General features: G+C 44.3%; 4 protein-coding genes across 8 annotated transcripts; 1 reads left to right on the top strand and 3 right to left on the bottom strand.

The window, feature by feature from the left end:
• Window positions 1–10,874: 10,874 nt before the first annotated feature.
• On the bottom strand, window positions 10,875–13,730 carry LOC122178226 (apovitellenin-1). Its single transcript, XM_042868280.1, has 4 exons — window positions 13,696–13,730; window positions 12,183–12,285; window positions 11,671–11,830; window positions 10,875–11,106 (listed from the first exon to the last, which is right to left on the bottom strand). Exons 2-4 carry the CDS (start codon window positions 12,241–12,243, stop codon window positions 11,007–11,009), a joined length of 321 nt encoding a protein of 106 aa, XP_042724214.1. The 5' UTR covers window positions 12,244–12,285; window positions 13,696–13,730; the 3' UTR covers window positions 10,875–11,006.
• A 3,748-nt stretch (window positions 13,731–17,478) lies between these two features.
• ILDR1 (immunoglobulin like domain containing receptor 1) lies at window positions 17,479–30,668 on the bottom strand. The gene is made up of 9 exons (XM_042866835.1): window positions 30,623–30,668; window positions 30,117–30,428; window positions 28,228–28,398; window positions 26,587–26,736; window positions 24,939–25,058; window positions 24,645–24,791; window positions 20,442–20,573; window positions 18,769–19,595; window positions 17,479–18,147 (listed from the first exon to the last, which is right to left on the bottom strand). Exons 1-9 carry the CDS (start codon window positions 30,666–30,668, stop codon window positions 18,106–18,108), a joined length of 1,947 nt encoding a protein of 648 aa, XP_042722769.1. The 3' UTR covers window positions 17,479–18,105.
• Window positions 30,667–74,960, top strand: CFAP44 (cilia and flagella associated protein 44). Its single transcript, XM_042866833.1, is given in 36 exon segments — window positions 30,667–30,759; window positions 31,414–31,462; window positions 34,957–35,043; window positions 35,524–35,616; window positions 36,492–36,663; window positions 37,388–37,550; window positions 38,475–38,577; window positions 38,852–39,068; window positions 40,562–40,676; window positions 41,197–41,361; window positions 42,339–42,494; window positions 42,885–42,932; window positions 43,986–44,085; window positions 45,323–45,417; window positions 47,991–48,200; window positions 49,076–49,186; window positions 52,048–52,200; window positions 53,232–53,444; window positions 53,907–54,052; window positions 54,841–55,111; window positions 56,973–57,028; window positions 57,451–57,613; window positions 57,936–58,066; window positions 59,000–59,193; window positions 59,588–59,747; window positions 60,327–60,504; window positions 65,097–65,594; window positions 66,140–66,343; window positions 66,724–66,916; window positions 67,839–67,949; window positions 69,329–69,459; window positions 70,559–70,675; window positions 71,559–71,760; window positions 72,327–72,487; window positions 73,860–73,994; window positions 74,546–74,960. Coding segments are annotated over 36 exon segments (5,637 nt in total). The 3' UTR covers window positions 74,789–74,960.
• Window positions 74,961–76,144: 1,184 nt separating this feature from the next.
• Window positions 76,145–120,190, bottom strand: BOC (BOC cell adhesion associated, oncogene regulated). Of its 5 annotated transcripts, XM_042866684.1 has the most exons (20): window positions 120,041–120,112; window positions 97,519–97,750; window positions 95,558–95,731; window positions 94,863–95,141; window positions 89,619–89,765; window positions 88,923–89,066; window positions 88,285–88,578; window positions 87,208–87,480; window positions 86,406–86,704; window positions 84,293–84,461; window positions 83,493–83,603; window positions 82,871–83,077; window positions 81,855–82,036; window positions 80,277–80,382; window positions 79,964–80,086; window positions 79,487–79,708; window positions 78,853–79,079; window positions 78,200–78,279; window positions 77,381–77,574; window positions 76,145–76,808 (listed from the first exon to the last, which is right to left on the bottom strand). In XM_042866684.1, the coding sequence occupies exons 3-20, from the start codon at window positions 95,640–95,642 to the stop codon at window positions 76,624–76,626; spliced, it is 3,327 nt and encodes a 1,108-aa protein (XP_042722618.1). In that variant the 5' UTR covers window positions 95,643–95,731; window positions 97,519–97,750; window positions 120,041–120,112; the 3' UTR covers window positions 76,145–76,623. The 5 variants fall into 5 exon arrangements, with proteins under 5 accessions (XP_042722618.1, XP_042722614.1, XP_042722616.1 ...); XM_042866680.1 differs by lacking the exon at window positions 97,519–97,750 and having other exon boundaries at window positions 120,041–120,190; XM_042866682.1 differs by lacking the exon at window positions 97,519–97,750 and having other exon boundaries at window positions 84,299–84,461; window positions 120,041–120,190.
• Window positions 120,191–124,647: the final 4,457 nt, after the last annotated feature.

The following is a 124,647-nucleotide window of genomic DNA, read 5'->3' as shown; positions in this document are numbered from 1 at the left end:
GAAGAAAGAAAGAAAGAAAGAAAGAAAGAAAGAAAGAAAGAAAGAAAGAAAGAAAGAAAGAAAGAAAGAAAGAAAGAAAGAAAGAAAGAAAGAAAGAGAAAAATCTGTGAGTTGCATTTCAAATACTTTGTGATCCTTATTACTGAAAAAAATCACTCTCTTGTTTTTGAAGAGTGTTTCCTCAGTAAATCAGACTCAAGTTTCCATACTAGCCCCGGGGAAAAAAATAAAAGCCAAATTAACTTGCTACATATTGCAAAGCTTGAAGAAAATCACCACAGCAAATGTTTCATACAAAGGAAAAATAGTATAAAGGAAGCAACTAATTAAACAAAGCAATGTAACAGACTGTGTGTTTCATCCATACTAAAAGAGCCTGATGACTGCAGAGTCCTTCACGGTGTGTTATGGAAGTGATGAAATTCTAACATGCCACTTGCCTTGCTAAATAATTTGGACTTCTTAAAGTAAATCTGAGATAACTACATCTAGCAAATGTAGATTTTGTTCGTCTTTTTTTGTCTGTTTTTATCTAGGTTTTCTGTTCATTGTCATGAAAATGGAGCAAGCATTACTAGAAAAACTGTCTGCAGATCTGTGTGGGAACATGTACATCTGCCTATCCCACAAAGCTTTTCATGATTTCAGAGATATTTTTGTAGTGCCTTGGAATGAAATCAAGACCTTTGAGGTTTTGCATGAAAACAACTACAAACAAAATAAACAATCTAGAGGTTAGTGCTCTTTCCTGAGATGTACACAATTAAAGTTCAAGTGCTTCTATTCTTGATATAAGATACATACCTAGTCAGATGGACTTGTTGGTCTCCGTTCTAGCTTCAATGAATCAGCATTCAATGAATTTTGTATCTTAACACAAAGGAAAATTGTATCCAGAATCAATGTCTGTTTAAAAGGGCAAGGAATTGAAGCAGCCTTCATCTCAGCAGTAGATGTGCCAACATGAACCACTGCACAAAGACACTGATACATCCAAAAAAAAAATGTGCTGATTGCTGCACAGGAACTGTAAGCTCATTGAGAAAAGGAGTTTTTATGAGTGTTAGTGAAGTGTGTAGGACAAAGATGCCAGCTCATGAATGGGGCCACTTACATGCATTTTCAGGAGTTACATATTGCTGGAATATCAATTTGTTATCCTTGGATGATTATTTATAATCATGAGGTCAACAGAGATTTGTGAGTAGATCTGCAGGCAGTCAACACAAATCATTACATGCTCCAAAATTTCTAACTGAAAAATGATTTCAGCTCTTCCCATCTCTAAAAGGTTTCACCCAGTTAAGGACCTTATTAGATAAAGGCCTGGCAAATGAAGAACAGGAAGAAGTTACCACAAATGGCTTAAAGCCAGTTTTACAAGGGCAAATAGATCTACACAGACATGTTACCAAATATGTCAGCATTCTGCACGCAGTCAAAGAAACCATTCACAGGAATGAGGAAAGAGCTATCTAAATTGATGATCAGTGGAAACATGCACTGACAATGTATTATGGACTCACATAATTACTTGTGTTACCTGATGTCACCTACAGGGGTTGCTTTGTAAGACCATGAACAGCCCATATGACCTAATACAACATTTTAATATTTTACCATAAAACCTGCAATCAGTGCATTCTAGGTTTCAGTAACAACCCCGTTACTGAAAGCACCTGCACAGTTTCCAGATATGGATCTTCAGCATCCTGCTGGAGTCCTGCTGCAAGTGACAGGAAATTTAGGAGAGCCCTCTAAAGGAGCTGAGTACTCTATGCTCAGAAAAAAACAGAGGGAACCTGGCCCCGAACATGTGGGTGTCTAAGATGGGAGTTAATAATAAAGTAAAAGAGCATGAAATATGGGAGATGAGAAAGTGGATTGTGGGTACCAACAGCCTTCAAGAACAGCTTTCCACACATTACTCAGTAGAGAAGCCTTAGCAAAAGTCAGGCTGGTTGAGTTGTTATTTATTTTTAAATATGAATGGAAAGGTATGTTTTCTTTTCCAAATTTACCGCTTCTGCATTTTTGTAACAAATTACAGCAGCTTTGGAAGTAAAGGCTACATGTTATGATTGAGAGCACGCAACATTACCAGTATCAGTCATCTGCATTACAACCAAAATACATCCTTTCAAACTTCAAAACAGTTTCCTTATTAGTAAGAGATTGTATTCTTAGTCAGAAGCTCCCACTATGTCTAGTTAGTGAACTTACTTCCCCCCCCACTGCTTGCTTGTCATATTTTCTAAAGCTCACAGAATTCTACAAGAGGCATTCCAATAACAGATCTCAGAAGAGACTGATGATTCTCCAGAATTTTGGACTGCATTTTGCTGCTTTGTGCACTGGAGTAGGGCACAGGGTAGGTAAGGCAGGAATCTGTGTTCAAAGAAAATGCTTCCCACAAAGCGATAGTGACTTCTGAGGCTTTCATTTGAGGATGTCTAGCTTCAGATCCTCTGCAAAGCAATGATTTTCAGTACGCACTGAGTACCCACAGCTGCCACTTGAAGGATGCCCTTTCTTTTACCCTCAGTTTGAGGCAAAGCAAATCAGATTGTGAAACTGTGTGGCACTTTGCTCAGAGAACGAAACTTAGACAGCAGTTTTAAAATCGGTACGCAAAATGACCAGAAAGAGCTAAAATGCAAAGAGCATCTTTTCCACTGAGGAAGCACATGTATAAATATTTAACTTATATAGCAGCATGCACCTGACGTGACCACTCTCTTGACTTCTCCATGTGCTGCCTAAACACCTGCATGACCACACACCCTGAGCCATCACCACCCATTTCCCCTGTAACCTACTCCTCACCCTCCCTCCCCTGGGAACCACAGAAACACTTACCCACGCCTCACACACAGCAAAACAGTTACACCACAAAAAAAGAAATAGAAAAAAATCATTAACAAAAAGAAAAGCAGAGGGAAGGGAAGGAAAAAGGGAAGGGAAGCAGGAATGAAATTTGCTATAAGAAGATGCCCATGAGAAACTAAGCTGCATATAAGAGGACATGTCAGAACAGAGCCCCTGCACAGAAAAGGGAAAAGATTTAGCATGAGGAAGGTAAAGTATAAAGCTGCAATAACCCTTATAATCCAACAGTATCCAGGGCCCAAGCTTTGACAGAGTGAAGTGATGGTGACGCGGCACACTCACATTTGTGCAGTTACTTCAGAAATCCTTGCTGAAAGATGATGGAACCCTCCCACTATTCTAATTTTTAAGACCTTGTGCAACTTGACTAACGATGCTTATATGTCCCTACCTCCACTGCCACCTCAATAAATGTCAATGAAAGTTGGTGGGGAAACTCCCTTTTTCACTGAAATCATCCGGAGTTTTGTATGGCTAACTTCAGAATAGCCGAGGTTTGGCTGAGTGATAAGACTGAAAGCCTGACTCCACAGACTACACAAACGTAGCAGAGATCTCAGCAGGATCAGCATGCCCTCTTTCAGAGTTCATGCGAGTGATTCATCTCCAGACAGTCCAAGGACCCACAAAGCTCCTAAAACTACATGGTCCTAAAGATCCATATAGATAAGAGCATCTCAGTAGATGCTCCCTGCTGTACTGCCGGACTTCCTGACACCATCAGGGGCACCTTCCTTAAATTGCCTTTCAGCTGCTTGGGTAAGACATAGGGCAACATCATGGCATTTAGGCACGATTTAGCTCTCTGCTGAGGTATGTATACTGTAGGCACCCAAAATCAGCTCAGGTTTCCAAGCTGCCATGTGGCTACCACAGCTCTGGCAGCACCAAAGCCAGTGCATTACACAGAGAAACACCTTTGGTCCGTGCGTTTGCTTCGTGTGTTTCAAGGCTGAGTCTCCTTTCTTGTGATGTCCTGGGACAGTGCTCACTTCAGCCAGACTTGAAAGCCAGAGATGGAGAGTGAAGCTAAGCAGCTTAAAAAAAAAAACCAAACACTAAAATCTGTATTTGCCATAAGACTTGATAGGAAAGTGTGTACCCTAAATCGGGTCTTGTGAAAAGGTCCAGGGGAAGTGAAAAAGGAAGACTACAATAAAAACAGGATTTCCAAAACACTGCACATAGAGAACAAGGACCAAAGTATACATTTTCAATCTTATAATTAAACTAAAACAGCAACAGCAAGCGGCTACCCATTCATCTTGCTTGGAATCCAGCCTCTGTACGGCACTGCATACAGTTTTACGAGATCGAAAACAAAGCATGGCCTCCTGCCCCACAGTGGGTAGGGTTTGTTTAGTGTGTGAGACGCAGGTGGAGCAGAGGTGACAGATGTGGAGAAGGGCTTTTGTCGGCTGACAGAACAACACATGACACATGGCCTTCCTTTTATTTTAACTGTGCACTCTGACTCATGCTTTAAGGCAAGTGGCATTACCAGTGCAGCACAGCCAGAGGGGACCTCAGGGAGTCATTTCTATCACCAGCAAATACATGTCAACTATTTTTGACATGTATCTGTCAAAAAACATAAGCGTAGGCCATCATTTCTCCTCAGAAATTCCATTAAATGTATCAAAAATCATGAGCTCCTGTACAAATCTGTTGGGAGGATTCCTTTCACTGCTCTTCAACTCAATGGTTTACCCCCCAGCCACATGTTGCTTTCTTTGCAAAAAGGAGAGGAAAGAAATCTTCTTTCAAAAAGCAAGCTGGTGGGCTCTGAGGCCCTACCAATCTGCCAGCTCACTGTGTTACGCCAGCTCTGTCATTTACCCCACAGCAATAAACCAAAAACCCCATGCACCCTGCAGAGTAGGACAGTACTTTGAAACTGCAGCCTAGCAGAAGCAGAACAGCCTGATAAGTAGGGACAAGAGAAGAAAATTTATTTCCAAGTGACAATGCTCTTAGAAAAATGACTGGAATTAGATGAAGGACTACTTTGGACGGAGAACTGCTTCTCAGTACATACTGCAGTGTCAGATATTATGTGTGAGTGTTGATTTTATGTAGTAGATTTTTGTTTTTCTGAGGTATTGAACTATTACTTGGGAGAATGGGTAAAAAATGAAACTAGCACTCTCTCCTGCCAGCAGCACCTACCAGAATTGTTTTTTACATAATATAGCTTCTTTTGGGTCAACTTTATAACACTAAAGGCTCCTTTTCAATCTAAAATTACTGCAAGTTTTACCTGCCAAAAAAAGAGTAAACGAGCTGTTTGCAGTGCTAAAACAGTGATATATGTACATAGCTCCAGCAATTTTTGACATCCAAAAAGGAGAAATACAAGAGACTTCCCACAGCGGCACTGAACAAGGCAGCTCAGAAGCTATAAGCATGGGAACCTTAAAGTCGTGAACACAACTACAGTAGCGGTTTAACCAAAGAAAGAAAAAAAAGAAAGAAAGCATTGAGCTAAGAATATGAGTGACCTCAAACTATTAAGAAGACTTCACTTTTTTATTCATTTTACAAAACAAGAACTTTGCATTCTGCTATCTGTAGCTGAAAACAGCCGGATCCTGCAGGTCACGACACCATGCTGGTTGCCTTCCGCCTGACCAGACTCCCCCTGCATGCCATTTTGTATACACTGTGGGGCGAAGACAACCAAGGATCCCAATGTTGCTGCCCAACAAGCAATGTTCCACCAGCAGACACTGCTGTTCACAACTCGCTGGGTCTCTTGAGAGCAGGGAGAGTGTTGCAGTTAGAGCAAAAGTAAACCAACCCCTTAGTTTGCAAAGGTTGAGGTGCTTTAGTCTCCTCGGTGTCTCAAGCAGCCCCAAAAGCAATATCTGAACCAGGATGCTACTGCAAACCAGGAGACAAGAAATGGTGAAAATAAAGGATCTGAACTGTTGGCTGACACACACCACAGCTACACCAGTACGTGTTCATGCTGCTGTAGTCGGTGCTGCTTAAAGTTGACAAGAAGTTCTCTACAGAATCATTTTCAGAGATGCATCCGGAGCAGCTTTTGTGAGATGTTGCCAGCCCTGATGCTGTGATGGCGTGTGTGATGCCAGGATGCGTTATGAAGCCATTTTGAACAGAGCTGCCATCAGACCACCTCCGTTGGACTCAGTGATCTTTGTGGGTCCCTTCGTTTTCTGATTTTATGATTGTAACACGGTTAGTTTGCTGCTACCAGCTGCTAACACTGTAATTTTCTAAGTTTGAAGTAGCAAAACTAGAAATGCTTTTATAATTGTAGAATCACGGCATGGTTGGGTTGCAAGGGACCTCAGAGACAATCCCCTGCTATGGGCAGGGGCTGCCACCCACCAGCTCAGGCTGCCCAGGGCCCCATCTAACCTGCCTTGTACGCCTCTAGGGATGGGGCACCCCACAGCTTCTCTGGGCATCCTGTGCCAGCACCTAAGCTTTCTTAAGTCACCTAGCCCCACGTCCCCCAAAACCCAGGCGTAAAGCGGGATTCTGCAGGGTGGGACGGCACCCGTCAGACCACAGGGCGCTGCGCAGCCCTCACCGCCCAGAAAGAGGCTCTCCCGCCCTACCAGCACACACGCCAATCGACAAGAGAGCCCAAGGCGAAAAACCGACGTTCGGCGGGGCACGGAAGCGGCCTCCCTGCCCACCCCACCCAGCACCACCCGGGCCACAGCTCCCCTCCATTCAGTCCATCAAGCGACCCCGGACCATCCCCGTCGCAGCTTTCCAAAACCCAGCACTCTATACATCAATAAAGCGTAGCCGCCCGTCCGACCTCCCCAGCCCTACCTGGCCGACCGGGCCGCTCCCGCCGCCGCCCCGCTCCGCCGACGGTATGAGCGCGCCGGGACCGAGCGCAGGCCCAGGGGCGGCAGCGGCCTCGCGTGCGAAGCACACGCGGCGGCGGTGCCGCTTTGAGTCACGGCGGCCGCGGCGGCAGGGGAGCGCGGGCTGCGGGCGAAAGAGAGAGCGGCGCTGAGTGATCTCTGGCAGCCGCCGGCCGGCGCGTGGCACGCAACGGCACCGGAGCCCTGAAGGCTTACGGTGTAGTTACCAGCTGGAAATTATACGTGATGTGCGGGACTTTTTCCCCACTCAGTTGTCGTGGCAGCTTCCTGCGATCAGAACGCGTCGTGCTTGCAGGGGAGAAGTGTCTCGCCGTGAGGGCGGGGAGGCGCTGGGACATATCTCCAAGGAAGCCACGGATGCCGGATTCCAGGGCGCCCTCAAGGCCAGGCTGTACGGGGTGCAAGTCACTCAGCCTCATGGACGAGATGAGCAGGGACCTGCAGTCCAGCCCCACGGCAGAGTAGTTGAGTTGGGTGTTCTGTAAGGGCACTTCCAGACCACTCTGGGACCTAATTTGTTGCTGCCAAAGGACTCGTGCCATTGCCCAGCCTTCCCAGCACAGCCACCACTGCACCCAGCACAACACAGAATCACAGAATCATATAATAGCTTAGCTTGGAAGGGACCTTAAAGCCCATCCGGTTCCAACCTTCTTCCATGGGCAGGGTTGCCACCCACCAGATCAGGCTGCCCTTCTTTGCATATAGCTTTTCCAAGTGTTTACCAGTTAAAGGGAACTAGGATATGTGAAAGGCAAATGGCTCTGTGCCTTGACAGGCTGAGCAATAGGAACAGCGTGTAGGAGTCAGCATAGCGGATGTTTTGAGAAAGGGTGTTTTTGCCGACTTCAGGAACGCATGAGATGTTAACTCATTCATCTCAGAAACAACAAAAAATTGACATTTCTCAACATTTCATCTCAGTGGACTCAGTTGAACTGATTACACTACAAGCTTTCCCAAAGCTGGCAGTAAATGAGTGATGATTTTTACAACTGAGGTAATGAGGCACTGGAACAGGCTGCCCAGAGACATGGTGGGCTCTCCATCCCTGGAGACATTCAAGGTCAGGCTGAACAGGGCTCTGAGCAACCTGATCTAGCTGAAGGTAACTTTATTCAATGCAGAGGGGTCAGACTAAATGAACTTTAATGGTCCCTACCATCTCAAACGATTCTATGATTTTGTGATTACTCACAAAGAAAGTTTCTGTAAAGTGAGTATCACTGAAGCGAGCCCTTCCCCTACAACGCTTCTCCAAGAAGGGCCCACAGTAAACTTTCACAGACATCATTTGGAAAGTGATTTCCATCCCTATTTTACAAAGAAGTTACAGACGCAGTAAGATTAAACTGTTTATTCCTTCTGAAACAATGGGAGCAGTTGTGAAACAGTTTAACTCGAAGTAAAATGCAAGACCTCTCATTACCACTCCTGTGAGTTTACCCTAGGATCTCTATTGGAATCCAACTTTATTATTTTTTCCCCCTACTTGGTCGGAGCTTGCATGCTGGTCCAGCTGTCAGCTGCCAATTTCTGCTCTTGAAGAATTTCCAAATTGATGGCTCGTTCTTACAGTATCAGGGTCACAAGGGGCAGCGGCAGGCTTTTTGTTTTGTAGATTGCCCTACATTGTAGATTGTGCAGGAGATTAGCCAGCCAAAGTGTTTGTGCAGCATACAAATGCACAGATAAATCTGTGACTGTGAGATTCAAAAGAATCAAGAACAGAGATCTACGTTCTGATTCAGTTTTACCCGAATACTAAAACTGGTCAGACAGATAATCAGCATGTGGCTGGTTCAGATTTTCTGGAGATTACATTGCAGAGGAATGGAAGTGCTGTATCTAAGTGCATTTAACCAACATCAAAATCTTCATTAAGTTTTAGCACGAAATTCACAGCAGGTGATGCTCACTCCAGATATGTCATGATACAGTAGACTAATGCTGCTGAGTTGCATTGGTAAAGACACGCAATGGACTCAAAACACAATGGATTTCCTCTACTTTCCAAACTTCTCCCTACCTTATTGTAGCAGCACATACAAACAACAGTATAAACTGCCAATTTCCAGGAGACCAAACTCTAAGGATGTATTCAGGCTCTTTTATATGACTTGTGAATTTCACTCCATAAAAAGGAAATACCTCTGGAGTTCCTAAGCAGTAAGAGCAAGCCCTGTTCTGATAAAAAGTCCCAGGATGCCAAATGCTTCTCTGATACAGTAGATTTAAACTGGCAGGACTTTGCCTGCAAGGGTTACATTTGGGAAGGAAGAGAGTCTGAGCAGATATGAGCAAAGCATAGCTCAAGCTACCTCATATTTGAGGTAGCAAATCATTTCTTCTGCAGAAAGGGCTGAAGTTTCTGTCTTTTTCATGTGGTAAACGTGCTTATCAGCCCAAACTTTTTGTGCTTTTCTAAATCTTCATTAAATTCGAGGTGCATTTATGCAATACATATGCAAGTGTGTACTGATATGTGACCAGGGTAGCGGAGCTAGTCTAAGCAGGACACACAGCAACAGAGAAATCTGCAACAGAGGTTTGCGGAAGCAGTAAAGCAACGGAAGGTGGAAGAGTTTGCTGCTCTGCACAGTGCTTTACACCTACAGCTGTACACGATACGAAGCACCCGCAGAGACACAGAACTTGTGAAATGAACTTTTTTACTCAAGGCAACTTGTTAAATGCAAATTTACATTGATAGCTGATCCCACTGGTAATTAGAAAGCAAACAAACAAACCAATCCTAAGACATGAGAGTCCCATCTCTCCAAAGGAGCACTATAGTGTGTTATTCACAGCCTATCACACTGCTTCAAAAGAACAACAGCTGGAATATGTTCACCTTTATGTTAGAGCAAACTTCTCTCAGGAGGACAGCCCTTGGGAGAGGAAATTCAGAGCGGTGCATCAGGTAAGTGGGGAATCAGGTACTGCTGGCAGTAAGTCTTTCTAACCGTTAAGGAAGAAAATGGACACATTTTCAGTATCCAGTGCTTCAAGCTGGAGGAAGCCTTCCTGCTCAATAGGAACCTTTTTCCCCCCAGCATAATGTAGCCCAGGCAATACAAGTACTGAAGCACATCAATGGCAATGCGTAGTCTCTTGAGATAGGCAAACACCGTTGTAAAGTGTGGAGTCCTGGTTAAAATACAAAGCTAGAAGTGTGTGTCTAGAGTTAGGACAGCTTTCCCACTAGTGCTAATAGGAGGATGGCACTGAGATACTGGAGGAAATACAGCTGCTGACTGTTATTTAGACTTTTGATGATGAAATAGAACAGATTTCTTTACCAATGTGAATATCTGAGATGAGGCACAGTTACAAAAGGCTGTCAAGGACCTTTCAAGTCTTCATAGACCATTCTGAGCCCCCCTCATAAATTGATCACCCTTCATCCTGAAGCTAAGGAGGGATTTTCCTTCCCTTCTCCTTTGGAAAGGCTGATCAGTAGACTCACTGCTTGAGTGATGAAACATGCTTTCAAAGTCCTGATCAAACTGATGCACAGTTCCATTTACTGGCACTTCCCAAATGATCTGAACTCTTCAGATATTTGATATAGGTGCACCTGCTTGCTTCTTACCTAACCAAGCAGAACAATTAGTGGGACTCAACTTCTCATGGCCTTTCATAGTGTGAGGTTATGGCTGCCCTGGTTGCCATGCTGTGGTGACCCCAAAAGATGTTCAAGCTGTCATCCCATCCCATCCCCCCATCTGCGAAGAACCTGAGCTTAGTTAAATGTGCCTGTACTGTCAGGGTTTGCTCATATAGCCTGCAACAACTTCTTGTGAATCACAGCCACTTTCTCAGCAGAACAGGATGCAGAGTTGGATGTGATTTTATAACAGTCAATTCAAGTAGGAAACTGAAGAAAGTGTAACAACCAACATTTTTTTATTAGAGGGTCAATGGCCAAGTCATTCAGGAGGAATTAATTTTCAAGATTTGGCTACAGCAGAACTCTGTAATCTCATTGCCTTCCTCAGTGCCCAGCAGCCTTTTTTTTTTTTTTTTTTTTCTATTTTCTTTTTCTTTTTCTTTTTTTCCAGGGGAAACCTCAGCAGATGTCATCCATCCTTTGGTTTTTGATGCTGGGTTTCCTCTAGTTGCATTAACAGGAGCATCGATTCTTTGTTATTGACTGATCTTGGTGTGTAGTAGAGGCAAGGGAAAAGAGGACACTGCAGGATGCTACCCACTCACTTAAGGGAACACTGACTTTTCTTCCAACTAGTAGCCTAGTACTTTTGTGTACCACAGGTTCTTTATTTTTTCCATCAGCTGTTCTGCCAGTATAGTGAGTCTAGTTGTTTCTCTGATGAGGAAGTTCCTGCAGGAGACAACAGCACACATGGTGAGATATATACGTATGGGAGTGAGAGTAATCTCTGTCTGCAGTAGTTATCAAGCTATCCTTCTTTCACATTGCCTGTTACTGAGTGCAGAGCTCCACTGCAGTCCTAGAGGTGCTTTCCTCAGAAAGCAGGAATAGGCAGTCTGTATTTGCTGTAAGTTAGGCAAAACTTTATCTCTTGAGTTGTCATGCTTTTCCGTTTGGGGGGAAACTCTTTCCCTTTCTTTAGGGAATACATATTTACAGATAGTGAATTTTATAATCTGAGTTGAGTGCCATCAGTGTTTGCTGGCACTTTCAGTACTCATCTCCCCACAGCCAACACCACAACATTTGCTCAGCTTCTTCCAGGGGGCTGAAACTCTACCAGTCATTGCTCCCCAATGCCATTTGGGGGGCAATTGCCACCCTTACCCATTCATTCACTGTCCCTTGGGTCCCCTCATATAGATACTTGAGTAATCTTTTTGTTCTCCCACTCCTCCCTCTCCTTTTCCACCCATAGCTATGCAACACTAGCACAGAAGTTTTTTTCCGTACCTGGTCCCAGAAACGACTGTAGTCTGGGAGACATCCACCAAGAACTGACCAGCTCTAGGGGACATCTTGTTCACAGCTTCGTAGATATAAGCTGCAACTGCATCAGGAATGACCAGCCAGTCACGACGGTCTCTCTCAAAGATGGACTTTGAGTGCACTTCTGAGAGGGAGGAGACAAAAAAACCCATGAGGCTTCTCCAGTCACATGTCCCTCTGGTATCTTCCACCAGGGACAGTGGGAAAAGATGCAAAATTCTCAGGTTCAAAGAATTTGCTCTAACAGCATCGAGATAATTTTCATTACTAATTTCTGGACACCTGAGTTACCTGACGTGGCAGAGTATTTGCACCAGGTATGGATGATTTACAAACCAAGCCCCTGCTTTCACTCTAGGAAGCAGTATGGGCTCATGGTTTTGAACTGTGTTACTGGGTTTCTGGGTCCTACTTTGTGGATGGGATAGAATTCTCTGAGGAAATGAGGACCCATCTCAAAAGCTGCTCAGACTTACCAGGGACAGTGGTGCTAAGGAGCAGAATCAGAGCTATCACCAATGCCCGGTATTGCACCATGGTTTGTTGGTACCAGTTCAGCCCTGTACACCAAGAGACCTGCTGGAATAATCATACAATATTTTGTTTGTTTTTAGAAAAATACCATGTCTGCTAAGCATCAGGTTTGTGAGAAAACCTTAACCAATATATAATAATTAAAAAAAAAAAAAAAGACAGGAAATGTGATGGTGCAGTTCTTCTAAAGCAGTGAGGAAAATATAGCACAAAAATGAACGTCCTTTTATTCATGTAATCACAAATATCCACGATGAATGATAGCTTTCACATCTCCAAGAAATATGTGATGTTTAAAGTTATTACTTTTGTAAGAGAGTTAAAATTCCTTGCTTCAGCATAGAAGCAAACAGTGAACACTGTGGTCAGGAAAGGCTTCTTCCACACAGGGGTGTAACTGAAAAAGTCATGCTGCAGTTTTGTTTTTGTTTTTTGTTTTTCTTGAATTTTTGTAGATGGCTGTAAAGAATCTTATGCTAGTCAGTGCAGCACCTGCAGTGACCATCTGAATGACACAGTGATCTGAGTATTTTGTCTTGCTCTAGTTGAGGAAAGACCAACCAGGTTCTCTTGTCTCTTCTACAGTGTGATAAGTGAAGCAAAGAGCAACCCAGGCAGAGCCCAGAAGTTATCATAAATAAATAAGTGCAAACTTCACCATCATCCAACATCCTTTATACTGTCTATTGAAAAATCTGGAATTAGAGAAACTTTTGAAAAGTTGGTACGTTGAAAGGATGACATTACATCTAAACAAACTTTTCGAATGCTGCGCATTTAGAAAGGTGTTTGAAAGTTAGAAGTTAAAATTGATTTATCGGCTGAAGAACTGAGTTGCATCAGTCAGAACAACATGATGAAAACATTAGTGCTAGGAACTGCAAAAAGAGCTGCACACCTATTCTGTATGAATACTTTGCTAAATCCAGTTCCAAGTAGTGGCACTAGCCAGTGCTTCTTATACCACAGCAGGGCAGTGTATATCTAGTTTTATTTCCTTTTATGCACAGATTACATCCCAAAACTACCACTCCATCTTCACTTGGAATTTGCTGACTAGCAGCAGTTGCTCAGTTACTACCCTTCTTTGAATTTTAATCCTAGGGTCAGTTTCTTCCTTTGTAGACAAAAGGCATAAATTTGCTTCCCAGGACTGTAAAGAGATCTTACCTACTTTAGAGCCTGAAGCCACTATGGGACTGGGAAAAAGTCATGTCTACTCCAACACTGCAACTCCTCAATTCCCTAACCATGGGTTTGACCTTGCTATGAGTATCCTATGGAGCTTCCATCACTCAACTTCAATCCACTCCCTCCCTCTTCCATTTCAGCAATATTCCATGCTGGGGAGCGTGAGGAGGGTCCACGCTTTGTAAAAAGTGGAGCAGGCCACCTCCACTCACTTGTCAATGTCCCAAGGTCCATACCACCCAGAGCAGAGAGTGCAGTTCTTACCTGTCCTGCTTTCTCTCTCCCAGGCTGAAGTTGAGGGTGATGCTCATCTGAGACACCAGCATTTATGCAGAACTAATATAGAGATAGTGAGGGGTCAAAGGTCCTGTTTTATTTCCCCATTTGCTCTTTTGCAAGCAGATTCAGCTCAGTGGTATGGACAAGAAGCTGTGTAGGACTCTGGACCTGTTGTTGGGATTTGGTAATGGAGGGTCAGTCTGACCTGAGCATATGAGATGTGGAAGGCAGCTCCTGGGTCACTGAGCCCCCTACGTTTTCAGGCAACCATGTCATGGAGGACCCTTTCATAAACTGAGCAAATTCCACATAAACTGTAGCTAGAGCTGGACTGATTTTTGCTCCCACTGTTCCTGTGGGAAGGCTCATGTTGAAAGCTGACTGCTTTGACAGCTGCAAATTATTTGTTGCTATTATGCTCATTCATATTTCACCCTCTGTTTCCAACAAACGTATTAACCAACTGGTGCACACAGGTATATGTATACATCTAGTGCTCTCGCAGTTCATTTTTCCCCATAGCCAAGCCTTTTTGCACAAGCTGACAAGATGGGTGCAGATCTCAGCCAGATGTCAAAATCTGCACAGGGGAAGCATAACTTCTCCCCAGACTGCCTAGGGATCTGCACCCAGTCAGAAAGCATCTGTTGTGTCATGCTGCGGGATGTGCTTTTCCCATAGCACAATCTCCAAGTGCCCATTGGGTCTTCAGTCAGGCCAACTGTCAGTATCTGGCACATACAACCATTGAACAGAAGGCAGAAAATTTGCAACATGGAGCAACAAATGGCATTAGCTGAGGAAAAGGAGTGGGCACGAGGCATACATTAAACCTACAATGTGAGACCCAACAAAACTATCTTATGTCAGTGACATAAAGTAGCGTTAGTCACCTACTAAGTCACTGACATGACTTTCAACTAACAGATGGACACTCCGAAAAGCTCAACCAGTTTCTTTATCAGCCCAACACATTCTTCTAAAAGACTTTTCTTCATGGAGCTTTGTGTATTGTAAACCAAACAGTAAGTGTTACCCTTTTACAGATATGGCAGCCAAATCAGCGATTGCAGCAGTGATACAACTGAGGTCACATCATTAAAGAGAACTGCCCATGGCCTCCCACAGAGTTTTTCCACTCTCTTGGTGAAGTATTTAATAAATATCTTTTTATAGTACCTTATAGTATCTTTTTAGTATCTTTTTTCTACGAAAAACAAAGAAAAAGCCACCTGAAACACGAACATTGATCCAAAAAAATCCCCACGGAAGGAAAAAAAGACAGCTGAAAATTATTACTGATGTCTAACAAGGTTACTTCTAGAAGTCAGAACAGAGGATTTTCAGTTCCACTTCTCGTGTAAATACTAAAAAGCAATTTATGGTCTAGGAAGAACACACAAGAACAACCAGAGTTTGAAGTTCTCTCATGTTTTAATTATACATTCTACAGTCATTAAGGAGATTCCACAGATTTACTGCCTGCTTTTAAAGCTGAAGTAACGTTCAGAAAACCAGTACAAGACACATTATAGACATTCAAGTTAACAGAAATAGCAACAGGCAGTCATTACTTGTGGGGGTGAATTTAACATAACCTCAAGTGTGATCTCTCTTCTAAGTCAGGCCAACAAATGGCAGTCTCTGGCCATATTAAGGGTGTGTTTTAAAGTGATGTGCTGCCTGAGGTAGTAAAACAAAGGGAATTTAGCTGCCCTATGTAGTAATATGTACCTCTGAAGAGCTTTGTGTTATGGTAACTTTAATTCCTGCTAAGGTTGTCTAACTTTATCCAGTGCTGTCATGAATACAATCCCACAGGTAGCAACAGGGCCTTTCAGTGCTTTCTACTGCCAAACAGGCAATTGCCAAGCCCAAATCGATGATTGCACAAGAAGCAGTCCTTGCCCTTCATTCCTGGAATGGCAGAGTGCTCTGCAAATAAGCAAGGAAGCCAGGTATTGCAATCCTTTTTAAAATCAAATGAATCTTTGGTTTGAGGTGGAAAGCAGCTGACATGAGCAGCAGATCTCATCTGTTCCATGTGGCATAGTCACCTATTCTTTATTTTAACATGAATAACTCCAGTGGCTATCTAGGCACTTTCATACACAAAATTCATTGGGTGCAAGGTATATTCCCTCAGCTGCATAGCAGGAAGAAACAAAAGTCTAAAATAACTCACATATGAAATCACATTTATTTCTTTCAACGCAAATGGGTGACACAGAAACATCAGCCCTTTGGAATGGCTAAAAAATTAAAAATGAGAAAATTACAACCTAGAAAGAATGAAGCTCAACTATTTCCTACTGTTCTTTCACTGTGTAGTATTTCAGCTGCCAAACTTAATCTCTCTCTTTTAAAAAGTCAAAGGCCTAGTAATCTCACTGTTAAATAAAGTCTACATAGTATTGAGCAGTGCCATTGCAAAGGCTTTCACTTTTAACCAATTAAAAATAGAAATATGCATTCAAAGAGTAGCCTATTTCCTTCCTACTTTTCTGTCTGCTCGCAGTTGCAAAGCATGTATAATAGATTTCCTTTTTAATTACTTCATAGACCACTAATCAGTGCTTTATGAACCACAGTGGTTTGTGACCAGATCTTACCAAAACTGGTACCATTTCAGTTTTCCTTCTCAGCAGGACTACTCTCAAGTAGTCTTCAAGTAGTCTTCAAGTAGTCAAGTACTCTCTCCCAGTCTGTACAGATATCTGGGATTATCTCAACCGAAGTGCAAAATCTTGCACTTGGCTTTGTTGAACCTCATTAGGTTCACAACGCCCCATCTTTTCAGTTTGTCGAGGTCCCTCTGGATGACATGCTCATGCTACAACTGCTGCTGCTCTTACACACAATTTTCTTGCTGTCTGAGAGAGTTCCTACTCTTGGGGAAACTTACTGGACTGTATTGGAACATGAAAGGAAAGCAAGTTCTTTTTCACGCTACCATCTTGGGATTTCAGTTTTGGCACTGGCTGGGAAATAAGCTGGACAGTACAGTAACTGACACTCGCCAGACTCTAGTGTCTCAGAGTTATAAAATTATTCACAAGATGCTCCTAAAGCTCCCTGTCAACAATTGAGTTTCTTGAATCTAAGAATATCTTTGGCAAGCCTGTTTCCTGTGCATGCATCCAGCATGTAACTATAGCACCCAGAGAACATCAAGTTTTCCAGTACATTTTAAATGATCACAGTGGATGGATGAATCACATCAAGGAAAAATGGCAAGCTTTTCTCCTTTGCAGGTAGTCTTAAGGAATTCTAGAAATTCTGCATTCAATTTGCAAGGGAAGGGATGAGAAAACCCCTCCATGTAGATAAGATCAGATACATCATGCATTCAGAATTGATTTGTGTCAGGGTAAAGATCAAGAGAATAATAGTAAAAATTGTTAGGCCTCTTCAGAGCCCTTTATCCCACCCCATGTGTATAACACATGTTAGAGAGGGCAAAGGGAGAACATAAAATGAGTATATGGCCCAGGAAACATACATCCAACAAAGTTATGCTTCCTAGAGTTGAAGGAAGTTCTGGTCTACAGTATGAGAGATAGTAGTCATAACAAGCTCAGTTCCTGTGGGGATGACCAAGCTTTGGTAAATCTAGCTCATTACATTTACACATAAATTCAAGTCTGTGTTAAAGGCTAGAACAAGCATTTTTTAGGTACTAAAGTCTAAGCTTAATGTAGAGCGGGGTTTTCAGTCAGTATAGGGCAGATAAGCTGGCAATTTGCAGATTGCAGTGAGCCCTTAGTAAGACTTCTAAATCCTTCTAACACTGGAATTCTGCTGTTTGGGATCAGGGACAAAGGGGAGCAACTGCTTACACTACACTGAAAAGCCAGGCAGAAGCAGCAAGCATCAAATAATTCTGAAGTACATTAGAGGGGCTCAGAAAGGAAATGCTATGCCTCTCTACACCAACTTCTGAGGTGACTGGGTCAGATGAGTTCCAGAGCTGTCTTGCAACCTAAATTACTCTATTGTCCTGTGACTTTACATCCCTGTGATTATCTGAGCCCTTCTCCAGTAACTGGTGCCCAAAGGATCAGCATTCTACATACTCTACTACTGCTTCTAGTGTCAGGGTACCTACCTAACAAAGGCAATTGATATCTCTGGGAATAAATTGTTTATTAAAAACATTTGCTGTATCCAATAGCATGTTTTCAGCCCATCACAAACCTAAGTTTCCAAATCAAAGTAGGAACAAATATGGGCTATATATCGCTTTCATGTCCACTAGACATATCTTCTTCAAAAGTAGTTTCATCTTCTGTTTGTTTTCCCTTTGCTGGTTCAATCAAAAGCAGTCATCCCAACTATATAGTAAAAATAGCTAAAAAGAGTCCAGTGTGAATCTTCATTCTTTCAGTACTGGCATTAAATGACAATGCTTCTTGCACTATAGGAACTTCCTCTGTCCTGCAGGAGAAAATAGAAGATTCAGGAACAAGGAAAGACAGATGAAAATCAAGTGTCTGCCTACATATTCTGAGCACTGAAACAAAACCATTATACACATACATATCATAGCTGAGACTAAAACTACGTTGCCTTCCAAAACTCAGAAGGGAAAATTGTAAAACGCAAAATATGGCCCTTTGAGAACAGAGCCACTTGGAAAATACAACATAGAGGTGATAAGGGACACTTAATTTCGTTGCTTTTGTTGTTTTTGAAAAAGTCCCATTTTTTAAGGAGGAACATACTATCTAGCTTCAGGGCTACCAATTGGATACTAAGATCTTCATGCACAGGACACTGCTTGAAATCTATTCACTGTATAAATTGATAAGATGAGCTGTGAACAGCAACTCTTTACTCCCCGAATAATGCATGTCCAGTCCTCAGGAGCTGCAGCTAGCAAGCCACCCTATTCTACATGGACTGAAGGATCACGTGTTTCCCACCGTTTCCTAGGGCACTCAATACTCTTTACCCTTCTTTCAAAGATATCAGGCCGCAAAAAGTAACTGACATTCACTGTCACCCCCAGAACCCATCTCTGCCCTGTGACTGGAAGAAAAAAGGCAGCTGACTCACCGAGCGTGGCCCTGCACCCTCTCTGTGCTTGCTGTCCCGATCTGGGATGATTTCTAGCGAGCGATAACTGGGAGGTTTATCATCTGGCCATTCCCGAGACCGGTTGTGCCGCCTGCGGTTTGTCGCTGGGAGACAGATTTGTTCTTCTGAGGAGCTCCATGATCCCCGTCGAGATGGGGGAGAGTAGCTGTGCCGCCGGTGCCTCGAGTTATTGCTGTTCCTGGTGTGCTGCTGGTACTCTCGCCTCACTGCAGACTGCTGTCTCCGGCCACGATGGTGGCTAGAGTGCTCCTTGGCCTCCTCTGAATAGAAACTGCAGCTGCTGCTGCTGCTTTTTCCTCTCTCAGTCTGGCGGGTGGGTGACACATCCCGCCTGGAGTGCTGCGGCCTGTGATCATAGCCGCCTGCCCTCTGCCTTGGAGGATGGTCGTCTCGCTGCCTGTCCCGGGATTCCCGACTGTAGCTGGAACGAGAATCTTCACTGGAAGGCAAGGGCCACCTCCGATCTTCCCTCCTGTTCTCTGCTATGGAGTCCCAAGTTCTGGGGCTGTGGGTAGTTCTCTGTGGACGTGAGGAGTTGCTGCTCCCATGGGAAGAAGAAACATGACCAGTGAGAGGAGGAAGACCGTTTGTGCCATGCTGCATGATGTCGCTGCCCAGGGAGGACAGTAAGCTGGGCTGCACTGCCTGCCGCTGGTTGGAGGGTGGCCGGGGCTGTGATGGGTTAAGGTTCTTGATTTCAGACTCCAGATAGTCCAAAACACCTTTGTTAGGGGAAAGTCGAGCTTGTGGCTGCACCAGTGGAAGACTGTTCTGCAGAGACACATCTGAAGATTAAACCATAGGAGAATGTGGTAAGTTAAGGAAAAACAGAGTGAGCCTCTCTATGCTAATGGCCTCAGCTAACTCTTCAAACAGTGGTTAAGACTGTAAACCTATGACTGCAGTACAGTGATGAAAAGCTAATTTCATATGAAAAAAATCCTGTATGAGAAGTCATGCTGAATTCTGCTATTGTTCTTGGGGTGGTTAAATAATATTGCTGGTAATAATTTATTCTATTGCTTATATCTCTATGACTTCAGACACCCTATCTTCCCTATTCAATTAAACTAAAAAATATATACAACTAATATAAGTAATTTTGAGGCAGAATACCTAGCAAATTCTTCAGATTTATTCTTTGCTGCATGTAGGGTAGATCTGTTGCACAGAAGGCAGTTTGCCCTCAATTGTATGAAGACCAGACATTTGATAAGAACTCAAACAAATTGCACCTCACTTCTCATGTCAATTTTGGATATAAGGAGTTGACCGTGACCAGCACAGCAGAACAAAGACAAAGTACCCTCTTCCACCCCATGAAGTGAGATAAGCTGGGTATATTTACCCTGCAGTCACTGTGGTGTAGCACAAGATACACCTTAGTTAGCATTCAACTACTTCACCCAGCACTGCGCCTAGCGAGACACTTAAGATGGACATGCTGTATTCATCCACACAGGCAAGTCTAAAGTAGGTTGCAGATGAAGCAGAGCTGTCATGCTAGGACATGTAGTCATGCTAGGAACATCTTTCTCACTTTGAGAGGATAAAATTCACTGCTGAAGCTCCCTGAGAAGTTACCTGCTTCTCTTTCCTATTTCCCTCTGAAATGATGACCGCAGTCTCACCTTGTTGCAGTAGAGGGTTCAGCTGATAAGAGGAAAGTTGTGAGTTCCTATCAGCACCTCCATAGAACATGTTAGGTAACATCCACGGTGCAAATGCCTGAGCCTGCTTCATGAATCGATGCTGTTCCAGTACTGTAAAAGAAGAAGAAAGCTTTGAGTAGCCATGCCTAGAGTACAGCTTGCAGAACACATACCCTTTTGCTGATAGACTCTAGCCTTTGAACGTGATCAAAGAATGAGAAGTTCTCTCCAACTTATGACATAGCTTACAAATGGAGTGCAGGAAATTTTAACAGAAAAGTTGTACAGCTTCCAAAATGCACCTAAAGCTGAAGAAAAGGGTTACTGCCTCCTACATTTCCACGAACCAGGAACAAACTGCATTAGGATTAAGTATACAGCACATAACCTAATGCAGGACTTCTGTCTGCCGCGTCACTGAGTACAGATGTGGCAAAGTAGGAAATAATGTTTCATACAACAAGACATACCATGTTGTTTTCTTTCTTAAAACTTTCAGTTCACCATTAGTCCTTTCCCTACAGTTAAACAATACCTTTTTAGCTCCTCTCATGTAGGCTTTATATAGATCCTACCTTCCACACCACACACAAAAGCAGTTTCTTCTCTGTTCTACAAACAAGGCACTCAGAGATGCATTTACTGCCTTCTTCCTGTCTAGTCTTCCAGCTGCTCTTATTGTCTCTCTCCTATTTACCTCTGCATGACTGCAAAAATTAAATCCATTCAGTCAGTGTGGTCAAACTGGTGAGCAAACTAAACATCCTGTTCTCAACAGCAATGTCCTGTGTCCCAGAAGAGGAAACTCAGAGGAAATTTCCACTTTGTCACCATTTTTCCATCACTAACTCCAGTCTGCTACCAGTGGAGTCAGGCTTCAATCCAACTTTATTTTTTTCAGCACCTCTCCCCTTGCACCTCCCCCCTACAAAGACAACATCACCATCTCTGCCTTCAAAACCATCACTCATTGCTTTTTTTTTTGAGAAAGCTAAAACATCTTAAAAAAAAGCCTTACACTTGCTACCAGAGACAATCAAAACTCAAGTTTACAAGTAAATTCTGCAAGTCCCAGACATTACAAAGCCTGACTCTGCATGGTTTGTCTTTCACCTTTGGGTATAATGCTTCTGCAGCTGGGGCTTTTGCAAAAATTCTCTTACATGGCTTATTTGGAATCTTAGAAGGGGCAGTCTTTTACTGCAGTCTCTTCCATAAGGCACATTCTTGCCCATACATTTCAGCAGACAGTTAAGCATGTAATTGCCTTTGAGACACTTACCCCTCTAATAAATGTCTGAAGTTGGCTGATGAAATTAAAAGTTACTGAAGGGGAAGAGACTGGGGATACACAGGCTGGCTGCACAAGCCTTCCTTCTTTAAGAAACCTGGCTACAGCTAAGCTCCAATTAATTCTGTCCCCTGAGTTAATCTGCAGCAAGCAGCATTTAGACTGAGTACTCTCAGGGTCTCAACTCTTCAGTTTCATGTAGCACTCCATTTATTACACAGATTGCAGGTATGCACTGCTTTAACTGTTTCACTGAATTTACTCAGAGCACCACCTGTAGCACAACAGGGACTGACACTCCCTCTGAGCACATCCTTCCCTTTCTCCACATCTTACTCCACTTTGTTCTCCACACACGATTCTTTCCCCAGCCTGGCTCCAAACATAGGGAACTACAAAGCTGAAGACTTCAGGAGTTTTAATCCTAATACACTGATTTTTCTTCAAAGTGTTGCAGCCTGAGGTAGCAGTTTTCAAGCACTTAATGTAAAACATGCTTCATTATTTTCTTTCCAAGCAATTTTCCACCAGTTTAGCTTTTAAATTTGGAAGAAAGAGTGAAAGAAGAAAACAAAGAGAGATAGAAATAAAGGCCCTAACTGTTCCTCTCCCATTCCTCTGGTTATCACCTTCAGAATGTCCCTGCACCTGTGGAATGCACATCTCTGAGTTTTGAATGCAGTCTTACCTGAGCAGTGAGAGGCTCAGCAGTGAAAGGTACACTTAGAGCACTACAGGCTCCTCTCTCTTTAATGTATGAAGGCAGCCACTAGCATCAGCCATCCTAAGCCTGTGATTCTCTGATCTATCCTTGTAGCTGAACAAATGCAGAATTATCCCTGGACTTTCTTTACTACCCTCATCTTTTTTTCCAATTCATTAATGGAAGAAACGTGCAGGAGAAAAGGAACTAATAGGAACAGAAGGAGGTCATACATGTATTTACCACAATATCTGTACTAGTAGGCTTTTTGCAGTTTTCCATGGGAAATGTAATTGGGTTGCCCCGTGGGGCATGCTTAATATTTCTGTAACACCAATTCTGAATTACCCAAACAATTCACTTCTATTACAAGGTTCAAAATCATGTTAGCTGATGACCTGACTTAAAACACTGAGTTACCTCGCCTCAGCATATCCTAATTCCATTCAACAGATCTAGGCTACCCTCTAGTGGCCACTAAGTGGGAAAAAATCATCCACATTCAATTCATGCTGTAATTTTACAGTTTAATTGACGACTTTTGTCTTCAACTACACGGAACTGTTATTCCTTAGAACTGCTTTTTAAGATGTTTCCTGCCTCAGCCTTCTGTTTTGTAAGTCCCCAGTTCATTTCCTGGAGGCTAAAAGGTCCATTTGGAAGCAGGATGAAGTGAAAGTGCACCAGAGCAAGGGATTCCTTGCAAAGTGGATCAAGAGGGCAGGCAGCTGAGATGGAAATTATATTCACAGATTCTAGCAGCCAGCCAAGGAGGCTGAACCCTTCTGTACCTTCTCTTGTGAGCAGGTAGAGGTTCTGGGAACCCACAAGAATTTCTCCTATTTATCCTCAGCAGAAGGCAGGAAGGACAAAAGCAGCACTCTGGAAAGTGCCATTGCCACCTACAGCACAGAAATTTTCCTTAAAGAATTCAAGCATTTTCAAAATCCTTTCCTCAATGAGAACTAGGAAGTCTGGAGGTGCAAATCTTTCATCTCCATTGCTTTCCTCTCACGGAAAGCAAGCTCTCTGCCAAATGTTCATTCTATCCTCACTTCCATTGCATCCTCGGCACCACACAACCAAAAAATTCCAAGAAACTGTTTTGCTTGGGTTTGGCTTTAGCAAATGAAATGGTCTGTTTGCTCTTTGTAGAGGCTAAGCAGATTAAGCATAAAGCTAAAACTCTCACAGTAGCCTCTTCCAGCTGTTAGCGAGCTTACTAAGACCCAACATGACCCAAATAATGAGCAATTTAAAAGAAATACAGCTCCTGTTCACAAGTTCTTTCCTTGCAGCATTTGCAGAAGAATCTAGTGATTTCAGTGATAGGTAAATGTATAAGATACAATTTGTTCCTATCAAATTGTATGAATTGTGTGTGTGGGGGGGGTATTGTACCTTGTGTCACTCCTAAATTACAGTTACAGGAACACACAGATTAAACAATCACAGCAGTCAAAATTAAAATGCTATGCCTGGCTGGCCCTATTAACAGAACACTGTCTGGCTACAGAATCTTTACTATTGCAAGAAATTGCATACAAAAAAGTTTCTCTTGAGCTTAAATCTTCAGAAAGTATTTGTAGTGTTGACCACTATGATAGGCCTTTTTTCCTTTCTTTCTCATTTTCTCCCTCGCTCAAAAAAAAAACAAAAAACAAAAAACAAGCCCAAAGAGAGAAAACCTTTTTCTTGTGACAGGGGCAGCTCTAAAAATAATAAGATGGCACAGAAATCCAGATTTTATACAAGTACCTTTCAGAGCAACATACTTGAAGGTTAGGCCTTACAGTAACATTACTGTAACTACAAGGCATTAGCTTGCTTGCTTCTCTCAAGTACACAGGCCTAAGAACCACAAGACAGGTTAAAAAACAGTCTTGAGCTACTCACACCAGTGAGGCCAGTGACTCTGCCCTGGATGATGACATGTGAGAAGTTGGCAGTGAGGTGTCAGTAGGGACAAATTTTTGAAAGTAGGACACAGGGACAGGACAGCAAAATGGGATCCACATCCCTTTCTCTAATATCAAGTAAAGTGGTCATAAACGTAACATCATCACTCAAAGAAATGTGGCAGTCTATTTGGACACAACTTAGAGAGAGAAAGTGGAACTCAGAAAACTGCATCAGGTTTTTGTCTTGACAGAAATAATGAATGGACACATATTTCCCTGCATCTCACCTTTCTCATTACAGCAGCACCGGGTTGGGCAGCAGACACACCGGATGTGGCAGCAGCAATGCTGGGGGCAGCACTGGCACCAACATATTCCAATCAGCAGGAGGAGGAGGAGGCCACCCAGGACGATGAGGAGTACTGTGAGCCAGTCTATGGGAGAAATGGAGAGAGAAAGAGGATCCTGGCATACCTGGTTACAGTAACTTACCAAGCACCTTTCCAGGACTGGAGAAATATTGGGAGTGGGGAGGAAAAGAACAGGAGGAGATACCTGTTGCCCAGGCAACAGGAACTTACGTAAAACAATTAGCTTAACTTCTTTGTCCGGATCCCCTGAGGTATCTCCTGGTGCTTCCACAGTGCAGTAGTATACGCCATGGTCCCACCACATGACTTCACTGATAACAAGGTCTGCCCCTGTGGGAGAAGGACCAAGAGGTGAGCAGAATATTTGAAACTGACACTCCTTTCAGACCCTACTCTAAGAAGGCCCCTTGCCTGCAGGCAGTATCTACTACTGCATATCCCCTACCCCAAGGGTAGCCATCACATTCAGACAATCCTCTAGGTTCACTGACAAATTCTGTGAATAACATTAACTGCCAGTCCTATTTCTCTTTGTGTTGCTGAAAGGCAACATTACTTAGAAGGGTAACTAGTTCTGTGTGCAGTAAAACAACAGAGTGTTTCTGGGTCATGTATGTTAAAAAGCACGCTGCCAGCTGCCAGCACTGGTTTTGGAACACATACTCTTGTAATCATTAGGCCAGACATCCCAGTAACTAACTCCCTTGCAGCAGCAACAGCTATTGCTCCACGGACAGCACAGAGCATATAGAGCACCTAAAAAACTATGCAGTGTTTCTTGAAGGAAATAACTGTCTTCTGGCCTGTGAACTCCTCAGCTTATCTTCACTCTTCAGCAAAATGCTTGGGTATCCTCAACTCAGTCTTAACTTGTAGTGCCTCCAACACTCTTAGGCCAGGTAGGGGACAGAGGACCCGGCCCCTCAAAACCCTTTTTCACAAAATCACACACAGAGTCACTTGAGTTAGAAATGACACCTAAAAGTCATCTAGTCCAAGTCCCCTGCAATGAACAGGGACACTTACAGCTAAATCAGGCTGCTCAGAGCCCTGCCCAGCCTGACCTTGAATGTCTCCAGGGATGGGGCACCCACCAACTCTGGGCAAGCTGTGCCAGTGCTTCACTATCCCTTATGCAAAAAACTCTTTCCTTAGACCCAATCTAAATCTCCTCTCTTTTAGTTTGAAACAATTCCCCTTGTCCTGTCACAACAGATCCTGCTAAGGAGCCTACCCCTTTCTTTCTAATAGCCCCCCCTTTACACACTGAAAAGTTACTCTCAGGTTTCTGGCAAGAGACTTCTCCAGGCTAAACAGACCCAGCTCTCTCAGCCTGTCCTTACAGGGGAGATGCTCCATCCCTTGAATCCTTTTCATGGCCCTTCTCCAGCAGGTCTATGTGTCTCTTGTACTGAGGACTCCATATCTGGATGCAGTACTCCAGGTGAAGTCTCACCAGAGCAGTGCAGAGGGGCAGGATTACCTCTCTCCACCTGCTGGCCACGCTGCTTTTGATGTATCCCAGGATACAGTTGGCTTTCTGGGCTGCGAGAGCACACTGCTTACTCACGTCCAGACTGCCATCCATCAGTACCCCCAGGTCTCTTTTGGCAGGGCTGTGATCAGTTCTTTCATCTCCTAGCTTGTATGGATAGCAGGGGGTGCAAGACCTTGTACTTGGATTTGTTGAACATCATGATATTCTCCTGGGCCCACTGCTAGACCTGCTTAGGTTTCCACTGCCACATCACAGAATACATAAGCCACAGACAACATTACCCATATTTATGCTTTGCTTTGCTCTGTAAGCCCACGTACTGGATAGTTCACTGCCTGCCTGTGAGGCCAAGTCACTTACGGTTCTGGATGGTGATCTTTCGTTGCCGGTAGTCAACACCCAGCACAGGCTCATTCTGCCCATATTTCTGGATGACAATGCGCACCTTTCGTTGGACATCATTGCAGTCATCAGACGGGTCCTGGCCAAGAGCTAAACTGGCTTGGTATGCTATAAGCACACATCATCAAATAAGATGCAAAAAATTATTTCAAAGGGCCAATTTCTATCTCCTTGTAAGCAGCAGAGAACTCCTGAATGCACATGTGCACTTGCTTTTGTTCAGTAAGACAAAGCACGGCTTCAGAAGAGAAAAGATATGTTGCTTTGGAGTGCTTAAAAGCAAAAAAGACGAAGGGCCACAGGAATGACAGAGATTTTGAGAGCTGTAGAGGAGCTCCTGTGCTCACAACTGAAAGAACAACAGCACAAAGAACCTAAAAAAGGTGAGAGGGCAGGACCGAGTACAGAAACAAACTGCAAGGAAAAGAGTCACAGAACTCCAAGAATTATTGGAACAAAAGCAAAATTGTGTTTATTTAACAACAAAAAATATCTCCAGAAACATAAAAACCACTGTGGGATTGCCTCCCTTTCCCCTTCTCTATCTCTTTATATGTTGTGGGGCTCCTAAAGACAGGAAAACCCATCCTCCAATTCCTGTACAGGACTATATTGTATAGAGACCCAAAAATACTCATGAAAGACTAGAGGCAATTTCTGACTAATACTCTTACAAAAAGATTCACAGTGGAACCAAATATTGAGTTGCCAGGCATCTGAGAACTGAGACTTGTGGAGACTACTGATACAGGCACTCAGCACTGTCTGTAAAGGACTTGCAGTGAAGAGAAGACAGGACAAACCTTGTCAAAAACATGGCTGTGTTTACAATGGATCACAAAGAGAAGATCCACACAAGCAAACACCATGACCTTCGTGCTTTCTATCCTTGTTGGGGACTATGAATTTGAACCACATTACTCTGGGAACAGCAGAACATCAGACCCACCTGTTTGCAGATTTGGCTATAGACCACATGCTTATCCAACCCATCCAGAGATCAGAGATGGAATTCAGGCACCGAGACACCAAACAAGTTTAGGGTCTTAATTCTTAAGTATGCAATTAAGCTAAGGCTGGCCAGTTTAAACACAGTATCTTAAACACTCCTGAAACAATGCAACAAGCACCAGAATATCCGCATATAAAGCGTTGCCACTAGTATTAAATACTATTGCTTAGAAGCCTTCCTGCACTCCAAAGAGCATGTTTCTGCCTAAAATCAGTAACAGTCACTGGTCTCCAGCTTCAAAATTATTGCCTCCCATGTAATCATTAAGTCTACATGTTGCAAGACCCTTGTTTTCAAATATGGGGCTGCCAAGTCTGACACACGTAAAACATGGTTAAATCTGTCTGCCTTCTGATCTGATGACAAGGAGGACAAACTGTTTGGCTGGGATTTCTATGATACTGTACCATAAAGTCGTGACGTTGCAAAGGAAATCACAGGCCCAATCTTGTTTTCTTGGATCCTGGCAAAACACCACTGCCTGACCTACTCTGTGGTCAGGCAAAACCTATATTCCCCAGTAAGTCTGCCTCCCTGTTCCTTTACATTTGAAGAGCAATCCCTTGGGAGACAAGCCTGATACTCACAGGCTGAGTAGTAATCAAAGATGGGGTCCTTGCAGAAGGATTTGAAGCGCCAGGTCGCCACTACGTCCTGCAGCTGGGCTGAAGTGCTGTAATCACACTTGAGGGTAATACTGGCAAATAAGGTGGTGTAACGCTCAGTATCCTGCACTGTCACCAGCAGGGAGAGGCAACCTGCAAAAAAGAACACAGGAGGCAGTCAAGCAGCAGTGGCAGATATCACAGCATAAATCTCACTCTGCAACAGGCCAACAACTGAAGTTCACTTCCCTTGGCCTCACACAGGACCTGCATTTATAGACCCTCTTTTTAGTAAAGCTGTTACTGTGTACGTTGAGAACTCATCCATAACAACTTCCACAGCACTGTCTATCCAAACAGCTGCATACATCCAGTCACGTTTTATGAAGTTTTTCATAAGCTATGCTTTATTTTAGCCACACTCAGAGACATCTCTATCTTGTTTAAACTTTGATAATACATTAATCTGTACTTGTCATTAACAACAGAAAAGTTATCACAAGTTGCCTTTGATAAGGCAATACAAATAGTGTGGAGTGAGCGTAGGAGATGCCCTGTCTGGAACATATCCCAGGAAACAGGCTCGTGGTGCTGTGCTAGGTGCTTCCAGACTGGGAGCATGGGAAACAGGGAAGGAGAGAAGAAAAGAGAATGTCTAAAATTACCAAAAGGATCATAAACTAGCACTTGTATTCCAAGTCTTTCCCTGTAATCTCATATTCAGGATGAGAACCAAGAATAAGGGGATATATAACATCTGGATCACACCTGCAAGCATCATTCTTTCAGTGCCCTCTTAGGCTGCATGGAGTATGCTCCTGACAAACATAAGCTCATCCAGTTTCCACCACATAGCTGCAGAGGTGCAGCGTTGTCTCAACACGTATTTTTGCAGCTGGATACTGTTAATGCAATACTTGCTTGGTTTCTGGTTTGAAAAAAGACTTGTGGCCAGCCAACTCAAAACAGAGAAGAGCAAACTCTTTTGCTAATCATGGTAAACTCTGAGTCCAAGACCTTTTTGAAAAATAAAATACACACAGGCTTAAACACAGAAATAGTAGCAATGGTGCAAAATTCTAGCAACATGAAGGCTGTTTTTTACTGTGCAGTAGTTAGACAGGGTCCAGACTAGCGACAGGTAGCTGCTGTCACTTTTACTTCATGGCACTGTACATTGACACATTTTGTTCCAGCTTTCATTGTGAAACAGCTCATACACAGGATCTTTCTGTGTGAAATCACAAGAAACCAAACCAAAATCCAAATCTTCGAGGCTGGCAAAACCTCAATCTCACTGGCAACCAAACAGATCTTTCCCATAAGAATTCTGACCTTTACTGACACAGCTTTTCTCTATGCTCTCTGCAGCAGCATCTCTCAGACAAGAATATTCAATACAACTTTGTGCTTTTCAGTTACAGAAACCGAAGTTCTTTTTGCAGTCAGATGTCTCTGTACATCTGGTGTTTCATATAGCCTCCCAGCCAACACCACACAAGACAACTATGAAATTAAGATAGGTTCCTAGGGTTGAATGACACTCCTCTCCTGCATGATGCTCTTTTTTCTGCTTGGAAAGAACAAATCTGGGACTACCAACCTAGCAAGCTATTGTTAACTCATATCTCTGCCCTACTTTGAAAAAGATACTGACCTTTAGAACCGGTGAAGCCAATTTTTAGCTAGTACATCAAACAGAAATGCTGCTGTCAAGCTAGACAATCAACTGGCATACCTCTGTATTTTTCACTTCATTTACCGTTTCCCTTTTTGGTGCTTAAAGCTACATCATCAGCAAATATACCATTGACTCAAGAAGCAAAACGATCAATTTGGTCCCTACAGGAGATCAAAAGCCATCAAGCAACCTGCAAAACTTGGAAGAAAGGCCACCTCTGGACAGGGAGGGCAGCTCTGGTTTCCATGTAGGAGCACACCCAGCAGGTACCGAAGCGGCGCAGTCGCATCAGATCGTAACGTGGCTGGGGCACTTGTGGCCACGCCGGAGGGGACCGCTGCGTGTCTTCCCGCGCTCAGGCCCAAACCAACCTGCAGTACACAGGCGACACGGGAGGCGGCCAGGAAGCAGGGGGTCACTTCCTCCTCGACCACACACGGGCCTCGCTCTCGGGGTAACGAAGCCACGCGCGGACCGGCCTCGCTATAGCCGGGGCGAGGCGCTGGGCTGGGGCAGGCGCCTCAAAACCTGTCCCAAGGGGAAACGAGGCGGGACACCGCAGTCGCTCTCCCGGCCAGGCGCTCCTTATCCCGACCTCTCCCCTCGCCCTCACTCCGAGGGTTCCTCCCGGCCCCCGCTCGGTACAGGTGTCAAGGGGCGGGGACCGGCCCCGCTCCGCCGCGCGGGTTCACTCACCGGCCGGCAGGCAGGCCAGCAGCAGCCAGGCCAGCGGCGGCGCCATGGCGCGGCCTCCTCCTCCCGCCCGAGGCCGTCGCGACAGGCCACCTCGCCGCGCCCACGGGCCCTCCCCTTCCCGTGGCACCTGTCCCAGAGTCGGGCCGCCGCCCGCGGCAGTCCCCTCCCCTCGCTCCCTCTCTCCTTTCCCGGGCCCGTGGCGGACGCCTCTGCTGTGGGCAGGTACGCCTTCCTGCCCTTCCACACTCTTGCCCTGCTGCAAGCGGGGAGGACACCGGCTCCCAGCTTCAGAAACCTGCTCCAAGATGAGTGTTTATCGGTAGACATATAAACACGCACAGGTTGTGTGTGGCTGGCAGCAGGTGCGCTCATCTTCACTCCCCAAGTACACGGAGGGGGACTTACGTGAGGGTGAGAGCTCTGGCCCCTTGCCTTGTAGAGCAGGAGCCCTCCCTGACAGCGGCAGCCCTGCGTCACGACTCCAGTTTCTACTGGATGGAGCCACAGAATATCCCAAGTTGGAAAGGACCCACAGGGATCACCCAAAATCCAAACCCTGTGTCTGGCAGCAGTGTCCAAACGCTCCTTGAAACTCCCACAGTTCGGGTCCGCGGTGGGCGCAGACATGAACACTCATTTTTGAGCGGGTTCTGTTAGCGTCGGAAAAGACAACCCAAGCATAGCCCTCCCGCCCGCCCGACCTATGGCAGAATAGCTGCCGCCTCCGCCCCAGCCGTTAAAAAGCGTAAAGGTTCCCCAACCCTCCAAACTACCGCTCCCAGAGTGCTTAGCGGAGCGGTTGCCTGGAGACCGGTAACGCCGCGCTGGATGCGGCCCTAGGTAAGCGTTGGGCTCCGGGCACGGCTCCGGCTCCATCACCATCACCCCTCACACGGACTATTGGCCCCTCCGTGCAGCCTCCCCTGAGGCCCTGCAGGACTCCTTAGGGATCGCTTCCCTGCCCCTTAGCTCGCAGCCTGCCGCAGCGCCCCCCTGCCTGCCGGTGGCCGTGTCCTGCTGTCCTGGTGAGAGGCGGCCGTGGAGAGAAGCGTTGTCATCGGGTCACGCTGCTGTCCGCCTCACGGCACGGCCACCGCCACTGTGTGCTGAAGTACGCATAAATGCTTAGCTTATCTTGAAACAGATGTTCTGCGGCTGAAGCGGGCAATCCTTTATCTCTGAAATGTGGGACATGTTGGTTTTGCTGTACTGCCTGTGAAAAGGCCATTGTTTTTATTGCATACATGCTCTGTAGTTCATTTTTCTGGCTTCCCTTTACACCGTGTGTTAATAAGTAACTGTGGTGATACGGCCTGTTTCATATCTTGCTTGACCGAAACCTGATTACTCACCTTCATCTGCATGGCAGGCTCTAATAGACTTAGCACTCTCACTTGCATGAGACAGATCTGGGATGTCTAGGTTGTACAAAGAGCTGTTTTAGTTTGAAATTAGAGTTAGGTTTTATTCCTTCTGTTTTATTGGAAAATATTTTGTGTGCAACACAGCAATAGTCAGGTCTACGCAGGGCTCTGCTGTCCACTTCTTTCATCTCTCTGTTGGAGAACAAAAGACATAATGGGGCTATGGGGGTGGTGATATGTCTAGATCCTGCTTTGCAACTGTAGCCTTGCTGTCTCTGGCTAGTAAATATTTTATATGCATAACCTTAATTGCTGCAAGAATTGATAATTTGTGTCTTCTCTCTCCTAAGTCCTCCGTTTTACAAGACAGCAATATTCTCTACTATGAAAAATTATTTCCTAGGGATTTCATGCTGATTGCCTGGAGCTGATTTTTAATACTAATTTTGTGGTAATGCAGACTGATAATGACACACAGACAGCGCTATGCCAGCTATGCCTGATTTACAGTTGTATGTTTTTCACTGTGTATATGAACACTTAAATATTTTAATTTCATTTGGAGTGAAGTTTAGTTTTGCAGAACTCTGTTGTTTGCACATGTTGTGGCTACCGGTGGCCCAGTAAATTGCTGGCATACTGTGATGTGGTCTGAAAGCTAAACGGAATCCTTAGTTATTGAATGGTGTGCTGCTTTTCGTAAAGAGAAGGAAGAGCCAGAAAAAGCTACCAAGAGAACGGCAACTGAAGTTGAATTAAACAAAAACAGCTTGGCAAATGGGGAGAAATCTGACACTTTCAAAGCAGAGCTAGACTTGAGAAAGCAACCTGGGACAGTTGGTTAGTGCCTAATTCCTCATGGCAGACACCCCTCTTAATAGCCAAAAGTTCCAGTCCTTAGTTCAAGCGCATTACCTCCAGACCAGAAATAGCAGTGAGCAGCCCATAAATATTATGCTAAAAGGAATCAGGATTGGAATTAATAAAGAAAAACAAAGTCCTGGGATCAGCTGAGTTTTTTTTTTTCATGTGGACTAAAGACAAGGAAAGGAACAACACAAGAGTGTCTCTCATGAAGGAAAGAACAAGTTACTGAAAGTACATTTTGAGTTTTGTTCAATACTCACTGGTGGCCAAAACTTTTGTAAAAGAAATTGCAAAATAATAACTAATAGATATGTTTGATTTCTAAAGGATAATAACTGTTGGCCACATTTTAATCATTATTTAATTCAATGCTTTTTATGCTGTTGAAGCATCAGTCATGAGCTTTGTGAAGGCAAGTACTGCATTTATGAAGCTTTACACATACCTCAGACAATTGTATCATATATTTGAAATACAAGGAAAATCAAATCAAATGAGCATTTATTTGACATGACAAACAAATTCATTGAGATGGCACTGTCATCCCACATTTTTCCTCTTTCTGGAAAAAAAAAAAAATGTGTAAAGATTCATAAATGCAGTGCACAGGAAAAGAAAATCAGAACTCAGAGGGATTTTGTCACACTGAACTTGCATGAAAGTTTTCTTGGATCAGTCAATCTGCAGAACTGCAACAAAAGTGGACATCCTTCTCCTGAACCTCCTCAGAGCCTTACAATTATATTATTTTTGGGACAGTCTTTGAATGCCATCGTAGTAATATGTACAGAGAACATTACAGCAGCTTTCTGTGACTAGAACCCGGATAATGATGAGGCAGAAATGTTCAGACCCTCTTTCAGCCTAAAGCATTTTCCAGAGAGGAGTTAATTTATAATGAAAACTATGATAGACTTAATTTTTAGAAGATAAATGATTGGTAATTAGTTGCAATAATTTGAAATGTTATAGCACTTTTCTCTATGGATATCAAAACACTTTGCCAAGATGGGTAAGCATTATTATCTCATTTTTCACAAGAGATAACTGAGACAGCCAGAGGTGAAATGGCTGATAGAAACTGTACACGTCCTTACTGGGTCTGGAATTGGAGTTCAGGTCTCTGAAGACTCCACTGTATATTTATGCAACTAGTGTGAAACTTTCTTCAATAGTATCAGTTCTGTCATTTCACTAAAATCATTTCAATATATTGAGATACACTGTAGTTGTTTTGATTTGTTTTCTGAATTCAACATTTTTCTGCGTGTCTATTTTTGAGCACCCCTGAGGGGTAAATACTCATTTTAGTTCTTAAAAGAAATTATGCAGAAAATTCAGACTGACAAAACCTCACATCCTTCAGATGAAGATTAAGTAGGGTAAGTTGACTATATGATGGCATTAATGGCATGTCTACAATATGTCTTTGATTTCATTGTCTTTCTGGGGGGGGTGGCATTATGTTTGGACACTCTGCCTTTCCTGAAATACCTGAAAAGACCAAGATAACACAAAATATTTTTTTCTCAAACATAATGTGCCCCAATGTCAGAAAGAAGAAATGCATCTTTAGGGATTTATTCTTGCTTTTGAAGTCCAGCTTACACATTCAGACCAATTCATTTTCATGCTGGCTCTATTTGTTATGCTGAATATTTAGATTTTTTAATAGTCAACTAATTAATTTCCTGAATTCTGTAGTATTTGTACATAATTGCTCCCATATCTGTTTTGCTTTTCGTGAAATCTACCAGAAAGGTTTTCTCTCAAAAACAAAACTCACCTGAGTACACTAAAGAGAAGCCCAGAACATGCAAATTTCTCTTCTGCTTCTTCCCCTGTTGCACAGTAATTAGATGACAGTCTTTCTGTAGCAATGTACACAGAGCTCAGAGGTCTGAAAACTGAACCAATTAATTCACCCTATAAAGTAGGACATATTCTTGGATTTCCATACTTGTAGTGTACAGGCAGATCACAAATACTATGTTTGGGAATCTCAACATTGTGGAGGAAATGGAAATAATCTGAATTTAGTCTAAATTAAATAGTTTATTGCTAAAGGCAATAATACTAAAAGTTTTTCTTCACTGCCTTCAGATAAAGAGGACATGTCATCTCCAAATGAACAGGAGGGAGTAGATGAGAAGGCAGCAGAAGGTACACAGGCAGATCACAGCAGTGTCCGTAAGTACTTTCTGATGTTACAGTGATTCCAATAGTAAACCCACAGCAGCTCCTGGATTCTCACACTGCTCACACCTTCCTTTCTAGTATGAGTTCATCTTTGGTTACCATTCTTAGTGCTGTCAAATTTTGTTTTGAGCCTTGTCAAAGATGACTTCTTCCAGAAATGTTCTGGACTGACTGCTGTGTCAGTGGTTCTTGTCATCCTGCAGCCTGCAAAGTCTCTCCCCTGACAATTTTTGCTGCTTAGATCTGTTTCCATAGCCATTACTGCAATCAATTTGCTTTAAAACATTCTTATTTGGAAGCAAACTTCTCTCTACGCTTCTTGCTAAACAGCAAGAAATCCACTGTTTGACAGGCTTTTTTTGCTTGTTTTGCTACTGGAACTATACTAGATAGATCTATATTTAACCTGATGTGTACAAAGAAATTAGTTGAATTAATTCATACCTAAGAGATCCCAATTGTCCTTTACAGAAGAAAGCAAAAGTAGTCTTCCAAAGGAATCACCAGCTGGAGAGGAAGAAGAGGAAGATGTGGAGCATGTGGAAACAGATACAGAGAGCATTGGTGGGTACTGCTATCCTTTGGGGGGATGTTGGCATTAACTTAAAAATCCCACTGCTTTCTAGTTTTCATTTTTTGTCCGTTGTTGTTATGAACAGCATCTCACACCAGTGCCATCGTGCTACAGTTACAGAGTTTCACTGAACCCTTCCTGTTGGCTTACTTTGTGTACTTCTTTTCACTCTTTTTCCTTGCTGGTGTCTGACCCCTTAGTTGGTTGAGGGGGAGAAAAAGAAATTAATATAGGGTAAAAAGCTTGCAAAATCGGTCATGGAGATTGAGTTTGAGATATCTAACTTGAATTCAGTTTTAACAATTGCTTCTGACTAACTGGAATTCAAGTTGATGATATTTTGCATTGTAGTCCAGTAAAGAACTTCACTTAGTAACACATTAGCAGTATGCATGTTCTGAGACAGTGTCTTAAGGTGGTCAGCTGTGTATGAAAGAGCAAAGAGCACTTGCTTTTACTAATAGTTTTGTATGATGATTCAGCAGATGCTGAAAAGAGACATTTCTAATACTGTTTTGTTTCTAAAGCTGAGCCCTAAGCACCAAAACTGAACTATTTCAGTATCCTAGGCTTTGAGTTTTAAAACCAGTGTTTTTAAAATATTCTCATTTTTTCCTCCTCTAAATTCTTCAATTTTCACAAGTATTCACAGTAGAGTTTTTAAAAACAGGAGAGCAGGATTGTTCCAGGACAAGCTGTTACTAACACAGCATATCCCTGTGTTCAGCTATGGAGTGCCTATTACTCTGTCAAAGGAGACAATGCATGAATCCCTCTCTTCCTCAGTTAAGTACAAATATCAGCAAGAAACCTAAGATTTATTCTAAATATAAATATTCTTTACATTCCCACTTCTGACATGCAGCGGATGATTTGGAAGAACAAGATAATACTGAAGTATCCCCAAAAGAAGAAAAAATCCCTGAGAGGAAAGAAAAGAAAATCTCAGAAACTTTCTTCTATAGTTATGAAGATATATATTCACGGCCATTTGTCACTGAAGACTCAGGGATACCAATTAACCTTCTTACTCTGAAGTATCCTTTCTGTTGAGGCTGTGCAAATTCACAGCTAGGTATTTCTTAATTTATGTTGATAAAATTGTACTTGTCTACTTAGGAGTATCCAGTATGGCATTAGTGGAATACCCTTGTTTGAGGCACGGATAAGAATCCAGTAATGGTCCTGGATGAATTTAACCTTAAACATTGCCTTGACCTTACAAACATTTCTTATTAGGCATAATTTTTCCTTTGCTTTTTTTTTTTTTTTTTTTTTTTTTTTCTTTGCAAACACAGTCAAGTTGCTATTGAAGACTGGATTTTCTATTCTCTACATCTGCCTGCAGACATTTAAGAAGTGAACCTGAATGTTTCTTTAGTTTGAATGCTTGCCTGTAAAAGAGTTCTTAGTACTCAAATGCACATTTCTTATATTATATTTGAAAAAAGATCACCAAACTGATAAAATGTGAATTTCTAGCTGCCCCAAAGGATTCTGCAGAGGAAAGAAGTGTACTCAGAAATGGAAGTGAGAAGGTGGAGCATGAAATTTAGAAGGTCTTTCCTTTGCTTTCCCCTCAGTTATAGAAACTCAATATTGTTTACCTTCCTGTGCGTTGAAAAAAACTTGCCTACTGACAGACTTTTAGTCACTGGATTCAATATTCTTGTGTCAGTTTTGGTGTAAGCATTTCTATCCATTTTGTAAACTATTCTTGAAAGCCAGCATCAAATCTTTTCCTTAATGAATTGTTCTCAGATATTCTTTTGGATATGACTGCATCAGAAGTGTAAACCTGATGGTGATGGATAGCCAAAGCCTACTCTATGTAGCAGGCAACCAAGTGGTGATTCTGGACCTGAAAACTAAATCTCAGAGTTACCTCCGGAGCAGCAGTGGAGGTGGAATTGGGTTTATTGCGGTATGCCTTTCTTTTTTAGGATGTTAGTCCTTCTTCTGAAACAAAATGGTCACTTTGTTGCCTAATGGGAGATTTCCACAGCTGCACCTGTAAGAAAGTATGGTATTGATTAAAGGAGTGTAGTGCACCATGCAGTACAGGCTAACTCAATCCGTCAGTATAATCAACAGATCACAAATATCTGCGTACTTGTCTCAGGCCTACATAATTTAAAGGACTGATAAGTGCTGGCAGAGATTAATTTCAGTATCTATTACATTCTTATTTAAGTATTAGTACTCATTTCAGCTCTCTCTTTCTCTCCCATTCACAGCTAATACTGATATATTGTTTTGTCAGTGGTTAAAACTTAGAAAACTAGCAACCTAAATAAATGAAGAGAAAAAGGATTTGGTTTCACTCTAGGAAACTCCTATGAAAAGCTTGGAATCTAAAATGTTTATACGGTTTTGTGGCACCTTACCCTGTGAATAGCTCTGCCATCTCTCAGTTGTACTATGAGCAAAGCTTTCAGTATACCAGCCTCAGTCTGTTCTGCTGATATAAGCAGCCTTTCATGGAGAATCGTGGTGCATCTATCCATCTTCAGAAAAATGTAATTCAGGATGGCATTTCTACATCATTCTGTGTAGATGAATGCTGACCCAAATAGTGCATATGGAAAGATCAGCTAGTGAGTTAAGTAGGAAAAGTAAAAGAATGCACAATAAGGGAGCTTATTATACAGTTTCTCATGGTTCTGAAGTATATATGTGTGATAATCCTATTTTGTGTGCCTAGTAGTTTTACCACTGTGTGTGTATAATGGCTTCATTCAGGCATTGAGCAATAGACTGGCAGTTGTTCAGGAAAAGCATACAGAAAAATGCAACTTAGTATTTACAGCAGTATCTTTTGACTGAAACTCAACTTTTGCTTTTCAAGGCACACCCTACTAAGCAGTACTTTGCAGTGGGAGAAAAAGGAGAGAAACCAAACCTCATCATCTACGATTATCCTTCACTGAGGCCTTACAGAATACTACGAGGTAGTGTAAAAAGTCCTATTTTCATTTTACATAAAGGGGCGGTGTTTGTAGATCCCAGTAGATGGAGTAGCACCTCACTTTATAAGGAATTAAAGTTTTTGGTATTCCATGCCAAAACAGAAAACACCAGTTTCCAGCTTTTTCATTATGAGTGGAGAAAGCTTTTATTTAGCAGAAATAGCCAACTTTTGTGAATGTTGACCTCCCCTTAAACAGTTTTTCCTATTGTTTCTTCCTTTTTCCCATGCATGTGTGGATTGGTATGTTTCTCCAGGTGGAACAAAAAAAGGCTATGTTTTTGGTGATTTCAACCATACTGGCACTCTGCTGGCCAGTATTGGAAGCAGCCCTGACTACATGTTGACTATCTGGGACTGGAAACAAGAAAAGATTGTGTTAAGGTCAAAAGCTTTTTCACAGGATGTTTACAGAGTCACGTTTTCTCCTGATAACGAAGAACAGCTAACTACAGCTGGAGTAGGACATATCAGGTAGGTTTACCAATTATGTTTAATGTGTATCAGTTCTAAAGGCATAGTACCTAGATGATGACTAGCAGGAACGTATCATTAGCAAACACACATGAGTGGGGAATGCTGTTTTACCTTGTCACTGCAAATACAAAGCCAAAAAGTCTTTCAGCTAGACAGCAAAGTCTTTTAAACATCCTTGTTCTCAAAAAGGGATGATGCTTGGCATTCAATATGTGTACTACTGGCTTCATTCTTGTAATTCCAACAAACACTGTGGAGAACTAATAAAAAACATATGTACATACCTGTCTTGTAGGTGTTTACACAGCATTCATGCCTCCTCAGCTTTCTACCAGTGATTTATTGAGCTCAGCTGCTGTTTGGGTAGCCAGTAGAACTGGCTGTCAAGCCATGGGTTAGAAAGTCACTGATACCACTGGTACAAAAGCTGTGTCTCCATACACTCCCTTCGGTGCTAAGTTCGCAGTTCTTTTTTACAGTAAAAAAAAATAAGTGAGAGCTTTTAGTCTCTGTTCCAAAGAGTTTACATTCTGATATGTGTTTATCCAGAGTTCAGTGTTAGCACTGCAGGGACTGAAGATATGGCTTGGATGCTACCATAATAGATACTTTTAAAATTGCAACACATCTAAAATGTCTTTGAATTTTATGGAGGAATCAGATCAAAATCTGAAATGTGCTTTATAACTCGGTTGCAAGATGGGTCTGAAATAAGAAACTGCTTATTTAGACCCAGGGTGAAAGTGGTTTAGAATACATTATTTATGGAAGTCTGACAAAAAATCTTTTATAAACTTTCTTTTGAGCTAAGATACTGTGAATAAGATCTGACATAGCTTTATAACACAGATATACGCAACTCTTAACACATACGTATTCAAATCCCAATTTCCAGCACTTAACTTAAATGTAACATTTCCTGCACACACTGTATACCATCCCTAATTGCAGTATATGTTTATTTTTCTGTAAAACAATAATTTAAAACAATATTTTATACTGCAAAAAATATAATGATTGACTAGGAATAGCTGTGAAGGTCTAGGGTAAAAGTTTTTGCTCACTGAGATTTTTACAGTCACACTCAAGTCCATGGAGTTGTTTGTATGAAAATCAGAGAAGAATTTAGTCTCTTGGATTTACAGAGTTAAACATCATACACTAGAGATAGCAAGAGTAAAATAGGCAACTAGAAGTATGTGTATGGGTTGTATCTGGAAAGATATAGCTGTTAATTTAACAGTTATTTGTTTTAAATAATAGTGTTAAATTCTCCTGGGTTTTTCTTAAAGGTAATATATGGGAAAGTTGTGTGTTTACAAAGCTTTATCTCATTAAAACAAACAAACAAAAATATCCAAGGTCTCCTGTGAAAAGTAGTAAGGAATGAACAAAATGGAATCCCTGGTAAGATAATTACAATGTCAGAGAGACTGAAGAGCGTGTCTAGGAAATCTTGTATCAGAGAGGGATGTGCTTCCTTTACTCAGGTTCTGGAAGATGGCTCACACATTCACTGGTCTCAAGTTACAAGGAGCTTTGGGTAGGTTTGGAAAAACAGCAGTGACTGACATTATAGGGTATGTGGAGCTGCCCGATGGGAAGGTAAGTAGCAATAATTTTAATTGATTTTTGTGTTCCTTCTTGTGTTTTGATGAAAAGTTTGACTAAGTTGGAGAGTTACTATTTACTTCTGAGTGATAGGAGTTAGAACCCCAGTGCACTGCTCTAATAAACTAATACTGACAGTAATTTGCCAAGGAGAGTTGCTTGCTTTGTAATAATTGCAAAGCATGTTTAATATTATTCCTGGACAAAAGATCTCTATTGGTTTAGAACTGAGACTCCTCTTATAGCATGGTAAATATGTTCGTGTAAAGAAATGAAAAGTATGTTAGCCACGTCTTCAGTCACTTCAGAGTGACTGGTAAATCAGGTAAATGATGTCATATTCCTTAAAAGTTGAATCTTCTCTTCCTCTACAACTTCTCTTGAAAATACCTGTGCATTGCTATCTATTTAATGCTTTTGTAGTAGGAAGTCACAAAGTTAAGCAGATTCTTAACCATGCAGAAACACTGGTAAAGTACAGTTGCTTGTGTGCTTCTCTCCATTTGCACTGAAGGTTATCTCGGGGGCTGAGTGGGGCAACTTGCTGCTTTGGGAAGGGGGCCTCATCAAAGTAGAGCTCTGTCGAGCTGGACACAAGCCTTGTCACAATGGCCCTGTCAGCCAGATAGTTCTGGATGAAGGAGAACTTGTCACTGTTGGAAAAGATGGCTTCATTCGGGTGAGTATTTTTGCTCTGCTTTTGGGTGTACAAATCAGCAGATAGATGTCATGTATTTTCTCTGCCAGGGCTTATTTATGGAGACATCGTTGCATTGCAGTTGTTTTCTGAGAATTAATTTTTAGATGAGAATAAGGACCAGTCTCCACAGTGCACGTGTTTGAATCAGGTTCTGTTTCATTCTGGTAAATGTTGTTTCAAAGGATAAACAATGGCAACATTGAAATTAATTTTCTGGTTATTTTTATGCTTAGGTCACTTATACAAAAATTAATTAAATCTCAGACATACATGTACTGAAATAGAGGAACAGTCAGAATAAAAAGTACTGGGTGTCCTGAAGTTAACACGTAATTCTATAAATTAAAGTAAAAATGGTTTACTTATTCATACTAGTTTCTGATCTCATCCATTAATTATCAAGAATTTGGCAGTGTTGTGTACCTGCTTTTTAAGGGGAGACAAGGTGTGTCTTCTCTTCATTTGTGAAAGACCGAGGTAACTAACAGGAAGCTGTTGTAGACAGCAGAAGGTGTCTAACACCCTGTTTTTGTTGTTGTTTTTTAACAGTTCATAAATTGATTTTATCCCATTAGGAAAATTAACTTATTTCTAAGGGTGCCAATTGACATTTTGTTGTCATACTACAGAGCAGAACCACGGGTATGTTACTTTTCCCATTTGTCCTCCATGTTGCCTCTGTATGAGCAATGCTCAGAGCAGTCAGATAACACTTGATTTCTATAACTCTGAGGTTATACTTTGCATTGCACTCAACTGTGTGAGATGGTATTTGCTAATTGTCAGTGTTCCAGGTTATATTCAGAAAAGCAAGATGTGTGCTGTCATACTTTACCTGTAGAATGTATCCTCTCTTGGTTTGTCAAGATTTTGAATTTCCCTACTGATTGCATGTGAAAACATAATCTGACCTAATAAAAGCCAGGTCTCTTTCTTTTGTTTTCGATTCTTTGAAGGTATGGAACTTTGAGGCAGTAGATCCTGCTGATTCTGTGGATGAGACAGGGTTATTGGAGATAGAGCCTATGAATGAACTTCGAGTTGGCAAAAATGTCAGTCTAAGTTTCATGTGTAAAATTCATGACTGTGGACAGCCCTTTTGGTATGCTCAGGTAAGATACACTCAAAGTACATACAGCCCTGTTGAGAAAATGAATGACAGAGGCAATGTTAATGAATAGCAGTAATACCTTACAGGTTGGTGCATCTCTTTTCTGTAGAATCAATCTTTTGGATTTGTATTTGCTGTGCAGTAACATGTAAGTCTATGGTTTGCAGAGCCTGAGCTGCCTAAGAGTAGGAGAGCGTCAAAATTTATTATTCAAGTTCTGTTGTCCTGGACCTATGGGTAGGACTGGTGAGACCAACATCACCACTTGAGTCATTTCATTTTCACAGTGATAATCACTAAGGAATGTTTAAAGAATTTAATGTGGACAGTTTTATTTCCACATTGAGGTTTGAAAATATTCAAGTTACATGTTTTGGTTTTGCTTCTTCAGGATGCCAATGGAAAGATCTGGAAGCTGGATTTGACTTTTTCAAACATAGTAAGTTTATTTTCTTTTCCAATTTCTTCATTTCCATTATAGTAACTCGTTTTAACTATGTGAGATGCATCTACAATGAAATTTGTGATTGGTGAAGTTGCAGAGCTGAGAATTTTGTGTTGAAACAGATCTTTTTCCCAATGTTTTTTTTTTTTTCCATAATATTATTGATAATCCTGCAGAGTCATTATAGTCAAAAGTCATTACTGATTTTTTTGCTTCCTGAAGTGTTGGCTGCTAAATTCAAATTATCTTAAACTGGAAATAAAAGTTGCATGTGTGCAGGAAAAGAGTTCAAGGATTCCTTATATATTCTATTTAGTTGGTGTATTTGAAACAATTGCTATGTTACCTCCTAATGACAAAAAGAAAAACTAGGAAAAACAAGGAGAACGTATGAACTTCATATATTTTATCCAACTGACTTCTATTATTACTGCTGGAGGTGTTTCTGATGAAGGAATAGGTGACAAGGTAAAATGAAAGCATGTAATTTTTGCTCCAGGACATATTAAAACTAATGGGAATATTTCCTTTGATTGGAATAAATTTTAGGGAAACGGCTAAATAATGTTTCAAGAATTTCACGATTAGAAAAGATTATTAAAGCATGCTCTAAAAAAATAAGGTAAAGAATGGACAACAAAAATAGAATCCCTTGGATGATGAAAAAATTTGCCAGGTATTACAAGCCATAGGCTTGACAGTATTTTCAACTTTTTGCTAAAAATGTTAATTCTAGGCTTAAAGTACTTAATGGAAGTGGGTATGCTATAGTTCCCCTTATTTTTACGCTGAGAATGGTGGCATTCTAAACCAACTTAATGTTCCCATACTGGTTTGCTGTTTGTTCATGATCTTTTAATGAACATTTGAACTTTAAAATAAACAAATAAATAAATAAAAATAATTTTAAAAAGCTGCCTATAGGCAACTCATGCCTGGCAAATTTTGTTTAAATTTTGCCTAGATTTTTCATGTTGACTGTAGTTATGGCTAGTAATAACTTCTAAGCACATAGAAAAACTTGTGTTTTTCTATTTCACACGGCAGACCCGTGATCCAGAGTGCCTTTGCACCTTTCACTCTAGAAGGATTGAGGCCATGAGTGTCTCTCCCATGACATATCTTGTGGCCACCACTGCTCTTGACCGTAAGTACACAATTCCTTTGTTCTTATGCCACTGTAATTGTTTTTTTTCAGAGCAATGATGATTGGTTTGGAACTATTTTCTTTTGAACAAATTGTGCATTTGCTCTTCAAAAACCGCTTTACAGACAAGTGTTATTCCTGGGATTAGTTCTTTTACAGTTAGGACAAGTCATTAACATTTTGAAGTACTACTTTGGGACTGCCTCATCTTAAAGCCTGGGATTTTCCTGGGAAAAGTTTTTAATGGGAAAAGGTTTTAATGGTAAGATTTGTAAATTGTTCTGAAGGAAGAGCTGAAAAGATGAGACGTTTGGTTTGAATAACAGCATTTGTATTCAAGCCTCCAGACTGGTAAGTGTTGGGGTCTTTGTTTTGTAAGGAATTACTTACATTTCAACCATTGTGTAAGTCATTGTGAATATTAATATTTGTGGCTTTATTAGAAAAAGCAATAACTACCTCACTCTCAGTAACAGATAACATGTTAGTTATATATACTAATTTAAGTTATATAAATATTGCTATTTATGCCTCTCACTGTTAGCCTTACCACAATTTGAAAGAACCACAAGACAGAACATCAACAGTGTCATTTATGATGCTTAGAAAATGCTACAAGATCTTTAACTCAATTATTGTCAGCTGTACCTTGTCATTTGTCTGTGTTATACAGTATACATTCACTTCTAGCCTGAAGATAAACTTGTAACAGTTGAGCAAATTACACTTAGGATATTTACCAGCTGGAATGGAATTTAATGCAAACCAATGTGTGTCTACTAATCTACCTCTGGTGAAATTGGATTTTCTTTGGAAAATTTTCCATTTCCATCCACTTAAATATTTTCCTCCCTAGGCAATTCCAAGTAGCAGTGTATCATCTTTTCCTATGTTGCCAGTACAGACTTCCCTTATAGTAGTCCACAGTTCTGCAATTATTCAAAAATTACACATGGTGTTCTCTTCAAAAGCATGGGACTTCTTATTACACCCCTCAGCCCTGACAACTCTTGGGATTGATTTAAAAGAGTGAAGTAAGCTTATGTTTTGTTGATGAGCACCATGCTACTTTGTAACCATCAGTTATGTCTTTCTAGGTGTATGTTTGATACTGAAAGAGAGAAATTAATGACTTTCCATACAGCTTTTCATTCAAATAAATAGAAATTTCTCCACTAATCTTGAACTGGAAGTGACATTGTAAGAAATAAATTCCTATTGTTTCCTTTACATGCAGGGTCAGTGCATATCTATGATTTCATCAGCAACAGTCAACAGAGTGAAATTAAATTTAAACAAGGAGGAACAGCATTGTCATGGGCACCTCATGTTGTAAGTTTTTATTTGCATGTTAACAAAAATTCATAGAGGACCTACAAGTCTGCAAGCATCAAGGAAAATCCTCATGATGCAAAATATTAAAGAAGCGACTGTTTAGTTCATGCTGGAACTTACTGTATTAGTATGTATGTATAAACTTGTGTACCAGTATGTATATATACAGTGCAGAGTTTGATTTTACTGTGAGTTGTCGGGTATCCAACTCTGTGAAATTTTAAAATCAGATCTCTGTGTGTGTTCTGGGAAGTAATGTTACTTTATAGACTAACAACTTCTGTTGAATCTAAGCAGAGCAATTGGCAATTAACATAAATTAGTTAACACATGTCAAAATGACAGCCCAGAAAATCCATAAACATTTGGAGATTAATCATAAAAAATTGTTACCAGAAATGATCATTTGTAGACTGTGGAGTCTATCACTTTTAGACATATTTACTAATTTTAATTAAAATAGTATCTAATTATGTTCTTAAAGTTTCACTACAAGCAGATTTATGGAGTGCTTTTGCTGAATTTTGAAGGTAAGGACAGCAGCACTGAGACAGTACACTTGTAACTGTAATTCTAGTCACACACTTGCAGAAATTCTATTAGGTGATGACCAAAACATTCACTATGTCACCACAATAACTTGTACAGCATTACAGAACAAAATCAGATCAGTTTTACAAAAGTTGATACTAAACACAGACTGAAAAAGCAGGGATATTTAGTCTCCCTAGCTTCTCTTAACTCTCATTAAATACTTGCATGTAGATTAAGGTTCTTGAACGTATTTGAAAATTTGCACTTTTAATCTAAGAAAACACATAATTCACACAGTTCAGAGCATCTCTATCCCACTACATCCTCATAGACAAGCTGCCAAAATGGAAGTTAGGTAAGTGATGTAGATATTAAATTGCCTGAATTTAATGGGCCTCAGGGGGCAGTGATCAATAATCAGTATCACAACCTCCAGTTAGAGAGAAGCCTCTAGTTGTGTATTCCAGTGGTCATTACATGGACCAATACTCCTCATTAATTACCTGAATACTGGGACAGAGTGCACCTTTGGTAACTTTGCAGAGGATAAATATTGAGAGGAGCGGGTGATAGGCCAGATGGTTGTGCTGCCATTCAGAGGAACCTGAATGTGCTGGAGAACTGAGCTGAGGGGAATCTCATGGAGTTTGGCAAAGGGAAAATACAAAGCTCTGCATCTGGGTAGGAATGCCAGAGGCATCAGTACTTCCTGGGAGCCCACCAGCTGAAAAACAGATTCACAGAGGAAGATCTTGGGATTCTGATTGATGCCAAGCTGGTCATTAGCCAGCAATGTACCATCATGGCAAAGAAGGCCAACAGCATCCTTGGCTGCATTAGGAAGGCTGTTGTTAGCTGGGCAGGGAGGTGATCATTCCTCTTTACTCAGTGCTTGTGAGACCACAGCTGAAGTACTGTGTCCAGTGTTGGGCTCCCCAGAAGAGTAAAGATGCAGATTTGCTGGAGGAAGTGAAGTGCAGGGCCACAGATCTGAAGACCGTGAGTGACTGACTACTTCTGATCATCTAGTGAGCAAAGTTGCCATGTACCTGCCTATTACAGAGATGATTTTTAAGATATGACGACATAGGCTCGTTTCAAGATTAAAAAAAAAAAAAAGCAGTTACACTTGGCTTCCTACAATAACCTCCATAATAGTTTCATACATAGCACTGTGCTTTTACCAGCTGCTCACCAATCTTGTCCATTCACCCTTGTCTCCTCACACAGCAATTTTCATTTTAGTCTCATTTCTAGCATACATTAATGTTCACATTATTACAGCCTGTACATAACATTATATCTGTGATGGTGCAGTTTGCAACATAGCTGAATTTGACTCAGCTTGTAGATCACTTCAAGATGCTACTGCATATGGCTATTATCAGCTGCAAGTCCAGATAGATCCAGCTAAAACATGAGATTGTTTCTGCTAACTCTTCTCTCTCACAGTTTAAGTCTGTCTATATTTTTATCAATTGTATTACCCTCAAGGCAAATTAGTTAAAGTCTCCATAACCTCATATTTCTGTCTCAAGTCCCTGCTGACAGTTGAACTTTACATGGTCAGCCAGACACAAGTTTATGCCCACATCTCTTCAAATATTATACCCACATTCAATGCCAAATATTATATTCAGGATAGTATAATAATTATTTTTTGAATTTCAAATCTTCTCCTTAAGAAGATTCTGATATGGATACCTATCTGTAGGAACCACCTTTTCCTCATCAGTTGTAACTATATCTTCACCAATGTTTCCAGTCTCAAAGCATGTCATCAACAAGTAAAATGAAAACAACAGACGAAAAACCCAAACCAATGAATGTATCTAACCACCCCTCACCATCACCTTTACTCAGACCTACCCTTCCCTTTATGGTGGCTTATTAGAAAGAATAAACAAAATTTCCCTGGTCACATACATGTAAGATGAGTTACAAGTTAACAGCAGAACACGTGACATACAGATAATTATTCTAAACTCCCTGAGGTACACTGTGATTTTTTTTTTTCTTCATTCTTCCACTCAAAGGTAAATCCTAAAGGAAGTCTAATTGCTGTGGGGTTTGAAGATGGTGTTGTCCGCATAATTGAAGTTTATGATCCCAAAGGACTTCCCACTCTTGCAGAACAGCCCAATGTAAGAAATGCAGGGATAAATCTGAAACAAGCTTTTAAACCTCATACTACTGCAGTCACAGCCTTGGCATATGAACGAAATGGAGATGTCTTTGCCACAGGGGTATGTATCACTTTGTTTATTTTTATTAGGCAACAACTTCCAAGATTATTTAAAGAGTTAAGGCAAATTTTGGTCGCTGACAATGCAGTTATACTTCTGTTATTGCTGTTGATTGCTTCTTGTACTTCTCAGTAATGCCAGGGGAAGAGAAGGATCTGTTTGCACACATTGTTTCCTGAAGGAAAGCAATCATGCAATACATACAACTTGTTTTCGAATTACTGGATTGTTTAATGTGAATTCTGTAATCCCTTTTGAAGATGCATTTGGCTTATTTTTGAATTAGTTTAGTAGTATCTTGCATCTAGTAAAAGTAAGTCCATTTGTACACCAGCTTGGTAGAACACCAGTAGATACCTAACACTGTTTTGCATTGCAACAAGATCAACTGATCAGTTTTTCAGTGTGTCTGCTAGGCTTTGAAATGATTTCCAGTGAGAAAACTGGAAACAGGTAACAAGACACATCAGAGGAAAACAGGAAATCCAGACAACAGTTTGGAAACATCAGAATACAACAGGTATACCTCTGACATTGCTCAGGCTTGGGCTGAAGACCTGGGCCTAACCTTTAGGTGAGTTCCTGGAGCAGTGGGCAAAAGTTGCCTAAATTGAGGTGCCAGGAGAGGCTCATAAGGACGACTGAGGCCTACAGCTTTACTCAGCAGCCTAGAGGAAGTTGAGCAGGATTATTATTCCCCCTCACTGTAATGATGAAAATCCAATTCTGAGTTCTAAGGCACTTGCAAATCCCTTCATCTAGCCAAGAACATCTGAAGGATGTTTCACACAGTACTTACAATCGTTCAGATGTTTCGTCAGCTTTCAATCAGTAACAATCTTTTTTTTTTTTTTTTTCTTTTTTTTTCCCTTCAGAGTAAAGACAAAACAGTTTTCTTTTTTGCTGTTGAAGATGAATACAAGCCAATAGGATTCATCCATGTCCCTGGGGCTGTGCAGGCATTACAGTGGTCTCCACCTTCTCATGTGAGTAATGCATGCTTGTTTTTTCCTTTCTCTGCTATGGCAGAATGAAAACCAGTGAAGGTCCATCAATCTAGCTATGTTCTCTGTACACAGTGCAAAACATGTTTTGCTGCTTTTTTCTACACACCTTCAGAATGAAAGATAGATTTTGTGTAGCTGTACCTCTAGCTCAGTCACTTTGGATAAATGTTGGACTTTGCATAATCGACAATAGAAACATAGATAAGCTACAGAATTTTGTGCAGTATTTTGAGTACCTGCCTTGAACTAGCAAGCCAGTGTCTTTTGCCCTTATCAATACAATCATTTGCAGTTGTAGACAAAACTTCCAGAGCACATCAAGAAATTTTTTGTGTGTTTCTCTGAACCTATGCTAAGTATTCATTGTCATTCAGTGACATAAACAAATAGATTCTTGATTGTTCTTTAGAAATGTGATGTGATTATGGTAACACGAATTTTTTGCTGGTCCAGTATTGTTATTTGGAAGGAAGATAGTTCACTACATTTAATACAAAGTGGCTACCAGGAAGCATTATAATGCTTTACAATGGCAAACTTCAACTAGTATTGTTTCTTGAGAGCAGCTAAAAACTGCTCTGGGAAAAGAGCTCTTGCTAGCATGAACTTTATCTTACAGCAGAACTGACAGGTTTTGGTCAAACAGTTACATTTTAGGTCCTTTGCTTGAGAACAAGACGCTTCTTACTACCTGAAAAGTACCCATCATGTTTTTGATGTGTCACGTTCCTCCGAGTAATTTTTACTACAAGTAATAAGTCTCCACTGGTAGATGTGAATGCTTATTAAACATAATTCAAGCATCAGAGAGTTTTGTTTGTTTTGGTTTTTTTTTCCCTCTTTAAATAAGCACCTTGGTAATTAAACACTATACATTTAATGAATGTGTTTTTAAGGATGAGATTTTATAGAAGATATGATTCCTCATTAAGGTTTCCATAGCAACTCTAATATATCCCCTGGCACATTTTTAGTGTTGGGTCAGATGGTAATCTCTCTGTTCTCCAGGTAGCTTATGAAAATTGAAACTACATAAAGACTTGCATTATTTAGTGTTTTGAGAATTTATAATTATTACCCTCACCTTGTCTATTCTTCCTGACCTGGCATTTTAAGAGATTCAGCATGTACTAACAATTAAAAGAAGCAAACAAACTTAAGCTAAATCGCATTTGGCAAGATTCCCAGGCCAGTCTTGAAGGTATTAAGGGATTTAAAATCATAGAAGCATACAAATTTTCAAGCATTTATCAAAACAAAAACTCAGCTCCTAACTTCTGGGCCAGATTTATCTTTAAATTTACCAGACTCCCAATATATTATGATTCTTCCTAGCTGATGGTGTTCAGTATAATAGCAGTTCTGTATAAGGCAAGGTCTTTTTCAGTTTCTTAGCTTTTTCTGGGATACATATGTGCAGGTCACTACAAAATACCATGTCCTATTTATTTCTATGGAAAGTGTAACAGATACAAAGAGCACAGTAACACTACTTGATAGAGCAAATTTTCAGCTATAAAACGCTCTTTTTCAACATGATCACTGCCATTAGCCATGCATTTTCACCAGTTATGAACAAGAGGAAAAATCTACACTAGCAGAAGCAACCCAGTGTTTCATAGCCTCTATGACAGCATTGTTGCTGACCCAAACAGATGAAAGTCAGAAGGTGCCAAATCCAGACTATGTGGTGGGTGTGGTAGGACAGTCCAAGCAAGGCTGGCAAATGTGCTCCATGGTTTTCAAACTTGTGTGATGCCTGGTGTTAATGTGTTGCTGGAGAAAGAATGTCTTCTTCTGCAGTCTGACTCTGGAAGTTCAAGCCTTCAGTTTAGTCAGCATCACAATGAAGTGGTCATGGAAAAGTTCATGGTTTGTCTGGGTTCCAGGAAATCCAGGAGGATGACCCCTTTGTTATCCCAAAAGAGAGTGCAAATCACTTTATCAGCTAAAGGCTGCATCTTGGACTTTTTCTTTGATGGGGAATTCACATCACCATTCCATAGACTGCTGTTTTGACTCCAGCTCATAGTGGTGACACCATGCTATCACTGATAATCATGCAGTGTAGGAAATTGTCACCTTCAGCCTCACATTGGTTCAGCAGGTCCTGACAAGCTTGCAGATAATTTTCTGTCTGTTGCAGTGTGAACATTTGTGGGACCCATCTCAAACTTTGTGATGTTGCTACCTCTGTTCCCAACATACTGAAGCTGATCTTCAGCTCTGTACACAGTTCCCTGATTGTAATCCTCTGATTCTCATAAATGAACTAATCAAAATGCTCTTAATTTCATGATGTGACAGCTGTGCATGGCCATCCAGAACATGACTCATCTTTCATGTTGATGTCACCAATGCTAAAATGCACCTTTCATTGCCTCACTGTACTCGCATCCACTGTTTGGTCTCCATAAATGTTCAGCAAGTGTCAATGAATGCCAATGGGTGCCATTTTTTCCTCTTGTAGGAAATCAGTTCCACACCTTTGCTTTATCCACACTTCCATGTCAGACCCCACAGCAACAAAATGTAAGGGAATATTGGTGGGAAGGTTCCACCTCTACTGCCATACCACCAACAGCCACCTCTGACATCATGGGCCAACATAATAAGATAGGGGGTATTGCTTTCAGAACAGCCCTCGTATAAGAGAAGTTCGCTGCTTTCTGGTGTCCATATAAGAGTATCTAATCAAATAACAATACAGTTAACTGCTAATGTCTCCTGACTGGAGTTTGATTTTGAGAGGGTTCATCTGCTTTACTGACTTTTTCCCATTTCTCTCAATTCCATTTATATACCTGTCCCACACTTGTGTTTTTTGTGTTTTTGTGTAGGTGGCGAGCACGCTTCTCATCCTTTGTGAGAATGGATATGTTCTCCAGGTTCCTGCCCCTCTCCCTGAGAAACAGGAAACGGCATCCACCTACCATATCAAAAACCTGCCAACACAGTACTTTCATTTTTATAGCATTAAATCCCGAATCAAGGTAAAGAAGTCTCCTTTGGAAAAATCCCATATTTATGTTTGGAAGACAAAGCTTCCTCCTGGAGTTTCTACTCTCTGTATGTGTCTAAGAAAAGACTGAATGTATTGTGTGCTGAGTTTGTTTGTTTTTTTTTTTTCTCTCAGTTTTGTTTGTTTTAGTCAAAAGAGGACAATATAAATATAAATTTATACACATGTATAAGACATAGTAAGTCTTAGGAAAATAGAAAATGTTGTCATCTCATTCCTCTGGGAGAATAGGTCAATAATTAATAAGTTGCAACAAGAATGTTTTAGATAATGTGTGAGGAAAGATGTAACAGTTAGGAAGCTGAAACACCAAAATAGTTTATGTAGACCATGGAATCACCATAGTAGGAGATCTATAAAGTGTAGATCGGAGAATGTCAACACATAATACATTAGGTTCAACTTACGCTGCTCTGGGACAAAAGAACAATCTTTTGAGACCCTTTCTAGGCATTTCTTTGTGACTTTCTATCAAATATTTTCTTAGGAAAAACCTGTTCTAGACAATTTTTTGGCCATTTGTTTTTGCTGAAGGTGGCTTGAATGGAAAGATTTTATGTGTCCTTCCTTTAGTTTTAAGAAGTCAAGTCCATTACAGTTTCTCTCTTTTACTGTATGTACATCAGTGACATCTTAGAACCTGAACTTCAACTTAGAATCTGACTTCAGCTTTCCAGGCACTTTTTATCCTTCCCAGGAAGATTTCTGCATAAGAAGTATACTAACAGTGGTTAATATTGGAAATAATCTCTTTGAAGAAATGGTGAAGTCTGCTTCTTATGCAGAATGGCTTCTGTTTCCAAGGACCTGATTTAAACACTGTGGAGGGGGGAAATGGGCACTTCCCATGAGGTTTGGTTGATTAGTTGAAGGAAAAATATTTCTCTTTCTGTGTATGTAATGCCAGAACCACCTTGAATTTTCTTTATGAGACTAATTCAGTCAGTAATTCATGAATTGTGTTGGTTTCACATCTCTGTGTTTCACCGCTTGTTGTAACAGCTGGAAGAGGAGATTGCACTGAGGGAGAGAAAAAAGCAAGAGAAGGAAAAAGCAAAACTCGAACAGATAAAGCAGCTACAGGAGATGGGAAAGGAGGTGGAAGAAGAAGAACCTGAAGAAGAAGAGCCATTGCCATCAATCTACATACCAGAGGAGCCCAGCCCCATTCTCTGTGGGTTTTATTCAGCACCTGGGAAATTTTGGCTTTCCTTGGTAAATCTTTTTTTTTTTTTTTTTTTTTTTTTAAGTTGCTTGGATTGCAAGATATGGCAACATTCCACTCTCATCTGATTGTCTTCAGAAATTCATTATTTGAAACCTGCAGTCTCTGGAATACAGAATTCCCATCACAGTTGATGGTTTCAATTATCTTTTTGAAGTAAACCAGTAGTGTTAGTCCAATTCAGAAATTTTTCAGTTAGTGTTGTCCATGAGATCTGAACAGGCAAAAAGACTAACCTGCTCCATTTCTAGTAGGAAGTAGAATTTTAACATATTGATTCTACTGGCTGGATTGTAATGCCAATCATATTTATAGATTTTCTCTGTGAGTATCTAGGTTCTCTAGATGTGTTTTTTAAGCTATGCTTAGCACAGAAAAATATTATACAGAAAATTGCATCCAGCTGTTTCAGTGTTCTTTTGTTACCATTTCTTTATGTTTTTTCAATTCAGGGTGGATATGACTCAGGTTTCCTTTATCACTGTGCATTCTCCTCAAATGAGCACCAAGAAGACCCTGAAAACAGGCAAGATGAACCTTTTGAAGTGATTCCTATTGAGGACACTGATGACAACCCCATCCACCAGATCTCCTTCTGGTAAAACAGTTTAGTGTAGAAGATAACTTTGTTATTAAGCTTGATGAAACTGAACTTGAAAAGGAGGAGAGTACACCACTTGGTCCCTTTTAAACTGTGGGTCAATTCAAGTGTACAGGAACTCTTCCTAGTTCTTCTGGTGCCAGTTTTCACTTAATGCTTACTGGAGAACCATTAGAAGCCTCTGCTACCCTTCTAGTTGGATTGTAGATCACCATTGGTTCTGTTCACTAGTTAGCAATGAAAGGACATGGTTAGCTCTCAAGGAGAATATTGAGGGATCAGTCCATCTCCTCTGTCCAACAAATGTAGACTTCTCAGGACATTCTGTGAATAGTATGAATGAAAAGGGTGAGCTGTTTTCAGAATCCCAGTGTCAGGGTTCCCTGTAAGGCTAAATATGATCTACATCTTAGGAGGCAGGTTTAGTTCAGACTTTAATCCACAGCTGTCTGCATTCTACTTGGCCACCATCTGCACTAGATGGAGATTGGGAAGGAAAACTGATTCTCTAACTCTGCACTAGCTATTTGCTACATTGCCCAATTTAGGGCTGAGACTAGTTCCGTAATACCCAGCAGATGCTAGAACATTACTAGAAGCCAGCTGACTTGTAAAAAAGCATGTAGTAATACCACACATACTTTAAATTGTTCAAATACCTTGTTGCCTGCTTATGAACTTGGGAAGGGTCTGTTTATTCAGCTACATTATCTGTTCTTTAGAAGTACTGTGCTTACTTGTTGCAAGTTACATAGTATTATTGTTTCTGGTTTCTTATTTGACAGTACCAGCAGACTACTGATGTTCTGTGGGATGCAGAATGGTGCCCTACGTGTTTATCCTCTCCAAGATAAAGACCTCTCAGTGAACACCCTGAAGGCATACTGGTCGTTCAGTGTACATGACAATGATTATGGCCAGATCCGGGGGATCTGCTGTAGTTATGATGATAGGTTTCTGATTACCTGTGGAGGAGATGGGAACATTTTTACCTTCAACATCTTGTCTCCGGAGGATGTTCATGAAGAGTTAAAAGCCCAAATCCCTCCTCCTAGGGTAAGTCACTAAATGAAAATCCCCCAAACTCTCGTTTTTATTGTACGGATTGTTGCATCTCTGGTTCCAGAACAATTTTGATTACAAGCCCTGCTAACTTATTTCAGTGAATTAGGCCTATGAAGCTACTGCAAATAGCTATAATCCAGTTCAATAATTTGGCATCATAGATCTTTCATAGCAAAAGCTAAGATTTCCCAAACAATTTAGAAAGAAGAGCTCTTGCAAAGCCTTTCCTAGTAAAAAGGCAATATGATTGCATTGCTCCTTCTCAATCTTTCATGTTTTTCTCCCAGTACACATAGTGTGTGTGGTTCATATGTAATATTCTACTATCTTTTTCTGACTTGAAGATGTAATCACAGACATATCTAGCATGAAAAAAAAAAACCCACAAGGATATGGCATACTTAATGTCTCTCTTGGATTTTATTCCAGTAGAGTATGATTCTGCTTTGTATGGGGATTCCAAAATTAGTACTGGAAAATTCCAATTGTATAGTTTCTCAGTGCCTTTGGTGCCGTTAATATACAATAATACAAGTTGGGAGATGACACTGGAACTTGATAACAAGTATTCTACTGATAATATGCAAAAAGAGAGACATATCAGCAACCACACATTTTAAAAATTTCTTGAATGCTTGAATGAAACAAAACTAACTTGAAAGAAGCAATTAAAACTTTGGAGTAAGGAAGTGCTATCATATGCAATTAATTTTGTAATGATTATGCATTCAGTATACATTAAAATATAAGTATCAACATAAATCAAATTTTAAAATATTTTTAATATTAGTCAGTAACTACTTTTTGAAAGATTTTTAGCAAGGAGACAGAGAGGAAATTGGGATTTTAGTTATTTGGGTTGTATTGTTCATGCTAGGGGAAATTCTTGACCTGTATTAGAAGAATGTTTAGCACTGAAAATAGACTAAAAATTATTTTCTTAAACAAAGCAAATGATTGTAACCTGTGGTATCAGAGCCTTATTAGCCCCCATTTTACAAGTAGTAATTAATATGCAATTATATTGCATATATATAGTTTTAGCATTCCAAATATATGAATAGCTCTATATAAAGATCTTTATGGTTAATTGCTATTGTGCAGGCTGGCAGTGTGCTTAATGACCATCCTAATAGGGAAGTTTATCTTCGTTAAGTATCTATTCGAGTTTTAAATCATGTGGAAGATTTTTTAAATTCCATCATAATTAAACTTAATGAGATTCCTAGAGAATCAAATATAAGTCCTCTGAAACTAATCAAGTTAAATTACAGATCAATTTAGTACCACTGCATTCACTATGATAGGCCACCCTCGTGTCTTAAAGCATGATTTCCTAAGGAAATGCAGCTTGTATGACTGCAGTGTCCATCCATCAATCCTAGCAGCTAACAATTGGGAACCCATTGCACAATCAGCAGAAGCAAACCAGAGGAATTGCACTTGTAACTTGGAATTAGCCTGGGATAGGATGTGTCTTGTCAGCCTGGCAGTGGGGACAGGAGAATTATATGTAATTGCGGGGTGTGTGCAGCGAAGAACCAAAAGCTATGGGACAGTGAATCCAGGACAAGCAGTGATGTAGGGGTTAATGTTGATGGGAAGAATATAGAATTTCTGTCCCAAAGAACTCAGCTTCATTTGTTCTTTTACATGTAAACTAACTTAAAATTATTTCTTGTTCTTGAAATGATACAACCTTTTACCTAAGACTAGTATAGCAGCATTGATCATGAGGTCTTCTTTTGATTTTGTAAGGAAAAAATGGGAATTCTATCTTAATCTTTGCAAAAGCTTTATCGTCTGTTAAAACTATTATTGTTTGTTTAAAGGCGAGATATTTGTATTTCAGATGGGACTACTGAAGGAGAAGGCTGCTGAAGACATTGAGGATCCCAGTGCTTGCAAGTAAGAGATGCTTGAATAATGTTGGAAGAGATTTCCAAGCATTAGCAGCTCTTTCTTCAGACTATATTTCTCTTTTTGGCTGTGAAGGGAAGGGAGGAGTTGATCACTCTCAGTTTGGGTCATTTCCTCATTACACACAATTTTTTTTCAGGCTTTCCTCCATTTCTTCTACTTTTCTGTGGAAATAATTCAAATTTATCACTCTGAGACTTGTGTAACTTCAGATAACACAGGGTCAAAGCCAAAGCGCTAAGATGTTAAAACAATGTGAGAATACAGTAAGTTGGCTTCTTTCTAAGTTACCTTCAGAGATGTTGAGTCCCCTTGAAGTTTAAGGCTGTCAAGGAAATCTAAAAGGTTACATAAATTGTAATCTTTCCTCTATTCATTGTGATAATACCATTTCTTTCTTGCATTTTCAGCATTGAGGAAGTCAAGCAGAAAAAGGAGTATGAACGGATCATGAAAGAAGCTGAAGACAAGAAAAGCAAGAAAAGAGAGAAGTTAATAGCACTAAGACAGGAGTTTCTTTTTCTGCTTCAAAAGAATCAGGAGTTACCAAAGCACATGCAACTGCAAAGAGAGGTTTGTTTGCTTTTCATAAGTCATCTGCTATTAGGGAAACTCTCTAAAATGTTGATGCCTAATATGTTGGGGTCAAAGATGTCCAGTGCTATGGGCTAGTATACTCAATTACATAATTTGCCAGGACTCACAACAGATGATTTGTGCCATTTAAGAAGTGTGTGTGGGGAAAAAAACGTGGCTTTCTGTGGAGATCTGAATAGCTCTTGAAATAAAGGATTGTGTTAATGTTCATGAAACTCTTGACATCGGGGCAAAAATATTTGTTAGCAAAACCCAACTGTCAGGATAATGTGATGCTGGCTTTTCTGTGTTTCTACAGCAGTATGAGATGGACCGTAGGGTCTTTGAGGAGCTGAATAGGCAGACTGCACAAAGAATTCAATTAGTGGAAAAGGAACTAGCTTGGGAGCATGAGAAACACTTGATTGGACTGCAGAAATTACAGAATTGGTAAGTACTGCTTTTTTCTACCTCTCCTGTTGTCCTTGCCATGGGGCTAACTTTTGCACAAAGTAGAATTTGGGTGTTGTTTTTTTTTTCCTTACGGAATAAAAATTGTTTTCTTCTATTAATGATTCAGTCCTTATTTGACTTGAAAAATACACAAGAGTATACACTGATATTTGGATGTGCTTCCTTCTTCTGAATCCCTGATCAAAATTCAGATATGCAAATTGAGGAAGTGTCTTAATTCCAATTTATCTCTATATCAAGAAAAACAGTCTTTTTTGGGGAGAGGCAATAAGCGTGTTTGGGATTTTGCCAGCAAGGTGAGTAAAAATCCGGAACTCTTATTGGAACTATGAAGAGCAACCTATGAAATTAACCCGTTCTTTAGGTATGCTGCATGTCTGTCAGTGTCACTGCTACAAAAATGTTCTCTATACACCTTAAAGTTATAACATGAGCTTCCTCAAGAACACAACTTTAAGCGCAAGATTCATTTTTGGTCCATCTTCCTATGGCAAAAAATGAATTCATAACAATAAATCCACAATAGAAATAATACACAGTGACAAAGATACCTTAGTCACACTTAGTGTATGACTGCATAAGAGGTGAATGAATATATATTTATTTTTAACCACCCTTTAATGAAAGATGACAGGTACTCTCATGAAGAACCTGTTTTTTTCTTGGTTTTGATCTTGGGAACAGTGTTAATATATTTATTCTTGAGCATCTCTATTCCTAGATTGGATAAGTCAATAGATGATGTCATATGTCATCATGCTGTTACTTAGTGACTATACTGATGTGTATTTATATGTAATGATTGTATATGTACTAAGTAAATTGCATTGCTCAGGTCCTTTTCATGGAGGAAAAATGGTAGGTTGCACCTACTGGCATCAGACAATTTTGTCTACTTTGACTTTTTAGGTTTTGAGACTCACTGGAATTTGATACTGTTGTTGTTCATGCTATTCAAAGCAATCATCAGATTTCCACCTATAGACTTGTAGCAGTCTCTGAGGAGTACTACCAAGATAAGGAACGTCCATCTTGGAAGAAGACAGTACTTAAACGGGCATGGAAAAAAGAGGAAAAAAAGGAGACCATCAGAGATAGAAAGTGTAAGCATAGGGCTAATTATGACCTTTTGCAGATTAACAGCAGTAAGTTTTTGTCTTTCATTTCTGTTCATTTTCCTGAGTCCAGGCTAAAGAAATGATAATTTCTCTAGGTACAGATAAAGAAATATAACTGCAGTGTGGTTTTTAGTACCTATATACATACAGTGCTTTCTACATTTAAGTCAATGCCAGCAATCAGTTATCAACCCAGTGGGAAGAACTTGACTAAGAGTCATCTCAGAGAGCTTGAATGTGTTCAGAACATCCACTGCAGTGGAACTATCTTGATCAACACCAGCTTAACAGGAGCATTCCCAGGAGATTCCTGATAGTTTAGATTATACTGTGTTGCATGATATTTACATCTTCACGAGATTATTTTTTGTTTCAAAAGCTATAATTGTCAAGGGGGAAGCTGATCAACTGATGTCAAAGGTCCAAAAGCCAACAACACGTTTTATAGAAATGAAACGTGAGCAAATCAGAAGAATTGTTGAGAAATCTGACAAGGAGAAAGCTAAGATAATGAAGAGGAAGGAGGAGTGGGAAAAACTGTGAGTCTTTAATTGGACTCTGAGTCCTTTTAGTTCTGCATCTTGTCAGGTGTTCTTTGTTTAGCTGTCATACAGCACTATCATATCTCTGCCCAGTTTCCTATGTTCCTGATGGATGTAATTAAAATACATGAGCCTTTTTGTACCTCAGAGTGTCAAGAGACAATTAAAACCTTTCAGTTATTTTCCATGGTTCTTCTAAAACATTTAAAAAAATGAGTTCAGCTAGGTAAATGCATCTTCAGATAGGGCTTAAAAGGTCTAAATCAATCATGACCTGGTGAAATGTGAACTATTAGTCAGCCTCCTCAGTTAACCCTTCTCTCACTATATATACCACACGCTGCAACAGCTGTGTGTTAAATTAGTTGCACTTCAAGACTGCTAGCAGAAAATGGAACCAGTGTGAAGTCCAAAACCAGAGCAAAAGCTTTTAAGGTTACTGAAGATTTGATAACATAGGATCAGACATTTTGTGCTGCACACTGACAGACTTTAAGATAGATGCACACAGATGTACAAAACAGGGCCATTTTGTACCTTCTGTCTTGAAGTTCAGCTTTGCTTTGTACCTACCAGATACGAAAGCAAGCCTGGTGATGACTATGAGGATCCCAGAGATGTTCAGGCCATCAAAGAAGCACAGGAAAATATGGGGTGTTACAAGCTGAAAACTGCCAGGGATTACAGAGTGCCTGAGGACAAGTGTATGAACACTGAAAAGAGGACGATGCAGCTTGCATCCCTGGAAGTGCTGGTATGTGAACTATTTCACAAATGTGGGTATTTTTCTCTTTTCACAGGAGGGAGGATAGTTTAGTAGTCACTGAATCAATCCAGGATAACACTCAGCTTCTTTTAAGCAAAGAAGTTACCCTTTCAGCTATTTCAGCAGGAACATGTATTCTTTAATTCTGAAAGTCTCACTATCTAGCGACCGATATGCTTTCCTTACAACGTGAACTAAATAATCCCTATCACGAAATGTTTTTACAAAACAGGGATGTGAGCAGGAGCAGGTCTTTTTAGCATAATGTCTTCATGTTGCACTTGAACAATCAATCACTGCTGCTAAATAAGAACTAAGTATTGGAATCTTCCTGGGAAATGGTGTTTTGGAGCCACCTTCCTGTATCAGGATTCCTACAGCTAATTAATGTCTTTTCACCACAAAGGCCCAGTACCTCAGATGTTTACAGTATCATTATTACTTTTCTTGTGACTTCTACTGCCCCCTTCTACTCACAAGAACTGTTTTACATTGTACTGTGGTGACAACGTTACTGGATATCATAGAATCATAGAATGGCCTGGGTTGAAAAGGAACACAATGATCATCTAATTTCAACTCCCCTGCTGTGTGCAGGGTCTCCATCCATGAGACCAGGCTGCCGAGAGCCACATCCAGCCTGGCCTTGAATGCTTCTAGGGATGGGGCATCCACAGCCTGCTTGGGCAACCTGTTCCAGTGTTTCAGCACCCTCTGAGTGAAAAACTTCCTCCTAATATTTAACCTAATCCTCCCCTGTCTTAGTTTTAAACCATTCCCCCTTGTCCTATCAGTATACACCCATGTAATCAGCCGTACCCCCTCCTGTTTATACACTCACTTCAAGTATTGGAAGGCCACAATGAGGTCTCCCTGGAGCCTTCTCTTCTCTAAGCTAAACAAGCCCAGCTCCTTCAACCTTTCCTCATAGGAGAGGTGCTCCAACCCTCTGATCATCTCAGTGGCTCTCCTCTGGACCCGTTCCAAGAGCTTCACGTCTTTCTTGTGCTGGAGCCTCCAAGCCTGGATGCAGTACTCCAGATGGGGCCTCACAAGAGCTGAGTAGAGGAGGAAAATCACCTCCTTCTCCCTGCTGGCCACCCCTTTTTTAATGCAGCCCAGACACAGTTGGCCTTATGGCCTGCAGGTGCACACTGCTGGCTTGTCCTGCTTCTTGTCTATGAGGACCCCCAAGTCCTCTGCAGGACTGCTTTCAAGGAGATCTTCTCCCAGTCTGTATAAATACCTGGGATTTCCCTGGCCCAAATGCAGCACCTTGCACTTGGCCTTAGGTTTTCATGGGCCCACTTCTCCAGCCTCTCCAGGACCCCCTGGATGGCTTCCCTTCCCCCTGCTGTGTCAACTATACCCCTCAGCTTGGTGCCATCTGTGAACTTGCAGAGGGTGCACTCGATGCCATCATCTGTGTCACTGAGGAAGATGTTGAAGAGCACTGGTCCCAAGAGCGACCTCTGAGGGATAGTACTTGCGACTAGCCTCCTCCCAGACATGGAACCATTGATCACAACACTTTGTCTGCATCCAGCCAACCAATTCTTAATCCACCAAACAGTCCATCCTTCAAGTCCATCCCTCTCCAATTTAGAGAGAAGGATGTGGTGAGGGACCATGTCAAAGGCTTTGCAGAAGTCCAGGAAGATGACATCCGTTGCCCTTCCACCATCCACCAAAGCCATCACTCCATCATAGAAGGCCACCAGATTGGTCAGGCAAGATCTGTTAGCAACCACATCAGCTATCTCTCTCAGAACTCTGGGATGGATATCATCTGGCTGCATCTGGACTTATATACATTCAGTTTCATGAGGAGGGCTTGGACTTGTTCGACTGTTACAGTGGGATGGAAATCCACTCCTCACACCCTCACCTAGAGGTTTAGGGTCCTGGCAGATATGGGAAACCTGACCACCAGTGAAGACTGAGGCAAAGCACTCATTGAGTACTTCAGCTTTTTCTGTGACTGAGGAAGCCAGCTCTCCACTGCCTTTTATCAGAGGGAGAATACTCTCCTTGGCCTGCCTCCTCCTGCCTACTTACCTGTAGAACCCCTTGTTATTTTTCACATCCCATGCCAAGTTCAGTTCTGTCTGTGCTTTGGCTTTCCTAATCCTGTCTCTACACACACGGACAAAAGCCCTGTATTCCTCCTAGGCTACACAACCCTGTTTCCACTTCCTGTACATTTCCTTCTTTTCCATTAAGCTGCAGGTCCTAGCTCAGTGTATAATCAATGGAAATCAAGATGTTACAATCACAATATAATCAAGAGAGTTAGGCAAAGTGGACAATGATAACAAAAGAGAATAAAATGGAAGGCTTACCCTTTGGCTGGGCTCACCATGAAACACCAGTAGAGGCGATCTCCAGAAGAGATCCTTCCCCACTGGTAGCCAGCTCTTAAATAGGTCTAGGAGCAGCATAGCCTTCACCTGCCTTCACCTGTGCTCCTTTGGCTGGCTCATGGCTCACCTCAGGTGATCAATCAGAGGTTCAGGCTGTGACTCAGTAGTTCCCATACACTCAGGCATGCTGTTCACCTGCCTCTCCTGCTCAACTTCTGCTGGGGGATGGAGAGCTGTTGCATTCTCAGAACGGTGTCCATAAAGAGCTGCCAGTTCTGTTCTATACACATGTTCTTAAGGACAGTTTCCCAGGGGGATCCCATCCAGTGATTCCTTGAGCAGCCAGAAGTTTGCTATCCTGAAACTCAGGCCTGCATTCTTCAAGATCACAAACTCCACGAGGCCATGGTCACTACAGCCCAGGCTGTCTTCAATTTTCTTCCCTAATGCTTTTCCAATTCTCTCCTCTGTGCTTGTGAGCACCAGATCCAGTAGGGCTTCATCTCAGGTCGGTCCATCCAATACCTGGACTAGGAAGTTATCCTCAACAGATTCCAGGAATCTCCTGGATTGTCTGCCACCCTCCATGCTGCTATCCCAGCAGATATTCAGGTGGTTGAAATCCCCCATCAGGACAAGAGCCTGGGAGCACAATACTTCCTGCAGCTGAAGTAAGAAAGCCTCATCAATAGATTCCCCTGACCAGGTGGCCTGTAGCAGACCCCAACTACTAGATGCCCTTTACTGAACCGATCCTCAATTTTAACCTACAAGCTCTCAACTTGATTATGGCTGTTTCTCAGACACAGCTCTTTGCAATCTATCCACTTCCTAACTTCCCTGCACCTCCTATCCTGTCTCCCTTCTGAAAATCCTGTAGCTTTCAATCAGAGTATTCCAATTGTGGGATTCATCCCACTGTGTTTCCGTGATAGCCATTAGGTCATACTTTCTCAATTGCACACGGTTTCTAGCTCCTCCTGTTTATTTCCCAGCTGTGTACATTGGTATAGAGGCACTTCAGTTTGGCTGTTGGCCTCACTGAGTTCTCAGAGGAGCTTTCCCTAATACCTCCAGGACAAGTCTGGGTGGTTAACTCAGTAGGACCAGCCAATGCAAGTAAAAATGAATAGTCCTAGTTATAAATCTAAGGTTTATATAGATGAAGAATTCTAGTTACTTCACATGATTGCTGTATAAGATTGTTGTTTATTATAAAGATCAGAGAAGTTTCTGCCATGTGTATTAATGTTAAATCTCATTCTATTATTATTTCATATGAAAAGAGAAAATCAGTGCAGTGTCTCTTTATCACAGCAGAGTCACAGAATGGCTAAAGTTGGAAGGAACCTCTGAAGGTCATCCAATCCAACCCACCTGCTCAAGCAGGGACACCCAGAACAGGCTGCCCAGAATCATGTCAGAGTGACTTTTTAAGATCTCCAAGGATGGGTGTCCACCATTTCTCCCAGTTTTATATTTTCAGCAAACTTGCTGAGGGAACACTGCCCAATCATCCAGATCACTGATGATGCTTAATGTAGTTATTATTACTGGATTCTGAATATAGAATTATTGAGGTACTGCCTGCAGGTGAAGCAGGACGCAAACAAACTGTAACCAGTTTTGCTGCACTTGGCTGTTTAATTCACAACTCTTACATGTAAGTGTCACTTCTCACATTAGTGGATCTTCATCTTGAGTTGGGGAAGATTATTCAGATAATGGCAAAGTTTTCTGAATTGACTTTGGTAATCTGGATTACTGTAAAGTCTGGATAGGATTTGTTTTGAATTCATATTGGCTTTTTATTAAATTCAGAAGCATATTGTCTTTAATTTTGCTACCTACTCTACTTTGAAAATTCAGAACTTCGCTACACCCACAACTGATCTACACAGTCTCTGAGTGCTTTCTGAACTACTTCAACATCTCATGTCAGAGAAATTCATGATCAAGTCATGGGAGACAGGGGAAGCCTTTTTTTGTGCTCCTTTGCCTTTTCTGTGAAGAGTTAGAGAGATGGTTTTGAAGATTTTAAAACCAGAGATTTTTCAAAATGCTTTTTTAGAAACACTAATTTGTGGAGATGTTATGGAAAAGAAAGCTAGTATGGAAAGAGGGAAAGTCGTATGACAAGCCTCTTCCCTACTACTTGTGTTGGGGAAGACCGCGTGTCACTGGGGAAATCCTACTAAAATTGTTTTTCCTTTGCAGATCTATAAGAAGAAGGTGAACATGAACAAACAGATTATGTCTCTGAGAGACTTTAAGGTTTCTATTATTGAAGAAATCAAGTGTTTATTGCAAGAATTGAAATCCGTGCAGGCAGCATTAGATTTATCAGAACGTCTCCCTCTTCCCCTGATTCCTCAATTACACCCAGATGAAGTTCCAGAAAAAAGATTTGAGTATAACCATGATATCCTACTGAAATTCAAAGAGAAGCAGGCAGCCAAGGCAACGCTTCAAGAACAATTGGAAGAGTCTCCCTCATGTGGTGCATTTGGGCATAGTTTTAAGTCTACCTATAAGGAAACTGGCTCTCTACAACAGACTGCAAGCTCACCCACGATGAAAAGATCGTCATCTATGGTCACAGAGCAGCGAAAGATTTTTGTAATTGAGAAAGCAGAGCCAACAGAAATAGAACTGGAAATTTTAAAGAAGGAGAAGATAAAAAACCTATACTTGCAGAAGACCTTAATTAATAAGGTAGGCAATTTTTTTCTTTTTTCACTTTGAACATTCTCACTAAGAAATAAAACCCTTTCCTTCTTTTTTCAGAACTGCAGCTACGCTGTTTATCAGAACTTCTGGAAAATGCTATCTAGTGTAAATCAGTATCAACTTGTAGCAGCAACCTCTGTTATCACTTGAAAAACAGGTCTTAGTTCTGTGAAATTCTGAACTCAGTGGCCAGAAAAAAAAAAGAAAAAAAAAAGTAAAATGTAAGAAATTATTTCAAAAGCGATGAATAGAAAAAGTGTAGTATCACTGCAAGTTCATGGATTCATGAAGTTCTCAGCTGTTCAGAAATATGAGTAGTATAGTAGCCCCTCTGGTTTCAAAAATGGTTTTAAGCCTACAAGGGTCACAGAAAGCTTCCTTAAAAGGCACGTCTATGTGCAGAAGGCATAGCATGATTAAGCTAACTTGACGGAGAGAAATTTTCCCTAATGATACTTTCTGTAGCTTTATATGTTTAGCTCCAATCCTAACACCTTCCCTGTTGCTCATTTGCTTCTCTTATGCTCCAGATCAATGCACTGGTAACCAACTTTGATGCTGAACTGCGCTTTCTGCGGCACAAGAAACTGCAGCTAGATGTGCAGATGAAATATGCTGACCTGAGCTACATCACTTGGTTTGAAGAGCTGCTTATCCTGAAGAATGCTGAGAAAAATGAGAACATTCTCCAGGGGCATGTTAACACCCTCCAGAGTGAGCAGGAGGCCATGCAAGTATGTAGATTATGTCTTTGCAATTAACAGTACTGATAATGAGTGGCCTAAGCCAAAAGAAAGATGTAAAATAAACAGGAACTTTTCTTTGCTTCCTTTTTGCACTGGTCCAGCATCCAGTGCTAAATTCTGGAAAACAAGAAACTCAGTCATCAACCATGATGGTAGTTTCAGACTTCGAATCGTTAATCTTTTCACGGTCTTCATGATGTGGAATCAGTGACAAGTCATATTCATTAAGAAGGTTCTAAGTTTTGATTGACTGGAGCATGGGTTCAAAGAGTGATAGTAGCATCTCCAGGTCTTCATTGATATGTGCTATCTACACTAAAGTTAAAAGTTTGTGCCTTTTGACTAAAGAGGTTTTTTTTGTGGTTTAGTCAAAACTGAACAGCTGCCTTGCACAGATGGAGGATAAAAAGTCTGAGATTGTAAAACTTCAGGAATGTGAGAAAGCTGTTTATGCCAGCTTCCAGGCATCCCTTGGAGAAAACAATGAATTTGCCCACTTTCTGACCAAGGTTCTGAGGAGAAAATTCAGCTCCATGAGAAAAAAAGTAGAAAGAGAAACAGGTTAGAGATAACTGTTCTTGTCTTTTGGATTGTTCACACATACTTCCATGTAGTAAAATAAATGTGCCTCAGTCTATCTGGAGCCCTGGGTGCATGCAATGCTAAACACAGTTCAAAACACCAAATAGATTAGACCTACCCAAGTTCTGCTTTTTTGTACCAATCCATGTTCTGTGAGCCATCCTGAAATATGACAATGGTAATTTAGTCTCTAACATGATTACATTTGGTCTGATCACAGCTCCTAGAATGTACTTGCTATAAGTCAATATGTCAATACTGAGGATTGGTAATTAGTATGAAGAAGAGGCAAAGCTTTAAATAGCTACTTCCTATGCTGAACCAATTAGAGCTAAGGAAAAATGATTAATCTGCCACATTCATGACATTCTTCTTTAATCTGGCTATTGATTAATGAGAGATCATGGACCTAATCTGCAATAATCTATTAGTCACACGACTAAACAAATTATGAAAGGATTTAATTTATCTCAGGTTTTAATCTGTAAAGGCCTAAGCAGTCTAACTGAGCTAGAATGCCTTGGCTTTTGCTTTCACCTGAGACATGGCTACCAAAAAGCACAGACAACAGTCATGTTTTTGTGACAGTTTCGTGCTTCTGTGTATTTTGCTTGGTTGTTTAATCTCTATAGTGTCTCACAATGATAAACCTACAAGGTTGTTTTTTTTTTTTTAAATTCCAAATACTTAACACACATACAGAGAGGAAAAAATCATAGAAGAAAGTCCCCAAAATATACCTATGTTAGTGCATTTGGCACTGAAAGGTGCCTGAATCTGTGTATTGCTAAGTGATCTTGTGTGAGTTACTGAGGTGTGTTCACTAGCACATTCACATAATGCACAGCTAGTGGATTTGTGGGCTATCCTACAAGTCTGCCATACTGTCATTTTCTTCCAGATGAAAAAGATGAGAGTGAAGAGGAGAGTGATGAAGAGTCCAGCTTGGAGAGTGATGAAGAAGATTCTGGATCTGAAGATGAAATCTTTGACATCTCTGTTTGCCCAGAGAGTAGCTAAGCCATCATTTCCTTGGGTTGACTACTTGATCAGCTTTAGAGCAGTGCTGTGCTTTTAAAAAGGAATTTTTTCGTTATTCTCTTCACATCAATGCCAAAAAGGGCCAGAATGTGTGTGCTCCTGGCTGCACCATTTCTCCCCAGTAAATCTCAGTGAAGATAAGGAAAATGTTGATGGTATAGGGTTTATTATATAGGTATAATTAAAAAGTTTGGAAAAATAAATCTCAGCTAAGTGCTAAGAATTAATTATTTAGTGTAAAGAACCATTTGCCATTTCACAGCTGTTTTCTGGGGAGAAGAGGCTCCTCGTAGGAGTAGAGCTGGAATGAGGCTGTAGTTGCTCTCAGGAAACCTTCTGCCAAGCATAGCTGGATCCTTGTTTAGGGAAGTTATGTGGGGACCCGGCTGCAGCGTTGAATTAAGCTCTTTGTTACCACCTTGTGGATTTATGCAGGAATTGCCTGCTGCTAGGCTGCTCTCTATTTGAAAAAGTAATGGCATTACTTTGCAAAATTCTCTTGACTCATTCATTCATGCAGCAAAGGAATCTCTTTTTTTATTTTTTATGATCTTTGAGTGACATATTAGTGAGCACTTAACAACACTGCTTTATTTTCAGTTCAAATTTACCAGCAAGTTAACTGGATCTGATTTTTTTTAAAATAGAATTTTTATTAACTCCTTGCCCATGTCTTTTCAATGCATTATTGGAAGTAGAGCATTTTTACTTTTTATTGAAAAAATCCAAATTACACATTTAATGGGGAAATGACACGTTGCATTAGCCTCTTCATATTTGTGTCTTTAAGTGTAATTCTTAGCCTTTATTGGACTTTTTTAATAGGAACTGATGAGTGTTTTGTGCTGACAATGCTGAATTGATTGGCATGACAGATAGCACTGCACCAGCCAGAACTTTGCAGGTCCTATGAACCACAGCTTTCTTTACAAGTAGAACTAGATCCACACAAGAAGATCACCACAGAAAGTCCATCATTTATAGTTAAAGATGCTGTGGATAAATACCTACATGTTCACATAACTAAAGATTGTATTCTAACATGTTAATTACCAGGACTAACTGTGTTACAAAAGCTAACTTTTGCCTTAATGCTGGCTTTGATGTGTTAAGTTTTACTTCTGGAAACAAAATGTCTTGACTGAATATAAAGAAAAGAGATCCATCCAAGACATTGGCTCCTTCACAGAGGAATTTGGTCTACAGGGCTTTTGTTTGAGAAAGCCCTAAGGAACCAAGGGCATTATAGAGAATGCTGGGAAACCTGCACCATCAGGGAAGCTACTAAATCAAGCTTGAATTGTACAGTTATAAGAAAACTGAGCTATCTTCTGATCCTTTCCTTCTCAGACTGTGATAAGGCACTCTTCCAAAACACCATCCAGCTCCGGGAAAAGTGGTTAGACATTAAGGAAGCTTTAATAAGGGAGAAGAAAGTTGCTGCTAAACTCAGAAAGGAATATGATGTCTTAGTCAAAAAGGTATTGTAGTGTTTTGTTCTCAGCAAGCATCAGCTGGCTCCAGTACAATGAAAATGTGCTCTTGATTTTGGCTAAGGCATAAAAACACAGTCCGCACCTTTTAAGAGGCCTCTGTTTGGGGAGATATCTCCATGCTAGCACACAGGCAGGAGGCAGCTCACTATGAGCCTGTCCTCCTGAAGAAGGCAAATCAAGTTGGTCCGACCTTGGCTGCTAGGGGACCTAAGTTTTAGACTCCTCACCTAACAGAAGGCAGACTCTGATTCAGGTGGCACACCTGGTGTAGCCTGGCCCCCCCTGTGTACAAGTGATGGGGATGGAGAATATAAAGGGTCATCCTAACGCAAATGCTTGCTAGAATACATGCATAAAAATGCTCCATTTCTATCTGTTTCTTTTGCTTTTGGTTATTTTCTTCTGCTCTTTGTCATAGTAATTATTGAATAAACTCACTTGGTGTGAGTTTTCCTTTCAGCTTTTACGAGGTCCTGCATTCGTCAAGACATTTGATTTATATTAAATCAAAAATATCTTAATTTAAAGGGCTTTCTGGGATAGAGAAAGAGTTCTGCCAAAATGCCATTATGCAAGGCTTGCTTTTATTGTGTCTCAAAAATGTCCCATCAAATAAGCTTAACTTACAACGCTTTTTTGTTTTGCTTTTAAAGGCTTTCCTACGTGCCAGCTGCCACATATTCACCCTGGGGTCTGACATTTGATTCTGAATTGTTTCTCATGCAGAATCACATTTCCAGGCATGAAACAATAAAAATATCTTGCAGACACTGTTGATCTAGAAGCTTTTTGTATGCACATTAAACAAAGCAGCTGTCTCTTAATACATAAGAAGTAGCTTCACAAGTAAGAAGATACTTATGAATGTACCTGTGTAAAGTATTCATCATAGAATTCTGTTTGAATACATAGATGAGCCTCATGTTAACCTATGAAACTCATCTATCATAATCTGTACCAAAAAAAAGAACATTTTTTTCCATGCTTCTTTTCCTTCAGGTCAAGGACTCTAACATAGAACCCTGTTGTCTGCATATTTGAATAATATAGGATTTTTGTCTGTCCACGATTTATCTTTCTGCAGGCAAAATCAATAGAATCCAGTCTGAAAACAGCAGAGAAGGAACTTGACATCTTTCAGTGGGAAAAGCAGCAGAAGCTGAATGACTTATATGTAGTTGTGCCTTTGAAACTCCATCAGGTAATTCACGATTTTGTGTGTTTATCAGTTTTACCTTTGACAGGTGCAAATGGCCTATGTATATCTAAACAGTGGTGTCACTGGCTTTTGAGGCCTTTGATTTCCTGATCCACCATTGTCTCCTTGGAATGACAATGGCATTAATTGAACGTCATGTTTCCTCTGGGTTTGTTTTTGCTCATGTAAGGACAGGTAGAGTCAGTACACTGCTGAAATGTGTGTTGCCTTCAAGTGCTTTACAGGTTTGGAATGGAATATTCCTTCAGGTCTGTGCCTACTAATAATCTCTTGAGAAAAACAAAAACAACAACAAAAATAACAACCAACACAATAGAAACAAGCAAACAAAGAAACAACTATTGAAAGTAATGGGAGTTTTGCCCAATTCAAAAATGCTGGATTGCATACAATGCATTCATCTATGCAGCTGTTATCCCAGGGCTGATAAACAGAAAATGAAGGGGAAAACTCCAGACAATGCTGTAATTTCCTCTGGGTTGAATCTTGTCCTCAGAGAGATAGGCCTCTGCCTGTAGTGGCTTGTATGCTTCTGAGGCAAGCTCAGCATCTCTGTCTTTGTTTTATCTACCTCATTAAGATATTCCTAAGAAAGACAGAAGACTCTCAACAGGAGTCCCCCACTCCATTTTTGTTCTCAATGTTATAGAAGAGTAATCAGCTTCATACATAGGGAGCCCTCATAGCTCTAAGTCATCTTTGAGCTCTGCTGTGTGGCAGTGATTTCCTGGCCCCAAACATGAGAGTTGTGCCCATGCTATTTCCTCATTCATTAGTTTACAAACTCTCACACATTTTTTATCCAGAACTGTCAACAGCACCCTAAACAAGTCAAGTCAGCCTTGCTTGTGGCTGTTTCTGGCAGGTGGAGTACTTCTTTAATGGGGAGATACCCAGGGACTTCTCCCAGGCTCTGGTATTTACCAACCAGTCCCTAGAGTGTCTGCAGAAGAGAATTGCAGACTTACATCACGAAAAGATAATGCAGAGAAAGATCTATAAGAAGGCCCAGAAGCAACATAAGCAGCTTGTCCGGGACAAAAAGGAGATGGAGATAACTATTCAACGTGAGTAACAGACTTCATACTGCACAGGTTTCTTGTTTCTCACTGGCTGTGACTAAGTCAGCAGATCTGTCTTTATGCTCACCCAAATGTCACAACTGGTCACTGCAGAAAAAGTGTATCAAGTGGACTGTTTGGGTGAAGTACTGGTAGTTCTCCAGCACTGTAGAATCACTAGGCTGTGATAGGTCAGTTTTAAAAGCATTTTCTTCCCTGTGTAACATAAGAGGAATTAAAAAACCTCTCTATTAAAACATTTACATTCCCAAGAACCAGACGCAGATATGTCGAGGTGTCTGCAACATCTGAACCTCCTCTGCCAGCCTGCTGAGGCTTTGGTGTGGGGATGGCTCGCTGGCATTGGCTGAATGTGGCTTAGTGATAGCTCAGGTGTGGTCACAGGCAAGAACAAATGGCAGTATTCAGTTGTGAGCTCTATTGAATTCATGTGAATTGTTTATTATGGATCGTATATGACAAAGCTCAGGCAAAAAGTTGGGGGTACGGAACAAATTCTTCTTAACCCATGAAAAGCAGTTCTGCCACTTGTGCCTTGCCTCTCCCTTTAGATCTGGAAGAGAAATGCAGTCAGCTGATGATGCTGAAGTTTGGCCGTGTGGTTGATTTTGAAGCAGTTCAAGCACGCTCTGTTAACATACGCCTGGAAGAGCTGAAATTGCAAATAATAGAGAAAGAATATGAGCACTCCCAGGAAATTAACGAGTGTACGGTAAGGTGCAAGAATGGGAGGAGGGTGTATGTGTGTTCTATTAAGTCTTCATTTGCCTGGGGCTGAATAGCTACGCTAAAGTTTTCTCAACATATTCATTTTTGTTTGATTTTTTTTCACCTGTCACCAACAGGTGTCACCAAAATGTCCAACTTCTGTGACTTCCCATCATGACTCCTACCTTTGCACTGCTGCTGCTTCACATCCTATTTTCTTATGCAGGCAGTTGATGGCGTCTTTATTTTTAAACTGGCCTCCAGTGCATTTTTCTGTTTCAGTCCCTATGAGAGGTTCTCCCAGAGTGCTATCCTGCAGGTTTCAGCTGGCAGTCAGTATCTACTGCCTGCTTCCATCATATTTGTTGATGAATTATATTGAGTACAGTGCACCCCTGGCTGATGCCTGGGACACTAGACTGTGCAGCATGAAAAGTGCGTGTCTTCCTGGGATACCTAAGGCTCAGCTGCTATAGTGCAGCCAGGCAACAGTCCCAAGCTGTCCTTACAGAATGCTGTTCTTTTCTGACACTTTAAAAATATGTAGACAAAAAAATTGGAATGCAAGAGTATCCCAGAAGAGCCAGAAAATATCTCTGAGTATCGTGCCTAATTTGAATTTGTTTGACTAATATTTCACCCCTGCCCCTCCTAATAGGTTTTGTGATTTCTACCTCTTCCTGTTAATGTCAGTTGTCAACATGTTTTGGGCTTACTTTTTGCTATGGGAAATGCTCTGCTCCTTAGAAAAGTTAGTCTGGTATCCTTCAACACAGCATACATCTGGATATGTCGCAAGGTTTGCATAATGGACTCCAGAAAGTAGGTTTGTTTCGTAAAGAACTGTGCTGCCCACTCCTATGCATGTTTGCACAGCGTGATACTTCATGAAAGGAGAATGTTCAGATCTGCAGTTCTTTGCTCTCCTGGTTGTCTTGTGTTTGTAGCTATGCAAAGAACCCCTGTCTTCCTCCCTGATTTGGGTGTGAGAGCTGCATTTCAAATTGGAAACTCATAGCCTTAGCCTCCTCTGTTTGTCACCTGTGCAGGCTTGTGGCAGGGGTAGGTGCCAGTTTGATACCTTACACACGAATGGATTACTATGTGCCTAACAGTCTTCCCTTTCCCATACTTTTGCCTACCTGCTTTGCCAAAATGCTTAGTCATTTTCAATACTAAGAAAACAACAAAAAGAAAAAAGAGATAAAAAAAAAGCCACCAACAACAGAACAGCTTGCATGAAAGGCATCACAGGATCACTTGTATGCAGGATCAGTTTGTTGTTTCCGTCCCTTCTGTGATGCAGAAGGTCCGGTCCTCATTTCATCCTTCTTATCCTCACTCCTCCTAGTTGAACTTTTTATTTCTTTCTCTAGAAAAGAATCTCAGACTTAGAACAGAAGCTAATGATGCTGACAAAAGAAAACACCATAAAGGTGAGGCAGCTGAACCAGTTCTGCCTTGAAAAGCAGCAACTTGAAACTAAGCTGGATTCACTGAAGGATGATCTGGTAAATTTCTAAGCTACTGTACTACATGCAGGTTTGGGACTGTTAGAAAGCTGAAAGCAGTTCATCCAGCCCTCACCATCTCCCTGGTCAAAAATCCGCTGTGCAGTCAGCCATTCAGGCTGATGTTGCCTAGTGGCAAAGGCAGAATGGCTGCTCCAAGTCTTCTCCACAGAGGAAAATGGATGAACTGATCCTGAAGTAGGCCATGCTGTAACTTCTCTGTTAATTTCTTAGCTGCTTTCTAATACTGAAGTAAAGTCATCTTATTTCTAATTAGAAAATGTTTTGCAGAAAGTCAAAATTATTCCTTTGGTACATGGAAACAGACAAATGAGTTGTTTTCTTTCTCTTTATTAGGGAATAAGGCAGCCATTGGTAACAGACTGAGCCAAAGATAAAGGCCTATTACTCTGTCTTCCAAGTAGTTGTGACTGAGGAATGGAGCAGTCACTGTCCCACTTCTTGGAATGCTTCACTTTGCCAGATGCAAAAAAATCCACTGTTAATTCTTGCATTTTTTTTATAGGTGCAATTTTTCTCTCTCCTTACAGGGAGTAGAATTTCAGGGCCCCCGAACTGCTGATATTAAAGAGAAGGCCAGGATGGAGTCACAGCTGAAATGTTTGGCTCATGACGAAGCCATCCTAAGAGAAGAAATCAATCTTCTAAGCAGAAAAGATGGGCATTTAATTGAAGAACTCAGTCTCTTAACCAGGAACAATCAGTTTCTACAACCTTCATCACCACAGGACTTGGAGGCACCAGATGAAATATTCCCTGTTCTTAAACCATGAGAGGTAACTAGCAGTTCAAGTGACCCTTAAAAGCAGGCATTGAACTATGGCAGTAGTAATACTTGCAAATGTGAAATTTATAGTTTTGGTTATACAGGGATTTCACTGTAAAGGATTAAATTTGTTTCATTTATCCAAAAATGGCTGTAATGGTGGGTAGGGAATTAAAAGTGCAATTGCAACCAGTAAATGATGTTGTTGTCAGTCCATTGCAGAGCTTTGCACAAAAGAGATGCTCTGTGTGTGCACACGCCTGTTATTAGCTCTCAGTACAAAATGGCTTTTGAAGGCTGGAAGTGAGAATGTTTCACATGGCCAACTGTATCTATAGCATCTGGGTTCTCAGTAGCTGGTACAGGAGGTCTGTCTTAAGAGTGCATCTTGTTACTTGTTGAACATTCCCACTGCAATGGCAGTTGTCTCCCAACTGAGTTAGGAATATTGTAAAAAGAGATGGGAAGCACTATGCTTGGGAAAGCAAGGGGACCTTTATCCTCAAGGGCCTACAATGCTAGAAAGGTATGGCACCAGTGAGAGCCTTGACCCTGCTCTGTGGAGGTGGGAAGCTGCACTCCAGTGCAGGATGCCCCATTTATTTGGAACAAGAAAACTATAGCAAATGTGAAGTCAGCCTGTAATTTCACTGACTTGCATGTGTTAGAGAGTAGAGCTAGTCTTTGTTTTCTGGTTCTAACTTTTCTTGCATTTGAGATGTTGACAGTGAGTGATCACAGACAGTGCTTACTTTGTCTTACTTTGAAGTTTCTTTAACCTCCAAGTGGAGGGGTTGTGATGCAATGTTCTTCCATTGCAAAGTTTCCGACAGCGCACAAACCTTTGGGGTTGGTTGCTCTTTTTTAATTAAAAAGCTCAAACAACCTGCAGCTGCTCTTGCTTCTTCTGCCCTCTCCGTCCCTGCTCATTGCTTCTGTCTGGTGCACCTTCAGCCAGGATCCAGTTGTGTCCCAGCCAGGCACAAAAACTGCTGCTGTTGGCCCGAGTACAAGCAAACGAATGATATTTGTGCTGCCTGTCTTCAGCGAGTCACTGTGAAGGTGCAGACTGGGGCCAGATATTTGGGTGTCCTTCCCAAATCTCATGTAGCTATCCTTAGATGTAAATGAAAATTTTCCCTGGCTCTGCTCCCTGTGAGAGGTTTTATATCACTTAGCTGGCATAGATAGCAGCCAGCCCTTTTCTCCTAAGCTCAGCATTGAAAAGTTTCACATAGATTAGAGGAAAACTATAACTGCAAGAAAGTGTCACCTTCCCTCAGGAGTCCTTTTTGCCATGTTTCCGCAGGGAAAAAGAACGTCGATCCATTCTGTGGAAGGTTTTAGCATACAACCAGCCACAGAAAATACGTAAGCCTTTATTTTAGTTGTTAAAGCATGGGTTTGTCTTTACAGATATGCAGCTGCAGATGGCGTCTATGTGAAAGTTTGTTTACGTTGATTAGGCAGAGTGCAGAACTCCAGTCCACTCACAGGAGTGCGTTCCTGGGACATGCCTTCCTGTGGGCAAGGAGAAGCCCTCGCCACAGGAGGCTGATTGATCTTGGTGGCAGCAGCTTCGTTTGGACCCATGTCTTGCAATATCCCTTGTGCTGCTGTTTCTGTCTTGTGCTCTGATGAACAGCCACAGGTAGCTGCTGCTTTGTTTCTTGGGCCCTCCTGTTGCCTTGCTGAAGATGCCTTCTGTCTCCATAGCATTATAAAAGGCACATATACATCTATATACAAGTGCATAAATATATAAATAGAGGTGTTATACAAAAATAAATACCCATTTTTTTTCTCTTTAGAATAAGTCTTTTGCAAAAGGCAGCTTAGTCCCTAACTGATAGGAGAGTGAGTCTCTAAGGGCCTCAGCGATAGTGAGCTGCTGTTCAGATGTCCTGGTAGGTCCTGACTCAAAGATGTGAGCACTGGAGCCTGGGGATGGAGGTCTCCTCTGGACTGGCAGCAGTCTAGTCTTTCTACCTCTTCCACTGGCACTAGGCCTAGGCAGAACGGGCTTCCTGAAAGGCAGAGGAGTGAGAGAGAATTAAAATGTGTACAGAAACGAAAGATACTATGATAGCTTTCTAGTCAACAGTCCACTTTATGAGGATAGATAGTCTGATCAAAGACCAAGAACTGCATTCTAAAAGTCCTGGCTATAGGGGAGTTTTCTCCTATGCTCGTATGCAATGTGTTTGATCCACGCTGCAGGAGGGATGGATCAACAGATCAGATCCTAGTGGGACAGATTCACAGAATTTTTCAGGGACCTTGCCGTTTGACCAGCGTGGAAGATGTAAGGTGAAGGACTAAGTGATTAATCTCTGCAACTGCAGATGGGTATGCATCCTTCCAGCACCATATATGCCATCTTACGGAGAAATGAAAAATCTGTTTTCTAAAAGTGGCCCAGGCAGTTTACAATCCCAACTGCTACTGTGGCCTTCTCATGCTATTCTAAGAGACAGTCCATGCACCACAGAACTGAGCACGAACAAAGCCATCAAGCCTCTTCTACAGTGAAGTTTTCCTTCAAAATAAGACCAAAACAATGAGATGAAGCAAGCACTGAATTTTCCAGACCACTGACCACGGTGGAACAGTGGATCTCGTCGAGGATCCAAACTGGGACCTCCCACTTTATTGCCCATTGCTGGATGATGCAGGCCAATGAAGTGCTCTTGAAGGTGTGGACAGTCATCTTGTGGCTGGAGAAGTTGGTGAGTGGAATCATCTGGGAGGCTGTACAGGAAAGAGCTGTCTTCTGGTCTTGAATTCGGCAATCTAATGAGGCAGACAGACAAAGAAAGAAGTTCAGCACTATTCACATATTTCCTCCTTGAAAGGTATGCTTCCTGCAGCATCTCAGCCAGCTGCACTGATAAAATGACAAAACATTCCTAAATGAGGAGAAAGATGGATATAGATGGATATACTTGTGGAGTGGGAACGAGGTGATGCGAACTGGTATCTGTGATTCTAAACCTGATGAGTGCCACAGAAGCTTGGAGGAGTTATGCCTCCTGGGGAGCATGGGAATAATGACGTGGCATCTGAACATGAGGCACTAAGTGTCTGCAACTCACCAGATCCTGGACTTCTCTTTATCAGCATCCAGCCACAGATGTTAGTTTCTCTCATTGTACTTTCCAGACAATGCTTAGGAGCACAAGGAGGAAACGGGAGAGCCATCTCTAAAGTGAAATCACCTCTCTTTCCAACCATTAGAGGAATGAGGTATGTGAAAAAGAGCTTAAACCAAAAAGGCTGAATGCTGGAGCACAGGTTTGTTTCCCAAGTGAACTGGAACAGACAAGGGCATGTTTGCACAAGCCATCCTAAGCATGTATTTCAATGGGCCCCACATGATCGACTGTTTCATCCTTCCCCTTGGTAAGCCAGGACCAACCTGGTGGGCTGGTAGTCTCGCTGGGCATTCCCATTTTGCAGCACTCTCGCCTGCAGCAAGGCATTGGTCTCCTCGTGTGACTGGAATGAGAGAATGGATCTTAGCAGAGCAATGACAAAAAGCAGCAGTAAGAGATTGGTGCTGATTTCTAGCAGAACCTGAACCACAAGCCAGAATGGTGAAGTTCTTACAATGGAAGGTGGAAAGAGCTGGAGCTGTTTCTTTTGTAACAGAGTACAACTAAGCACTGAAAAACTCAGATTACTTATCGCTGCATCACCGGCTCACGATAACCGATTTATACTCTCTGCTGTGGCACTGCATTGATTTTACTGTGAACATACAGAATACTCAGCATAGTCAGTCCCTGGGTGCTTTGCTCAGGAGAAACAGAAACCATTTCCATTAGGAGTAGTCTTTGCTCACTACCTCCTACTGCCCCAGGATGCCACCTCATCACAAGTCACTGGGAGACCTTCCTGCTCATCCCAGGTCTCACGTAACTTCACTGCAACAGGGAAACTTCAAAAAGGAGTCAGTTTTGGCACTTCTGTGTGCTGCAAAAAGTGTCAAGCATGCCTGGAGAAGCCCTCCCATGCAACCATGGCCATGGCTCATGTCAAATCAGCTGTTAAATGAGGGTGTGGACATACCTGCTGCATGTCATCTGGACTGTAATCTTGGGTCTTTGTGCTCACATAGTCCACTCCTGCGGAGGGGCAGATGCCATTCAGATGTGCCCCACTGGCATAGGGCTGCCCATTAACATAGGGATGTCCGTTGGCACGAGGAGCAGAAATGCCCCTCAGGGGCACCATTGTGTACTGGCAGGATGACACCAGCAGTCCAGCTCCTGGGAAGCCCATGTCAATGGTTTGCTCTGCAGAAAGAAGAACAAGACAGTCTGAGACCAAAAGCAGAGGTAAAGCTGAGCTTCCTGAAGTGAACTACTGAAAATGATAGTGTTAGGCTGTCCTATCAGGCAGGTGTTTTGGCACACTAAGCATCCTCAGAAATAAATGATACAAAAGGGAAGGCAGTGCCCCTTTCCACCTCTTCTAAGTCCCAGGGTTCCTTCTTAACATGGTAAACAAGATAAAGGATGAATGTTGGCCTTTTATCTTGATGGGAGGGTTCCATTGGACATTTGGAACCTCTGCCCTTCTTTCCCTGCTTCCCAGAATGCGCAGCGTTCACGGTTTGGATGTTTGATCCAATTACATCCAGGATCATATCTAACCCACAAGGTTACATCTTGTAAATCAGCCCTCAAGAAAGGACCCTTACTCTGCTTGGACCAGGCTCTCCAAAGGCAAAAGGGGATGAAGGCCACGATGAGGAGTACGATAGAGCCCAGCACGACGCCTACGATCAAGTATGGTAGGTCGCTGGAACGGGCCACCATGGCTCCTGTCCCCAGGCCACTGTGCCCACCGCTAAGTGGGGGATGCTGCTGAGGTGCCACTGTTGAGGGTGGAAGACGACCCGGCAGACCAAGAGATTTTCGAGCTATGAAAGAAGAGACAGAGAATGAGATACAGCCATGGCAGGAGGAAGAGCAACACGCTTAAGAAATACGAGTACTGGTGTGGGTGTATGCACATAGTTAGCAACAGCATAACCAAGCCGACCTGCCCTCTTCTGCCCCGTGCCAGAGCTTAGATGACATGCTGTCAGGCAGAGATGACTCCTGCCTTGCTGTGCTCTGGACAGCAGTAGGGACAGAGTACTGGGCTCCCACATGTGCCCTGCAAAGCTGCTCACCTTTGGTTTCACAGATCATCACATTGCTGAACTCGCTTTCACCACCCTCATTGAAGCATTGCATCTTGATGTCATATGAGGTCTCTGGCTGCAGGTGGCTGATGGAGTGCCAGTATCTATCTCCTGAGGACAGAACACACACACAGGGTGTCATTAGCTTCCTGTGTGCAGACAACCCACCTCTGCAGCAGTGCTAGGTGGAAAAAAAATAATCCAGCAGGAGCCTTGTGCCTTTGGTACACAGGGCTCCTTCTGGGCACATCCTCTTACAGGAGGAACCAGCAGTTACGACCAGTGTCCAAATATCTCCTACCTTCTACCACATCCTTCTTGTAGTCGCTGTCATTGTCACTGTCTGTGGGGCGGTAGTAGATGTAAAAGCCATGGATGGGAGTGTTATTGTTGCTGGCTGGGATATACTGCAGAAGAAGAGCAGAAATTAGCAGAGATGTCTGTGTTGTCAGATCCATACTGTTCTGGGTGAGGAGCAGTCAGGATAAATGGGATAGAACAGGAGGAAGTCCCAGCAGAGGATCTCTTCCTTGTCTTGCCCCTGGTTTTCATAGTAAGTAAATTCCTTCCCAGAGACCACTGATGTTTTACACTCTCACATCTTGCTTCTGTCACACAGCAGGAAGGCCATTAATTTGGTTCTGTCCACCCCACCATTCTATACTCTGCTTCCATGATTCTTCTTCTCTGAAGCATCAGATGGTTTAGGTTGGAAGGGATGTTTAAGATCACCTACTTCCAACTCCCCTGCTATAGGCAGGGACACCTCTCTCTAGACCAGGTTGGTCAAAGTCCCATCCAGCCTGGCCTTGTATGCCTCCTAGGAGGGGGCATCCAACCTTCTCTGAGCAATCAGTTCTAGTGTCTCACCACCCTCACAGTAAAGAATTTCTTCCTAACATCTACTCTAAATCTATCCTCTTCCAGTTTAAAGCCATTTCTCCTCATCCTGTCGCTACATGCCCTTATAAAACATCCCTCCTCAGCTTTCCTGTAGGCCCTCTTCAGGTAATGGAAGGTCCCCCCTGCTCAAGCCCTCTGATCATCTTCATGTCCCTACTCTGCCCCTCTTTTTCCTCAACAAGTTACTCAGCTGGGCAAGGACAAACACACCATCACCTTGACTTCAACAAACTCATGGCATCCAGACAAAGTGCATCTATCCTGCTATGAACCAGTGACTGTAGAAGTCACGTATTTCTGACGACAACTCTGCTCCTCCCTCATCTGGGGCTGCACTGCCCCAGCTCCATGTGCTCTTGCAAGCTTTCATCTAGTATTTTATCAGCTAGTGTGTTTAAAATAACATCACTGCCCATCCTGCCCTGGAGCAATTTTGAATCAGATGTTGGGAGAGAAGAGTGTGACACATCCCTCTAAATAAGCTCTAAGCTGTTGGAAACACTTGGATCTGGGCCTGTGAGCCAATATATCCTGCGCACTCCTAAAAGTCCTCAGGGCTGGACTGCTGTACATGATTACCAGCACTTAGAACTGCTGTTTAGCAAGTGAGAGTGAAGGACATGTCTGCTGGAAACTACTGGGGCAGACAGAGGTGCTAATAGATTCCAGGAATTTGGTCAGGAAAGCAAGCAGCCACCCCACGCATTGTTGAACAAAATGGTCAAGAACCAGAGGTTATCCACTGAAATGCCTCCCATTTACAATGCTGGATTCAGATTAAAAGGTTTCCTAGGCTCTGACTTCCTGCACTTCTGCAAGCCCAGCCCTCAACGCCTGTGACAACTCTAGGACCTCCAATCCATCTGTTCTACTGACAAGCTCCGGTGTGGCAGCCTTGAAGATGTGTGAGCTGGGCAAGAAGCACCTACACACTTGCTTTTTGCAGAGATCCTTCTTTCTCCCCCACAAAGCTTACCATCCACTTCAGCATGATGGTGGTCTCATTAATGGCATCTGTGAAGGTGATGTATGGTCCAGCCACCGGGCGCTCGTACACTCGGTTGTTGTGCCCAGACACCACATATGGCCGAGATGCAGCACTGGGCTCACTTTCTCCCAGGATGTTCAGTGCTCGGACACGAAACTTATAGGAAAACCCTTGGGAAGAAATGGGGAATAAAAGAAGTTTCATTAACACGGCACTGATGTATTTCAAGAGTTCTATTGTCAACAGAGGCCTGGCTGTGGAGAGGGGGCTTTGTCTTCTCCAGAAAGTGAAAAAAACTACAGAGATGTTTTCTTTGAAGTACAAACACATTTCGGCCATGTGATAGACAGAGTCTGCTTTTATTTGTCTCTCCCAGTTCCTGTCTTGCTGGTCTAGAAGTCATGTAGCAGTTATGGGACATGGGGTAGATGGCTGGATTCAGAGATGCCAGAAATTTGCCTTTACCCTAAAGCAGATACGAGATAGCATCCTTCCTCTATTGCATTGAAATTAGCTACATAAATCTCAGATAAAAGTTCTAAGCCTAAGCCGTTTTAACTGGGACATCCTTTTTCTGCTCTTTAAGTATGGGTAGGTATTTTGCTTTTTAAAGCTGTCCCACACAACGATGCCTTTTTTTCTCATGTGAAGTTCAATGGGAATTGCAAGTCCATCTGTCTTGCCTGTGGCTACAGAAAGAAAAGTTCTGTCCTATCTAGTAAATTGCAAAAACAAGACACTAATGCCTTCAGTAACTATGTCCCATAATACAGAAAAGCATGCATGAGCCTCCCTGAGGGAGGTCAAATCTATGTTGGTCTCTGCAGCTGGAGAAACTGGAGAAGCATTTGCAGCACTTCCCCATACACCTAAGGCTGGAGCTGGGGAGGCTTTGTTCTGCTTACACATGTCAGGGCTGAGTGCGACGTGACAGATGGTTCACCATCCTACAGGGACTGCACGGCTTTCCTACAGACCCCACGAAGCAGAGAACTCTTGCCTACCTTTTTCCAGGTCTGGGATTTCCACAGAGAGGCGAGAGGGAGGAATGTCACTGGTGGCCAGGACCCAGTCTCCCGACTTCTTTTGTTTCTTGTATTCCACACGGAAAGACTGGATGGGAAATCCACCGTTCCCACGGGGGATCCAGGTCACATACACAGATGTCTCTGATGCCATGGAGATGGTTGGACGATCTGGTGCCTCTGGAGCTGCAAGGGCCACAAGAGAACATCAAGACACTTCTAAAATGTCTGGAGGATGCTGTAGCTCAGAGGGATTTAGGTGAAGGACAGCCTGCATCACACCCACCCACATGCTCTCTAAGTCCCAAGTGCTCTTCATTAGAGCTGGGACTCCCAGATCCTCACTCCTTTCAGTTTGTGTTCTCCAAATATCTTTTACTGCTGTTTGTATCTCACTTCTTTTTCCCTTTCCTGCTCAAGGAAGGTGTGTGCACCCATCACAGAAGAGACACAATGAGAAGTGTGGATGAGAGTCTGGAGATAGAATGGGAGGCCTCACTGACGTGGGAGCAGCGAGCAGGGGGAGATTGACACTGGGGACAGAGAAGAGACACATGGGGGTAGGAGATGAAAACAGGAAGGGCCTTGCCCAGAGCCTTACGGGACAGCCGGCTGTTGTCAGACTGGTTGCTGCTCTGAGTGCTCGTGCCTGGGTCATCCCTCTGGATTTGCTGTTCTTTGCTGGCAACAATCTCTGGTTTTGGGCGCCGGCCTGTGTAGGGTGGAGAGATGGCATCAGGGACACAGTGGTGTGGGTAAGAGTTAATTTTTGTTGTGATGAATAAAGAAAATATTCCTAGTCACAGTGCTGATGAAAATAGTCTTTGGACTCAAACAGTCCTGAGGACTCAAAGTGCTCAACTTGCAGAGAGGAACTAAAGCAACACAGTCAGATTTGTTATACTGTTGATTTATTTTTGCCCCCACTGATGTGTAATTTTCTAAAACTTTTTATTAGTTTTCTGAAAATCTTGTCACTCGATTTCTGCCTGAGCAGGAGGTAATCAGCTCAACGCAGAGCCTGAGAAGGTACATGAGCAGCCCTCTCCACAGGGAAGGTTTCTATGTAGGGAATGCCATCTTCCACACTTTCTGGAGACAGGAAAAGCAGCACGGGGACACAGGAAGACTGAGCTGAGACTTTTGGAGCATCCTTTTGGCACTAAGCAGACTGCCAGCAAGGAAGACTTGGATTTCTCTTAAAAACAGCTCAGAGAAACACCTGTCTGGAATAAATCCCAAAAGCAGATCCTTCCTCCAGGCAGTGGAAGGATTAAGTGACCTCCTGACATCTCTCTCAGGCCTATTCTCTGTGGTTCTGCAGGTGTCCAACTGAGACACCGAGAGGGGAATGAGGGCACCCCACTGCCTCAGAGCAAAATACCCCAAGACCGTTTTGACCTTTACCAGTCCGGAAGGTCACCATGGCCGTCTGTCCCTCGCCGGCGCAGTTGTGAGCAGCCATCTCCACCTCGTAGAGGCTTCCAGGATCCAGCCTGGTGAGCGTCAGGCGGTGCTGTGAGGCTGGCACATCTCTCACTGCCCAGCTGTCTGAGGCATTGGCCACCTGCTGGGAGAATAACGCAGGCAATGGACAGAATTAAGGCTATGCAGCCTCAGCTTGAGTAATTCTTGGCTGAACTATAATGCCCCCTGCAGGGAATGGATGCTGTATGGCTGTGCCCTAAGAAAGACGTGGAAACATATTTTGTTTTTCAGTGATGTCCCACCACCCCATACAGAGCAGGAGGGAAGGTGGGATTCTCTGCCTTCTCCCCAGCTGCAAGGATAATATTATTGCAGGCAAACACACAGGATGCTGAGGTGACGCGGTGCCGAAAGCAGCATTAGCAATGCAGGCAACGCGACAGAACGGAAATGCCAGGATTCAGCCGTATCATTCATCTTCTCCAGGCGTTTGACACTGACTGATTAATGCCTGCCTCATTTTATTTTTATTCCTGAGCCCACAGAGCTCTGAGGCCAGGGAGGGGAGTCCTGAAGACTGCTAAGCATCCAGGAAAGAAAAAGTGAAATTCTTAAGAAACAAAGATAATAACTACACAGCATCTGACTGCTTGCGGGCTGCTGACATTTTAGGGTTAGTGTAGGAGCAGGGAGAAGAGACATCCGTATATGTTTTGGAGAGGAAAAACAGACCCTTGCCCAGACAGTTTTAAGCCTCCTGTCAGAAGGTTTTACTTTCCTCGGCCATTTCTCACACAAAGAGCCTTTTCTTTTGTTGCTGAATTGATTCCTTCCCTCTCCACACACATGCTTTTCCAGTCAGAGATGTTTAAACCAGATCATTATATAACTTGATCCTACAGATCTCTTATAGAAAGAGACTCTCTAAACAAGTTTGAGGGTTATTGGGACTAATTCCTTTCCACACAATCCTTCAGCATCTCAAGAAAGAGTCTCCAGCTGAGAATTTGGACTACACTGAAAACATATTACTGCAAACTGCAGTGACCCACGATGACCTCCACTGCCCTACAGCCCCTTCCAGGTGAAGCACTGAAAAACAAGTAAAATATGGACAAACTCCAGCCTGCAAGCCAATATTGCATACAGAATTGCCTGTTACATGATACACCACTGGGGAACAAATCTCTTCTTGGCAGACTACTAGACCCTATGCAGTCTGGTGAGGCTTTTGGCATCTTTTGTTTTTGAAACTTGCCCCATTGTGTTCTTGTGTTGGCATCTTCTGCCTTTGCTTTAGAGAGTTATTTAAATCTCAGGCCTTAGTTTTGTTTAGAAAGAAATCAGCAATGTGGGGGTGTTACCACAGCCTCCTGTTATACCAGTCAAAAAATTCTGGGAAAAGAGATAACATATATTCACATATAATCAAAAATGGTGGCTTGCAATGGCTGGGAATCCCAAACATACCAGAACTGAAATGTATTCAAAGCCCATTGCAAAACCAATCTCTCTACTGCAACCATCTGTGTACCCAAAGGAAATACAGGCTTTTTCTCCCATGCTCCCAGTAAAATGACAAGAAGTACTCTTCACCTCATTAGCAGAATTTTTACTTCAATGGTGCTTTGCTTTGCTACTTAGAAAATCTGCTGGGTAACGGCTCTGCTCGCACCCTGCCTGCTGGGCTGAGAGGCACTGCAGAAGGCAGGAGCCTTCAGGCTCAGTGGGGCTCAGCACTGCTCCATGCACCACGGCGTGTCACCAACACGTGCTTTACAGTGCACTGCTTTTCAGCCTCCAGAATAAAACTATCAGGAAGCGGTAGTTTAGAAGCTTCCCCAGGGAGTTAGCACAGCTATGAGAGCCAGAAAGGCACAGGTGTGTGCACACGCACTCTCTTCATTTCAAGGCTGACACACACACCCCTACCATCTTTTCTCGGATTTGTCCCACTGACCCGCACTGCCAGTGAGCAGTGTGTGCCCATGTCCCCAGTGCACTGTCCGCAGGGCATGCGACAAGGCCACCAGCCACACCAGAGAACAGCATGGGAGAAAGATGGAGCAGGGCAAAACAGCAATACCTTGCGATGCTTCACCACGTAGTAGAGGATCGGGGCCCTGCTGTCGGGTCGGGGTCTCCACACTAGGTCGTAGCTGTCTGTTTTGGATGTCTGGGGAGAACTGAGGATGATGGGGGCCTCGGCTGGAGACACCAGCTCCTTGTTGGCTGAGCACTGCGGAGACGCTGCCAGTGGAGTGGTCACAGGCTTTGGTGGACTACCTTTATCCAAAGGCAGCTTTAAGGCACTGTCCCTGGAAGACGGTGTTGGAGGCTGAGCTGAACCCAGCTGGGTATCTTGCCCAGGGTTGAGGGTAGCTCCTGAAAGACGAGATGCTGAGAGTAAGTGAGTGATGCAGGCAGAGTAAATGTGTGATCCAGGCTGCAATGAAGACAGAGCTAAGAGAAGCCCCCTGAATCCTCTTACAAATCTGGAGCTATTCACCTACTGCATCACTGATAACTAAGAGGTATCAGGTCCCAGGTGGTGCTGCCTATTGGGCCTCTCCAAAAAGTGTCAGAAACAAACTTTCCTTCTCCTGGTACAAACATGACATGACTCAAGGGAGCCTCTCCCAGGACAGCTCTGTGCCACAGGGGGCTTCCTCTGAGAGCCCCCCTGACCCTAGGTAAGTTCAGCATGGTCCAAGGGAGGAGATAGCATCTCCAAAACCATTCACAGTGCAGGATGAAACAGAAGGAAGAGCGCAGCAGCCCAAACCCAAGCAGGAGGGTTACACACCAATCTTCTCCTCCTCACCGCTCGTTTGCTGTTCATTGGCCTCTAGCACTGAATGACCACAAGCTTCAATGAAGGGACTCACCTGGCTGGGCCGTCCTCAGTTGCACCATGGCTTGTGCGCTTCCAACCTCGTTCTCTGCCATGCACTGGTAAATGCCATCATCTTCAGGCCCCACACTGACCACCCGCAGCGCCCGGCGGGACAGCCGGAGCCGGTGGCTGGCAGACAGGGGCACAGCGTTGCGCAGCCACATGACTGAAGGCTGGGGGTTCCCTCGCACCTCGCAGGTGAACTTGGCACTCTGGCCCCAGGGTATGATCTGCTGGGACAGCTCCATCGTGACCTCTGGGGGCTCTGAGAGGGGAAAAGCACAATAATGATGACCACTTGGCAGGGAGCATGGCACAGTCCTGGCTTTGCACTCTCCTTTCTGGCAGGGAAGAGAGCGAAGGGATGGATGCTCAACCCTTCCTGCCAGCCCTGCTACCTTTATGGGGTCCCACATGGATCTGGTTTGTTACATCAGCACCCACGTGAACCAAAAGGAGAGATGGCCTAAGGCCAGCTTCCCCTCTCAGTCACATAGTGACAGCAGGGACCTATAAGTCCCTTTTTTCTTAGCTGAAACAGTACTCTGCAAAGGTTGCGCTTGTGCCAACAACACTCTGACACTTGGATGACATGCAGTCCAACAAAACATGGGCTTACCTTCCCTGAAGTTTGTAAGAAGGGGATAGATATGTGGTAGAAATACCTAAGGTGTGGTGTTCTTTCTATTTCTCACCCCACAAACAGCTTCCCTACCGAACAAAGTGAAAAGCAAAACTCTCTTATGCCTTCCCTATACTAATCTCAAATATGTCTGAGAAAGAGCCAGTCCTCCACCAAAAAGTGTTGGAGCAAACCCAGTGACACAAGGGACAAGAGATGAGCTTCCCCATGGGAGGGGGAAGCTTATGCTGGCAACCTGGAAGGAAGAACATTTTGCCTTCAAGATAGAATTTATCCCATCTCCTAGAAACTGGAACCACAGGCATGGTGTGACTTACACTGTGGTTTATCCAGAGAGATGGAAAGTACAGCAGCATTAGTACTTTTCCCTGAAAACAGATGAGAAAGTCCCACCCCTCCTGAAACAAGAGCTACAGCTGCACTCACCAAACACCTGCACATTGTAGAAGATGAATGCTGCTCCAGCCTCACCAACCCCATTGTCAGCTGTGCAGCTGTAGGTGCCCGAGTCCTCCTCACTAGTGGGGTCAATCAGAAGGTTGCTGAGCAGGAACCGTGTCTTATTGTACGCTGAGACACTGGAGCCATCTTTGGCCCAGGTGACACGGGGCGGGGGGATCCCACTGGCCACACACTCCAGGATGAGGCTTTGGCCTTTGGTGACGATGATGGTCTGAGCTTCAGGCGGGTAGATTATCCGAGCGGCCTCCGCTGTGGAGCCTGGGAGTAGAGGAGCAAGGAGGTAATAGGAAGGAAGGTGGCAAAGCAGGACAAGAAGGCTGTTCTTTAAAAGATCTGTGCATGCAACAAGTGCTTTTGCTGACGGACTAAGGGCCTTTACTCATGCATCACCAAGAGTAAGTCCTGAAGAGGTACGGCAATCCCAAGGCTGCACACACAAGCCCTGGGAGCAGACCCAGGGCAACTCTCCTGCAAGAAATAGGTTTTCTCAGCAGCTGCTAATGTCAGTTCACACCAAAACCCAGCTAAAATAGCACTTTGTATATGCTCCCTGGACTGAAATTGGTAAGAAGGTGACATGCAATGAAAGGAGAGCAACGTACGTCTCACGCGGAGCCTCTCACTGGAGACTGAGGTTTTCACCTCCTGTGTTACAGGGTTGTAGGCAGCACATTTGTAAGTCCCCTCATCCTCTTGGCTAGCATTGACAATCTGAAGGTTCCCGGATGGCATGATAAGGTAATTGTCTGCAGGGAGAGAAGAGGAGATGGCTCATGGCTCAAGATGTGGCACCTGGATGAAACAGTGCCCTAAGAGAAAAGGTGGACAAGTGAGAAGGAAAAAAAACCAATGGGATAACACAAACAGCACTGAAATAAGCCCTTTTTGTTCACACATCAGGAGGAGATATGATGCAGTTGTGGGAGGAAAAGTGCTGCAGGTGAAGCTAGCTTGTAACAAGTATGTACGGTAGATGAGAGTGAAGCTGCAGAATTTAGATCCAAATTTTAAGAATTCCCCCAGGTTCAGAATCATCTTTATCCAGGGACTGGGCTGGAAGAATACTTCATGGACATATGGAGACACTCAATGAAGAGTAATGTGGTTCATCACCTAATTCTATTTCCTTTCCCCAAGCTTCCTTCTGCATGCTGGTGTTACACCTGATCCTCAGTCCCAGGCAGTGGGAACACATGGAGCCTTGTGAGAAACCCTCAAAGAACCTGCACTCAGATCAGCCAAAAAGAGTACAGCTGAAGCCATGGGGATGCAGTAGCATAGAGCTTTGTGGTGCTCACCTCGGGAGGCCTCCAGCCACTCGTGCTTCACGCTGTAGCGAACCTGGGCCTTGGGATGGCTTTCGGGCAGGTCACAGGCGATGACAGCCGTATTGCCTTCATCCACCTCAATCACGTGAGGGCCATCAAACTTGAAATCCTTGAGATCTGCAAAGGGAACAAACAGGACATCTCAGCTGGCACAGCACCCAGTTCATCCTTTCCCCACAGACGCGGGGCTGCTTCGCCACTGTGCCAGCAGAGGACCGCTCCATCCATGGCAGCAAGGGAAACTGGCCCCGTATCAGGGCTATATTTTTCTTCTCCTTCCTACAAAGCATGTAAATTAAAACACAGCTTCAAGAGAAGCTGCCTGTTCCATGGTTGAAGAACTGGGTGTGAAAAATCCTGGCCTCAAAGTAAAAATGGAGCCAACTTACTGTAGCACTGAGGGGCAGCCAAAAGCGGTCCTTCTACACCTCCTAGTTCCAGCACAGCTGCTGTTCCACTACTGAACAGTCAATGCTTTAATCACCATTTTGGGATGCCTCAGGGGTGTGCAGACACTGGGTGGCAAGAGGCAAAAAGGTGGGATACCAGGGTGATCATGAGGAAGGGAACCTTCTACACGCTCCTCAAAGGCATCACCCCCAGCACTGCGCATCACCATGACCTCTTCCACCACCTGAAGAGGAGGGCACTCATTCTCAAACCCTGTGCTATGGAGCATGAAGCCCTGCACTGTCAACAGCTCAGCCATCCCTTCCGACTGTATCCAGGTGCATGGTGCCAGTGCCCATGGGCAGTTTGAGGAGCTGGGGAGCAGAAGGGCTTGTGGAAAGCAGACTCGGTGCAGTCTGCCCTTGGCAGCCAAGCCAGCAAAAAATGTGTTTTTGTTCTCTGCGAAAGAGAGCAGCGCTCCAAGAGAAAGAGACAACGCTGGCTCCGAGCTTCTCCCACCCACAGTCACAGAAAAGTGACATGAAATTTCTCAAGCAGACTTTCTGATTAAAGCAAGATCCTTTATGGGGTTTAAATAAAAACCAGCCCTCTTGGCAGGGTGGCGAGAAAGCCTCCCCGAAGGCGGCGCGGAGGGGCTGTCGGGCGGCTGCTTGGGGAGCGAGTGTTCCCGTGCCCGGATTCGAGGGGAGGGGAGTGGGCCGAGCAGGGGAGGGAAGGTTTTGCAATGTCATAAAAATGATTTGCAGCGAACATGCTTCATACTTTTGGAATTTCTTGGCATCGTTCAATTAAAAAAAAAATACTAAAAAGAAGGAATAAGGGTGAACTTCAGAAATGCCATTAATCCTTTAAGACAAGCCGAGGAGGGGAGCCATGTTTCCACTGGGTATTAAAGCCAGATGAAGATTAACTCTTAACTTGTGAAGAGCTGGCGGCAACCCGCTCTCTTCCAGCAAGGAAAGTTGCTGCCGGGGAGGGGAAGGGTGCCGGGTAGTTTCTCTTCTTCGCTTTCCTACCCGATCAAGGAATAAAATAGCAGGAGCCACAGAAATGGAAAGATGTGGAGAAGAGCCTGCACACATCACACATACTTCTCTGATCAACAAAATATAAACGAGCATCAGGAAAATTAATGTGCGCCTTGGTGGTCTGGATTCATCACAGCCAAATTAAGATTCTGGAGCCAAGGCATAGGCTCCAGCAACTCTGGCAGGGATCTGCACATGCACACACGTATGCACACACACCAACCCCAGAAAGCAGCCCCACAGCCAGGCCAAGAGCTCTATACCCATGTGGGGACCCTTGGGGTGGCCTCACGGAGGATGGCTGCAGGGGGGTCCTTCACACGCAACCCCCCAGCAGCTTACACAGCTGCAGATGCCCCTCAGAGGGGACCAGGGCCTGTGGCTCTCCCTGCTTCCCTTGGGCCACTTGCAGAGAGGATGAAGAAATGGGGCCACAGGGCCCAATAGACATGGAGCGAGAATAAGGCAAAAGGATGAGAGATTTTCCAATATGCAGGCATAAAAGATTCCTTCCGGACTACTGCCCTGAATTCTTGCTCCCTCACAGGGGATGAGCCAAGCTACTTGCCAGTGAGTTTTGCCTGCAGGTGGTCACAGCTCCCAGCTAGTTCCCCCTCTGCCACATGCATCGTAATAGAGCTACCTAATCAGACAGCTGCTTTACCCCGAGGGCTTCATGCAAGCAGGAAAAACTGCTTATCCTTTCCACGGCTGCAAATCCCGGCTGTGCTGGGATAACAGGATTTATTATTATTGTTATTCTGTTCTTGCATGTGGCAGGGAGTGCAAGCAAAGGCCACTCCTTGTGTCCATCCACAGCCTGTGAGGAGGCACGAGGAGGGTCAACCCCACAGCTGCCCAGCCACTGTCATCAAGAGTGAAATCAGCTGAATCCTGAGATGGGGGGCAAAGCAGCAGGATGGGTGAGACGGATTGGATTAAATGAATGGGAGGTCATAAATAACTCTGAGAAAGAGCAGTAAATAGAAAGCAGGCCCTCAAGGTGAAAGTTCTCTCACTGCCCCCAGGGCACACCCATGCTGCCTCCAGCCTCTGGCATCCTGAAACCTTGTTCTCCCTCAGCTCCTCATCACCCCCAGACATCTCACAGCCCTTGTGCCGGCCCTACAGAGGCTCACGGAGCCCCACCTGTGTTTTCCTTCTCTCACCTCCTCACACCCCTTCTGCCCCCAGGGCTAGACCCCCTAAGCCGACTCAGCAAATGCTTTTCCAACCTGCAAGAGGCCTCCTCCCTACCAGCACCTCTGGGGAGCTGTCATCAGAGAGGCCAAGGCAAAGGAAAATGAATAGGGCCAGTTTCAGCAAGCAGCTGCAAACTCCTCAGGGACCCCCAGCCCGACCCCGTGCAGGGTCACTGCCCACGAGTGCTGCATCTTGGCTTTCCCCACGTGTGAGCCTCCCCATTGCATCCCCAGGGTGCACAAGCATTCCTCTCATCCCTGGCTGCTGGGTCATGCTTTGGGGATCCACTACAGCAGGTGCTTCCCTTTGCTTCACCCCAATTATTTTTTCGGTTTTAAATGTCATGGCTATCCATTGCAGGATAGCTCTTGAGCTGAATGCATGGATTTTTTCATGAATACTGCTGAGTTGCTTGGCTTTTACTACCTCTGACTGCTCTGCCAGCCAAGCACTTCAGCATGCTTTTCCCTGTGAGTTACCACAGGATCCAAGGAGACCCTGCAGAACTGGGCATGAAGGGCCTGGGACACTCTAGGGTACTTCCTCCAAAGGAGGAGAAAAAGGAGTGCAAGCAGCCAAAAAGTTGGGCAGAAGATGTTACCTAAGTCCCTCAAAATCTAGCAGGACACTTTCTCCCGTGACTTCAGATCTGCTTCCAAAATAAACCTAAGCCATAATCTCAAAAATACATTCTTTCCCTCCTGCTTTCATATTCACATTCCAATTTCACTCTAGCATCTCTGAAAGTCATTTCTGGATGAGGCTGAGACTTTCTGAGGGTTTCTTTCAGTCCAGCAGGTGATCTGGAAGAAGCCCTAAGGACCAGTGGCAATGCCAACCTGCCAGGTATTCCCTCTCCGCGCAGACCTTGGTCTCCCCCAAACCAGCTCACAGCAAGGCCCTACAGGTGAGGTCTGGAGCAGGCTTGACAGCTTGTGGTGCATGCACTATCACAGCTATCCATCTCAGTCCCACCACAAATCAGTGTCCTCTCTTATTTTAAAACCACTGCAGAGCCACAGATGTGAGCAGTGTCCGTCTCATGGACATAAACCTGGTTGTCTGAACCCCCTCAGAAGGTTTCTCTCCTATACCTCCAGCCCCACGTCTTTCCTGGGTCTGTCTGCTCTCTCTTCACCCCTAGATTTCCAAGTTTTCCCCGTCCAAGCCTGCCATGGTGAATAGGACATGGCCCCTATTTCCCTAGGAGGACAGGGGATCCACAGTGCCTAGCAAAGAGCCCCTCTGGTGCTGTAGGACATATCTGCTATTCACCAGCGATGCCAGACCCAAGGAGGCGTATCAAACAGACGTGCTTTGCTGTAGAATACAGAGCTGGTGGTGGGTTGGAGTGAAGAGAAAAAGAGAAAAGAAGAGCAGCCTAAGAATGAAAAGATCAGGCTGAAGAGCTGTGCACACCCCACTCTCCTAAATGCAAACCATGCCCTAGGTAATCCAATCCACCTCTCCCTCCTCTCCTTCCCTCTATCAGGCCACCAGTGCACACAACGCCCTTTCTGCTCTGGAATGTGTTCTCCGAAACTTAATCTCGGTGCAGAGCTCAGGCCAAATCCCTTAACATATTCAGCCCCGTGACAATCCCCTCCCACCCCACTTTGGAGCGCAGCAACTCTCCTTCACCTCCTCCTCCCACTCAGCCTGGCCTAAACATTTCACTTCTGATTAATGTATCAGTGACAAGCCAATAGCTCTTGGCTTTAAAGCCAAACCAGCCCCTACTTTGCACAAACATCTTCACTTCTGCACTTTCTTATGGCTTAGCCCCAAGCTCCCCTTGTGCCAGGAAGATGAAGCAGTGCTGTCACTGCTAAAGGATGGAGGTCTCTGTAGCACAGACCTGCTCCACCAAACATTGCACAGGACTCAGAGAGGATCAGACTCTCAGGTGCCCAAACTAGGGTGGTCCACATGGAGCCTCCCCAGGGAGCAGTGGTGAGGATCACGTCAGAAATCCTGAAGCTCAGAAAGGAGGTGGCTCACAGTGGCCAGGCCACTGTGACCTTGCAGGGAGAGAAAAAAGCCCGAGGAAGGAGGAGCAGGCAGAAGTTAAGTGACGACCAGCAACATGTACTTTCTGGAAACCTCAAGAAGTCAGCAACCAGAAGGGGCAGCATGGCAGTAAGGGAACCAACCACATGTCAGTTAGGAACTTCCAGCTCTTTATGATCATGTAAAAACTGTTGCTGTGGGACAGGTGGGCCAATGAACTGCTTTGAAATGAGCTGTTTTGGAAAAACACTGAATACGTGTGTTAGAATATAAAATCCTTGCTTGAGAAAATAAAGGGAATCTTTTCACGAGAATTTCACACGAGAATTCTGTGTTGTGTTGCTAGCATGCAACAGTAGGCAGCCTACTGTGCAGAAGGACTGCATAGGTTATGGCTGGGCCATGACACCACAGCCAATCTATGGTCTAAAGTGCAAAGAAATGACCTGAAAAGTGAAAGGAGCCCTCCCTGCATGCCAGAGTGAACAACTGAAGTTAGATGAACCTCTCCAGATGGGCAAGTGGAGGCTTGAATAATGCACAGGATGGCAGCGTTACTCACTAGCCAAGGTGACCACTGCGGGGACACTGGCAATGACTCCTTCGGGCACACGAGCAATGCACTGGTATCGCCCCACGGTATGGTTGTTGAGAGCTGTGATAATGAGTTTTCCTTGCTCGATGTGGATCCCCAGCACCTCATCTGATCCATCCAGCTCCTTTCCATTCAGTCTCCAGGTGAGGTTCACTCCTGGAGGGTCTACGACACACCCCAGGCTGACCGGGCCCCCAGGCTTCTGGACAGTGGAGGCAGGCTGCACAGTAACTTGAAGAGATTCACCTACACAAAGAAAAAGAAAGGGAAAGGAGAAAGCCCCATGAGTCTCAGCAAAAGAAAAGATAGAGGCAAAAAACTGCAAAACTGCTGTACCCCATTGTTTCTATTTGTGCCTCATGCTCTCCTTAGCACCACACACACACCCCCTACACTTTGGAAATATACATCAGTCCCATTTCTTCTTGGCAGCACCAAGCAGAGATGTCCAGCTCCACCTGTAACCTCTTCTTCTAATGAGTGTCACCCTGCCAGGGATGTTCACCCCCTTCAGAATGTAATTGGACATCGCAGCATCGTACATCCTGTACGCACATGGGAGAAGCCAAACCTCTTCGGAAACAAATGAGATCTTGGAAGCTCGGTTTGCCTCAAGACAAAGCATAAACAAAATGGAACAAATAGATAAAAAAGAAACTCACTCAGTTTGGCAAAGCAGCTCGTGGCTGCGAGGAGGAGGCAAAGGATGGCGGACATGGGTCTCTTCTTTCCATGTGTCATTGCCATCCCATGCAGTGTCTCCTGGGGCAGAGGCGCCCAGAGAAGGGTCCCATAAGCTGCCTCAGGGGATGTGATAGAGGTGTGGTAGCGGCTTCCTGCAGATGACAAGAGAGACAGTGGCATGAAACTCAGATTTCCCTCTGTTTTCCAGTCCTGACTGGCTTCTATCTCAGTACTCCTAAGATTCCAGGCATTCACCAAGCCCATGGCCTGAGCAGGCTGCAGACACTGACGCAAGGTGGCCCACACTAACTTAGAATCACACAGAGGTGGTGTCACACTGGAACAGGTTGCCCAAGGAGGCTGTGGATGCCCCATCCCTGGAGGCATTCAAGGCCAGGCTGGATGTGGCTCTGGGCAGCCTGGTCTGGTGGTTGGTGATCCCGAACATAGCAGGAGGGTTGAAACGAGACGGTCATTGTGGTCCTTTTCAACCGAGGCTATTTTATGATTCTATGATCACACACTTTTATTCTAAACTAAGAAATCAAATATATAGAAAGATTTCATATTAACTAGTTAGCCTAAAACACACAGCCTATTTTGAGTTTAACAACCCAGTTTGGAACAAGCACTAGGTTCATATCTGAATGCAATAACAATCTTCAAAATGTGAAGCTCAAAGCCACCTATCACAGCTCAGATTGCTGAGAGGAGTTGCACATTGCAGGAGCTGTTATGGAGAGAGTGCCACGAATGAATGCCAAAGCAGACTAGGAGGATTAAGAACCTAAGTGGTGCACCCACATACACCTCAGATGTCATACTGAAGTCATTTTCAATTGAAGGCTAAAGGCTAAAGTTGAGGAGAGATTTCTCCCTAGGGACACTGTAAAATGGCAACAGGATTTTGAGCACTCTCCAGCCGTAGCACCAACAAGATGTCCTGTGTGTCCTGAAGGAATTACAGAATTGTTTCTGTAGCATGTCTACATTGGCAGAGGAGATGAGAGACCAGATTGATTACAGAAGCAAGCCCAAACAGAAACTGTGATATTGCCTGCTCCCCCTGAAGACACCAAGCCCTTTACCTGCAGTTACCATCTTCAAGAGCACCTGCAGAGCAGCATTTCCTATTTCCACCATGGTCAGTGTTTGAGCCACGAGCAATGCATCCTTTTATATGCATCTCAGTCAAAAAGAAGGGTGAAATCCTTTCAAGTATAACCTCCAGAGGCAGAACTCCTGAAGCACAGACTCCCACAAACTCCTGGTGAGATGCTCAGGGAGTCATTCAGGGTAAGCTCCATTTGCTGGCACACAGCTCCTGCAATCAGGGAGCTCTCACCAAGCCACTTTGCTGGTGGTTCCTAAAGGAAGCAAAGCCAAGCAAACTGGCCTGCAGCTGAAGCTTTGGGATCAGCTGAAGTCATACTGCAGCTACTGTAGCCCACAGCTCAGTTACATGTGGAAATCCACTGTGGGTAACCACCACCACCAAAGCGATAACACAATTTCCTTCCCATGTGCCTCAGCCTTCCCAGCATCACTCTCCTTCCCCACGGAGGGAAGAAAGCCTTAACAATTTGTCTTTGAGGAGTTTCCCCCACTAACCAGCACACAATGTGGTATGAGATCCTTTAGCCGTCATCTCGGAGAGCATCTGAGTCACTCAAGTTAAGCTCTCCACTTAACATAGCCACCAAAGAACCCTTAGTTACACCACAGCTGTCTCAGACAAGCTACCACTGACCAGACCTGATGTGAACACGCACTGGTGTGCGACCTTAGCCTAGAAAAGGCTTAAAAACTGGGTTTCTACTTCACTCTACAAGGTATTCTGGGGATTGGTAGTCTTCCACCAAACCAGAAGAATCATTCTGAGGTAGACCTTAAGCCTTGCTCCTCAGCACTGGAAGCCTACAATGCGAAGCTGACTCACTTGCCGTATCTGGACGAGCTTGGCAGCAGGATGGAAAAATGTTGGACAGGAAAGAGTTGCTCCTTGGAGTCCATGCTGAGGGTGGGGGAAGGTAAAGAGGTTTCCAACCAGACCTCCCAGCAGCAATGCATTGCTCAGAGCCTCTGGCCAGATAGAGAAAGCGTAATGGACCCTTCACGAGCAAGGACCACCCATGCACATGGACGCCATGTCCGAACTGGCTGTCCCCAGTCTGTAGAAAGAAGAAGGGCAATAGGTGGGGAGAAAAAAAAAGGGGAGATCACAAAATTTGGCCAAAGAGCCAGGCAGATTAAACAGTATTCAGCAGAGGCCGAGGAGAGAAGGTGTGTTGCGACAAGTGTACGGTACCTCCCCAAACCTCCAGGCAGAACATGAGCTCTAAATAGGGACATGTGGCCATTTCTTTCACAGCTGAGTGAAGTACAAAAAGTAAATGGCCGGCATAAAAATAATGAGGAAAATGAATGAAAACATCAATTCCAAAAGGACTATTAGGATCCGGGGCCAGATTTCGAAATTCTCAGCTTCCACAATTGAAGCCAGATTTTCAAAAGCATTCAGTTCTTGACATGCTGAGCTCTCCTGAATAGGCGACCAACTTATTTCGACGCCTAAATGGGAGCTGACCTCTTTTGAAAGCGCTGCCCTTAAGCAGCCTGCAGTAGTGCAGAGCAAGGCACTTTATTAACCGGGCAGCTTGCGAGCTGCCGGCAGCCCCGCGCACGCCGGGAGCGGTGCGGAGCTGAGGTGGCCCCCGTCTGCTGGCACTTCAGTGGTCACCCACACTTCCCACCTCTGCTTAACGGCTGCTTGGGAAAAGAAAGGGTTAAAGGCAATGGAAGGGCTTCACTGGGGAGGGGGGAATTATTTACTTATTTATTTTTAATTCTTTCCTGTCAGGTTAAAATAACAATTTCCTGTCAGGGGAGTGAAGGCTCTAAGTCTCTTTCAGACAGGCCCGTAAATCAAAGGAGGGGCCATTAGGAGAGCAAAATTAACGAGAGCTTTGTCAGATTGGGGGGTGTAAAATCTGTCGGCTTCGCTTCCCGCCCCCGTACGGAAGGCCCCAAAGGAGGGAAGGGAAAGGCAGAGGTGAGGCCATGAGAGGGGAGAAAAGCACATGGCGGGGGGGAGAGGGGGGGGAAGGCTGGAGTGGAAAAGGGACCTGAATTAGACACGGGCAGCGAGAGAGGTGTCTGCTGATTAGAAACTGAAGGTTTTACTGAGGAAATGCTGCCCACAGCCCCGAGCCCCCTCCTGCTTAACAAGGGCCGGGCCGGCAGCCCTCGTTACAGCCACACCACCCGTGATTTACAAGGCCCCAAATGGAAACCAGGCCCAGCCCGCTGCCCAGCTCCGCGAGGCAGGCAGCGAGGACCGAGGGAACGCAGGCGGGGAGAGCGCCGACACTGCAGGGCTGGGGGAGGGCTGCAGGGCTGGGGCCAGATGAGGACGTGCGGGTGACACTGGGGGATCGCCGCAGCTGCTCCCAGCAGCGGGTCAGGCCGGGACAGCGGAGCTCCCAGCTCACTGCTGGGGCTTTGGGACTGGAGCTCTTCAGAAGAGGTGCCTTCCACAACACAGCAAACTAACATCGCTTGTGATCGGTAGGTTTTAATACAGGACAGGATTTTTTAAGTTGTTCCATGGAGCTTAAAGCACTGAAAAGGAAGACAGAAGAGGAAGGAGAACCGCTGTACCCATTTGCTTCAGAAAAGACAAGAGGGAGCAGAGGAAGCCCACCTAGCGCAAGGGCACGCAGTTGAAACAGGGCTGGGACCCCCACACACTGACCGCATCACCTCACGCCACTGTGCTGCACTGCTCCTGTGTGAGGGCATCTGGGAAAGGAGAGATGTGTGGCAGGAGATGCATTAACTGCTGTGAGGATCCCCTCAGCTATCCCCGCACTGGGGCCCCGCATGCAGGCCAGCCTCGCTGCTCCTCGTGCCCTGAAAACGGTTCTGGTTTTGAGACGGCCAAACGCCCAGAGAGCAGCCGAGGCCTTTCTTCGCCATCACGCTCCCCCTATGCCCCGACACTTAATTTCCCTCCTCTCCCCCCGGCCCCCCCCTCTATTCTGAGTAAATTCAATTTGACAACCCTGCTAATTGGATAAACGCTGCTCCCCGCGCTCCTTTAAGGCAGCCCGCTTTTCTCTGCTCGTTTTCCGAGGGCGATTGTGGCTGTTCTTTAACACGAATTCCATCTGCTTTATTTCTCCTCTACCCATTCACGGCCCCTCCTGCATATGTATGAGGGGCTGCCCCCCCTCAGCTCCGTCCCCCGGCCCCCCCACCCCTCTCCCTGCCCTCTCCCATTGCCCGGGACAATAACCCCCCAAATGCCCCCTTCTCCCACCCCGGCCCCTTTTTTCGCTTTAGATAAACACAGGCAGTGTCAAGTGTGAGGAGTGGGGGGGGAATGGGGTTCAACTGCCAGTCAAGCCCCGGGCCCTCAATGAAGCCCGGAGGCCCATCCTAATCTGCTGCATGCTTGCCATATGGGAGCTGTGTTGCCCTGGGAAACACTAACAGGCAGAACGGAGCTTAATAGAGTCCATATTCATTGTAATGCAGTGAAATGGCTCGAGGGACTATTGCCCCTTGGGTCTGTTTTCATTCTTCTGCTCCCCCTCTTTCTTCTCTCCCCCTCTCCCTTTTCCTCCCCTCCCCACCCCACACCCCCTTTCCCTTTCTTCCTTTCAAAAAGCCCCTTCCCTGGAGAGCTCTAATCTGGAGAGGCTGGGGGCTCCCGGAGGGACGGCCCGGCCAGGGGGAAGGGGCTGGGGGAAAGGCGCGGGCGAAGCAGCTGGCAGGACGCTGCGCTCCCACTCGGGGGGCAGGCGGTGGGCAGCCGGCCCTGCTGGCACGGGCTGCGGGCCCCGGTGCCTCCGGCCTGGCTGGCAAAACGCGGCACCAGCAACACAACCCTGGGCGCAGATGGAGCGTGCTGCGCAGCCTCTTCAGAGACAAAGTGCGCCCAGCAAACAGATGTTGTTGCTGCAACATGCTGGCTGTTGTGCCGGGGAAGGCTGCCCTGCAGCAGTGACAGGGCCTCATGGGGTGCCCTGCCGAAACCCATAGCTGAGGCACCTTTGTGGTGGGGAACACCATAGAGGAAGCAGGACAGGGGTAACCCCTGGGCACAGGTGTGATGTGCCAAACCTCGGAAGCTGGAATTTATGGCATCACACCACTCACCTGTCAGCCCTAGCGCCCTATCCACGACAACAATACCCACTTCAGCACGTCACCACTGCAGCCAGAGACCACTGTCAGGGCAGACACAGCTGTGGACAGATGCTCCACAAAACAGAGCAAAACTCATTCCATGCTCTAGGTACTTCAAACAACAGGCCAGGATCTCTTCTTTATTTGGGATGTTTGACACAATGGATACCAAAATACATCTACACTTTCTCCTTCTCCTGTTTGGAGAGGCTGGGTAGCATATTTGCCTGCCCATAGCCCTCCGCTCAGGCATCCCCTACATGCTCCTGGCTGCACCTCTATACAGATGGCATTATACCGAGTGGCTGACACGGATTGCAAGGCTGCAAGAACAACCCTTAGCAAGACACTGGGCTCCAACCGTCCCCCTCCACCACCAACCATGGAGAGTGGAGTGCTGCAAGGGACAGCAGCGCCCACCGGGAGCCGTCATCACGCCGGCACAGATGTGCCTGTGGCTAGTTTACACTAATCAGGGGGCTGCTTTTGTTTTCCCATTCTCATCCTTCCAAACAAAAAAGAGAAAAAACAACAAAAACAAAAACAAAAAAGAAAAACCACCAGAACTAAGAGCCTGAGGTTGAGGCTTTAATTGCTGCTTGGGTTAGGGAGAGGTCAGTGAGGAGGCAGGCCCAGATGAAGCAGGGAAATAACCAAGGGGAGAAGCCCTGAGAGACAGCGAAGGGAAGTGGGGACAGAGGTGGCAGAAAGCACAGGGCAGGACAACTGAACAGAACTGAGCAAGTGAAGGGCAACCGCTTGGGGAGATCCAGGTAGGGAAACTACTTTGCTCAGATCACAGCCAGCTGCTTCTTTGTGTTCTTAAACATGAACTTCCTTCTCAACTCCAAATTTTTTAAAAAATTCTTTGTCTAGAAACAATAGAAAAATCTTCACCGTGTCAAATTAGGTACAATAATAGAAAAAACAAACAGAACCCCTAAACCAGAAAAGCCCACGGAAACTGCCAGCGACAAACTGTGAAGCATTCCTTGGGGCAAGTTACAATGGGATCTCCTGAGGGAGGAGAGAGAACCAGTGGATTTCCTGGCTTTAGAGCCTGCACCCAGGGCAGAGTAGGGAACAAGGGCACCTACAACAGCTGCAGTGTTAACAGCAAAAAACAGACTGAGCTTATGTGAAACACATGTCGGAACTACCTGCTAAAATACTGCATCCAGAAGGTCATAGCAGGGGATTTGATCTGGCCGCCTCCAAAACCAGTGTGATCTTTGCCATGACTTCAATGGGAGCAGGCCCAGAAATTGCATTAACAAGTGCAAGGCTCGTTTAACACAGTTGACATCAAAATCCAGAAGAGCATACAAAAGAGACAGGACAAAGTACTCACCAGTACCGTCAATACAAAGTTTAATCCCCAGATGGCTGGCTTTAGAGGCATCCCCATCACCACCATAAAGAAAAACTGCCTTCTCGCTTGCACTCCTTTCAGCAGTGACTTGTTGCTGGGTTGCAAAAGAGCACAAGCCCATTTTTCTCAGCCTTTGAAGATTGTATTTAAGAGGGTTGTTGTTTTTTTTTTTTTTTCCCTCCTTTTTTAAAGTTTGGGAATAAATGGGAGTTTTTACTCTCCATTGCTGTCACTTTAATACTTTTCACTACCAATAACCATGTTGGTAATTGGAGCAGGTCAAAAGCCTCTAGGACCCTCTGCTGGGACACATTTTCCCTGGAAGACATGTCACTACTCCAAAAAACACAAGAGGAAGCTCAAAGCCAGAGAAACAAAAGGACAGAGATGACTGCCTGCAGAAAACACCCTGGCAGTACCAAGCACCTAGGTGGAGCACAGGGCAGCCCCAGGCCTGCCATGACTCTCCTAAACCTTGCACGATGAGTGCCACCTGCAGCAGGGCAGCACTAAATGATGGACTGCCTTGTCCCAGAGAATGAAACTGCCTCGTAGCATTTTGTTATTATTATTTTTGTTGTTGTTGTTAATATCTACATGCCTTTTGCCCCATTTATCATCCTGGGAATAAACACACCTTTCTGAAAATGATGGCACACTTGAGGACAGTGACCCAAACATGGGCAGGACCAGCACATGGTTTCTCTATCTCCAAGACAGGATGCTCTACAACACAAGGACAACAGCTGGGGCAGGGAGGCTCACCTGCCCAGCCACCAGCATGATGCAGGCTCACTGTCAGCTCCCCGTTCTGCATCCTTTTCCTTTCACACTTGCATTGAGAGGGCAGGCACGGCCTCCAAGCCACCTCCCCAGCCCCTTCACACAATGAGCACCAGCAGCAATTCCAGCTGCAAAGTTTGCTTTCCTTGACACACAGTTTACTTTCTCCATTCCCCCGCATCCCGCCCCTGCCACTTACCCCTCACTCCAAAAAGGCGCTCTCAAACAGGCTTAAGCTTTAAACAAATAAGGGTTTGGAAAGCAGCAGCCTGCTCCCGTTTCCCTCCCCACCGCCCCTGCTCCCCCCCCCCCCGCCTCCAGCTCGGAGCAAGGGTGCGAGCAGTGCTGGCAAGCGCCGTGCAGGCACAGAAAACAAACACGTGGAGCCGAGCCAGCTGTGAAGTTGGATTTGGCGCACGCTGTTTGCAAAAGAAATAAAAGCACATGGGAGAAGGGGGAAGAGGAGAAGGGGCAGAGCCGAGGGAGCTGGGGGTGCCCCGGCCCCAAGGGAAGAGCGTGAGTAACTTACAAAGGCCTGGCAAACACATGGGTGGGTTTGGATGTAGGGACGTTCTGCTGCAACATGTGAAAAATAAACACGTTGTAACCTCCTGGCGCTTGCAGCCCTCCCCACTCGACCTGAGGCTTTCCTATTCCCCGGGGCTTACGGTGCCAGAGGGCCAGCACAGGGATCACCAAACCAACTTCCCCATAGCCTCAGCAGAGATTATGTGCGTGGAGGGTGTTGCATTCACCCTAATCCTCACCATCAGCCTTTTTTGCTATCCCTTCTCCACTGTCCCTTTCTGAAAGTGCTGTAGGCAAAATATTCCTCCTCTTACACCCCAGCTCCCTGGGGATGCCAGTGGGGGTATTATGCTGCTCTCACCGGTATGATCCAGCCGTGGGAACGGCACTCACTAGTGCTAGGAACAGAGTACCTACAGCCTTAGGGCAATGCCAGTCCCATGCCAGCTTTTCTCCAGCTCTCTCTTCATCAAGTGGAAACTAAACAGAAGCCCATACCCTTTGCCTGGTTTGGGGTAGAATCTAGCAATTTGACACGGTCTCCCTGTGGTTTCCACCAGAAGCCATAAGCCTTAGAGAGGCTTATGGCTCCCCAGGAGCGAGTCTGAACAGCCCTAGCTCTCAAAAGGTCCCCACACGCATTAGAGACAGCCTGCAGTGACCACTCAGCCCTCACAGGCAGGTTTCCACCAGCCTTGTCACCACCTCTGAAGTACAGCAGGGTCTTTTCCCTGTCCAGATCTGCCATGAACACTTGTCCTCCTGCATCGCTCCAATGTGACCCTAAGATACAATACTTTGTTATCACCCATCCTGCAAACCAGATTATTGACACCCACTCACAGACAAAGAATGTTAACTTACTTTGGAGAAATCTTATAATTGCTTTTTTGTTCTCAGATTGGAATTACTGAGATGCCAAAATAGCCGGGGAACACTGCAAATAAAACAGTTTGAAACCATCCAACCCTTTCCTTCTGGGGACAAATTACATATAGCAAAGAGGGATAGAAACTCATAGTCTTGGAATTTCACTGCATTTCTGGAATCACTTCATCTTTTGGACGGAGAGTCCTTCTACCTTGTGTCCTGCAAAAACAAGAATAGCAAACCCCAGCTGGTGCGAGTGGTACCCAGATGAACAGTATGCACCAGACAGCTTTGGATTCTCAGGTGAGAGGTGCTAGGCAGGTATGCAGTCTTATGATTTATACTGCTTCCTGGCAGCCCCAGGACTTCTGGATTATTAAGATACAGATGTCAGCATCCTGGGGGTACAGCTTCAGCAAGTTAACCAAGCAGGGAGGGGCAGGCTGATTACAACAAGAGAAGAAAACACAAATTTGCACCACACACAAAATATTGTGGTTAAGGGAGACAACAAGCAAGAGATTATTGACAACAAGAGAATGGGATAACTCAGCAGAGTTTGTCAGACTAAACTTTCCGTAATCACAGACTTCAGGGAAATTTTTTGTCAAGCAAACATTCAAACATTCAGCTGCCAAGCTCTAAGTAAACAGAGAAGGAGAAACAGCAGTCAATGTGCCACCATATGTAAATGCCCCATGACTGGGCACTGCAGCCCACCCAAGCCTATCAGCTGGCACTCATGAAGCCCAGGGCTGAGCTGAGGCAGGAAGACCTACCACCAGGTTACTGAACAAGAGGCAATTCACACCTTCCAAATATCCTCACAGAGCCTGGCAGGTGTGGGTACAGCAGTTCCTGTGGGTTAGTGGATGCTTTCCTGCAGTATGTGCATATATATGCAACCACCAGGATAAGTGAAATGGAGCCCAACTCCATACTGAAGGGCTCCAAGACACTGAGTGACACCCAACAACCACTGGTATCACACATCCATTTTCAGTCTCCGAAGCCTGTGGTGGTCGTTACCCTGCTTAAGAAGAGCCAGAGACCTATGCCAAATCCACACAGATCCCAGACCCGAGGCCAGGGGTGCTGGTGGCACCAGCAAGCTGAAGCAAGCTGTACCTGGGAACAGTGCTGCCACAGTGTCCCTGTGCTGCACTCTAACACACCTGTGATGCTCCCAGGCCTAAGCAGGCAAACCAATAGAGCACCAAGCCATGGAGATGGGCCAGCTGCAGGAAACACTGTGCTAGGTGCTGCAAGGCTGCACAAAGGCTACAGCCACTCTACATGCTTTTTATTTACGTTGGCAAACATCAATGGGCGGGAGGAAAGCAAACCTTGAAGAGGCAAAGGAAATTTCTTTAAATCATGCAGAGAGTCAGCACAGTATAGCAAGAAAGGGAAACATTGGTCTTCTGCCTCCCACCCAAGAGCTTGCACCTCGGTCAGTGCTTCCCACCCATGGTTCAGGAGACCACTGAAAGGGACATGTGGATGACTTCAGGGGTCCAGGAAAAGGGATGAAAACATGCAAGTCCAGATTAAGTGTACAGTAAATTGTATATGTGCTTCTACTACCTCCATAGGAAAGTATTCAGGAACATACATATAAAAAAAAAAAGCTGAAAACCAGCATGTGCAATCGCACATGTGCTTCTTCTGTCTGCCTGCCTCTATTTTCTTCCATCATATTGTGACAGGTGAATCCAGGGTGGTTATATATTCATTTGCTTCAGATCAGACTTCTCTTGGTTGATAAGAAAGAAATGTGCAAGACACAGGGCATGTTTTCAAGGCCAGCATTGGCTGCATCGCTCTTCTGTTAGTCACTGGCAACCAATGCATACACAGTGGTGTTGCTGTAGCCATCTTTTGGCACATCTGGGGCCAGCTGCACAAGGAAGAGACCAAAAATTTACACACTGCCGCGAAAACTGCTGGGGAGAGGAAGCGTATGGTCTCCAGACCAAAGTTACTGACACCTTTGGAGCTTGAGTTTGTGGTTAAGTTCAGGAGGTTCAAAATGGGATTAGGAAAGCAGCTTTTCCCCTAGCCGGGAAAAAGAAGTTTTGAAAGACTGGAGGGCCAGGGAGTCTGCTGGTCTCCATCTTGCATGTTTGGTGGCTGGATAGTGACTCTGCCTGGGACTATACCGAGGATATTTACTTATTTTATGTATATAGCATTGGTGCTGGTCTCCAAACCAACAAACTGCTCAGCAGCATAGATCAACTGCTGCACGTATTTGCAACCACAAAAGCACCTTGAAGTAACAAGATCTCTCCGTTAACTTTCTCTTCTCTGTGTTCTCACCCTCAACTTGCTACTGTAGAACAGCCTTGGGGTGATTAAATCAGCAGCCCACGCATCGTGCAATATTGGTGGCCCCAGGCAGTCACCAAACAGTAGAACATGCCTGAGTAGGCTCTCCATCTACCATGCCCTCCAGCAACACAACTCTGTTGCACAGGAGGCTCCTTTGGATGGAGGCATCAAGGGACAAGGTGCTTCCCAAGCATCCTACACATTTCAAGGCTCCCTATGGGAACAACTGAAGCAGAGTTCAGCAGCATCCCATACCACACCAGGTGCTTCTGGCAGGGCACGAAAACTGCACAGCAGTCCTGTCTCCCTGTGGGGAAAATGCTGATTTTGTTTTTCAAATAGCAACCATACTGGTTCTGGATCCTCGCTGATAAAAAAACAGGCAGATTTCTCATCCACTCACTATAGCTTCCAGCAACTGGAACCTCAGGCTGCTGTTAGTATTCAGTCACAACAGTAGACTTTGTCTTGAGACTGTTCAGGTCACCTTGGCCACACAGCACAACACAGCCAGATTTTAGGACTATGACTTCAAAGCTTCCCTGCATGACGGAAGGGCTATGATAAAGGGTTAAAGCTAGTGTAACCTCAAAATCACTCTCTGCTTTCCAAAGCAAGAACATCTTTGGCAGGGTCCCCATCTGGGAAATGACATCCCTTCCCCCCTCACTTCCCCTTCTTCTCCCCCTGAACTCAGAACAAAGCATTACACTGCCCAACATGTTCCTCGGCTGGTTTCATCTTGGTCCAAATGCTGCTTGTGTTTTAACTCTTGCCAAAAAGAAATGCCTTAAAAAATAATATTAAAAAAAAAAGCATGTGTGGGGCAGGGAGGGAGGAAGCAGAGAGAGTAGAGGGAAGTCATTAAAACTGAATCTTGCTTAGCTACCAGCGGAGAAGAAAGGAAACAGTGGGGAGAGGAGATTTTTCTCTTGTGATATGTCACATCGTCTGGGAGCCAAAACCAACGGACCCACAGGAGACAAGATTTCTCTGCACAATCTTTCACCTGGGCTCAAACCAACTTACTTTGCCTTTCCAGACTATTGCATGCCACCCCACTATTATCAGAAGAAGCATCTTCTTCCTCAAAATACATTTTTCACTGCTGTCAGCTGTAGCTTTCCTGCATGGCAAGAAAACAGCATCCAGGGCTGATGGAGACCAAATGTTCTTCACTTCTGCTCATCCTGGGGGCCACACTTCAAGCATTCTGTCCCAGCACGGTACCTCTTCTCGCTGCAAGGCCAAACCACCCCCTGAGCTGTAAGACAGCCTGCAGCACAGCCAGTCTACCCACGTTAGCCCTTCTGCCTTCTTACTAAACATGGAGGCTTGGCCACGGAAAAGCCATAGGGAATCCTAGAGCAAATACAGCCTGCAGATGGCTTGTGCATGCTCTGCGGATAAGCTGGATGGGCCAAACGAAGAGCCTCAGACAGACTCTGTCTCCCAAACAGACACCCTCCAGCCAAAAATTAAAAAATACTCTAAAAAAATCACATCAGTTAAAGAAGCATTTAAAAGCAAAAAAAAAAAAAACAAAAAACAAAAAACCCCCCCGAAACCAAAAACAGTCCAGTTTAGAGAGTCTGCAAACGCTGAACCCGGAGACATGCAGAGGATGTTTTTTGTTCCCTCAGTACAAAAGCCCTCGGTTTCCCCTCCTCCTCATTCCCGCGTCTCCCCATCAGGGCTGTCAGAGACAGTTCAAGGCTACCCAGCAGCAGTAAGAAACCAGGCCTTGCTGCCCTGAGGGAGCAAGGGAGGGACAGCTAGAGAGTCCCAGCAGCCTGAACTTGTTTCCCCTGGAGGGTGACTAAAGGGGAGCCTCTGTGGCATCCTACATCCCACTGCTTGCTTGGTGCTTCCCTCTGGGGTTTGGCTTTCTCCACTGTGACTCTGGCTAGCAGGGCTGCGATGCCCCAGGACTTGCTGACACTGCAACTGGCAGCCCACAGCAGGTTGGAGAGGGAGAGAGATTAACTCCCTTTTTTTAAAGAATCTCATTACTGCTATACTTTTAAACACAGCTGATCCAAAATTTTTTTTTCAGTGAAACCATAAATAAATAAATACTTGAAGGAAAATTCCTGTGATCTGAAAACTTCACCTACTGGTCTAGACTTTGTCAAACGGCATTCTCTCTCTGCTACATGTAAGCCTTACGTACTCCCTTTTTCTCTAAGGATGAAATCCATTGAACTGTGGAAGGAAGTTTGAGATTTCACTGCCTTCACTGTTAGAGATTTTAACAACCAAGCACCCTCCTGGCCAGCATAGCAATCGGGTGCTTGTCCTTGTCTCATCTGTTGAGCTTCCATTTTTCTTGTTAAAGTGGTACTTTCCCTTAAAACCCAAAGATCCAGACACTGAAATCACTGAATCCAGACACATCCCACAGTCCCATTTGCAAAATATTTCTTTCCTTGCTCCTTGTGAGGGTACTACTTGGTGCCCTGGTCTGTCTATCTTTTGCAGATCATCCTACCTGTCATCAGCTCTCACTCCTCCAACCTTCTGAACTTGTTTCAGAGAGTAATCTATTTCTATAGCTGTGGAAAATATTCAAAACCATCACCTGTCATGACATCCTAAAGCATTAGGATCATCCTAAAGCAGTAAGAACTACAACAATACCCACCTCTTCCTATTAGCAATCTGTTAAGGAAAGCAGACACCCACTTCTGAAAAAGACCGAGAGGGGAGCCAGTTTCTCTCCTCCAGCCCCCTGAGTACCAGACACATATAAAACCCATATAGCAGTGTGCAAGACTTCTCTGCTACGTAAATAGTAAATAATGTCTTGGAGGTATCTTAAAAAAAAAAAAAAAAAAAAGAAAAAGCCTGCAGCCTGACCTTTGCACACAGAGCAATGGGAGATCTTGCCCCCAAAGGGCTGCCCTTCCATGGTACATCTCATCTGACCAGGCTGGAGCCCATTTAAACCTTGGGAAAGATGGCTTGCAGCTCAGGGCCTCTTCACCCAAATGCTAACCCACTTCGTGCAGCCCAAAAAAGGAAACAAATTCATGACCAAATTGCTTCCAATATTTTTTTTCCAAGCTATTGTTATGTGACTGCATTTGGAAGCAAGAGAGAAAAACAAATGCATGACTGTGGTCAGTGCCTGTTCTAGAATAGGGAAAAAACAAAACAAAACAAAAAAACCCAACAAAATCCAATCCTTGTTTTATATGCTTAGTGACTTTTGGAGAAAATTGTACCTAATGAAGAGAGCAGGGAGAAGCAGTGACACACCATAGCCAGCCACTGGACCATGAGGGGTTGACCATGGGAGATGCAGAACAGATGGCAGCCTACCATCCTCTTATGAAAGTATACAGTGCAACACAAGAAATTCTTAAAAGACAGCAAACCTGGTATGTGCTCAGTTCTTTACTGGGAAAACAAAACAGCAACAGAAAGATGACTTTTTGGGTTTTTCAAAGATCCTTACATTACCTGTCCAGTAAAGGAAAAACAAGGAACATTTGATTCTCTTATTTTACAGAGACTCTTTTAATATAACATTAGTAGGTACTCTCCAAAACTACAATAAAAAGACATCCTTTGCCTCAAGGAATGTATCCCTAATTGCTTACAGAGACTGTCAACGCTTCCTTTGAGATGGGAAGTCTGTGACTGTCCCAGAGCACCAAATACCCCTAGAAAAAAACTTTCACTGTTCTGTGCAACTGTAGAGCAGCTCAATCAGTACCTACCCCAATACGATCCCCTCCAAATTATGTTAAATACTGTCAGCTGGCTATGGACCACACAGACAATACTAGAAGTGGAAAGGAATAAGGACTTTGTCCCACCCTCTGAAGCAACTGGGAAAACTCACCTGCATGGGGGAAATCCAACCTCAGAAACACCAATATCGACCATTTATTAACTCGAGCATCTGCCATACTTTATCCTGGAACGGGTGAAGGAAAGTATTCTGGTATAGTCTCATCTCCAACATGCTTCAGGAGTTAACAGTCTCTCACGAAAGACATAAGCTATATAAGCACAAACTGTAACAATGGGCTAAAAAGCAGCTTCCAGAATTCCCTCTACAAGCCTAATAGGGAAACAATGACCATTTCCCTCTGTGCTTCTCAGCTTCTCACCAGCTGAAGCCTGTCTGTTTTCCAGCCCCCCTCGCTTGGCCGATAACAAACATCTGGTAGGAGCATCTTCCCTCATGTGAGAGGGAAACTGACCCATCGCAGCATCTGGAGCTCGGTACCTCAGAAAAGCCCTGGAGAGCCTCTGCTATAAAACCCACAGGGGAACCTCTGCCTGTTTTATCTATTGACTGCAGAAGTGCTACATGGAAAATAAGGCTTTTTTTTGCAGCCCCCAAGTAAGGGCCTCTGTAGTTAAGACGTTCATAAACAGCACACAAGGAGCCTGTGGTGGAGGCAATCTCCCGAAGTCACTCTAGCTGTACCTTTCTAAGGATCTTTATTTTAGATTTCCCAGCCCTTCTCTACACCAGCTTTTACTTGTCCATCAGCTCAGTAGAAAGCCCTCAAAGCCCTGGGCTGCAGGCTCCCAGATGAGGCTGCTTCACTGTAGCTCACTGACATCCCCTGTGCTCTCTCACTGTGCCGGTGGCACTCTCCTTGCAGATGCTGGCACCCCACTGCATGCTGCAGGCACGTCTGTAGCCCTCACTAAGCTGCCTCCCCAGCCACCTCTAAGGACACAAACTCCTCTGAACCCACCAAATATCACAAGATCAGAAACCTTGGTGGAGATCCATCTCTATGAACCTCTAAGCCCTGATCTGCCAGACAAGGGTGAGCAGTGGAAGCAGAGAGGTGGCTCTACTTTGCAGAGAGGCTGGTTCGCCTCCAAAACAACCTGCAGGGAGGCTGCAGCCCTGCCTGCCTGGGCAAGGGTTCCCAGAACCCGCTCCAACATGCCAGAGCCCTGCTCGCTCTGGGTCGGCTAGGGCTGGGAGCCTTGCTCCAGCAGCAGGGAGGCACTGCCAGCGGCTCCTGTGTGCCCTCCCCAAAACAAGTAAGGACAGGGGCCTTTGAGATTTCACCCAACAAGACTACCTCAGCCCTGGCACAGGGACCTCAGGCAGAAGAGGGGAAATTAAAGACCAAAAATTGGGAATGAGGGAGGTGTGAGGGCCCAGTTGCGGCCCCTATATCCTTTAGGAGGCAGCGCGCATGCAGGGAATGGGTGCAGGACCCACTGTAATCCCATTCTCCCTCCCCACTGCAGAATTGAGAAGGATGTGGATGCTGGAAGAAGATATTTTCACTAAGAATGAAGACAGATAGGTGCCACAACACATTTTTTCGACACCTTCCCCATCCCCCAGACTGCCAATCCAGTGAACAGAAACTATGTCTGTGCCTCCTCACAGTCCTTAATGCACAAGGAGCAAACTGGTACCAAAAAACAACAAAGAAAACTTTCTGTCTATGCAGCTGTCTGGCATCTCCCATTACCCTCCTGCTTCAAAGGCACTTACTGAGCCACAGATGAACCATGAGGGCCCAAATACTGCATCAGTGATCTCTCCTGCAATTAAATTACTTTGCTTGCAGAAGGCAGAATGAAACCCACTTGCAAAACAGAGGAATCCTGCTTCAAATGGGCTCTCCACAGAGCAGGGGAAGGAGTCATCTCCTGCACCCAGCCAGAGCCTTTGGCAATATGATGCCATTAAAACATTCCAAAGCATTCCTCCATGCTAGAAGCCTCTGACTGCAGCTGAGACTTTTGCTCACACACAGCAGGACATAGCCACGAGCAGCCCTCCAAGAGGGTTTGCCTACAGCTCTTCACAAACACACAGGTGCCAGAGGAGAATAAATATGCATCCCCACCTGCTCCCTAAAACTTAGCACTGCAAGTCAGCCATGACAGTGAGGGGGGAAGCAGTCCAATCCTCTTTTGAGAGATAGTTCCCCATTTCCCCATCCAGACAGGCTCTGCTGTCCCACAAGCAGTTGGTTAGCATTTGGGCAGTCCTGTACATCCTCATCCTCGTCTTGGGTACCAAGAGCCAGTGCCTCCAGAGTACGGTCCCAGAACCCCAAGAAAGAAGGTACACAGCATTTATGTAATTAGATCATTTTGCTTGCAGTGTGCACGTTTACTACACTGGCTCTTTGCTCTCCCAACTGTCTTTCAAAGCACCAGGCCATGGCTGATAACCAGCTGACAAGGAGAACTCAAGGCAGAACTGGCTCCTTCCTTCCCTTTCCCTTTAGCCATGCACTACTACAGCTCTCTGTAGCAGCAAGACACTACCAACCCCAAGAGCCCAATGTGGGGCTACCAGGAAACATGGGGCCTGCATTAATCTCCAGCCCTGACACGCTGAGTGATTCCAAGGCACACATGAACTTTTTCATGCTTTACTTTCATTTCTCACCCTCCATTTGTCTTGCTGTCTTGAGTGAAGATATAGGAACTGTCTCCCATTACAGGCCAGCAGTGTCTAGCATAGCTGAGTCCTAATCTTGGTTAAACCTTTAGACCACTATGCGATATGGTGGGGAGGGGAAGAAAGCATGGCAGGTCTTCCTCAGGCCTTCACCCAGAGAGGCAATGTTAAGAAAACTCTACTTATCTTCAATGCTTAAGCTATGCAAAAACTGGGTTATACTCAAATTTTTGTGGCTGCTGAAATTTTTGCTTGTTTTCTTGGTCACTAGATTGGGAAATTTTTGTTAAGATGGTTCTTTGAAGTGGCTTGAAGGTCTGAAGTTATCCCAGGGGTCAGACTGTAGAGCAGAGTGCAAGTGAGGTGATCAGACATCAACACTAAATATGACTTGCCACTTTGCTCTTGACGTTGTCTTCTTCATGCTTGTTTCTCCTCCCCAAATCTGCAGTCAAGGAAATCACAAGGAAAACCCAGTTTTAGCAAGTACTTTGCTGCCTATTTTAGTGCCTTTTGTAAAAAGTTGACTTGCTTGCTCAGAAGTCAGCAGACCTCATGGGGCAATCAGTGGGGCTCCACAGGTTGTATTGTATATTTGTGTACCATGCGAGTGCAGCTAGCACTCACTGATAGATTGCTGCCTGCCTCACAGGGTTGGCTGGTCTTCATCACATAGCCTCATATGTTAGTACTGACTCCCCTCCTTCTCTAGCATCTTTGATCCCACCAAGCTAACATGCCAAATGGTTGTAGAGCACAGCCAACCATCAGCTTGAGGCCTCTACCCTCGTATCTGAAGAACTTTTGAAGTAAAGATTACATTTCCATGTGAGAGTAGGTGTTTGGGAATGATTTGTACAGCTGCTACATGGTGACAGTGGGACCATCCCACAGATGTGCCAACAGTGACCTTGTATTTAAAAGCAAGGGGAGAGCTGTCGAGTCCCTCAATGCACACATCTCAGTAAGTATAATTAAGTCATCCCAGGTGCTTTTGAAAAATCCCACCCAGCATGTTTTTGAAAACCTCTCCTTTTACTGTGATTCAAACCCACCTCTCCAGACTGACAAAGCTTGGGCTTGTTAAACAAGCAGCATTCATTGGGAAAATAAAATAAAAAATCATATTCCCATCATCTTAGGTTCAAGGGGCCCAAAGGAATCACTTGCTGACAGTGCCAGGCTCTGGAGAAGTGGGGCCAGCTCACCCCTTCTACCACCCACGGCTGAGGAACGTGCAGGCAAGCACTGCCCTCCTGCCCCAGAGGGGGCTGCTATCCAGCAGAGGGCTGGAGAAGCGAGAAGGCTTCTCCACGTCAGCTGCAGCTTGGGGAACAACTTGGAACAGAAGGCACTAGATGAAGTAAATTATTATTCAGCATCCAGAACTCCATTGGCTTCCAAATAATTGTCTATTTGTGTGCGTGCATGCACAAGAATCCTCGTTCCATGGTCTCTGCCAGCATATTCCCAGTGCTGTCACTCTTGGGGGACAAGGCCCATACTTGTATTCAATCTTGGCATTGGATCTCAAACACTAAAGTTTCAGATTTTGTTTTAAAAAACATTTTCTCTGGCAACTGGGCTGTTAATGGATTATGTTTTTGCTCTTGCCTCCTCCCCACCTTTAAAACCTTGGCACCGAAGGACTTCTTTGAAGATAAGGCCAAATTTGCAATTTAAGGGGTGGAACTTCATAAGGCTAGATGTGAAAGGATGGAGAGGAGGGGGAAAGAAAAAAAAACAGGAGGCACTTTTCTCGTTGAGATATACACTGTACAGTACATAAGATTACAATGGCTCCTCTGTACCACTGCTGGCTGGAGTAATAAATTCACTGCAGCTGCAGTGCTACTACCTACGCTAGACTCCCCAGGGGTCAAGCTCAGAGAGCAGCTTGACACCAAGCCTACCCTCCCGACCAAAACCAGAGCCCACATCCACCCTGCATACATGGATGGATATCCCCAGAGGTGACCGCAAAGCCTCCTATTGGGCTACCAACACCACAGGAGGTTCTCTGCTGAAACCAACAGTGGTCCTAACCAGAGAGCTTTCTCAGCAGCCAGCAAAACCATGGTGTCTCTGCATCTCTAAGTAGATCTACCCTCAGCACCACCAGGAGGCAGGGAAGTGCCACTCACAGGTTCTGCAGGTGGAGAGCTGAGGCAAAGAGCAATTTGCCCCAACGTGGGCAAAAGTTTGCAAGGCAGAGAGCAGAACCTAGCTCTCTTCACCAGCAAAAGCATGGCTAAGCAAGGTGGCTGCTCTACCTACGTGTAGCAGAATAATCATAGTGACATTACCAGAGGCATGTGCCTTTTTCACATAAATGCTGTTTTTCAGGCCAGCGTATCCACATTTGAGGTTTACTTCTTAAATACTACTTCTGTAGGTTTATACCTGTGTGAGTTTTCTTAATACACTCAACATAGTGATCCACAGGGCTCTGCCTAATCTATCTTTTTCAGAGCTGAAGATACAGCACTAACAGGGATTTTCACACCCTTTCCCTCTCCGCTCCTCTGATTACAAGAAAACAACACAGGAGAGAGGCTCAATGCACACTCTTTAGACACACAAGCTTGTTCAGATTCACTGACATTGAAGCCAGTGAGTACCTCCTTGTATTTGGTAGGGCTGTAGGACCATGGCTCTGCGTAATGGTAGGATTTGCTGCCTAATCTTATAGACTCTGCTGAAAAAAAATGGCATTGCCACCATAGGGCTTGGGACATACTGCCTATGTCACAGAAGCTCACAACAAGTGACTAGTTTCCAAGCCACCATCTGGCTTTTACAGACACAGAGAGCCCACAGCCCCAGAACCCTGTGATCTCAACAAGAGTGGGTTTTCACAGGGGCAACGTGCTGCTGCATGGTTTGGACTTGGCCCAGCCAGCCTCCAACCCACTGCCATGGACACAAGGTGCAGTCGCACTCCTCACATCTATAGAGGGGGCTTAGGGGAGGCTTTGGCCACGGGTCAGCAGCTTCCCCAGAGCAGCCAAGCTGAAAGCAAGGGTAAAGTTTGGCTCTCACCTCTGTGCTGGCATGCTGCCCACAGAGAGGGTGAAGAAGCTTGAGCACGTCCCACACGCTCCCTGAAGCACATTTTCCTCCACGGGTCCCACCAGAGCCAAAATAAATTGGCTCTGGCTCTTACTGGAGCACTCTTGCAAGGCAGGAGAGCAGCCCCGAGAGCCCCTCTCAGCACAGAGCCTCACTGCGCCAGGTGCTCTGCTAACAGCTCCATCGGGGCCAGCTGAGTTCCTAAGCCCGTTTGGCCTTTTTCAGGGACGAAAAGAGGCCATTCAATAGAAGGAGCATGCAGGCTCCTCAAGGCAGTGGTCTGTTCCTTGTTTGTGTACAAAACCCTTCAGAACCATGTGAGTGCTATGGGCTTTTCCCCACAACAACAGCTCTCTGAGCTCCTCAGCCAGCTTGCTCCCACTGTACTCACACCATTTTTGTCTCCACTTTCCACCAACACTCCTGCAGCTGTGTTGCTGGAGCCCGAGCTCCTACGGAGGGAAGATTTTAAGAACTCTGAAGCACAAATATGCACACAAAGCAAATTTTAAAAGCTTCCCATCCTGCAAGCGCTGCCTCCAGAAATGAAGCTCTGAGCGCTGCGTTCAGCCAACGAAGCAACGGAAACAATGCCGTATGATTCAGGGCCAAGAAGGATGAAACCAAAGAGCAGGAAATAAGAAAAAGACGTTAGAGATGCATTTTGTCAGACAGTCACCCAAAACACATTTAGAAAAATGGAAAGTTGTCTTCACCAGGACCTGCAACTCCTTTATTTCCTACTCTCCTCAAACTGTCCTTGTGGCACAGGCACTGTAAGAAGCCACAACCTTTTAAGCTGGGACTGACCACAAGAGCACCAGAGTACACAACAGCAGGTTTCTCCCTCAGGATGTTTTCAGTCTAACCAGAAACAGGAAGTCTGCAGAGGTTTTGCAAGAGAGCTTCTGCACTGTGGGACACCCCATCCCAACAGCAGACTCTGCAGCATAGAGTTTTTGGCCTAGAAGGCAATGGTTTGAACCAAGAGATCTGCAATTCGTGGTCCACAACATGCCAGCAGTAATGCACCAAAACATCACTGTACATAAAAGAAGTCCAAGGCAATTGTTCTCCACTTTCCCTAGGCATTCAATATCAGGCATTAGAATGACCAATCTACCATTATTCTACCAAGAAACTTCTGTTAAGCCAGAGCTACGCTGGTCTGCTGCTGCTCCAGTTTCTTGTGGGCTGAGTCACTGAGGCTGACTGAGCTGGAGCTCTGCTCTGAGAGACATGAGGGCTGGTGCTGCTGACTGGCATGATGGTTCCAACGACTGCCCCACCTCAGCTCTCACCCCATCTGCACCATTTTTTGTGATAGGGGACTGAGGCATGGGGCTACAAAGGAAGTTGTTTAAGCTTGTGCAATGCACACACATTGCCTGTGGGCAGTCCAAGCATCTCGACATTTAAACCTCATCCACCTGAAGAGTGTCCATCTGCCTCTATTGCTCACCAGCCCAGGCAGAAGAAGTAACAGGGATTTGTCACGTAGGGTCACAGCCTGTGCTTGTGAGGACACACAATTAGGGAAGAGGCCAGGAAGCACTGACAGGTGGATTTGTTGGCATTTTAATCAAGTGTAGTCATCCAACAATGAAGAGAAACTACAAAAATTTAGATCTGCTCTTCACAAAGGAAAAGCAAGCATTCCCTCCGATCTCTGGGTAAGATGGGAACCATGCAGGCTACTTACTTTCCTGACCCCACCTGCATGCTCTGTGCTGGACAGGAGGCTCCACCAGCTTACAAAGAGCTGTTAGTTCAAGAAGTGAGAGGGCAATAATTCACCTGTCTTCTGAAAAAGCGCAGTTCTGAGCTGTTCAGTCTTATACCCAAAAGGCTGGAAAACCTCAGCAGACATGGGGCGCTCAGTCTCACCCTGCAGTAGTTCAGAGCCTCTCGCTCTATTTTGTAGCACATACATTCACCTGTAAAATTTCTTCTTTGTGCAAAGCAGAGATGTGTGTGGATTCAGCTACTTGTGCTGGGATTTCTCTCAAAGAATGGTCCTATGTGCATGCATGTGTATTAGAAAAGGAGAAAACAGGACTTATTTGCCAAATCTGCAAGGACCTTTGCACACCCTTCAGATGAACCTGCTTCATTTTTCCCTAATGGGAACTACACCAGCAGGGAGGACTGCTGACTCCAGCCCTCACAGCAAACACTTATTGAGATCTTGTCTGTGTTGTACACAACAGGTAAAAGTCCTGCAATCGTATCTGGGGAATGGGTGTTTTAGAAAAGTACATAGAACAAAACTCTGTTTATTTGTTAGAGAGTATCACGCACTCAGTGGGGAGCTCACAGCTTTCCCTAATTGTGCTATTTACATTAGCAGGTCCCAAGATGACTCCTATTAGCAAAGGAAGTTATTTCACCTTCATTTCTTTTGGTCACTTAAAATAAACAGCACAAATCGTCCTTGCAAACCTGTGAAATGTTTCTGCTTGAAATCGTCCCCAGAGCCATAGACCTCAATATCCAACCCATTAAAAAAAGGTCTTGTCCATGTATGTGTGTAGACATGCATATATGTTTAAGAGCCTTCCACTAAACGTAGGCACATCGAGGCAGTTACTTCAAAACAGAAGAAAACCAGGTTAAAATCCTACTTGTAAAAGCACCCACATCCTCCTAATGTTTTCAGTGATTATTTTTTAGCACATGGGAAAAGAAATTTAATGACAGATTGCAAATGCATTTATCAAAAAGATAACATAGTAGCGATGTAGAAGTTAGAACTGGACACCAAGAAAATTTAACAGCTTAGGACACGCCTGGAATTACAGGCGGGCGCGCAGCGTGTGTGGAAGCCTGTTATCCCACTTGCATAACGCTGCAGAGAGGTCAAGAGAGTTTCTTTAAAACAAACAAGAACAACAAAAAAAAAACCTTTAATAGACCTGAACTGTCTTTCCCACAACACCAGTGAAATCACACTCAGGGTACCTGAATTAGTTGAGGAAGTGCTCAAAGACACAGGATTTCTATTAAATATCTTTTGCCCGCTGGGGCTATTGGGAAAAGCCTATTGCAACTTTTCAAAGTAAGCATCAGTATTTGTGGGGGGATTTTAGAAAGTTTCATTTGGACACAGCTACCAATCCCTACTCATCCCACTTTGCCCCCAGCACACTTTCCATTTGCAGTCACCACCAAGAGGACCTGCCAAAGTTAGAGCCCAAGTGGCCAGGAGGCACATAGGCACAAGTCCCTCAGCATCCCGCCACAGAGCAGATAATCTCCACCCCAAACCCAAATCGCACCAGAGTTAAAAAGCTACAATTGCACAAGAAAAGGACAGAAACTGTGCTCGCTGATTACCCACCCATGCTTTTCTCTGCATCAGCAGCACAACCCCTTCACACAGCACGCACCAAAATGACTCTGCTGAGTCTTGTCTGCAAACTCCCATCTGCTTTTGACAAGAGCTGAAGCAACACGGCTTTTTGCACAGCTTTTCCCTCTCCCCCTCTCCACCACACGCTCCATGACCAGTTGATGGTAGGGACGAGGCGACATTGCAGACCCAGCTTTTGGGGAAGGTTAAGCAAAGTGCCAGTGCACCACGGCGCGTACACGCTCTGGGCCCACCATTAAAGCCGCTTGGCCGAGGAGGAAGGTCTGGGAGGGGATGACCCGCTCCACAGACCCACCTGCACCACCACAACCCTCTGCCCCACATGGCAGGGGCTGGCAGGATGTCGCTCCTCTCTTGTCAGCTCCTTGGCGCGTCCGCTGACCCCTTCCCAGCATCCCGACAGCAACTTCCCCAACTCCAGCACAGAGCTTCACCACCACCACCACTGAGGCGTGAGGAGGGGGGAAGCCCCGTGCCCCACGGCCGCCCCAGCAGCCGCCCCCCAGCCCACTCCCCTCCACTTCACTCACCGGGGGCTCGGGCCCAGCAGACGGGGGAGGGGGGAACGCGGCCGTGCCCGAAACGGAGGGAAGCAACAAAGAGGCTTAACTCCAGGAGCTGGGAACTTCCAGGCCGGATCTGCGGGGAATTCAGCACACACAGAGAGAGAGAGAGAGAGAGAAAGAGAGAGAGAAATAATAATAATAACGAGAAAAAAAGAAAAAGAGAAAAGAGAGAGAAAGGAAAAAGCCTGATCTGGGAAGAAGGGGAGAGGAAGGTGGGGGCCCTGGACTTGGGGTGCCGGCGGAGTTTTGCGCTGGTTATATGCAGAGCGGAGGCGCGGCGGGGAGAGCAGCGCGGGCGGAGGAGGAGGAGGAGAAGAAAGAGGAGGAGGAGGAGGAGGAGGAGGAGGAGGGAAGGGGAGCTGGGGCACGGGGAGCCAGACCCTCCATACGGGTGACAGCTTTTGGATGACTGAACTCCCAAACAATTCCCTGCTCCAGCTACTCCTGCTCCTGAGCGTCCTCCCCTCCCCCTGAGGAGGAGGGAAGAAGAGGAGGAGCCAGAGGAGAGAGAAAATACCAAATAAACTCTCTTACCTAAAAAGCCGGGCAGCAGCCGCCACCTCTCCCCTCCCCGGCAGTAACAATAACCGGCATCGTCTGACCGTCGCCTACCCCGAACGGCAACCGCCGACACCCGCCGAGCCGCTCCGGCACGGCCACCGCGCTCCTCCCGGCAGGCGGAAGCGGGAAAGTTGGGCCGAAAAGTTTGGTTTGAGCGGCAGGGAGGCCGCGGCGGCCGCTGGGGCAGCGGGGTGGCCTGTGGGATGAGGGCGGCGGGGCTCCCCGGCACGGCGGGGACGTGGCAGCCATGCCTCGCCGTCCCAGCCTGCGGCCGGGTGGGATGGGCAGCGCCAACGGGCACTGCGGTCGTGCCAGGAGGGAGCGGGATCCTGGGGTCGCTGGGGGCAATGTTTGGGCTGTGAAAGCAGGCTGTAGATAAACACCAGTGGAGGTGTCGTGGAAGGCCTTCTGACTGACCTTGTTGCTCTGTGGGACCGAGCCTGGAAAGGATTGGAGGAGTAGTGCCAAGCACCTGTTGAGCTTCCCAGGGAAGGGCAGCTTTCCTGTGGTCTGCCAGATCCCAGCAGGCATCTGCTGAAGGGATGTAGAAGCCACCATTCACGCCTGGAGCTTCACAAGCTGGGTGACTTCAGCTGTCCACACTCTTCAGGGAAGATCATCAACACCAAGCCTTGCAGGGCCGTTGTGTCACATCACTTCATGCCATGTCAGGATCTGTGGGAGAATTACATTCCCTCTCCTGGCTCTGGCGATGGCAAGCAGGGTGGGATCAGACCGGTCCCTGTCATCACTGTGTGCCTCAATTTCCCTGTTAGTGCAAATGGAGTTCAAACACATGCATATCTGCCCCACAGACATAACCAATGGTTGTGAAAGGACCGGAGGTCCTTCACTTGTCTGGCATCACCTACAGGCTCATTCACTCCAGGAGAGCATATCCCATTTGTGCTGCTTTGGGATTCATGGCAGACGATCTGGATGAGGATGTCAAGACATCTGAAACAAAAATGTAGGCAGAGAAAGAGGGAAAATGATGACTGTGTAGGAGGCAATACTTTGCAGGTGAAATAAGATGAGCGTAACCACTTATTTTAGAAACTGCTGTTTTCCCCCAGAGTGCTGGGGTTAATATTTTATTAAATGAACACAGCCTCTTCCAAAAGAGGTCAGCTATGTGTGATTTAGGCAGCTGGTTTCAAGGAAAGTGACTGACTCCCCCAGTCAGCCCATAAGTACAGCTTCTCTGAAGGTGATGTAAATGAAGAAAAGCAGGACAAGAAGGAGAAGAACTTTTCTCCCAGCTATCCCTGGCAGGTCTCTGGAAATCATCTGAGGCATGCATTTTCAAAAGAAGCAATGACACCAATCCCTGAGATTACACCAAACCAACTCCTGCTCACTGCCTCCCCTCATCCCAAAAGACATACAAATTCCCAAACCCAACAACATACGTACTATTAAATTTACCCAAAGGTGCAGAGAAATCCTCAGTCTTTCAAAGCCCTTCAATAAAGGTCAGTTTAAAACAAATCTTCTGCGACTGCAAAGTCAGGCTAGAATTGTTAGCACACTACGGTAAGGTTTCTCACTCCTTTGCCCTGTGCAGAGCACAGATGATAAATGTGATTTGTAGTTTCTAAATCTGAAGTCCTTCAGTCAAAGGAAGTAAAAGAGAAAGATTATCCTCACTTTATTTAGGTTTCAGAGTTATTCTTTTTCACTTGAACCTGTAGGAGGAATCTATACTTCTAGCTCGCTTGTTTCTTGTGACTAAGGATGTTCTGAAGGACTTTTTGGTTGCTTTTTTTTTTTTTTAATGGTTTTTTTTTTCTTTTTGGTTTTGGGTTTCTTTCTTTTATGACAAGGGTACTGAAAATGTCAAAACTGATTTTTCTGCAGGGTTTCTGGAGTTCCAAGGGAATACCTATCAACAGCTTTTCAGCTTGCACCCAAACAGGCACACTTATCAAGTTGAACACAAACTTCCTTCCTCCACGTTAACTTTGCTGTCTAATTATCTTTTAAAAACCAGTTTCCTAGATTCCAAGATTTTCTTTTAGTTTCTCAGAAGCGCAGTCCTTAGGTGCTAAATCCATATGTAGACACCTCACTAAGTGGTCTAATTTTACAAGTGCTGAGACCTCTAGCACCTGTCTTGTCTGAAAAACGGTGGTTTCCTAATTTAGAGCAGTCGTAAACTGTTCAAAATTAAAACAGGAATTGAATTAGGCCTGACGAGTTTTAGGCTTACAGAGGAAGGAAGAAAGAGAGGAGGAGAAGAATTAAAGCTACCCTTTGTAAAGAACTGCCCTGGGGCTTGTTTAATGGTAGGGAAAAAAAGGCTGGGATTGCAGCCCTGCAGGGTTACTTTCACCATATATCCTTGTGGAGGAGGAAATGTGGGGTGCAGCAGCACCCTTCATTTACTGTTCTTCCCTTGAAAAAACTCCTAGAGGTTGGAGCAGCATGATGGCTTGTGCAGCAGTGTCCCCCGTGAACCCCCAGATGAGACAGCAGCAGTCCCGCTTGTGAACATCCACTCTCACTGTGCTGAAGATACTACCTCTGGGCTGGCACCCATTTATTTCAAACCACCCAGCAGAACTGCCCTCAGGGTGCCACTGACCTTGCTGAAGTTCAAAGCAGTGAGAAAGCCCAAACCCTCTCCTTTAGCCCCATTCCCTGAAAACTTTTTCCACAGGCGTGGCTTGTGGGGGGACTCATCCCCCTTGGGAGTTGCCAGAGCATCCTGATCCTCAGCCCCAACCCTCTGCAATCCCAGGCAAAATTCCCACTGTTGCTGCCATCATATGCAAAGGCTCCTCCTTGGGGCCGGAGGAGCTCCAGCTGTTTGACATTGTGCAGAGCAAGGCGGGGGGCACTAAGGGACTCCGCATGAAAGGGCGAGCTCAAAGGAAACCAGACCCTGGCATGTCGGCACGATACTCAGTGGGTAACAGGCTCAGTTAAGTTTGCTCATTCAGCCAGCTAAGAGGGAGAGTTTTCTCATCTGCCCTGCTATGTTTAATTCATCCACACATGCCTTCCAATTACAGATGGAACGATAGAACAGGATGCTGGGGGTGGAGGGAGAGGACAGCCCACAGCCCCCAGGACTGAGCTCCCCAAAAACCTGTGACTTGCATGCTGCTGGGGGCTGTTGTCCCAGGGGAGCCCATTGGCACTGCTGGCTCTGAGCTCTTCTACATTTTAGCCCAAACTCAAGCCTCTTTCATTTCAGAAGCACATATTGCAGGTGGTGTGTGCACAGAGTGATACTTCCATGCCAGCCTCTGAGTCAGAAAAAACACCCAGCAAAAATTAATGCAGCATTCCTGCCTTCATCAGGACACCCAGACTTGCCCCCACATTTTTCTAGCTCTTAACCTTTGCAAAAATGCCATACTGATTGGAAGCATTGCGCTGTAGAACCGAAAGCAAGATGGAGAGAACTCTCCTTCACAGAGTGAGCTCACAGCCATGTGACTGCCTTGTTGGAAACTCATAGTGACTCTGGTGAAGGAGGACAGGAGGACAGGGAGGCCATTAGTCTGCACTCCAGGAGCCAGCCGGTCCAAGGGTAACAGGTTCCATTCAAAGTGGGGAAGTGAATGAAAGTCCCTGGTTCAAAGGAGTTTCAGCATGAGTTTTACTTTGTTTACCCTCTTGTAAAGCTATTTGTAACTTCGATAATCCATAGGAAGTGGGATCATTTCTCTCCCGGCATGTCAAATTAAATAAACAAATAAAACCTTGTTTGGTTGGTGAAAAGCTTAGAAAGAAAAGTGTATTTGTACAGGGATTGAGGATCTAAGCATCTTTCAGGAGCAGAAGATTAAGAAGGTAATCAGAGAAACAAAGAAGGAAACAATTCAGTCATCAAAACTCATGAGAGCCAAATTAAAGAAGGGGGTGGGACGGGGTGACAAGAGATAGGGCCTGCCTATATTAGGAAATCTTTGCTGGAGTGAACTAAACCAGCTTGAGGCCAGCTTAGTTTCACTATTAGGGCCCAAGTCAGGGACATAGACTTGGATGTGAGTAGCTCA

This window comes from Lagopus leucura, unplaced genomic scaffold, assembly GCF_019238085.1.
Source record: "Lagopus leucura isolate 7727_CA_CO unplaced genomic scaffold, USGS_WTPT01 Super-Scaffold_100001, whole genome shotgun sequence".
NCBI lineage: Eukaryota > Metazoa > Chordata > Aves > Galliformes > Phasianidae > Lagopus > Lagopus leucura.
This window is presented reverse-complemented; position numbering and strand designations above follow the sequence as displayed.

Excerpts from the sequence above, each read along its gene's own strand:
- BOC (XM_042866680.1), bottom strand. The coding sequence starts at position 95,642 with ATGGCAATGACACATGGAAAGAAGAGACCCATGTCCGCCATCCTTTGC. Across the intron at positions 89,067-89,618 it reads GTGGCTGGAGGCCTCCCGAG|ACAATTACCTTATCATGCCA; the intron begins GTGAGCACCACA and ends CTCTCCCTGCAG. Across the intron at positions 82,037-82,870 it reads AATCCCAGACCTGGAAAAAG|GGTTTTCCTATAAGTTTCGT; the intron begins GTAGGCAAGAGT and ends TTTCTTCCCAAG.
- LOC122178226 (XM_042868280.1), bottom strand. The coding sequence starts at position 12,243 with ATGGTGCAATACCGGGCATTGGTGATAGCTCTGATTCTGCTCCTTAGC. Across the intron at positions 11,831-12,182 it reads CCTTAGCACCACTGTCCCTG|AAGTGCACTCAAAGTCCATC; the intron begins GTAAGTCTGAGC and ends CCTCCCTCTCAG. Across the intron at positions 11,107-11,670 it reads ACAGTCGTTTCTGGGACCAG|GAACTTCCTCATCAGAGAAA; the intron begins GTACGGAAAAAA and ends TGTCTCCTGCAG.
- ILDR1 (XM_042866835.1), bottom strand. The coding sequence starts at position 30,668 with ATGGCGCCGCCGCTGGCCTGGCTGCTGCTGGCCTGCCTGCCGGCCG. Across the intron at positions 20,574-24,644 it reads GTGCTGCTGTAATGAGAAAG|TACTGGAACAGCATCGATTC; the intron begins GTGAGATGCAGG and ends CTTCTTTTACAG. Across the intron at positions 19,596-20,441 it reads GAACCCTCTACTGCAACAAG|ATGTGTCTCTGCAGAACAGT; the intron begins GTGAGACTGCGG and ends TTTAATCTTCAG.